A 144,179-nucleotide genomic window follows, 5' to 3' on the forward strand; every position below is an offset into this window, starting at 1 on the left:
CTCCTGTCAGGTGTATATTAGTGATGATATCAGAATGTATGGGCTCCTGTCAGGTGTATATTAGTGATGATATCAGAATGTATGGGCCCCTGTCAGGTATATATTACTGTAGATATAGACTGTACGGGCTCCTGTCAGGTATATATTAGTGATGATATCAGAATGTATGGGCCCCTGTCAGGTATATATTAGTGATGGTATCAGAATGTATGGGCCCCTGTCAGGTATATATTAGTGATATCAGAATGTATGGGCTCCTGCCAGGTATATATTAGTGATGATATCAGAATGTATGGGCCCCTGTCAGGTATATATTAGTGATGATATCAGAATGTATGGGCCCCTGTCAGGTATATATTAGTGATGATATCAGAATGTATGGACCCCTGTCAGGTATATATTACTGATGATATCAGAATGTATGGGCCCCTGTCAGGTATATATTAGTGATGATATCAGAATGTATGGGCCCCTGTCAGGTATATATTAGTGATGATATCAGAATGTATGGACCCCTGTCAGGTATATATTACTGATGATATCAGAATGTATGGGCCCCTGTCAGGTATATATTAGTGATGATATCAGAATGTATGGGCTCCTGTCAGGTATATATTAGTGATGATATCAGAATGTATGGGCCCTGTCAGGTATATATTAGTGATGATATCAGAATGTATGGGCTCCTGTCAGGTATATATTAGTGATGATATCAGAATGTATGGGCCCCTGTCAGGTATATATTAGTGATGATATCAGAATGTATGGGCTCCTGTCAGGTATATATTAGTGATGATGTCAGAATGTATGGGCCCCTGTCAGGTGTATATTAGTGATGATATCAGAATGTATGGGCTCCTGTCAGGTGTATATTAGTGATGATATCAGAATGTATGGCCCCCTGTCAGGTATATATTAGTGATGATATCAGAATGTATGGGCCCCTGTCAGGTATATATTAGTGATGATATCAGAATGTATGGGCCCCTGTCAGGTGTATATTAGTGATGATATCAGAATGTATGGGCCCCTGTCAGGTATATATTAATGATGATATCAGAATGTATGGGCCCCTGTCAGGTATATATTACTGATGATATCAGAATGTATGGGCCCCTGTCAGGTATATATTAATGATGATATCAGAATGTATGGGCCCCTGTCAGGTATATATTACTGATGATATCAGAATGTATGGGCCCCTGTCAGGTATATATTAGTGATGATATCAGAATGTATGGGCCCCTGTCAGGTATATATTAGTGATGGTATCAGAATGTATGGGCCCCTGTCAGGTATATATTACTGATGATATCAGAATGTATGGGCCCCTGTCAGGTATATATTAGTGATGATATCAGAATGTATGGGCTCCTGCCAGGTATATATTAGTGATGGTATCAGAATGTATGGGCTCCTGTCAGGTATATATTAGTGATGATATCAGAATGTATGGGCTCCTGTCAGGTATATATTAGTGATGGTATCAGAATGTATGGGCCCCTGTCAGGTATATATTAGTGATGATATCAGAATGTATGGGCCCCTGTCAGGTATATATTAGTGATGGTATCAGAATGTATGGGCCCCTGTCAGGTATATATTAGTGATGATATCAGAATGTATGGGCCCCTGTCAGGTATATATTAATGATTATATCAGAATGTATGGGCTCCTGTCAGGTATATATTAGTGATGATATCAGAATGTATGGGCCCCTGTCAGGTATATATTAGTGATGGTATCAGAATGTATGGGCCCCTGTCAGGTATATATTAGTGATGGTATCAGAATGTATGGGCCCCTGTCAGGTATATATTAGTGATGATATCAGAATGTATGGGCCCCTGTCAGGTATATATTAGTGATGATATCAGAATGTATGGGCTCCTGTCAGGTATATATTACTGATGATATCAGAATGTATGGGCTCCTGTCAGGTATATATTAGTGATGATATCAGAATGTATGGGCCCCTGTCAGGTATATATTAGTGATGATATCAGAATGTATGGGCTCCTGTCAGGTATATATTAGTGATGATATCAGAATGTATGGGCTCCTGTCAGGTATATATTACTGATGATATCAGAATGTATGGGCCCCTGTCAGGTATATATTAGTGATGATATCAGAATGTATGGGCCTCTGTCAGGTATATATCAGTGATGATATCAGAATGTATGGGCTCCTGTCAGGTATATATTAGTGATGATATCAGAATGTATGGGCTCCTGTCAGGTATATATTAGTGATGATATCAGAATGTGTGGGCTCCTGTCAGGTATATATTAGTGATGATATCAGAATGTATGGGCTCCTGTCAGGTATATATTACTGATGATATCAGAATGTATGGGCCCCTGTCAGGTATATATTAGTGATGATATCAGAATGTATGGGCCTCTGTCAGGTATATATCAGTGATGATATCAGAATGTATGGGCTCCTGTCAGGTATATATTAGTGATGATATCAGAATGTATGGGCTCCTGTCAGGTATATATTAGTGATGGTATCAGAATGTATGGGCCCCTGTCAGGTATATATTACTGATGATATCAGAATGTACGGGCCCCTGTCAGGTGTATATTAATGATGATATCAGAATGTATGGGCCCCTGTCAGGTATATATTAGTGATGATATCAGAATGTATGGGCTCCTGTCAGGTATATATTACTGATGATATCAGAATGTATGGGCTCCTGTCAGGTATATATTAGTGATGATATCAGAATGTATGGGCTCCTGTCAGGTATATATTAGTGATGATATCAGAATGTATGGGCTCCTGCCAGGTATATATTACTGATGATATCAGAATGTATGGGCTCCTGTCAGGTATATATTAGTGATGATATCAGAATGTATGGGCCCCTGTCAGGTATATATTAGTGATGATATCAGAATGTATGGGCCCCTGTCAGGTATATATTAGTGATGGTATCAGAATGTATGGGCTCCTGTCAGGTATATATTAGTGATGATATCAGAATGTATGGGCTCCTGCCAGGTATATATTACTGATGATATCAGAATGTATGGGCTCCTGTCAGGTATATATTACTGATGATATCAGAATGTATGGGCTCCTGTCAGGTATATATTAGTGATGATATCAGAATGTATGGGCTCCTGTCAGGTATATATTAGTGATGATATCAGAATGTATGGGCTCCTGTCAGGTATATATTAGTGATGGTATCAGAATGTATGGGCCCCTGTCAGGTATATATTACTGATGATATCAGAATGTACGGGCCCCTGTCAGGTGTATATTAATGATGATATCAGAATGTATGGGCCCCTGTCAGGTATATATTAGTGATGATATCAGAATGTATGGGCCCCTGTCAGGTATATATTACTGATGATATCAGAATGTACGGGCCCCTGTCAGGTGTATATTAATGATGATATCAGAATGTATGGGCCCCTGTCAGGTATATATTACTGATGATATCAGAATGTATGGGCTCCTGTCAGGTATATATTAGTGATGATATCAGAATGTATGGGCCTCTGTCAGGTATATATCAGTGATGATATCAGAATGTATGGGCTCCTGTCAGGTATATATTAGTGATGATATCAGAATGTATGGGCCCCTGTCAGGTATATATTACTGATGATATCAGAATGTATGGGCTCCTGTCAGGTATATATTAGTGATGATATCAGAATGTATGGGCCCCTGTCAGGTATATATTAGTGATGATATCAGAATGTATGGGCTCCTGTCAGGTGTATATTAGTGATGATATCAGAATGTATGGGCCCCTGTCAGGTATATATTAGTGATGGTATCAGAATGTATGGGCCCCTGTCAGGTATATATTAGTGATGATATCAGAATGTATGGGCCCCTGTCAGGTATATATTAGTGATGATATCAGAATGTATGGGCCCCTGTCAGGTGTATATTAGTGATGATATCAGAATGTATGGGCCCCTGTCAGGTATATATTAGTGATGGTATCAGAATGTATGGGCCCCTGTCAGGTATATATTAGTGATGGTATCAGAATGTATGGGCTCCTGTCAGGTATATATTAGTGATGATATCAGAATGTATGGGCCCCTGTCAGGTATATATTAGTGATGATATCAGAATGTATGGGCCCCTGTCAGGTATATATTAGTGATGGTATCAGAATGTATGGGCTCCTGTCAGGTATATATTAGTGATGATATCAGAATGTATGGGCCCCTGTCAGGTATATATTACTGATGATATCAGAATGTATGGGCCCCTGTCAGGTATATATTATTGTAGATATAGACTGTATGGGCCCCTGTCAGGTATATATTAGTGATGGTATCAGAATGTATGGGCTCCTGTCAGGTATATATTGTAGATATAGACTGTATGGGCCCCTGTCAGGTATATATATTAGTGATGATATCAGAATGTATGGGCCCCTGTCAGGTGTATATTACTGATGGTATCAGAATGTATGGGCCCCTGTCAGGTATATATTATTGTAGATATAGACTGTATGGGCCCCTGTCAGGTATATATTAGTGATGATATCAGAATGTATGAGCCCCTGTCAGGTATATATTATTGTAGATATAGACTGTATGGGCCCCTGTCAGGTATATATATTAGTGATGATATCAGAATGTATGGGCTCCTGTCAGGTATATATTACTGATGATATCAGAATGTATGGGCTCCTGTCAGGTATATATTAGTGATGATATCAGAATGTATGGGCTCCTGTCAGGTGTATATTACTGATGGTATCAGAATGTATGGGCCCCTGTCAGGTATATATTATTGTAGATATAGACTGTATGGGCCCCTGTCAGGTATATATTAGTGATGATATCAGAATGTATGAGCCCCTGTCAGGTATATATTAGTGATGATATCAGAATGTATGGGCTCCTGTCAGGTATATATTAGTGATGATATCAGAATGTATGGGCTCCTGTCAGGTATATATTAGTGATGGTATCAGAATGTATGGGCCCCTGTCAGGTATATATTAGTGATGGTATCAGAATGTATGGGCCCCTGTCAGGTATATATTAGTGATGATATCAGAATGTATGGGCCCCTGTCAGGTATATATTAGTGATGATATCAGAATGTATGGGCCCCTGTCAGGTATATATTAGTGATGGTATCAGAATGTATGGGCCCCTGTCAGGTATATATTGTAGATATAGACTGTATGGGCCCCTGTCAGGTATATATTAGTGATGATATCAGAATGTATGGGCCCCTGTCAGGTATATATTAGTGATGATATCAGAATGTATGGGCCCCTGTCAGGTATATATTAGTGATGATATCAGAATGTATGAGCCCCTGTCAGGTATATATTAGTGATGATATCAGAATGTATGGGCCCCTGTCAGGTATATATTAGTGATGGTATCAGAATGTATGAGCCCCTGTCAGGTATATATTAGTGATGATATCAGAATGTATGGGCCCCTGTCAGGTATATATTAGTGATGATATCAGAATGTATGGGCCCCTGTCAGGTATATATTAGTGATGGTATCAGAATGTATGGGCCCCTGTCAGGTATATATTAGTGATGGTATCAGAATGTATGGGCCCCTGTCAGGTATATATTAGTGATGGTATCAGAATGTATGGGCCCCTGTCAGGTATATATTATTGTAGATATAGACTGTACGGGCTCCTGTCAGGTATATATTAGTGATGGTATCAGAATGTATGAGCCCCTGTCAGGTATATATTAGTGATGATATCAGAATGTATGGGCCCCTGTCAGGTATATATTAGTGATATCAGAATGTATGTGCTCCTGTCAGGTATATATCAGTGATGATATCAGAATGTACGGGCCCCTGTCAGGTATATATTAGTGATGGTATCAGAATGTACGGGCTCCTGTCAGGTATATATTAGTGATATCAGAATGTATGGGCTCTTGTCAGGTATATATCAGTGATGATATCAGAATGTACGGGCCCCTGTCAGGTATATATTAGTGATGATATCAGAATGTATGGGCTCCTGTCAGGTGTATATTAGTGATGGTATCAGAATGTATGGGCTCCTGTCAGGTATATATTAGTGATATCAGAATGTATGGGCTCCTGTCAGGTATATATCAGTGATGATATCAGAATGTACGGGCCCCTGTCAGGTATATATTAGTGATGATATCAGAATGTATGGGCCCCTGTCAGGTATATATCAGTGATGATATCAGAATGTACGGGCCCCTGTCAGGTGTATATTAGTGATGGTATCAGAATGTATGGGCTCCTGTCAGGTATATATTAGTGATGATATCAGAATGTATGGGCTCCTGTCAGGTATATATTAGTGATGATATCAGAATGTATGGGCTCCTGTCAGGTATATATTAGTGATGATATCAGAATGTATGGGCTCCTGTCAGGTATATATTAGTGATGATATCAGAATCTATGGGCCTCTGTCAGGTATATATTAGTGATGATATCAGAATGTATGGGCCCCTGTCAGGTATATATTAGTGATGATATCAGAATGTATGGGCCCCTGTCAGGTATATATTAGTGATGATATCAGAATGTATGGGCCCCTATCAGGTATATATTAGTGATGATATCAGAATGTATGGGCTCCTGTCAGGTATATATTAGTGATGATATCAGAATGTATGGGCTCCTGTCAGGTATATATTAGTGATGATATCAGAATGTATGGGCTCCTGTCAGGTATATATTAGTGATGATATCAGAATGTATGGGCTCCTGTCAGGTATATATTAGTGATGATATCAGAATCTATGGGCCTCTGTCAGGTATATATTAGTGATGATATCAGAATGTATGGGCCCCTGTCAGGTATATATTAGTGATATCAGAATGTATGGGCCCCTGTCAGGTGTATATTAGTGATGGTATCAGAATGTATGGGCTCCTGTCAGGTATATATTAGTGATGATATCAGAATGTATGGGCCCCTGTCAGGTATATATTAGTGATATCAGAATGTATGGGCCCCTGTCAGGTGTATATTAGTGATGGTATCAGAATGTATGGGCTCCTGTCAGGTATATATTAGTGATGATATCAGAATGTATGGGCCCCTATCAGGTATATATTAGTGATGATATCAGAATGTATGGGCCCCTGTCAGGTATATATTAGTGATGATATCAGAATGTATGGGCTCCTGTCAGGTATATATTAGTGATGATATCAGAATGTATGGGCCCCTGTCAGGTATATATTACTGATGATATCAGAATGTATGGGCTCCTGTCAGGTATATATTAGTGATGATATCAGAATGTATGGGCTCCTGTCAGGTATATATTAGTGATGATATCAGAATGTATGGGCCCCTGTCAGGTGTATATTAGTGATGATATCAGAATGTATGGGCTCCTGTCAGGTATATATTAGTGATGATATCAGAATGTATGGGCTCCTGTCAGGTATATATTAGTGATGATATCAGAATGTATGGGCCCCTGTCAGGTATATATTAGTGATGATATCAGAATGTATGGGCCCCTGTCAGGTATATATTAGTGATGATATCAGAATGTATGGGCCCCTGTCAGGTATATATTAGTGATGGTATCAGAATGTATGGGCCCCTGTCAGGTATATATTAGTGATGGTATCAGAATGTATGGGCTCCTGTCAGGTATATATTAGTGATGATATCAGAATGTATGGGCCCCTGTCAGGTATATATTAGTGATGGTATCAGAATGTATGGGCCCCTGTCAGGTATATATTAGTGATGGTATCAGAATGTATGGGCCCCTGTCAGGTATATATTATTGTAGATATAGACTGTATGGGCCCCTGTCAGGTATATATTAGTGATGGTATCAGAATGTATGGGCTCCTGTCAGGTATATATTACTGATGATATCAGAATGTATGGGCCCCTGTCAGGTATATATTAGTGATGATATCAGAATGTATGAGCCCCTGTCAGGTATATATTACTGATGATATCAGAATGTACGGGCTCCTGTCAGGTATATATTAGTGATGATATCAGAATGTATGGGCTCCTGTCAGGTATATATTACTGATGATATCAGAATGTATGGGCTCCTGTCAGGTATATATTACTGATGATATCAGAATGTACGGGCTCCTGTCAGGTATATATTACTGATGATATCAGAATGTATGGGCTCCTGTCAGGTATATATTAGTGATGATATCAGAATGTATGGGCCCCTGTCAGGTATATATTAGTGATGGTATCAGAATGTATGGGCCCCTGTCAGGTATATATTAGTGATGATATCAGAATGTATGGGCTCCTGTCAGGTATATATTAGTGATGGTATCAGAATGTATGGGCCCCTGTCAGGTATATATTAGTGATGGTATCAGAATGTATGGGCTCCTGTCAGGTATATATTACTGATGATATCAGAATGTATGGGCTCCTGTCAGGTATATATTAGTGATGGTATCAGAATGTATGGGCTCCTGTCAGGTATATATTAGTGATGATATCAGAATGTATGAGCCCCTGTCAGGTATATATTACTGATGATATCAGAATGTACGGGCTCCTGTCAGGTGTATATTACTGATGATATCAGAATGTATGGGCTCCTGTCAGGTATATATTAGTGATGATATCAGAATGTATGGGCCCCTGTCAGGTATATATTAGTGATGATATCAGAATGTATGGGCTCCTGTCAGGTATATATTAGTGATGATATCAGAATGTATGGGCTCCTGTCAGGTATATATTACTGATGATATCAGAATGTATGGGCTCCTGTCAGGTATATATTAGTGATGATATCAGAATGTATGGGCCCCTGTCAGGTATATATTAGTGATGGTATCAGAATGTATGGGCCCCTGTCAGGTATATATTAGTGATGGTATCAGAATGTATGGGCCCCTGTCAGGTATATATTAGTGATGGTATCAGAATGTATGGGCCCCTGTCAGGTATATATTAGTGATGATATCAGAATGTATGGGCCTCTGTCAGGTATATATTAGTGATGATATCAGAATGTATGGGCTCCTGCCAGGTATATATTAGTGATGATATCAGAATGTACGGGCTCCTGTCAGGTGTATATTAGTGATGATATCAGAATGTATGGGCTCCTGTCAGGTATATATTAGTGATGATATCAGAATGTATGGGCCCCTGTCAGGTATATATTAGTGATGATATCAGAATGTACGGGCTCCTGTCAGGTGTATATTAGTGATGATATCAGAATGTATGGGCTCCTGTCAGGTATATATTACTGATGATATCAGAATGTATGGGCCCCTGTCAGGTATATATTAGTGATGGTATCAGAATGTATGGGCCCCTGTCAGGTATATATTATTGTAGATATAGACTGTATGGGCCCCTGTCAGGTATATATTAGTGATATCAGAATGTATGACGTCCTGTGAGGTATATATTACTGATGATATCAGAATGTATGGGCCCCTGTCAGGTATATATTATTGTAGATATAGACTGTATGGGCCCCTGTCAGGTATATATTAGTGATGGTATCAGAATGTATGGGCTCCTGTCAGGTATATATTACTGATGATATCAGAATGTATGGGCCCCTGTCAGGTATATATTAGTGATGGTATCAGAATGTATGGGCTCCTGTCAGGTATATATTACTGATGATATCAGAATGTATGGGCCCCTGTCAGGTATATATTAGTGATGGTATCAGAATGTATGGGCTCCTGTCAGGTATATATTAGTGATGGTATCAGAATGTATGGGCTCCTGTCAGGTATATATTACTGATGATATCAGAATGTATGGGCTCCTGTCAGGTATATATTAGTGATGGTATCAGAATGTATGGGCTCCTGTCAGGTATATATTAGTGATGGTATCAGAATGTATGGGCCCCTGTCAGGTATATATTAGTGATGGTATCAGAATGTATGGGCCGCTGTCAGGTATATATTGTAGATATAGACTGTATGGGCCCCTGTCAGGTATATATTATTGTAGATATAGACTGTATGGGCTCCTGTCAGGTATATATTATTGTAGATATAGACTGTATGGGCCCCTGTCAGGTATATATGCTGCGATTGTTCTCGTATGCTGATTCGGCATGAAAAAATAATCACAGATGTGATCTGCCCCATAGATTAACACTGGTCCGAGTGCCATGCGATGCTTTCTCACATAGCGCTCATCCATATTCTACGCTAGTGTGACCCCGGCCTTAAACTTATGAAGCGACACAGACCACCTGCAGTTCAGCCACCATCAATATTTAAATTACAAGTTTTTCACCATCCAAAAAAATGCTAATTTTAACCTAGTTCCATAGGTTTCTTAAAGGGAACCTGTCACCAGGTTTTCCCCATATATAGTACCACCAGCACCTATATGCCCTTATACACACCCTTCTAGAGTGCTGTACCGTATATACTCGCATAAAAGCCGAAATTTTTTTGGGCAGAAAGAGACCCTCTCGGCTTATACTCGAGTCATTGTCGGCGGGGAAGCGGCGGCTGTCACATACTCACCTGCTCCTGGCACGGTCCCTGCATGTCCGATGGTCTCCGGGCAGCTCTTCCTGTGTTCAGCGGTCACGTGGTTCCGCTCATTAATGAATATGAATTTAATACACCGCACACTCTAAGTGTATCATTTGTGAAAAACTTGAAATTTATTGAAGTGCTATAGACATATCATTCAACAATGCAGAATGCGACCAGAAGTCAAACTGACAACGTTTCGACTCCTCCCGAGTCTTTATCAAATGGTCGCTTAGCAAGGTGAATAGTAGTATAGCATAAATAGTATCCTCGTAGCATAAAGAGTATCTTATAAAATGGTATTAATAATAGGCAGGTGGCCTTACGTTATGGTACCGCAAGTATAGTCTTTCAGAGTTGGTGGGAGTACTAAAAGTATTTTTGTAGCTCAAAGAATGCGATGTTCCTGTTGTGCCGTAAAGCGAATCCTGGCAGGCTCTGTGGGTAGTAAGAGGATTAGCCTCGTGTGGTATATGGACAGCAGATGGGTCTAACGTGACGTAGGTACTGCCTAGGACTACTGGTAGTGTGGGGCTATTTGTGAAGTTCCTCTGGCAATATTAGTAGATAGGTAGCAGCAGCTACCATGAAGCTGAAGACAGGGTACTTCTTTATAAGCAAGGCTCCACACAGGCTGTATGCGGCGGTAGCAAAGAGTGGGTTGCATAAATGGCAAAAGGGACCATGGGTTGGAGACCTCTTAGGGTGCTGGGGTGTAGGCGGCGCTCCTGCGCCTTGCTGTAACGGCAGGAGCGCCGCCTACACCCCAGCACCCTAAGAGGTCTCCAACCCATGGCCACATACAGCCTGTGTGGAGCCTTGCTTATAAAGAAGTACCCTGTCTTCAGCTTCATGGTAGCTGCTGCTACCTATCTACTAATATTGCCAGAGGAACTTCACAAATAGCCCCACACTACCAGTAGTCCTAGGCAGTACCTACGTCACGTTAGACCCATCTGCTGTCCATATACCAGGCAACGACGCATTGAGACGTACAGCAAGCGACGTTAGTGTGAAAGTAGCCTTAACGGAGGAAGAAGGCTGCCGTCCGCAGCCCTGCCGAACGCTGGTGTGAAACCAGCCTACTGGTGCTATAAGCACCTTCCATGTGTTAAGGTACCTTCACACTAAACGATATCGCTAGCGATCCGTGACGTTGCAGCGTCCTGGCTAGCGATATTTGACACGCAGCAGCGATCAGGATCCTGCTGTGATATCGCTGGTCGTTGAACAAAGTTCAGAACTTTATTTGGTCGTCAGACCGGCGTGTATCGTCATGTTTGACACCAAAAGCAACGATACCAGCGATGTTTTACGCAGGGCCGCGCTTAGTAACCCGATGTTTACCCTGGTTACCAGTGTAAAATGCAGAAAAACAAACAGTACATAGTTACATTCGCATCCCCCGGCGTCCGCTTCCCACACTGACTGAGCGCCGTAAAGTGAAAGTGAAAGTACAGCACAGCTCTGCTGTTAGGGCCGGCGCTCAGTCAGTGCTGGAAGCGGACGCCGGGGGACGCGAATGTAACTATGTACTGTTTGGTTTTTTTACATTTTACGCTGGTAGCCAGGGTAAACATCGGGTTACTAAGCGCGACCCTGCGCTTAGCAACCCGATGTTTACCCTGGTTACCCGGGGACCTCGGCATCGTTGGTCGCTGGAGAGCGGTCTGTGTGACAGCTCTCCAGCGATCAAACAGCGACGCTGCAGCGATCGGCATCGTTGTCGCTATCGCTGCAGCGTCGCTTAATGTGAAGGTACCTTAACACAGATACATCATGGGCTTGTCCTGCCCTGCGCATGAAATGAAAGGCAAAAATACAATGTGGAGACTTCATCAGAGCAATGTTTTATTTACATTCAGAACTGGTTTAAGAGGAACAAATTACCATTTCCCACAGAAATCTCAGACTTTTACTTATAGAAATACTGGATAAATATCATTTTACCATTAGATATAGAAACATTTCCAATTTTATAAAACTACATTTTTTGCATTGAATAACTTTATGCCTTTGCTTGTTTCATTTTATGCATTTCTAAGTATTGTAAAACTGTAGTATGCTGTTGGTGCATGCGGGCTGGACTGTCGGTTTGGTATGTGGCTCTGTTCCCCCCAGGCCTGCCTCCGATGTCTGAGGTTTCAGTGTCCTAGACCAGAGATCATAATACCGGCCTTGAATTGTGAAGGACACGGCAGCCGACCCTGAGAAACATCCAAGGTGGGAACGCCCCATCATGTCGAAGAGAGTCTGCTAGATCCAGGCCTAGCAGACCAGTGCTGGTGGGTTCATGGATGCCAGGAGGGGGTTGGCCTAAAGGCCCCGTCTCACATAGCGATTTACCAAAGATCACGACCGGCGATACGACCTGGCAGTGATCGTTGGTAAGTCGTTGTGTGGTCGCTGGGGAGCTGTCACACAGACCGCTCTCTCCAGCGACCAACGATCAGGGGAACGACTTCGGCATTGTTGAAACTGTCTTCAATGATGCCGAAGTCCCCCTGCAGCACCCGGGTAACCAGGGTAAACATCGGGTTACTTAAGCGCAGGGCCGCGCTTAGTAACCCGATGTTTACCCTGGTTACCAAAAAAAACCAAACACTACATACTCACCATCTGTTGCCCGTCAGGTCCCTTGCCGTCTGCTTCCTGCTCTGACAGTGCCGCCGTACAGTGAGAGCAGAGCGCAGCGGTGACGTCACTGCTGTGCTGTGCTCTCACTGTACGGCCAGCGCTCACAGTCAGAGCAGGAAGCAGACGGCAAGGGACCTGACGGACATCAGATGGTGAGTATGTACTGTTTGTTTTTTTACATTTACGCTGGTAACCAGGGTAAACATCGGGTTACTAAGCGCGGCCCTGCGCTTAGTAACCCGATGTTTACCCTGGTTACCAGTGAAGACATCGCTGGATCGGTGTCACACACACCGATTCAGCGATGTCAGCGGGACCTCAACGACCAAAAAAAGGTCCAGGCCATTCCGACACGACCAGCGATCTCACAGCAGGGGCCGGGTCGCTGGTACGTGTCACACATAGCGAGATCGCTACTGAGGTCGCTGTTGCGTCACAAAACTTGTGACTCAGCAGCGATCTCGCTAGCGATCTCGCTATGTGAGACAGGGGCTTAAAGGAAGGTCTCGCCTTTTCCTGGCGGGTCGGAGAGTTGTCCCGTCGGTTTTTTGGACAGAACATTTCCAAGACAACCAAAATTGAACAGCAGATCTCTTGGGAGGCAGACTTTAGTACTCTGTTGCAGAAGCAAAGTACTCTTAAACTAATAGGTGCAGAGTAGGACGCACTAGAAAGTTGGCGTGCATGATTGTTCAGGGCACTGGCAGTGTGGACCGGCCACCAGAGAAGTCCTAGACCGAAGCCTGGATATTTTAAGAGCAGGGTCACAGGAGCCTCTGGAAAACATGGAGGCTGCATGAATAGGAAGGTTTCCCCAGGAGACGTCCATATTGCTCAGGGGCAAACTAGGACATACTTGTCCTGTCCATTTTTTTTTTTTTTTTTTTTAAAGTAGCCCCCTCACTGCCTGGTAGGATATACAGGTCCTTCTCAAAAAATTAGCATATAGTGTTAAATTTCATTATTTACCATAATGTAATGATTACAATTAAACTTTCATATATTATAGATTCATTATCCACCAACTGAAATTTGTCAGGTCTTTTATTGTTTTAATACTGATGATTTTGGCATACAACTCCTGATAACCCAAAAAACCTGTCTCAATAAATTAGCATATCAAGAAAAGGTTCTCTAAACGACCTATTACCCTAATCTTCTGAATCAACTAATTAACTCTAAACACATGCAAAAGATACCTGAGGCTTTTAAAAACTCCCTGCCTGGTTCATTACTCAAAACCCCCATCATGGGTAAGACTAGCGACCTGACAGATGTCAAGAAGGCCATCATTGACACCCTCAAGCAAGAGGGTAAGACAAGAAATTTCTCAACAAATAGGCTGTTCCCAGAGTGCTGTATCAAGGCACCTCAATGGTAAGTCTGTTGGAAGGAAACAATGTGGCAGAAAACGCTGTACAACGAGAAGAGGTGACCGGACCCTGAGGAAGATTGTGGAGAAGGACCGATTCCAGACCTTGGGGAACCTGAGGAAGCAGTGGACTGAGTCTGTTGTGGAAACATCCAGAGCCACCGTGCACAGGCGTGTGCAGGAAATGGGCTACAGGTGCCGCATTCCCCAGGTAAACAGCGGCAGAAGCGCCTGACCTGGGCTACAGAGAAGCAGCACTGGACTGTTGCTAAGTGGTCCCAAGTACTTTTTTCTGATGAAAGCAAATTTTGCATGTCATTCGGAAATCAAGGTGCCAGAGTCTGGAGGAAGACTGGGGAGAAGGAAATGCCAAAATGCCTGAAGTCCAGTGTCAAGTACCCACAGTCAGTGATGGTGTGGGGTGCCATGTCAGCTGCTGGTGTTGGTCCACTGTGTTTCATCAAGGGCAGGGTCAATGCAGCTAGCTATCAGGAGATTTTGGAGCACTTCATGCTTCCATCGGCTGAAATGCTTTATGGAGATGAAGATTTCATTTTCCAGCACGGCCTGGCACCTGCTCACAGTGCCAAAACCACTGGTAAATGGTTTACTGACCATGGTATTACTGTGCTCAATTGGCCTGCCAACTCTCCTGACCTGAACCCCATAGAGAATCTGTGGGATATTGTGAAGAGAAAGTTGAGAGACGCAAGACCCAACACTCTGGATGAGCTTAAGGCCGCTATTGAAGCATCCTGGGCCTCCATAACATCTCAGCAGTGTCACAGGCTGATTGCCTCCATGCCACGCCGCATTGAAGCAGTCATTTCTGCCAAAGGATTCCCGACCAAGTATTGAGTGCATAACTGAACATTATTATTTGATGGTTTTTTTGTTTGTTATTAAAAAACACTTTTATTTGATTGGACGGGTGAAATATGCTAATTTATTGAGACAGGTTTTTTGGGTTATCAGGAGTTGTATGCCAAAATCATCAGTATTAAAACAATAAAAGACCTGACAAATTTCAGTTGGTGGATAATGAATCTATAATATATGAAAGTTTAATTGTAATCATTACATTATGGTAAACAATGAAATTTAACACTATATGCTAATTTTTTGAGAAGGACCTGTATGTGTCCTGAAGATCACACATCATTCTTCACAGACCGATGATGAAGATGGGCATGGAATAACCTGGATGCAGACCTTTCGGTGGCTGGCACATAACGGATTAGTCTTCCCTCCCTACTCTATCTGGCTCTGGGGGGGCCGGAGGGTAGGGGGATTCGTGGCATGGACCGTCCTCTGGGGAACCACAAACACTCTTGATGTGTTAGGGCCTTGCCTCGTAGACCACAGATGATACGGTAGTGACAATTCTAGGTGGGAGATTAGAGTGACAATTCCACTGTCGCCCTCAAAAGCCGTATCTGAAAAAAAAAGAAAAGAAAAAGGAAAATCGTTAATAAAAAAAACCCCCAAAACCTAAGTCAGAACTGGGCTGGGTGGTCCAGACCCATGTCTGCCTCCTACTGACATTAAGCTAAAAAGGATTAGCTTCGTGCCAGTTGGTGGTGTAGCCTACTCTACAGGGAAATACCTCAAAAATTTTTTTGCATAGCATAAGCAGCATACACTCATATTTTTTGTGTGTACCCCAATGAAGCATTAGCCCCCCCCATATCAACCAGATGGCCACACAGCATAAACTCGCTCCCCCAGTCAGAAACCTCCACCTCACATTAACCAGCGGGCCACACAGCATAACCTCGCTCCCCCAGTCAGAAACATCCACCTCACATTAACCAGGGGACCCCCACAGGATAAATCCAAAGCCCAACAGACATTCCCTCCCCTCAAGCGTAAATCCAAATATGACGCCCCCTGCCCCAACCATAAATCCCATCAGACACCCCCTCCAATCGAACGCCACCCTAGCTTAAACTCTCATCGGACGTCCAACCCCCACAAACCCCCATCGGACGTACAACCCCCACCGGACGCGGAACCCCCCACCCAGCAGAAACCCCCAGATGCAGACCCCCCCACCCCGCACAAACCCCCATCACACGTGGACCCCCCCCACCCAGCACAAACCCCCATCGGACGTGGACCCCCCCACCCAGCACACACCCCCTTCGGACGTCCAACCCCCACAAACCCCCATCGGACGTCCAACACCCATCGGACGTGGATCCCCCCACCCAACACACACCCCCTTCGATGTCCACCCCCCACCCAGCTTAAACCCTCTTCAGCCCCCCCAAACCCAACCCATAAGCAGGTCGCCCCCCAATAAAAGGGATCCCCCAGTAAGCAGCAGGTCACCCCCCAATAAAAGGGTTCCATCTGTAAGCAGCAGGTCATCCCCAAATCCCACCACGGGATCCCCCCAATAGTCAGCAGCAGGTCGCCTCCCCACATTCAACGACAAGCAGGTCGCCTCCCCACATTCAACGACAAGCAGGTCGCCTCCCCACATTCAACGACAAGCAGGTCGCCTCCCCACATTCAACGACAAGCAGGTCGCCTCCCCACATTCAACGACAAGCAGGTCGCCTCCCCACATTCAACGACAAGCAGGTCGCCTCCCCACATTCAACGACAAGCAGGTCGCCTCCCCACATTCAACGACAAGCAGGTCGCCTCCCCACATTCAACGACAAGCAGGTCGCCTCCCCACATTCAACGACAAGCAGGTCGCCTCCCCACATTCAACGACAAGCAGGTCGCCCTCAAATCTGACCACAGGGGTCCCCCAAATAGCCTGCAGCAGGTCACCCCTCACATGCAGGTCGCCTCCCCACATCCCACCACAAGCAGGTCACCCCCACATCCCACCACAGGGGTCCCCCAATAGCTTGCAGCAGGTCTCCCCCCACATCCACCACAAGGAGCCCCCCCAATAGACAGCAGGTCACGCCCTCCCAAAACCCGACCACAAGCATGTCACCCTCAAACCCCACCACCAGGGTCTCCCCAATAGCCAGCAGCAGGTCGCCCCCACTAAAAGGGGTCCACCCCGTAAGCAGCACGTCACCTCCAAACCCCACCACAGGGGTCCCCCTCAATAGCCAGCAGGTCACCCCCAAACCCCACCACAGGGGCCCATCAATAGCCATCAGCAGGTCACCCCTCCACAAGCAGGTCGCCTCCCCTAAAAGGGGTCCCGCAACAAGCAGGTCACCTCCCCAAACCCAACCATAAGCAGGTCACCCGCAATAAAAGGGGTCCCCTGCACGCAGGTCGCCCCCAAATCACACCACAGGGGTCCCACCATAGGGGTCACCCCAATAGCCAGCAGCAGGTCTCCCACCCCAAACAAGTCACCCCATAAGCAGGTCACCCCTAAATCCCACCACAGGGGTCCCCCTAATTGCCAGCAGCAGGTCCCCCCCCCACAAGCAGGTCACCCCCCACTAAAATGGGTCACCCCCAGTAGCATGCAGCAGGTCGCCCCCCCACAAGCAGGTCAGGGGTCCCCCAATAGCCTGCAGCCCCCCCTCACACAAGCAGGTCGCCTACCACAGAAGTCCACCACAACAGCCAGCAGCAGTCCCCCCCCCCACAAAATCCCACAATAGCCAGCAGCAGCGGAGCCCCCCAAAACTACACCGCAGCGGTCCCCCACAGTAGCCAGCAGCAGCGGAGCCCCCCAAAATCCCACCGCAGGGATCCCCCACAATAGCCAGCAGCAGCAGAGACCCCCAAAATCCTACTGCATGGGTCCCCCACAATAGCCAGCAGCAGCGGAGCCCCCCAAAACCACACCGCAGCGGTCCCCCACAATAGCCAGCAGCAGAGCCTCCCAAAATCCCACCGCAGGGGTTCCCCACAATAGCCAGCAGCAGCGGAGCCCACCAAAATCCCACCGCAGGGGTCCCCCCACAATAGCCAGCAGCAGCGGAGCCCCCCAAAACCGCAGCGGTCCCCACAATAGCCAGCAGCGGAGCCCCCCAAAACCACACCGCAGCGGTCCCCCACAATAGCCAGCAGCAGCGGAGCCCCCCAAAATCCCACCGCAGATATCCCCCACAATAGCCAGCAGCAGCAGAGCCCCCCAAAATCCTACCACAGCGGTCCCCCACAATAGCCAGCAGCAGCGGAGCCCACCAAAATCCCACCACAGGGGTCCCCCACAATAGCCAGCAGCAGCGGAGCCCACCAAAACCCCACCACAGGGGTCTCCCACAATAGCCAGCAGCAGCGGAGCCCCCCAAAACCCCACCACAGGGGTCTCCCACAATAGCCAGCAGCAGCGGAGCCCCCCAAAACCACACCGCAGGGGTCCCCCACAGTAGCCAGCAGCAGCGGAGCCCCCCAAAATCCCACCGCAGGGATCCCCCACAATAGCCAGCAGCAGCAGAGACCCCCCAAATCCTACTGCAGGGGTCCCCCACAATAGCCAGCAGCAGCGGACCCCCCAAAATCCCACCACAGGGGTCCCCCACAATAGCCAGCAGCAGCGGAGCCCACCAAAATCCCACCACAGGGATCCCCCACAATAGCCAGCAGCAGCAGAGCCCCCCAAAATCCTACCACAGGGGTCCCCCACAATAGCCGGCAGCAGCGGAGCCCCCCAAAACCCCACCACAGGGGTCCCCCACAATAGCCAGCAGCACCAGAGCCCCCCAAAATCCTACCACAGCGGTCCCCCACAATAGCCAGCAGCAGCGGAGCCCACCAAAATCCCACCACAGGGGTCCCCCACAATAGCCAGCAGCAGCGGAGCCCACCAAAACCCCACCACAGGGGTCTCCCACAATAGCCAGCAGCAGCGGAGCCCCCCAAAACCACACCGCAGCGGTCCCCCACAATAGCCAGCAGCAGAGCCTCCCAAAATCCCACCGCAGGGGTTCCCCACAATAGCCAGCAGCAGCGGAGCCCACCAAAATCCCACCGCAGGGGTCCCCCCACAATAGCCAGCAGCAGCGGAGCCCCCCAAAACCGCAGCGGTCCCCACAATAGCCAGCAGCGGAGCCCCCCAAAACCACACCGCAGCGGTCCCCCACAATAGCCAGCAGCAGCGGAGCCCCCCAAAATCCCACCGCAGATATCCCCCACAATAGCCAGCAGCAGCAGAGCCCCCCAAAATCCTACCACAGCGGTCCCCCACAATAGCCAGCAGCAGCGGAGCCCACCAAAACCCCACCACAGGGGTCTCCCACAATAGCCAGCAGCAGCGGAGCCCCCCAAAACCCCACCACAGGGGTCTCCCACAATAGCCAGCAGCAGCGGAGCCCCCCAAAACCACACCGCAGCGGTCCCCCACAATAGCCAGCAGCAGAGGTCCCCCACAATAGCCAGCAGCAGCGGAGCCCACCAAAATCCCACCACAGGGATCCCCCACAATAGCCAGCAGCAGCGGAGCCCACCAAAATCCCACCACAGGGGTCCCCCACAATAGCCAGCAGCAGCGGAGCCCCCCAAAACCCCACCACAGGGGTCTCCCACAATAGCCAGCAGCAGCGGAGCCCCCCAAAATCCCACCGCAGATATCCCCCACAATAGCCAGCAGCAGCAGAGCCCCCCAAAATCCTACCACAGCGGTCCCCCACAATAGCCAGCAGCAGCGGAGCCCACCAAAACCCCACCACAGGGGTCTCCCACAATAGCCAGCAGCAGCGGAGCCCCCCAAAACCACACCGCAGCGGTCCCCCACAATAGCCAGCAGCAGAGGTCCCCCACAATAGCCAGCAGCAGCGGAGCCCACCAAAATCCCACCACAGGGGTCCCCCACAATAGCCAGCAGCAGCGGAGCCCCCCAAAACCACACCGCAGCGGTCCCCCACAATAGCCAGCAGCAGAGGTCCCCCACAATAGCCAGCAGCAGCGGAGCCCACCAAAATCCCACCACAGGGGTCTCCCACAATAGCCAGCAGCAGCGGAGCCCCCCAAAACCACACCGCAGCGGTCCCCCACAATAGCCAGCAGCAGAGGTCCCCCACAATAGCCAGCAGCAGCGGAGCCCACCAAAATCCCACCACAGGGGTCCCCCACAATAGCCAGCAGCAGCGGAGCCCCCCAAAATCCCACCACAGGGGTCCCCCACAGTAGCCAGCAGCAGCGGAGCCCCCCAAAATCCCACCGCAGGGGTCCCCCACAATAGCCAGCAGCAGCAGAGACCCCCAAAATCCTACTGCAGGGGTCCCCCACAATAGCCAGCAGCAGCGGAGCCCCCAAAATCCCACCACAGGGGTCCCCCACAATAGCCAGCAGCAGCGGAGCCCCCCAAAATCCCACCACAGGGGTCCCCCACAATAGCCAGCAGCAGCGGAGCCCCCCAAAATCCCACCGCAGGGATCCCCCACAATAGCCAGCAGCAGCGGAGGTCCCCCACAATAGCCAGCAACACCCCCCAAAATCCCACCACGGGTCACTCCCCACACAGACAAGTAGGTCGACCACCACAGGGCCTCCCCCCAATAGCGAATAGTGATCGGCAAGTAGCATTTTTCACCCTGAAACCACTGACCTCCATGGCGTCCACAAGCTGTCATGCTGCTTTCCTTTGCCGCCTTGGAGAACACGCCCCCTCCCGATAGGACACGCCCCCCGGAAATGACGTCACACCTGGAAGGAGCCCATACACTCTAGCATCTACCCCGACCCCACAGTCCGTGGATATGGGGGCGTGTCCCTCATGGCTGACAGCGGACACGTGACCATTTCAAGATGGCGGCGCTGGTTGGAAGGTTGTTCGGTGCGCGGGTAACTACATAGTACTTAGTTCCGGACCCTCTTTATACCGCTCCCTCATTGTCCCCCGTGACTTTATGTGACCGATGTCTCCTTCTCCTCAGCTTCTCCGCTCCTCTCTATGCGGCGCTTCCTGTGCTGCCCCAAGACGCAGCGTCAGCACCGGTGAGTAGAACACGACCTGCAGGGGGCGCCGCACTCCATACACCGAGCACTGATCACATAACCTGCAGGGGGCGCTGCACTCCATATACCCAGCACTGATCACATGACCTGCAGGGGGCGCTGCACTCCATACACCGAGCACTGATCACATGACCTGCAGGGGGCGCTGCACTCCATACACCCAGCACTGGATCACATGACCTGCAGGGGGCGCTGCACTCCATACACCGAGCACTGATCACATGACCTGCAGGGGGCGCTGCACTCCATACACCCAGCACTGATCACATAACCTGCAGGGGGCGCTGCACTCCATATACCGAGCACTGATCACATAACCTGCAGGGGGCGCTGCACTCCATACACCGAGCACTGATCACATGACCTGCAGGGGGTGCTGCACTCCATACACCGAGCACTGATCACATGACCTGCAGGGGGCGCTGCACTCCATATACCGAGCACTGATCACATAACCTGCAGGGGGCGCTGCACTCCATACACCGAGCACTGATCACATGACCTGCAGGGGGTGCTGCACTCCATACACCGAGCACTGATCACATAACCTGCAGGGGGCGCCGCACTCCATATACCGAGCACTGATCACATAACCTGCAGGGGGCGCCGCACTCCATATACCGAGCACTGATCACATGACCTGCAGGGGGCGCTGCACTCCATATACCCAGCACTGATCACATGACCTGCAGGGGGCGCTGCACTCCATATACCGAGCACTGATCACATGACCTGCAGGGGGCGCTGCACTCCATATACCGAGCACTGATCACATGACCTGCAGGGGGCGCTGCACTCCATATACCGAGCACTGATCACATGACCTGCAGGGGGCGCTGCACTCCATATACCGAGCACTGATCACATGACCTGCAGGGGGCGCTGCACTCCATATACCGAGCACTGATCACATGACCTGCAGGGGGCGCTGCACTCCATACACCGAGCACTGATCACATGACCTGCAGGGGGCGCTGCACTCCATATACCGAGCACTGATCACATGACCTGCAGGGGGCGCTGCACTCCATATACCCAGCACTGATCACATGACCTACAGGGGGCGATGCACTCCATACACCGAGCACTGATCACATGACCTGCACTGGGCGCTGCACTCCATACACCGAGCACTGATCACATGACCTGCAGGGGGCGCTGCACTCCATACACCGAGCACTGATCACATAACCTGCAGGGGGCGCTGCACTCCATATACCCAGCACTGATCACATGACCTACAGGGGGCGATGCACTCCATACACCGAGCACTGATCACATGACCTGCAGGGGGCGCTGCACTCCATACACCGAGCACTGATCACATGACCTGCAGGGGGCGCCGCACTCCATATACCGAGCACTGATCACATGACCTGCAGGGGGCGCTGCACTCCATATACCCAGCACTGATCACATGACCTGCAGGGGGCGCTGCACTCCATACACCCAGCACTGATCACATGACCTGCAGGGGGCGCTGCACTCCATATACCGAGCACTGATCACATGACCTGCAGGGGGCGCTGCACTCCATACACCGAGCACTGATCACATAACCTGCAGGGGGCGCTGCACTCCATATACCCAGCACTGATCACATGAGCTGCAGGGGGCGCTGCACTCCATACACCGAGCACTGATCACATGACCTACAGGGGGCGCCGCACTCCATATACCGAGCACTGATCACATGACCTGCAGGGGGCGCTGCACTCCATATACCCAGCACTGATCACATGACCTGCAGGGGGCGCTGCACTCCATACACCCAGCACTGATCACATAACCTGCAGGGGGCGCTGCACTCCATACACCGAGCACTGATCACATGACCTACAGGGGGCGCCGCACTCCATATACCGAGCACTGATCACATGACCTGCAGGGGGCGCTGCACTCCATATACCCAGCACTGATCACATAACCTGCAGGGGGCGCTGCACTCCATACACCGAGCACTGATCACATGACCTGCAGGGGGCGCTGCACTCCATACACTGAGCACTGATCACATAACCTGCAGGGGGCGCTGCACTCCATATACCCAGCACTGATCACATGACCTACAGGGGGCGATGCACTCCATACACCGAGCACTGATCACATGACCTGCAGGGGGCGCTGCACTCCATACACCGAGCACTGATCACATGACCTGCAGGGGGCGCCGCACTCCATATACCGAGCACTGATCACATGACCTGCAGGGGGCGCTGCACTCCATATACCCAGCACTGATCACGTGACCTGCAGGGGGCGCTGCACTCCATACACCCAGCACTGATCACATGACCTGCAGGGGGCGCTGCACTCCATATACCGAGCACTGATCACATGACCTGCAGGGGGCGCTGCACTCCATATACCCAGCACTGATCACATGACCTGCAGGGGGCGCTGCACTCCATACACCCAGCACTGATCACATGACCTGCAGGGGGCGCTGCACTCCATATACCGAGCACTGATCACATGACCTGCAGGGGGCGCTGCACTCCATACACCCAGCACTGATCACATGACCTGCAGGGGGCGCTGCACTCCATATACCGAGCACTGATCACATAACCTGCAGGGGGCGCTGCACTCCATACACCGAGCACTGATCACATGACCTACAGGGGGCGATGCACTCCATACACCGAGCACTGATCACATGACCTGCAGGGGGCGCTGCACTCCATACACCGAGCACTGATCACATGACCTGCAGGGGGCGCCGCACTCCATATAACGAGCACTGATCACATGACCTGCAGGGGGCGATGCACTCCATGTACCGAGCACTGATCACATGACCTGCAGGGGGCGATGCACTCCATACACCGAGCACTGATCACATGACCTACAGGGGGCGATGCACTCCATGTACCGAGCACTGATCACATGACCTGCAGGGGGCGATGCACTCCATACACCGAGCACTGATCACATGACCTACAGGGGGCGATGCACTCCATACACCGAGCACTGATCACATGACCTACAGGGGGCGATGCACTCCATATACCGAGCACTGATCACATGACCTGCAGGGGGCGCTGCACTCCATATACCGAGCACTGATCACATGACCTGCAGGGGGCGCTGCACTCCATACACCGAGCACTGATCACATGACCTGCAGGGGGCGCTGCACTCCATGTACCGAGCACTGATCACATGAGCTGCAGGGGGCGCTGCACTCCATATACCGAGCACTGATCACATGACCTGCAGGGGGCGCTGCACTCCATACACCGAGCACTGATCACATGACCTACAGGGGGCGCCGCACTCCATATACCGAGCACTGATCACATGACCTGCAGGGGGCGCTGCACTCCATATACCCAGCACTGATCACATGACCTGCAGGGGGCGCTGCACTCCATATACCCAGCACTGATCACATGACCTGCAGGGGGCGCTGCACTCCATATACCCAGCACTGATCACATGACCTGCAGGGGGCGCCGCACTCCATATACCGAGCACTGATCACATGACCTGCAGGGGGCGCTGCACTCCATACACCGAGCACTGATCACATGAGCTGCAGGGGGCGCTGCACTCCATATACCGAGCACTGATCACATGACCTGCAGGGGGCGCTGCACTCCATACACCGAGCACTGATCACATGACCTACAGGGGGCGATGCACTCCATGTACCGAGCACTGATCACATGAGCTGCAGGGGGCGCTGCACTCCATACACCGAGCACTGATCACATGACCTGCAGGGGGCGCCGCACTCCATATACCGAGCACTGATCACATGACCTGCAGGGGGCGCTGCACTCCATATACCCTGCACTGATCACATGACCTGCAGGGGGCGCCGCACTCCATATACCGAGCACTGATCACATGACCTGCAGGGGGCGCTGCACTCCATATACCCAGCACTGATCACATGACCTGCAGGGGGCGCCGCACTCCATATACCCAGCACTGATCACATGACCTGCAGGGGGCGCCGCACTCCATATACCGAGCACTGATCACATGACCTGCAGGGGGCGCTGCACTCCATATACCCAGCACTGATCACATGACCTGCAGGGGGCGCCGCACTCCATATACCGAGCACTGATCACATGACCTGCAGGGGGCGCTGCACTCCATATACCCAGCACTGATCACATGACCTGCAGGGGGCGCCGCACTCCATATACCGAGCACTGATCACATGACCTGCAGGGGGCGCTGCACTCCATATACCGAGCACTGATCACATGACCTGCAGGGGGCGCCGCACTCCATACACCGAGCACTGATCACATGAGCTGCAGGGGGCGCCGCACTCCATATACCGAGCACTGATCACATGACCTACAGGGGGCGCCGCACTCCATACACCGAGCACTGATCACATGAGCTGCAGGGGGCGCCGCACTCCATATACCGAGCACTGATCACATGACCTGCAGGGGGCGCCGCACTCCATATACCGAGCACTGATCACATGACCTGCAGGGGGCGCCGCACTCCATATACCGAGCACTGATCACATGACCTGCAGGGGGCGCTGCACTCCATATACCCAGCACTGATCACATGACCTGCAGGGGGCGCCGCACTCCATATACCGAGCACTGATCACATGACCTGCAGGGGGCGCTGCACTCCATATACCCAGCACTGATCACATGACCTGCAGGGGGCGCCGCACTCCATATACCGAGCACTGATCACATGACCTGCAGGGGGCGCTGCACTCCATATACCGAGCACTGATCACATGACCTGCAGGGGGCGCCGCACTCCATACACCGAGCACTGATCACATGAGCTGCAGGGGGCGCCGCACTCCATATACCGAGCACTGATCACATGACCTACAGGGGGCGCCGCACTCCATACACCGAGCACTGATCACATGAGCTGCAGGGGGCGCCGCACTCCATATACCGAGCACTGATCACATGACCTGCAGGGGGCGCCGCACTCCATATACCGAGCACTGATCACATGACCTGCAGGGGGCGCCGCACTCCATATACCGAGCACTGATCACATGACCTGCAGGGGGCGCCGCACTCCATATACTGAGCACTGATCACATGACCTGCAGGGGGCGCTGCACTCCATATACCGAGCACTGATCACATGACCTGCAGGGGGCGCCGCACTCCATACACCGAGCACTGATCACATGACCTGCAGGGGGCGCTGCACTCCATATACCGAGCACTGATCACATGACCTGCAGGGGGCGCTGCACTCCATATACCGAGCACTGATCACATGACCTGCAGGGGGCGCTGCACTCCATACACCGAGCACTGATCACATGACCTGCAGGGGGCGCTGCACTCCATATACCGAGCACTGATCACATGACCTGCAGGGGGCGCTGCACTCCATATACCGAGCACTGATCACATGACCTGCAGGGGGCGCTGCACTCCATATACCGAGCACTGATCACATGACCTGCAGGGGGCGCTGCACTCCATATACCGAGCACTGATCACATGACCTGCAGGGGGCGCTGCACTCCATATACCGAGCACTGATCACATGACCTGCAGGGGGCGCTGCACTCCATATACCGAGCACTGATCACATGACCTGCAGGGGGCGCTGCACTCCATATACCCAGCACTGATCACATGACCTGCAGGGGGCGCTGCACTCCATATACCGAGCACTGATCACATGACCTGCAGGGGGCGCTGCACTCCATACACCGAGCACTGATCACATGACCTGCAGGGGGCGCTGCACTCCATATACCCAGCACTGATCACATGACCTGCAGGGGGCGCTGCACTCCATACACCGAGCACTGATCACATGACCTGCAGGGGGCGCTGCACTCCATATACCCAGCACTGATCACATGACCTGCAGGGGGCGCTGCACTCCATACACCGAGCACTGATCACATGAGCTGCAGGGGGCGCTGCACTCCATACACCGAGCACTGATCACATGACCTGCAGGGGGCGCCGCACTCCATATACCGAGCACTGATCACATGACCTGCAGAGGGCGCTGCACTCCATATACCGAGCACTGATCACGTGACCTGCAGGGGGCGCTGCACTCCATACACCGAGCACTGATCACATGACCTGCAGGGGGCGCTGCACTCCATATACCCAGCACTGATCACATGACCTGCAGGGGGCGCTGCACTCCATACACCGAGCACTGATCACATGAGCTGCAGGGGGCGCTGCACTCCATACACCGAGCACTGATCACATGACCTGCAGGGGGCGCCGCACTCCATATACCGAGCACTGATCACATGACCTGCAGGGGGCGCTGCACTCCATATACCCAGCACTGATCACATGACCTGCAGGGGGCGCCGCACTCCATATACCGAGCACTGATCACATGACCTGCAGGGGGCGCTGCACTCCATATACCGAGCACTGATCATATGACCTGCAGGGGGCGCCGCACTCCATACACCGAGCACTGATCACATGACCTGCAGGGGGCGCTGCACTCCATACACCGAGCACTGATCACATGACCTGCAGGGGGCGCTGCACTCCATACACCGAGCACTGATCACATGACCTGCAGGGGGCGCTGCACTCCATATACCCAGCACTGATCACATGACCTGCAGGGGGCGCCGCACTCCATATACCGAGCACTGATCACATGACCTGCAGGGGGCGCTGCACTCCATATACCCAGCACTGATCACATGACCTGCAGGGGGCGCCGCACTCCATATACCGAGCACTGATCACATGACCTGCAGGGGGCGCTGCACTCCATATACCCAGCACTGATCACATGACCTGCAGGGGGCGCCGCACTCCATATACCGAGCACTGATCACATGACCTGCAGGGGGCGCTGCACTCCTTATACCCAGCACTGATCACATGACCTGCAGGGGGCGCCGCACTCCATATACCGAGCACTGATCACATGACCTGCAGGGGGCGCTGCACTCCATATACCGAGCACTGATCACATGACCTGCAGGGGGCGCCGCACTCCATACACCGAGCACTGATCACATGACCTGCAGGGGGCGCTGCACTCCATATACCCAGCACTGATCACACGACCTGCAGGGGGCGCTGCACTCCATACACCGAGCACTGATCACATGAGCTGCAGGGGGCGCTGCACTCCATACACCCAGCACTGATCACATGACCTGCAGGGGGCGCTGCACTCCATATACCGAGCACTGATCACATGACCTGCAGGGGGCGCTACATTCCATATACCGAGCACTGATCACATGACCTGCAGGGGGCGCTGCACTCCATACACCCAGCACTGATCACATGACCTGCAGGGGGCGCTGCACTCCATATACCCAGCACTGATCACACGACCTGCAGGGGGCGCTGCACTCCATACACCGAGCACTGATCACATGACCTGCAGGGGGCGCTGCACTCCATACACCCAGCACTGATCACATGACCTGCAGGGGGCGCTGCACTCCATATACCGAGCACTGATCACATGACCTGCAGGGGGTGCTGCACTCCATATACCGAGCACTGATCACATGACCTGCAGGGGGCGCTGCACTCCATATACCGAGCACTGATCACATAACCTGCAGGGGGCGCTGCACTCCATACACCGAGCACTGATCACATGACCTGCAGAGGGCGCTGCACTCCATATACAAAGCACTGATCACATGACCTGCAGAGGGCGCTGCACTCCATACACCCAGCACTGATCACATGACCTGCAGGGGGCGCTGCACTCCATATACCGAGCACTGATCACATGACCTGCAGGGGGTGCTGCACTCCATATACCGAGCACTGATCACATGACCTGCAGGGGGCGCTGCACTCCATACACCCAGCACTGATCACATGACCTGCAGGGGGCGCTGCACTCCATATACCCAGCACTGATCACACGACCTGCAGGGGGCGCTGCACTCCATACACCGAGCACTGATCACATGACCTGCAGGGGGCGCTGCACTCCATACACCGTACACCGAGCACTGATCACATGACCTGCAGGGGGCGCTGCACTCCATATACCGAGCACTGATCACATGACCTGCAGGGGGTGCTGCACTCCATATACCGAGCACTGATCACATGACCTGCTGGGGGCGCTGCACTCCATACACCCAGCACTGATCACATGACCTGCAGGGGGCGCTGCACTCCATATACCCAGCACTGATCACACGACCTGCAGGGGGCGCTGCACTCCATACACCGAGCACTGATCACATGACCTGCAGGGGGCGCTGCACTCCATACACCGAGCACTGATCACATGACCTGCAGGGGGCGCTGCACTCCATATACCGAGCACTGATCACATGACCTGCAGGGGGCGCTGCACTCCATACACCGAGCACTGATCACATGACCTGCAGGGGGCGCTGCACTCCATATACCCAGCACTGATCACATGACCTGCAGGGGGCGCTGCACTCCATACACCGAGCACTGATCACATGACCTGCAGGGGGCGCTGCACTCCATGTACCGAGCACTGATCACATGACCTGCAGGGGGCGCCGCACTCCATATACCGAGCACTGATCACATGACCTGCAGGGGGCGCCGCACTCCATACACCGAGCACTGATCACATGACCTGCAGGGGGCGCTGCACTCCATACACCGAGCACTGATCACATGACCTGCAGGGGGCGATGCACTCCATGTACCGAGCACTGATCACATGAGCTGCAGGGGGCGCTGCACTCCATACACCGAGCACTGATCACACGACCTGCAGGGGGCGCTGCACTCCATATACCCAGCACTGATCACATGAGCTGCAGGGGGCGCTGCACTCCATACACCGAGCACTGATCACATGACCTGCAGGGGGCGCTGCACTCCATACACCGAGCACTGATCACATGACCTGCAGGGGGCGCTGCACTCCATACACCGAGCACTGATCACATGACCTGCAGGGGGCGCTGCACTCCATATACCCAGCACTGATGACATGACCTGCAGGGGGCGCTGCACTCCATATACCCAGCACTGATCACATGAGCTGCAGGGGGCGCTGCAGGGGGCGCTGCACTCCATACACCGAGCACTGATCACATGACCTGCAGGGGGTGCTGCACTCCATACACCGAGCACTGATCACATGACCTGCAGGGGGCGCTGCACTCCATATACCGAGCACTGATCACATGACCTGCAGGGGGCGCTGCACTCCATACACCCAGCACTGATCACATGACCTGCAGGGGGCGCTGCACTCCATATACCCAGCACTGATCACACGACCTGCAGGGGGCGCTGCACTCCATACACCGAGCACTGATCACATGACCTGCAGGGGGCGCTGCACTCCATACACCGAGCACTGATCACATGACCTGCAGAGGGCGCTGCACTCCATATACCCAGCACTGATCACATGACCTGCAGAGGGTGCTGCACTCCATATACCGAGCACTGATCACATGACCTGCAGGGGGCGCTGCACTCCATACACCGAGCACTGATCACACGACCTGCAGGGGGCGCTGCACTCCATACACCCAGCACTGATCACACGACCTGCAGGGGGCGCTGCACTCCATACACCGAGCACTGATCACATGACCTGCAGGGGGCGCTGCACTCCATATACCGAGCACTGATCACATGACCTGCAGGGGGCGCCGCACTCCATACACCCAGCACTGATCACATGACCTGCAGGGGGCGCCGCACTCCATATACCCAGCACTGATCACATGACCTGCAGGGGGCGCCGCACTCCATATACCCAGCACTGATCACATGACCTGCAGAGGGCGCTGCACTCCATATACCGAGCACTGATCACATGACCTGCAGGGGGCGCTGCACTCCATACACCGAGCACTGATCACACGACCTGCAGGGGGCGCTGCACTCCATACACCCAGCACTGATCACATGACCTGCAGGGGGCGCTGCACTCCATACACCCAGCACTGATCACACGACCTGCAGGGGGCGCTGCACTCCATACACCGAGCACTGATCACATGACCTGCAGGGGGCGCTGCACTCCATACACCGTGCACTGATCACATGACCTGCAGGGGGCGCTGCACTCCATACACCCAGCACTGATCACATGACCTGCAGGAGGCGCTGCACTCCATACACCGAGCATTGATCACATGACCTGCAGGGGGCGCTGCACTCCGTACACCGAGCACTGATCACATGACCTGCAGGAGGCGCTGCACTCCGTACACCGAGCACTGATCACATGACCTGCAGGAGGCGCTGCACTCCATACACCGAGCACTGATCACATGACCTGCAGGGGGCGCTGCACTCCGTACACCGAGCACTGATCACATGACCTGCAGGGGGCGCTGCACTCCATACACCGAGCACTGATCACATGACCTGCAGGGGGCGCTGCACTCCATACACCCAGCACTGATCACATGACCTGCAGGGGGCGCTGCACTCCATAAGCCGAGCACTGATCACATGACCTGCAGGGGGCGCTGCACTCCATACACCGAGCACTGATCACATGACCTGCAGGGGGCCCTGCACTCCATATACCCAGCACTGATCACATGACCTGCAGGGGGTGCTGCACTCCATATACCCAGCACTGATCACATGACCTGCAGGGGGCGCTGCACTCCATACACCCAGCACTAATCACATGACCTGCAGGGGGCGCTGCACTCCATACACCCAGTACTGATCACATGACCTGCAGGGGGCGCTGCACTCCATACACCGAGCACTGATCACATGACCTGCAGGGGGCGCTGCACTCCATACACCGAGCACTGATCACATGACCTGCAGGGGGCGCCGCACTCCATACACCGAGCACTGATCACATGACCTGCAGGGGGCGCTGCACTCCATACACCGAGCACTGATCACATGACCTGCAGGGGGCGCCGCACTCCATATACCCAGCACTGATCACATGACCTGCAGGGGGCGCCGCACTCCATATACCGAGCACTGATCACATGACCTGCAGGGGGCGCCGCACTCCATATACAGAGCACTGGTCACATGAGCTGCAGGGGGCGCTGCACTCCATACACCCAGCACTGATCACATGACCTACAGGGGGCGCCGCACTCCATGTACCGAGCACTGATCACGTGACCTGCAGGGGGCGCTGCACTCCATGTACCGAGCACTGATCACATGACCTCCAGGGGGCGCCACACTCCATATACCGAGCCCTGATCACGTGACCTGCAGGGGGCGCCGCACTCCATATTCCGAGCAGTGATCACGTGACCTGCAGGGGGCGCCGCACTCCATATTCCGAGCACTGATCACATGACCTGCAGGGGGCGCTGCACTCCATATACCGAGCACTGATCACATGAGCTGCAGGGGGCGCTGCACTCCATACACCGAGCACTGATCACATGACCTGCAGGGGGCGCTGCACTCCATACACCCAGCACTGATCACATGACCTGCAGGGGGCGCTGCACTCCATAAGCCGAGCACTGATCACATGACCTGCAGGGGGCGCTGCACTCCATACACCGAGCACTGATCACATGACCTGCAGGGGGCCCTGCACTCCATATACCCAGCACTGATCACATGACCTGCAGGGGGTGCTGCACTCCATATACCCAGCACTGATCACATGACCTGCAGGGGGCGCTGCACTCCATACACCCAGCACTAATCACATGACCTGCAGGGGGCGCTGCACTCCATACACCCAGTACTGATCACATGACCTGCAGGGGGCGCTGCACTCCATACACCGAGCACTGATCACATGACCTGCAGGGGGCGCTGCACTCCATACACCGAGCACTGATCACATGACCTGCAGGGGGCGCCGCACTCCATACACCGAGCACTGATCACATGACCTGCAGGGGGCTCTGCACTCCATATACCGAGCACTGATCACATGACCTGCAGGGGGCGCTGCACTCCATATACCCAGCACTGATCACATGACCTGCAGGGGGCGCTGCACTCCATACACCGAGCACTGATCACATGACCTACAGGGGGCGCCGCACTCCATATACCCAGCACTGATCACATGACCTGCAGGGGGCGCCGCACTCCATATACAGAGCACTGGTCACATGAGCTGCAGGGGGCGCTGCACTCCATACACCCAGCACTGATCACATGACCTGCAGGGGGCGCCGCACTCCATGTACCGAGCACTGATCACATGAGCTGCAGGGGGCGCTGCACTCCATATACCCAGCACTGATCACATGACCTGCAGGGGGCGCTGCACTCCATATACCCAGCACTGATCACATGAGCTGCAGGGGGCGCTGCACTCCATATACCCAGCACTGATCACATGACCTGCAGGGGGCGCCGCACTCCATGTACCGAGCACTGATCACATGACCTGCAGGGGGCCCTGCACTCCATACACCCAGCACTGATCACATGACCTGCAGGGGGCGCTGCACTCCATACACCCAGTACTGATCACATGACCTGCAGGGGGCGCTGCACTCCATATACCTAGCGCTGATAACATGACCTGCTGGGGGCGCTGCACTCCATATACCGAGCACTGATCACACGACCTGCAGGGGGCGCTGCACTCCATACACCCAGCACTGATCACACGACCTGCAGGGGGCGCTGCACTCCATACACCGAGCACTGATCACATGACCTGCAGGGGGCGCTGCACTCCATATACCCAGCACTGATGACATGACCTGCAGGGGGCGCTGCACTCCATATACCCAGCACTGATGACATGACCTGCAGAGGGCGCTGCACTCCATACACCGAGCACTGATCACATGACCTGCAGGGGGCGCTGCACTCCATACACCCAGCACTGATCACATGACCTTCAGGGGGCGCTTCACTCCATATACCGAGCACTGATCACATGACCTGCAGGGGGCACTGCACTCCGTATACCGAGCACTGATCACATGACCTGCAGGGGGCGCCGCACTCCATACACCCAGCACTGATCACATGACCTGCAGGGGGCGCTGCACTCCATATACCGAGCACTGATCACATGACCTGCAGGGGGCGCTGCACTCCATACACCCAGTACTGATCACATGACCTGCAGGGGGCGCTGCACTCCATATACCGAGCACTGATCACATGACCTGCAGGGGGCGCTGCACTCCATACACCCAGCACTGATCACATGACCTGCAGGGGGCGCTGCACTCCATACACCCAGTACTGATCACATGACCTGCAGGGGGCGCTGCACTCCATACACCGAGCACTGATCACATGACCTGCAGGGGGCGCTGCACTCCATATACCGAGCACTGATCACATGACCTGCAGGGGGCGCTGCACTCCATACACCCAGCACTGATCAGATGACCTGCAGGGGGCGATGCACTCCATGTACCGAGCACTGATCACATGACCTGCAGGGGGCGCTGCACTCCATACACCGAGCACTGATCACATGACCTGCAGGGGGCGCTGCACTCCATGTACCGAGCACTGGTCACATGACCTGCAGGGGGCGCTGCACTCCATATACCGAGCACTGATCACATGACCTGCAGGGGGCGCTGCACTCCATATACCCAGCGCTGATCACATGACCTGCAGGGGGCGCTGCACTCCATATACCCAGCACTGATCACATGACCTGCAGGGGGCGCTGCACTCCATACACCGAGCACTGATCACATGACCTGCAGGGGGCGCTGCACTCCATATACCCAGCACTGATCACATGACCTGCAGGGGGCGCCGCACTCCTTGTACCGAGCACTGATCACATAAGCTGCAGGGGGCGCTGCACTCCATATACCGAGCACTGATCACATGACCTGCAGGGGGCGCTGCACTCCATATACCGAGCACTGATCACATTACCTGCAGGGGGCGCTGCACTCCATATACCGAGCACTGATCACATGACCTGCAGAGGGCGCTGCACTCCATACACTGAGCACTGATCACATGACCTGCAGGGGGCGCTGCACTCCATATACCCAGCACTGATCACATGTCCTGCAGGGGGCGCTGCACTCCATACACCCAGCACTGATCACATGACCTGCAGGGGGCGCCGCACTCCATATACCGAGCACTGATCACATTACCTGCAGGGGGCGCTGCACTCCATACACCGAGCACTGATCACATGACCTGCAGAGGGCGCTGCACTCCATACACTGAGCACTGATCACATGACCTGCAGAGGGCGCTGCACTCCATACACTGAGCACTGATCACATGACCTGCAGGGGGCGCCGCACTCCATATACCGAGCACTGATCACATGACCTGCAGGGGGCGCTGCACTCCATATACCCAGCGCTGATCACATGACCTGCAGGGGGCGCTGCACTCCATACACCCAGCACTGATCACATGACCTGCAGGGGGCGCTGCACTCCATACACCGAGCACTGATCACATGACCTGCAGGGGGCGCTGCACTCCATACACCCAGCACTGGATCACATGACCTGCAGGGCGCGCCGCACTCCATATACCGAGCACTGATCACATGACCTGCAGGGGGCGCCGCACTCCATACACCGAGCACTGATCACATGACCTGCAGGGGGCGCTGCACTCCATACACCCATCACTGATCACATGACCTGCAGGGGGCGCTGCACTCCATACACCGAGCACTGATCACATGACCTGCAGGGGGCGCTGCACTCCATACACCCAGCACTGATCACATGACCTGCAGGGGGCGCCGCACTCCATATACCGAGCACTGATCACATGACCTGCAGGGGGCGCTGCACTCCATACACCGAGCACTGATCACATGACCTGCAGGGGGCGCTGCACTCCATATACCGAGCACTGATCACATGAGCTGCAGGGGGCGCTGCACTCCATATACCCAGCACTGATCACATGACCTGCAGGGGGCGCTGCACTCCATATACCGAGCACTGATCACATGACCTGCAGGGGGCGCTGCACTCCATATACCGAGCACTGATCACATGAGCTGCAGGGGGCGCTGCACTCCATATACCCAGCACTGATCACATGACCTGCAGGGGGCGCTGCACTCCATATACCGAGCACTGATCACATGACCTGCAGGGGGCGCTGCACTCCATATACCGAGCACTGATCACATGAGCTGCAGGGGGCGCTGCACTCCATATACCCAGCACTGATCACATGACCTGCAGAGGGCGCCGCACTCCATATACCGAGCACTGATCACATGACCTGCAGGGGGCGCCGCACTCCATATACCGAGCACTGATCACATGACCTGCAGGGGGCGCTGCACTCCATACACCCAGCACTGGATCACATGACCTGCAGGGGGCGCCGCACTCCATATACCGAGCACTGATCACATGACCTGCAGGGGGCGCTGCACTCCATACACCGAGCACTGATCACATGACCTGCAGGGGGCGCTGCACTCCATACACCCAGCACTGATCACATGACCTGCAGGGGGCGCTGCACTCCATACACCGAGCACTGATCACATGACCTGCAGGGGGCGCTGCACTCCATACACCGAGCACTGATCACATGACCTGCAGGGGGCGCTGCACTCCATATACCGAGCACTGATCACATGACCTGCAGGGGGCGCTGCACTCCATACACCGAGCACTGATCACATGACCTGCAGGGGGTGCTGCACTCCATATACCCAGCACTGATCACATGACCTGTAGGGGGCGCTGCATTCCATACACCCAGCACTGATCACATGACCTGCAGGGGGCGCTGCACTCCATATACAAAGCACTGATCACATGAGCTGCAGAGGGCGCTGCACTCCATACACTGAGCACTGATCACATGACCTGCAGAGGGCGCTGCACTCCATATACCGAGCACTGATCACATGACCTGCAGGGGGCGCTGCACTCCATATACCGAGCACTGATCACATGACCTGCAGGGGGCGCTGCACTCCATACACCGAGCACTGATCACATGACCTGCAGGGGGCGCTGCACTCCATATACCGAGCACTGATCACATGACCTGCAGGGGGCGCTGCACTCCATACACCCAGCACTGGATCACATGACCTGCAGGGGGCGCCGCACTCCATATACCGAGCACTGATCACATGACCTGCAGGGGGCGCTGCACTCCATACACCGAGCACTGATCACATGACCTGCAGGGGGCGCTGCACTCCATACACCGAGCACTGATCACATGACCTGCAGGGGGCGCTGCACTCCATACACCGAGCACTGATCACATGACCTGCAGGGGGCGCTGCACTCCATACACCGAGCACTGATCACATGACCTGCAGGGGGCGCTGCACTCCATATACCGAGCACTGATCACATGACCTGCAGGGGGCGCTGCACTCCATACACCGAGCACTGATCACATGAGCTGCAGGGGGCGCTGCACTCCATATACCCAGCACTGATCACATGACCTGTAGGGGGCGCTGCATTCCATACACCCAGCACTGATCACATGACCTGCAGGGGGCGCTGCACTCCATATACAAAGCACTGATCACATGACCTGCAGGGGGCGCTGCACTCCATACACTGGCACCATTTGTTCTGAGTTAGTGGCCCTGTGGCTGATTTTAGGCTCCATCTCTCGGGGTCCTCGGACCCTGTCAGGTCATCTACAGTTAACTTTGCGCTGCTGCTCGTCCTCCATCCTCTTTATAATGTGCCGTTTTTTTTTGTTAGGTTTTGTGCGTTTCCTCCCTGCTGTTACCCAGACTGCACCACCTTTTAAAGGGACGGCCGTAGTCAATGGAGAGTTCAAAGAGCTGAGCCTGGAGAAATACAGGGGCAAATACCTGGTGCTGTTCTTCTACCCCTTAGACTTGTGAGTAGTCCCGCCCCGTCCTCCTCCCCCCCCTCTTGCCCCTCCTCCCCCGCCCTCCTGCCCCTCCTCCCCCGCTGTCCTGCCCCTCCTCCCCCGCTGTCCTGCCCCTCCTCCCCCGCTCTCCTGCCCCTCCTCTCCTGCCCCTCCTGCCCCTCCTCTTGCTCCCTCACCCTGTCCTCCCCCGTCCTCCTCCCCCGCCCTCCTGCCCGTCCCCCGTCCTCTTGCCCCGTCCTCCTCCCCCGCCCTCCTGCCCGTCCCCCGTCCTATTGCCCCCTCGTGCCTCTCGCCCCCGCTCACCCCCTCTCTCGGTTTCAGCACCTTCGTCTGTCCTACGGAGATCGTGGCTTTCAGTGACAAGGCCAATGAGTTCCGCGACGTGAACTGTGAGGTGGTCGCCGTCTCTGTGGACTCGCACTTCTGCCACTTGGCCTGGACCAACACCCCCCGGAAGGTGAGGCTCGCTGCTGTCCCCAGTCAGGGCCCCGCTGCTGTCCCCAGTCAGGGCCCGCTGCTGTCCCCAGTCAGGGCCCGCTGCTGTCACCAGTGTTTGCAGTTTTCTATCCCAGTGGCTTGCGGAAGTCTTCACCCCCTCGTTTTTGTTACATTACAACCTGTGTGACTTTCTCTGTGATCTGATTTGTGTCTGCTGCATCAGCGATAAATCGTCTGTTAGTGAAGGAAGAATCATATAGGCGGCAATTACAGTTATGGGAGAAAGTCATTAAACATTGGCCCCTTTTGCGATTAAGCTCCTTTAAAGGGAACCTGTCCCCCCCCCCAAATCGTATCTGAGCTGCGGGCACCAGGGGCTTATCTCCAGCATTGTGCTGTAGATAAGCCCCCGATGTATCCGGAAAGCTGAGGTCCGGGGCCGCCATCCTCCTAGGCCGACGTCCCCTTCTCGTCTTCACGCTCCTGCGCAGGCGCGCTGAGAGCAGAGCACAGTACTGCAGTGCGCTGGTGCCGGGCCTCTGCCCTTTCCCTGCCCTTTCCCTGCGCACTGCAGCACTGTGCTCTGTCCTCAACACAACAGATCAGTCCGCTGGAGCCTGAAGACGAGGACGTCGGCGTAAGAAGATGGGAGACCCCGGACCGCAGCAGGCCCGCCCTGGGTGACTATACTCTGACCTCTTTTTCTCATCTTTCAGGATACATCGGGGCTTATCTGCAGCATTCCAGAAGCCCTGATGGCGGTGGGCTTAGCTCGCCTTCCATTTTGGGGGTGACCGGTTCCCTTTCGTTTTCTGTTACAAGCTTTTCCCTTCATAGGTCACATGTTTAGTGGCCGGACGTTCCCTGTGTGCAGTCTGTGTCACAAGCCTCTCAGGCTGGGTTCACCACCTACGGTGATGGGCTGCGGTAACGCAGACAGAGCTTCTGCTAGTTCTATCTGCGCCAGCAGTGACGGAAACGCTTCAGCCCACGTCCCAGGGTCCGCCACTCAATGACGGCACATCGCTAGCGCATGCCCATTGTCCCACATAGAACTTAATGGCGGGGTTACAGACTACATGCGTTTATGCCGCGGTGTAACGTAGTCCGTCTAACGCAGTGTGAGCCCAGCCTTAGTATACACACTTTACTGAAAGGCTACAACATCATGAAGACCATGGAGATCTCTCAGCAAGACCATGCATGGGTTATAAAAAAAAAAAATTACATACATACAGCGGGTATGGATATTCAGACCCCTTTAAATTTTTCACTCTTTGTTTCATTGCAGCCATTTGGTAAATTCAGAAAAGTTCATTTTTTCTCATTAATGTACACTCTGCACCCCATCTTGACCGGAAAAAAATAGTAATGTAGAAATTTTTGCAAGAAAAACCCAAAACTGAAATCTCCCATGGCCATAAGTCTTCAGCCCCTTTCCTCGGTATTGAGTAGAAGCACCATTTTGAGCTAGTACAGCCATGAGTCTTCTTGGGAATGATGCCACAAGTTCTTCACCCCTGGATTTGGGGATCTTCAGCCATTCTTCCTTGCAGATCCTCTCCAGTTCCGTCAGGTTGGATGGTGAACGTTGGTAGACGCCATTTTCAGGTCTCTCCAGAGATGCTCAGTTGGGTTTAGGTCAGGGCTCTGGCTGGACCGGTCAAGAATGGTCACAGAGTTGTTCTGAAGCCGCTCCTTTGTTATTTTAGCTGTGTGCTTAGGGTCATTGTCTTGTTGGAAGGTGAACCTTCGGCCAAGTCTGAGGTCCAGAGCACTCTGGAAGAGGTTTTCATCCAGGTTATCTCTGTCTCCGGTGTATAAGACATAGCTGAACTAGAGCGGGTGCAGAGAAGAGCGACCAAGGTTATTAGAGGACTGGGGGGTCTGCAATACCAAGATAGGTTATTACACTTGGGGCTATTTAGTTTGGAAAAACGAAGACTAAGGGGTGATCTTATGTTAATGTATAAATATATGAGGGGACAGTACAAAGACCTTTCTGCTGATCTTTTTAATCATAGACCTGAGACAGGGACAAGGGGGCATCCTCTACGTCTGGAGGAAAGAAGGTTTAAGCATAATAACAGACGCGGGTTCTTTACTGTAAGAGCAGTGAGACTATGGAACTCTCTGCCGTATGATGTTGTAATGAGTGATTCATTAATTAAATTTAAGAGGGGACTGGATGCCTTTCTGGAAAAGTATAATATTACAGGGTATATACACTAGATTCCTTGATAAGGCGTTGATCCAGGGAACTAGTCTGATTGCCGTATGTGGAGTCGGGAAGGAATTTTATCCCCCAATGTGGAGCTTACTCTTTGCCATGTTTTTTTTTTGCCTTCCTCTGGATCAACATGTTAGGGCATGTTAGGTTAGGCTATGGGTTGGGCTAGATGGACTTAAAGTCTTCCTTCAACTTTAATAACTATGTAACTATGTACTTGGCCGCATTCATGTTTCCTTCAATGACAACCAGTCGTCCTGTCCCTGCAGCTGAAAAACACCCCCATAACATGATGCTGCCACCACCAGGATTCACTGTTGGGATTGTATTGGGCAGGTGATGAGCAGTGCCTGGATTTCTCCACAGATACCGCTTAGAATTATCACCGAAAAAAGTCTATCTTCGCCTCATCAGACCAGAGAATCTTATCTCTCATAGTCAGGGAGTCCTTCATATGTTTTTTAGCAAACTCTATGCGGCTTTCATATGTGTTGCACTGAGGAGAGGCTTCCATGTGGCCACTCTGCCATAAAGGCCTGACTGGTGGAGGCTGCAGTGATTGTTGACTTTAAGGAACTTTCTCCCATCTCCCTACTACATCTCTGGAGCTCAGCCACAGTGATCTTGGGGTTCTTCTTTACCTCTCACCAAGGCTCTTCTCCCACGATTGCTCAGTTTGGCTGGACGGCCAGGCCTAGGAAGACGTCTGGTGGTCCCAAACTTCTTCCATGTAAGGATTATGGAGGCCACTGTGCTCTTAGGAACCTTGAGTACTGCAGAAATTCTGCTGTAACCTTGGCCAGATCTGCTCCTTGCCACAATTCTGTCTCTGAGCTCCTTGGCCAGTTCCTTTGGCCTCATGATTCTCATTTGGTCTGACATGCACTGTGAGCTGTGAGGTCTTATATAGACAGGTGTGTGCCTTTCCAAATCATGTCCTATCAGTATAATTACACACAGCTGGACTCCAATGTAGGAGGAGAACCATCTCAAGGAGGATCACAAGGAAATGGACAGCATGGGACTTAAATATGAGTGTCTGAAAAAAGGGTCTGAAGACTTGTGATTGTTTTTGTTTTTTATTAAATTTGCATATATTTCAGTTTTTTTTGTTAAGATGGGGTGCAGAGTGTACATTAATGATAAACAATGAACTTTTTTAAATTGACCGAATGGATGCAATGAAACAAAGAGTGAAAAATTTAAAGGGGTCTGAATACTTTCCGCACCCACTGTATGTGTATGTATATCTCTCTCTCCCCCGGAACATCACATCCATTATCACATGGAGAGAACATGGTAGCACAACAAACCTACTTGTTTTGAGTTTGCCAAAAGACATGTGTGAGACTCCCCAATTGTATTAGGAAGGTGCTGTGGTCAGATGAGACCAAAATGTAACTTTTTGGCAACCAAGGTAAACGCTATGTCTGGCATCAATCCAACCAAACCATCAAACCAATACAGCTCCTCACCAAGAACGCCACCCCCACAGTGAAACGTGGTGGTGGCAGTATCATGCTGTGGGGATGGTTTCTGGCAGCAGGAAAAGGAAAAATGGTCCTAGTCAAGGGGGAGATGGATGGTGCGAAAGGGATATACTTGAGCAAAACCTGTTTGTCTCTCAGTAATTTGAGACCGAGACGGAGGTTCACCTTCCAACAAGACTAACCCTAACCCAAAGCATACTGCTAAAGCAACACTCGAGTGGTGTAAGGGGAAACGTGGAAATGTTCTGGAGTGGCAGAGTCACAGCCCAGACCTTAATCCGATGGAGAATCTTCGGTCAGATGTGAAGATCGCTGTTCACCAGAGGAAACATCTAATGTGAAGGAGCTGGTGCAGTTCTGCCTTGAGGAATGGGTAAAAATCCCAGTGGGCAAATGTGGAAAGCTCAGAGAGACTTGTACAAAGCAACTTGCAGTTGTAATTGTCGCAAAAGGAGGCTCTACAAAGTGCAGACTTTAGGGGGGTGAAAAATAGTGATGGGCGAGCCCCTGGATGTTTGGGTCCGGTGTGTTCACCCGAACAGTTAAAACAAAAAAAAATTTTTTTTGTTTTGGTGCCAGAACGGTAACCGAAATCGGACCCCATTCGGATGAATTGGGGGCCCGAATATTCATTATTTGCCATTCATCCGACAGCACTGCTAACCTTTCCTCTGATCGGCGGTAAGAGCATTGCTGCCAGTCAGAGAATTGCGGTTCCAACGGTGTCAGATGACACCGTGAGCATCAGCTGTGACCGGCGATAAAGTTTACATCTGGTCACAGAGGTGTTGGCTAATGGGAGTATTAATCAGCTGGCCCCTGCAAAATAAATAAAATGGCATCGGGTCCCCACTATTTTTGATCAGCCAGGCAAAACTAACAGCTGTGGGATGCAACCTTCAGTTGTCAGCTTTTAGTATGGCTGGTAACAAAAATACAGGGGAACCCTGTCTAAAATGCCATTTTATTTATTTATAGCACAGGTGCTGGCTGAATACTCCCATCAGCGCTGGCTGAATACTCCCATCAGCGCTGGCTGAATACTCCCATCAGCGCTGGCTGAATACTCCCATCAGCGCTGGCTGAATACTCCCATCAGCGCTGGCTGAATACTCCCATCAGCGCTGGCTGAATACTCCCATCAGCGCTGGCTGAATACTCCCATCAGCGCTGGCTGAATACTCCCATCAGCGCTGGCTGAATACTCCCATCAGCGCTGGCTGAATACTCCCATCAGCGCTGGCTGAATACTCCCATCAGCGCTGGCTGAATACTCCCATCAGCGCTGGCTGAATACTCCCATCAGCGCTGGCTGAATACTCCCATCAGCGCTGGCTGAATACTCTCATCAGCGGCACCTGCTATCGCTTTTATTACCAGCAGCAAGCATGGGCTGATGGGAGTAATAGTCTCTCATCAGCCGACACCTCTGTGACTAAAGGTAATCTGACCGCCCATCAAGTTTGCCGATGATTGTCGCGCTGTCATACAGGTGGCATTGTGGGAAACACCCAGTGTTTTGGTAGCTGAACTTAAGCAGTAACACAGTCTTCCTGGAAAAGTCTGTGTCTCTAGTGAATTGTTTTGCACAGTGAAGTTTTCAGTTATTTTGCCTTATTTGTTGTTTGCTTCACAATAAAAAGAAAACCAGATGTTAGAGTTGTCATATTCTCTACATGAACTGATGCAAACCCTAAAAAAAACTGTGAAATTCCAGGTTGTGAGGAAGCAAAACACGAAAACTGCCAAGAGGGTGAATAATTTCGCAAGCCACTGTAGCAACTGTGGAGTCACAGGTGCTGCCTCTTTCCGTGCCTCATGCCTGGTGTTTGTGTTGTAGAGCGGAGGTTTGGGACACATGAACATTGCGCTTCTATCAGACTTATCCAAACAGATTTCTCGGGACTATGGGGTTCTCCTGGAAACTGCGGGGATCGCTCTGAGGTAATGGTCGTCTCCGTGGCTTCCTTATGTCACATGTGGACTCCTGTGGTGCTGCCATGCACTCTTCCCTCCACCATCTGTCCTGGGTGCAGCCCCAGGTGTTGTCCATTCCCCTGTCTGTCTTGGGTGTGGTCCTGTCGTAGCTGTTTTCATTCTGACCCAAATGTCAGCTGACAGATCACCAGTGAGGCCTAATTGTGGAATTACGCCCGTTATTTTACAAGCGCGCTTGGAGACAAGACACCTCACACGTATCCTGTGATTAAGTCACTTTTATCTGATATATAAAAAGCCAAAGCAATGTTTTATACCATTTACACAAAATGTATTTCAATGTAACTCATGTAGCCCCCACCAGCACCCAGGGTCATATTCTATTTACCATAGCTCAGAACATGTGGTGGCTGACTATTGAAAGCATACATGATAAGAAGTGTAGTCTCCTTGAAGAGGAGACCATCAGACTACTGCGTCAACAGATTCCAGTAATTCTAACACTTAAAGGCAAGAGGCACTTAAAGGCAAGGTAGTTAAAGGCAAACTATTAACCCTTCTATAACAATTTCCCCCTTTTGTAAATGGTATAACCTTTGCTACGGGGTTAGCTGATGTCCACAAAGGAGCTACTGTCTCATGGGTCTAGTACCCACAAGGGGGCTTTCTACCTGCTTCGCCCATCCACCCTCAGTGTGGACACTCACCACCCCCGTCAGCAGTGGCCATACGGGGCCTATGATATACTACAGAAGGTTCAGCCTTAGGTAATACATATATTAGCGCTTTTACGGCTACATAAAACAATAAGCAAAGCAACAAGATTTGCATACAAGTCTGGAAAATACCAAAAATAATCCATCCTGCTAGGCCGCTAAGCCAATCGGCTGGATTTAAAAAGGAGTCTCTATATTGTATTAGTCTCATTAAGAGCCTTAAGGAACCTAGAAAACCTGAGTCCAAGTCTCATTGGGTATGCTGTGTGGTGTTAATACCTTCCTTGGCTCCAGAGGTAAAGGCTAAGTACAACATAGCCCTTACAAATACCGGCCTGTGTATACAGATCCAACAGTCCAGCAGGTTTTGTCTTTCCGCGTCGTTTGTAAGAAAAGCAAGATGCTGAATAAGTTTGTTGTCCTTGTCAACACTTAAAAGTTTATCCAGTGTCTCTGTAAAGGTACCTTCACACGAAGCGACGCTGCAGCGATAGCGACAACGATGCCGATCGCTGCAGCGTCGCTGGTTGATCGCTGGAGAGCTGTCACACAGACCGCTCTCCAGCGACCAACGATGCCGAGGCCCCCGGGTAACCAGGGTAAACATCGGGTTGCTAAGCGCAGGGCCGCGCTTAGTAACCCGATGTTTACCCTGGTTACCAGCGTAAAAGTAAAAAAAACAAACAGTACATGCTCACCTGCGCGTCCCCCGGCCTCCGCTTCCTGACACTGACTGAGCTCCGGCCCTAACAGCAGAGCGGTGACGTCACCGCTGTGCTTTCACTTTCAGTTTAGGGCCGGCGCTCAGTAAGTGTCAGGAAGCAGAGGCTGGGGGACGCGCAGGTGAGCATGTACTGTTTGTTTTTTTTACTTTTACGCTGGTAACCAGGGTAAACATCGGGTTACTAAGCGCGGCCCTGCGCTTGGTTACCCGATGTTTACCCTGGTTACCAGTGTAAAACATCGCTGGTATCGTTGCTTTTGCTTTCAAACACAACGATACACAGCGATCGGACGACCAAATAAAGTTCTGGACTTTATTCAGCGACCAGCGACATCACAGCAGGATCCTGATCGCTGCTGCGTGTCAAACGAAACGATATCGCTAGCGAGGACGCTGCAACGTCACGGATCGCTAGCGATGTCGTTTCGTGTGAAGGTACCTTTAGGTGCAGACATCCTACCACTGCCAGCAAGGTGATTAGGACAACAGTCTTTCTGCTAGTGAAAAGATCTTTTTGCAGTGACTGGCATGGATCCAGGTGGGCGTTCCCTCAAGTGAATGTGGTCAGCTGGACTTTACAACGGGCCGTCAAACCGTGGGTCTAGGCTCCTTCTCACGTGTCTGTGTATGACCACCCAATCACCTGGATTCAGCAGATGTGCGTCTGCACTGGCATTAGGATCTGGAATGGATGAAAACACATGTTTATGCACCACATTAAGTCTGTTCTGCAAGGCCTGGACATGGGCTGTCATAGCACCGTGTTGTATTTGTAGCACCTGTGGGAAGTACAGACCAGTCTCTGGCAAACTACTAAACAGGACTTCAAAAAGAGACAAGCCTGTCTTTCTATTTGGAGTGTGTCTGACTGAGAAGAGTGCAAGATACAAGCACTCTACCCCGCTCTTTCCTGCGTCTGCCATGGCCTCTGAATTTTCAGTTTAAGTGTCCCACTTAGTCTTTCCACTTTCCCACTACTTTGTGGCCTGTATGGTGCATGATATGCTTGCTGTACTCCCAGGGCCTGCATGACTTCCCTCATTATTTCTCCCGTGAAGTGTGTGTCCCTATCGCTCTCTATGGTTTCTGGGACACCATACCTGCAGATCAGTTCTTTCATCACTTTGTCTGCAGTCGCTTTAGCATTTGCACACTTTACCAGATAGGCTTCCAGCCAACCAGAGAAGAGATCTACACATACTAGGACATTTTTCACACACTCCTACCTTGGGTAGCTGTATGTAGCCCGTCTGTAGTCTCTGAAATGGGTAGCGAGGCCTGGGTGTCGCTTTCTTAGGGATTTTTACTGTTTTACCAGGGTTGTGCTGTGCACAGATGAGGCATGACCATACGAGCTTTGCTGCTGCGTAACTGAAACCAGGAGCGATCCGGAAGGCATCTACCATGGACACATGTGACATTTTGAGGTGTGAGTGGGGCCAAGTGTTGCTTGTGCCATAATTAGGAACAGGGACCTTGGTATATACAATTTATCCTTATTCTCCCAAAACTCCTTTTGAGTTTAGCTCAGCTCCCATTCTCCCCCGTGTTCCTTCTCTGTTTGGGCAGCTGGAGGGATTTCAGGACATCTAGGCTCAGTGTGGCTGGAATACACTGAATCCCCGCCACCGTCCACTGCTCCCTAGGCCGCCTTGCTGCTACTTTAGCAGCCTCGTCCGCCCTTCTGTTGCCCTCTACCTCCACAGAGTCACCGTCCGTGTGTGCTGTTACCTTGACGATGCCAACCTGGACTGGTAACATCAATGCCTCCATCAATTGTTTCACCAGTTCTGCATTTTTAATGGGCTTACCGGCTGATGTAAGAAACGTTCTGCTTCTCCAGACAGGGTGATAATCATGGGATATTCCCCATGCATAGTTCGAATCTGTGTAAATATTAGCGACTTTACCTGCAGCAGCTCTACACGCCTCAGTGAGCGCCTTCAACTCTGCCTCCTGCACCGACATGTGTGGAGGGAGTGGTTCAGCTCGGATTACCTCATGTGAGGATACTACTGCATGTCCAGTGTAGAATCGCCCATCCTGGTGGTATCTGGAGCCATCTACCAAGGTAAAAACCTCAAAATATGCATTAGGAACAGGTTTTTCATGAACATATGTAAAACATACTGTCTCCTGACTCATCAGTTCCTATGCAGTCATGTTTGTGCATCAACGTCAACGTACCAGTGTACTTTTGTTTTTGTTTGTTTTTCTTTTTTTTCTAATGCTGTCACCAATTCCCCCTTTTCTGAATCCACAGGCAGATGAGTGGCTGGATTCAGAACATTATGTATTATACAGGAATTAGTATTAGAGCACATTCGAGTCTGATCTGTCTATCCGTAGACAGGTGTTTTGGTTGAACTTGTACGAGTATGGCATTAATGTCATGTGGGGAACAAATTGTCAAAAGAAAGTCAGTGTGAGCTCACATGCCTCAATTAATAATAATAATAATAATAATAATAATAATTTTTATTTATATAGCGCCAACATATTCCGCAGCGCTTTACAACTTATAGAGGGGACTTGTACAGACAATAGACATTACAGCATAACAGAAATCACAGTTCAAAACAGATACCAGGAGGAATGAGGGCCCTGCTCGCAAGCTACAAACTATGAGGAAAAGGGGAGACACGAGAGGTGGATGGTAACAATTGCTTTAGTTATTTGGACCAGCCATAGTGTAAGGCTCGGGTGTTCATGTAAAGCTGCATGGACCAGTTATCAGCCTAAGTATGTAGCAGTACAGACACAGAGGGCTATTTACTGCATAAAGTGTATGAGAACACGATGCGGGGAACCTGATTATGTGTTTTTTTCTATTTTTAATAGGCCACACAGGGATAGTTAGGTTAATGCGTTGAGGCGGTAGGCCAGTCTGAACAAATGCGTTTTTAGGGCACGCTTAAAACTGTGGGGATTGGGGATTAATCGTATTAACCTAGGTAGTGCATTCCAAAGAATCGGCGCAGCACGTGTAAAGTCTTGGAGACGGGAGTGGGAGGTTCTGATTATTGAGGATGCTAACCTGAGGTCATTAGCGGAGCGGAGGGCACGGGTAGGGTGGTAGACTGAGACCAGAGAGGAGATGTAGGGTGGTGCTGAGCCATGGAGTGCTTTGTGGATGAGGGTAGTAGTTTTGTACTGGATTCTGGAGTGGATGGGTAGCCAGTGTAATGACTGGCACAAGGTAGAGGCATCGGTGTAACGGTTGGTGAGGAATATGATCCTGGCAGCAGCATTCAGGACAGATTGGAGCGGGGAGAGTTTGGTAAGAGGGAGGCCGATTAGTAGAGAGTTACAATAGTCCAGATGGGAATGAATAAGAGAAACAGTAAGAGTTTTTGCAGAGTCGAAAGTAAGAAAAGGGCGAATTCTAGAAATGTTTTTGAGATGCAGATAAGAAGAGCGAGCCATTGATCGGATGTGGGGGGTGAATGAAAGCTCGGAATCAAGTATGACCCAAGGCAGCGGGCATGTTGCTTTGAAGTAATGGTGGAACCGCACACGGAGATGGCAATGTCAGGCAAAAGTAGGTTAGTAGAGGGAGAGAACACGAGGAGTTCAGTTTTTGACAGGTTCAGTTTCAGATAGAGGGAGGACATGATGTTAGAGACAGCGGTAAGACAATCACTGGTGTTTTCTAAGAAGGTCGGAGTGAAAGCAGGAGAAGAGGTGTATAATTGGGTGTCGTCAGCATAGAGATGGTACTGGAAACCAAATCTACTGATTGTTTGTCCAATAGGGGCAGTATACAAAGAGAAGAGGAGGGGGCCTAGGACTGATCCTTGAGGAACCCCAACAGTAAGGGGAAGGTGAGAGGAGGAGGAACCAGCAAAAGATACATTGAAGGAGCGGTCAGAGAGATAGGAGGAGAACCAAGAGAGAACGGTGTCCTTGATGCCGATGGAGCGGAGCATAGTGAGGAGGAGCTGATGATCCACAGTGTCGAATGCTGCGGAGAGATCCAAGAGAATTAGCAAGGAGTAGTGACCATTAGCTTTAGCTGTTAGTAGGTCATTAGAGACTTTAGTGAGGGCAGTTTCAGAAGAGTGTAAAGAGCGGAAGCCAGATTGAAGAGGGTCGAGAAGAGAGTTATCTGAGAGATAGCGGGTAAGACGGGAGTGGACCAGGCGTTCCAGGAGTTTAGAGATGAAGGGAAGATTAGAGACAGGTCTATAATTAGCGGCACAGTTTTGGTCGAGGGAGGGTTTTTTAAGTAATGGATGTATGATGGCATGCTTAAATGAGGAGGGAAAAATACCGGAAGTGAGGGAAAGGTTGAATATTTTTGTTAGGCGAGAGGTGACAGCCGGGGAAAGGGACTGGAGGAGATGTGACGGAATGGGGTCACTGGTGCAAGTGGTCGGGCGAGAAGATGCAAGGAGCCTGCTTACTTCTTCTTCAGTAACTGGTTCAAAGTCAGAGAGTGAACTAGATGCAGTGGGGGAGGGAGGACAGTGCCTGGTATGAAGAGATTGGGAGATGATTTCCTGTCGAATGTGCTCAATTTTTTCTTTGAAGTAATTGGCCAGATCGTCAGCGCGGAGATCTCAATTGCTTCTTGAGTGAGATTGTAGGGGTCTGATGACAACCTGTCATAGAGTGGTTGCATCATTTGTGAAGCAGACCTTATCCATGGCCTACAGTAGGTCACCAAACGTAGGAAAATGCGTAGATGCTGGTGTGACCTGGGTAAAGGGAGATTTTGTATTGCCTGGTTTCTGTCTTCAGTCAGGTGTCTTGTACCTTCAGCAATACAATGTCCTAAAAATGTCACCTTTTGTTTGTAATACTGTAATTTGTCACGTGAGACCTTGCAACCCTTCTCTGCCAAAAAACACAGCAAGGAAACTGTAGCTTCCTTGCAGGACGTCTGGTCCGGGCAGCAGAGCAAGAGGTCATCCACGTACTGCAATAGTACAGTCTGTGGATGAGGTGGTTGCCACTGCTCAAGAATCCCTGCCATCGCTGTTGAATAGATGGTTGGGGAGTTCTTTCCCCCTTTTGGGAGGACCGTCCAACAGTATTGTTTACCTTCGCGAGTAAAAGAGAAAAGATGCTGACAGTCAGGGTGCAGGGGTACAGAAAAGAATGCATTTTGCCAAATTAATGACTGTGAAACATTTTGTGACCGTACGGTGTGTGTATTAGGGACAATTGAGATCACACTCACTGTACCATCATTACTAGCCTGTAAGTCCTGAACTATTCTGTGTCAGGGGAACCCTTGGGTCCTTTTTTCCTTAATTGGATATAAAGGGGTGTTGCAGGGGGAAGATCTTTGCACTAGAACCCCTGCCTTAACATACTCTTTAATATCCCTGCTCAGGGCCATTGATTTGACTAGACTTAAGGGGGTGTTGCTTTAACCAAAGAGGAGTGGTTCCTTCTTTTAATTTATCATGACAAGGGGAATGGGCAGCCGACCCACATCAGATTTCCCCTTGCCCAAACGGTGTCTGGTACCTGACTCTTTTCCCTGTCCTCAGACATTCTGGTGTCAGGCATTACTTTCACTACTCTTGCCATATACACCAGTTCTGCAATATTACACAAGTGTCTATATAAGTCACACATTAATGTCCAAATATTATTTATACCCGTATTTGATTGGGTAGAGTACCTTTTAAGAAAACTAAATTTGATTCACAGAATATGTTACCAAAAGAAAATTATATATATGAATATATATATATATTTACGATAGATACTGAGTCGTAAAATGGGAGAGCACAATGCCATAGGGCACAGCAAAGCACAAGCTTATTCTAAGAAGGTAGCAGCCCTATATAAATCCACAACTAACAGTTCCAAATACAAAAAGAAGGGATTTGAAAAATACCAAATATCAATACCAGTTGCTTGCGATATGGTATAAGAAGTGGAAAAGACAAATAAACAGTGACTATGGTCTGAGCCAATATAATGAATGGCTAAAAAAACTATATATCATATGAAGACAACCTAGAAATACATGGTAACTATACCATCTTGTGTAAGGAAACTACTAAACTGGCAAATGAATGGAATTAAGTGTAACTATAATTGGGCATGATTTACCTGTGGTATAATGTGCATGTGGAAGACCCTGACATCCCTCTGCACCAAGTGTTTATATGAAAGGGGACTTGTGACTGTAATACCCTCAGGAGAGTACTGTATGGTGGTCTAGGCAGCACTCCACTCTGCTCCCAGCAAATCCATAGGGGTATTGTCACTAACAATAAGTGTGTAAAGGCCCCGTCTCACATAGCGATTTACCAACGATCACGACCAGCGATACGACCTGGCTGTGATCGTTGGTAAGTCGCTGTGTGGTCGCTGGGGAGCTGTCACACAGACCGCTCTCTCCAGCGACCAACGATCAGGGGAACGACTTCGGCATCGTTGAAACTGTCTTCAACGATGCCGAAGTCCCCCTGCAGCACCCGGGTAACCAGGGTAAACATCGGGTTACTAAGTGCAGGGCCGCGCTTAGTAACCCGATGTTTACCCTGGTTACCAAAAAAAACAAACAGTACATACTCACCATCTGATGTCCGTCAGGTCCCTTGCTGTCTGCTTCCTGCTCTGACTGAGTGCCGCCGTACAGTGAGAGCAGAGCGCAGCGGTGACGTCACTGCTGTGCTCTCACTTTACGGCGGCTCAGTCAGAGCAGGAAGCAGACAGCAAGGGACCTGACGGACATCAGATGGTGAGTATGTACTGTTAGTTTTTTTTTACATTTACACTGGTAACCAGGGTAAACATCGGGTTACTAAGCGCGGCCCTGCGCTTAGTAACCCGATGTTTACCCTGGTTACCAGTGAAGACATCGCTGGATCGGTGTCACACACACCGATTCAGCGATGTCAGCAGGACCTCAACGACCAAAAAAAGGTCCAGGCCATTCCGACACGACCAGCGATCTCGCAGCAGGGGCCTGGTCGCTGGTACGTGTCACACATAGCGAGATCACTACTGAGGTCGCTGTTGCGTCACAAAACTAGTGACTCAGCAGCGATCTCGCTAGCGATCTCGCTATGTGAGACGGGGCCTTAAGCACCTCTTGGCTGTCTCGTGATTCTAGTCTTATTTGTTTAGTCATAGGGGCTTCAGTCGCTTGTCCTTCTACACTCACGCATTCCACAGTCTCGTCAGTAATAATTTCTGGCATTATCAAGTCTTTGTGTACTGCAGTTCCGGCTGTCCCAGTGTCAATCAAGAATTCTGTCTCTTTCCCTCCCGGCATTGTTATGGTGGCCATCAAGGCAGGACCAGGTCCGGAGGGAACAAGAACAGGGCACACGTTTGTCACTGGGTTGTCAGTTTCCTAGTCTGGAGGTGAAGGAAGTGGTAAATTGGTCTGAGTGTCCATTTTCTCCACAATTTCAGCACTTTACTGTTTCTAAGTCCTTACTACGTCTCTACTGTTTTCCTTGTACTCCAGCATACATGACACGTCGTCTTATTGTCCTAGTTTGTTCAACTCCTTTAGCAATTTTCAGGAGATCTTTTGGATCTACATTTCTCCATTCAGGTCTGGCTGTCTGTACTGCGTCTCGTAAGTCTTTGGTCATACCGTCAATGAATGTATTTACCAATACTTTAACATCAAGTGGGTTTACTGGACTGTACCCCATGTCTTCCTATTTCAGCTGTAATCGTCCAAAGTACATCTCTACACTCTCTCCTTTTGTCACATCTGTATGTGTCTTAATTTGCATCCTAGTACGTCACCTGCTTTTGTGCTCACTAACTCCCTAGGCCTGCCCAGGTGCACTTATACGTCCATCATATTGTCTTTATCTGAAAAATGGGAAAGGTTGGTTCTCAGGGTCAGCCAATTGTTTTACATGTTTTAGCGTAGCTAGCTAGTCAGAGGGCCTCCAGGAATAATACTCCTGTATCTGTCTTACCCTACCTGATGTGGTTGGTTCTCTGGTGGTGGTGGCTACTAGATGACCGGTTGGGGGTGACTAGACATGCTGGTCTACAGCTCCTTCCCAAAAGGATTACTGTCAGCCTACTCCCAAAAGTTAATGTCCCCACTATCCACCAACCACAATCCTGTGTCAGCTTCTTATGTCACTACATGTGATCTTGTCTGGACAGGATTCAGTGCAATTCTCTTAGGTCGGGTTGCAGCACAGATCATACAAGTCCATCTGTCTTGTCTGGGTCTCTGGTTATACAAAGGTATAACGGTAGCAGTAATGTGTCAGTCATAGTCGGACTTTTAAGCATCAAAACATTCATAATACACCTTACTTCCGTCCTGCTGCACTCTCTCAGATGCCATTTATTCACTTGCTATTTTTGCCTTTTTCAATCTCGGTCTCACATCTTCCACTGCTTCCTTTTTCAATATGTACAGCGGCTTTGGATCCCATTGGGGGCCCTGACTTATCAACTTATCCGCTCAACAATACCAAGCAGGTTACACCACCTACCACTCGGTGGACTTAAAGGATTTTACCAAGCAGGTTAACCACCTACCACTCGGTAAATCAGCTGGCTAGCACAGCTTCATGGACGGCAAGGTTACACCACCTAATGCCGTAGACTGACTGTAGCAGGTTACACCACCTATACTACATCAGCCGTGCAGTTGGCTACCTCCTCTGTTGATCCTCAATTTGCTATATCAATCACTCAACTTGAAGCAGGTGAATCTTTTTACCAATCTTTCAATCACTTTCAATTTCCAACTTACAATATTGTACTATTGTTTAAACACAAATCCTCTCAGCGTGTACCAAACCAAGGACAATATTTGAGCGCAGCTCTATGCCCCCCTTCCTCTGGCCCACAGCACCGAGGGGAGAAATTACAAGCAATTAGCGCAGGGGTCCGCTTCCCTCCTCCCATCTGGTATTTTGCACAGATAAGAGCTTGGTGTCTTCTACACAGAAACGGATTGCAGCAGTTTTCAGACTTAATCTCTATAAAACATTCAAACATTCATCCTCTCGGAATTAAAAACAGTTTCTCTATACAGGCAAATCACTGCATAACTTGAAAAAGCTGATTCTGACCGCGTCCGGCCAAAACACACATAGACACACATAGAAACCTATCCAGTGTCAAACCATATACAACACAGGTTTCACTGAATCTCAGATGTAAATTAAAAACATCCACAACTCATTCATCCGGACCCTCAACAACAGTTAGATAAGTAATGATACTTTTGTGATCACTCATTCATACATGCTCATTCAGGGAATGTTTCTTTCCCTTTCACTCTTCAGTTGATTTTTACAAGAAGAAAATCCCTTATCTCAATCAGAGCTTCTCATAGACATACATACAAGGTTCACACAGCCTGCCTATTTTGCACTTTGGAATTAACACAACTCTATATAAATAAAACTGCAGCAGTGTCCACTGACACTCTGAAAACACTTTTTAAGGCCAAACAACAAAAACCACAGCCTTATACAAAATACAGCTTCATATAATGTACTGCCAATCCAAAATGACCAAAATAACAACACTGCACAGAGCCTATCCCAGCTCTTGTATTACACACACTAAACAAATACACAACCAATTAGGATATTGACAAATAATACAGATAACAATTATCACAGTTATCATCTTATTACTCTATTATTCAATTCTCATACGGACATAAACAGACAAAACAAACACAAAACTCACTGGTGATGTGTGGATTCTTTGAACCGTGTTTACAGCCTTTTACCCAGAGGTATGGAGAAATCCGGAAGAGAGATTGCAGGTGCAAACAGATTGTAAGAATAACATTTCTCACCTTGCTGCAGCTGTTGTTAGCATGTCCAATCTCTCAGGAAGCTCCCCCATACGGATTCCGAATAAGGCTGGTTACACGGCCCCCGTTCGGGCGCCAAACTGTCGTAGCTGTTTTCATTCTGACCCGTTATGCTCTCCACTCCCTCGTCTGTCCTGGGTGCGGCCCTCGTTATGCTCCCCACTCCCTCGTCTGTCCTGAGCACGACCCTCGCTATGCTCCCCACTCCCTCGTCTGTCCTGAGCGCGACCCTCGCTATGCTCCCCACTCCCTCGTCTGTCCTGAGTGCGACCCTCGCTATGCTCTCCACTCCCTCGTCTGTCCTGAGCACGTCCCTCGCTGTGCTCCCCACTCCCTCGTCTGTCCTGGGCACGTCCCTTGCTGTGCTCCCCACTCCCTCGTCTGTCCTGGGCGTGCCCCCCTTCCCTGTCTGTCCTGGGCACGTCCCTCGCTATGCTCCCCACTCCCTCATCTGTCCTGGGCGCGGCCCTCGCTATGCTCCCCACTCCCTCGTCTGTCCTGGGCGCAGTCTTAGCTATGCTCCCCACTCCCTCGTCTGTCCTGGGCGTGCCCCCCCTCACTGTCTGTCCTGGGTTCGGCCCTAGCTATGCTCCCCACTCCCTCGTCTGTCCTGGGTGCGGCCCTCGTTATGCTTCCCACTCCCTCGTCTGTCCTGGGCGTGCCCCCCCCACTGTCTTGGGTGCGGCCCTCGTTATGCTCCCCACTCCCTCGTCTGTCCTGGGCGCGGCCCTCATTATGCTCCCCACTCCCTCGTCTGTCCTGGGCGCGGCCCTCACTATGCTCCCCACTCCCTCGTCTGTCCTGGGCGCGGCCCCGCCAAAGGTATAAACTGGTGTGTATGCAGTGTGTAAGGGCATGTTCACACTAGCCACTGAAAAGAAAAATACAGACAAACATAATGATTAAATACTCTGCTGTAAATAAATAGCATAGTGTATGAAAATAATATTTGGTACTTACCATTTGTCAAGTGACATGTATGTGGACAAGGGCTGAGGAGGACTGGGCTCAACTAGTGGACACACAGCCATGGGAGACCACGTGTAAGCGCACGTTCACACTGGCCACTGAACAGAAAAAAAACAAAGACATGAACTGTTAGGATGGCTTCTGCATTTTTTTTTTTAGCAAAAAACTTGTTAACGAAGTGCCGTATATTATTTTCGTGCACTATGCTATTTATTTTATTTACAGCAGGGTATTTAATCATCATGTTTCTGTCTTTGGATTTGTTTATATATGTGATATAATAGTGAGAAATGACACAAGGAAAAGTTTTGAACACCTGAAAAAAGAGGAGCAAAAGACCTTGAAAGTCTTGACACCGGCTGAGATCTATCAGTAATGAGAAAGCAATGCTGCCACTTAGTGACCAATCAACTGATTCATCTGATGTGTCCTTACCAAAGGACCACCAAAGAAACCTCTCCTGATGGGTAACACCAGTGAGCTGTCTCAAGACCTTCACAACCTTATCGTTACAAAACATCCTGATGGCATTGGTCACAGAAGAATTTCTAAACTACTGAAATGTTCCAGTGAGCGCATGAGGCAATAATCCGGAAGTAGGAAGATCACTTCACCATAAACCTTCCACAACCAGGTGCTCCCAGCACAATTTCATCATAAACCGGCCATGACCCGGTACTCCCCGCAAGATTTCACCATAAACTGGCCACGATCAGGTACTTTCCGCAAGATTTCACCATAATCTGGCCATGACCAGGTGCTCTCCACAAGATTTCACCATAAACTGGCCGTGACCAGGTGCTCTCCACAAGATTTCACCATAAACTGGCCATGACCAGGTTTTCATGCAGGAGTGAAAAGAATTATCAGAAGAGTTGTATAAGAGGCCAGGACTGATGTGGAGAGCTACAGAAATACCTGGAATCAGCAGGTACAAGAAAAATCTAAGTAGTGCACTCAACCTCCATGGTGTGTATACATGCTCGCCACACAACGCTCCATGACATAGGTCATAGGAAATCTCTCTTTTGGATTCTTTTGCATTCTAAGGCTGGTTTCACACTTGCGTTTTGATCCGCAGCGTTTTAGCGCTAAAAAACGCATGCGTTTTTTTCCCTATACTTAACATCAAAAACACATGCGTTTTTTTTAGCATGCATTTTGACGCGTTTTCGGCAACGCATGCGTTTTTTACGCGTGCGTTCAGTTGCAGAAATGCAACCTGTAGTAATTTCTAGCTGTGTTTTTTTGCCGCAAAAAAACGCATGCGTTTATTCGCGGCAAAAAAATGCATTGCTGTCTATGTAAACGCATGCGTTTTTATAGAAAAACACAAGAAAAAACAAGAAAACCCTAACCCTAAACACAAGAAAACCCTAACCACAAGAAAAAACAAGAAACCCTAGCAAGTAACCCTAGGGATCCTAACCCTAACCCTAGGGATCCTAACCCTTAGGGTTAGGGTTAGGATCCTAACCGTTAGGGTCCCTAGGGTTAGGATCCCTAGGGTTAGGGTTAGGATCCCTAGGGTTAGGGTCCCTAGGGTTAGGGTTAGGATCCCTAGGGTTAGGATCCCTAGGGTTACTAGGGATCCTAACCCTAGCTATTTCTGTTTATAGTGGGTTTTCTAGTTGATTTTGATGATTGGCAGCTGTCACACACTTCTCAGTATGCGTTTAAAAAACGCAAACGCAGGAAAAAAGGCATGTAAACGCAGCAAAACGCCGCGGTTTTTTTCTGAATGCAAAAACGCATGCGTCTAAAAATCGCGGCGTTTTGCCGCGTTTACATGCGTTTTTTCACCACATGCATTTTTTTAAAAACGCTGCAGATCAAAACGCAAGTGTGAAACCAGCCTAAGTCTCTTTTAGTAGTTGAATTACAGTTTAACATATGGGAAATGAGGAAGACTGAGATTTATAGATTGGAGAGGAAGAGATGTTAGAGAACAATTTACAATTCCTTTAGAAGTCCAGATTCCCTGGTGGTGACAGGTAATTCCGACAGGAAAGGACTTTTCTGAGGGTTGGATAGCAAAAGGTACATGTGTTTGCACATAGAGAAGTGTAAGGGTACCGTCACACAGTGCCATTGTGATCGCTACGACGGTACGATTCGTGACGTTCTAGCGATATCGTTACGATATCGCAGTGTCTGACACGCAGCAGCGATCAGGGACCCTGCTGAGAATCGTACGTCGTAGCACATCGTTTGTAACTTTCTTTCGTCTCTTGATCTCCTGCTGTCATCGCTGGATTGTTGTGTGTGACACCGATCCAGCGATGTGTTCGCTGGTAACCAGGGTAAACATCGGGTAACTAAGCGCAGGGCCGCGCTTTGTAACCCGATGTTTACCCTGGTTACCAGCGTAAACGTAAAAAAAACAAACAGTACATACTCACATTCCGGTGTCTGTCCTCCGGCGTCTCAGCTTCTCTGCACTGTGAGCGCCGGCCGGCCGGAAAGCGAGCACAGCGGTGACGCGGTGACGTCTCCGCTCTGCTTTCTGGCTATGGTGCTTACACAGTGCAGAGAAGCACAGCGCCAGGGGACAGACACCGGAATGTAAGTATGTACTGTTTGTTTTTTTTACGTTTACGCTGGTAACCAGGGTAAACATCGGGTTACTAAGCGCGGCCCTGCGCTTAGTAACCTGATGTTTACCCTGGTTACCCGGGGACTTCGGCATCGCTCCAGCGCCGTGATTGCAACGTGTGACCGCAGTCTACGATGCTGGAGCGATAATCATACGACGCTGCGACGTCACGGATCGTGCCGTCGTAGCGATCAAAATGGCACTGTGTGACGGTACCCTAAGAGTCTTTTGTCCCCAGGAAATACATCCAGAATTGAAATTATACTTCTGTTTCCTTCAAGGGTCATTCTATACATTTACACCAGACTTTGATTCCAAAAGAACGTTATGACTATCAAGGTCCGCATTGATCTGATAATGATGGGATATACAATTTCATAATCGGGGAAGAATGTGCTTGTTTTCTCATTACTGTAACACCTGCCTATAAGCCCCAAATCAATAGTGAACAGATAACGGACACCAGCCATGTCATGCTTACTATCTATGGAAAGATAAAAGCCAAATAAAAATATGGCGGTGATCTCAAACTTCTGCGATCGTCAGGAGGGAAAATCGTGTTGGGAATTTAATAAAATCCTGAAAGGCTGAGAACATCCCGCAACCTGGGCCACATGAGGTCATCAAAGGGGGTGAGGGGGTAACTCAGGTGCTGATAACAGGGCAAATTATGATCCGTGTTCCTGTAGAGAGATACAGACCAATGTATGCATGAGTCCTGTTCACTGAACATCTCCAATCGAAGTGCTCTCCTTCACTAAGAGGAATCCTCTCTGTGATCAGTGTAGTAAGTTATTTTGTTAATCCTTTATATATAGTTACATAGGTTAAAAAGGGACCCCGGTCCATCACGTGCAACCTTTCTCCACCAATTGTGCATTTTGTCACTAAATTAACTATAACCCACAATGTTGTGTACTGAGGAATCATCCAACGTTTGTATAAGAGCTGTTCTAGTGTCGGCCATTACTGCCTCTTGTGGTCGGCGTTCCACAGTCTGACCGCTCTAACTGTAAAGGAGCCTTTCCTATTTAGCTGCCAGAAACGCCTTCCTTCCACCGGGAATGCCCCCTGCTTTCTTAGTATGGTCCTTGGAAGGAAGAAGTCCTGTGCAGTCCTATGTACTGGCCACACATATACATGTAAATGAGATCTCCTCGGAGGCGTCTTTTTTCTAAGCTAAACGAGCCCAACTTTTCCAACCTCTCATCACAGGAGAGGTCTACTGTCCCGTGTAATCTAGTTGGCGCCTTTGAACTGATTCTAACTTCTGAATATCCTTTTGGAAGCTAAGCTTGGGATAACACCCTCTCAACTATTCATCAATGTCCATTAATTGTATATCTGTGTCTTTATATGAATCATGGACGGTTGCTTTCTGGTTGAACCAGGCTACTTTGGCTATATTACCCCTCTCATTTGGTGTACTGAATTTGTTGAGTTGTGTATATGGGCCTCATAGAACCTTTTTTATAAAACCAGTACTCTGTGGGTGGGGGTCCAAATTTCACAATTACCTACTTCTTATAATAAGCACTATCCCTTCATCTCTTTATACTGCTTGTTTTCCCACCTTTAGAAAATTAGGATTTACTAGAGTTAGTCGGGGACAGCCACCACAGAGGGGGGCGCCAAATAATCGTATCTAATAGGGTGCCAACCTCAACTGCCAGGAAGGGACAGCAGATAAATATAGGAAATTGCTAGGTTATTGTTAAGACCTTTTATACTTGTTATTTGGTATTGCCTGCACTGGGAAGGGTATTTTTAAACCTATTTTTTCATTAAAGTTTTTGACTTTTAAAGGGATTATATGTTACACACCCAAAACTGCCTCCCATATTCTAGATGTGGCCTCACCAGTGATTTATAGAGGGGTAACAATACATTGGGATAACTAGATTTTATCTCTTTTTATACACCCTAAAATCTTGTTTTCTTTTGCAATTGCTGCCTGACATTGAGTGCAGCTGCTCAGCTTACATGTACCCAGAATCCCCCATTCTTCTCCTGTTCTGTGGTCCCGAGTATTCTCCCATCTAATGTATATGCAGCTATAGGATTCGTCCGTCCTCGGTGATTACTCTACATTTATCTACATTACTCTCGTCTGAAAAGTGTTTCCCCATCAGACGTCTCATCCAGATTGTCATAGATCCCTACTCCGTGATGTCACTAATTCGTCACATGCCCGCTGTCAGCACGTGGCTTGGGTTGCGCCTGCAAGGGTTAATCCATCTCTCTCCACTCTCAGTCCAGCATTCAACCTCTGTCCTATGCTGTAATGGGAGCATAAATCACACCCTGACCCAGGCCACACACCCGCTCATACACGCTGCCACCACTCACCGAAAACACGGGCGATGAGTCCCGGACTATTAATAATAATATTGTCTACCACTCACAAGGCTCACACACCTTAGGCTATGGATTCTTTTAGAACATTCAAGGTTCAACTTGTTAAAGTTTTATACTTTAATACGAAAAAGGTTCAGTGCTTACAATAAGAAAAGGTAAACAAATATAATAAAAAGACATACAACTTATGCAAAACAGTATAAAAATAAAGCGGAGAAACTTACAGAAATCATCTAACTGGTAGTTTGCATCTGCTCCCTGAGGGTAGGACGAATGTAGATTGGATCACACCAGCTTCTCAGGCTGCCCCCAACTTGTGAACACAATTCTCTGTATACAGCCTTAAATTTATAGCTTGGTCAGGTTTCTAGACTGCCCCCTCAGGTTAATATCATAATTGCTGGCTTTTTGATTGGGCCACGGCCGCGCTACTAATGAATATATTATTTTTCTCTTGAGACACCCTGTGTAAAGGTTCTCACGGATAGATACCATCAGGCCGCAATTAACATCTCCCCTCCAAGACCTAGAAGGTGCCAAATGTTACCTTTCCTCTTAGCTTCCTGTAGGACTCCCTGGTCAGACTGGGGACAGAGACTACTTGTCTCAGGGAAGTACATATTAACACCTAGGTGCGACTTGTAGCTTTCAAGACAGATGTTACATTTGCCAGTGACACAATAAATCTATACATATTCCACTGCACACGTGTGTGTGTGTGTGTGTGTGTGTGTGTATACATATATATATATATATATATATATATATATATATATATATATATATATATATATATATATATATATATATATATACATATACACAGTACAGACCAAAAGTTTGGACACATCTTTTCATTTAAAGATTTTTCTGTATTTTCATGACTATGAAAATTGTACATTCACACTGAAGGCATCAAAACTATGAATTAACACATGTGGAATTATATACTTAACAAAAAAGTGTGAAACAACTGAAAATATGTCTTACATTCTAGGTTCTTCAAAGTAGCCACCTTTTGCTTTGATGACTGCTTTGCACACTCTTGGCATTCTCTTGATGAGCTTCTAGAGGTAGTCACCGGAAATGATTTTCACTTCACAGGTGTGCGCTGTCAGGTTTAACATGTGGGATTTCTTGCCTTATAAATGGGGTTGGGACCATCAGTTGTGTTGTGCAAAAGTCTGGTGGATACACAGCTGATAGTCCTACTGAATAGACTGTTAGAATTTGTATTATGGCAAGAAAAAAGCAGCTAAGTAAAGAAAAACGAGTGGCCATCATTATTTTAAAAAATGAAAGTCCGTCAGTCCGAAAAATTGGGAAAACTTTGAAAGTGTCCCCAAGTGCAGTGGCAAAAACCATCAAGCGCTACAAAGCAACTGCCTCACATGAGGACCGCCCCAGGAAAGGAAGACCAAGAGTCACCTCTGCTTCTGAGGATAAGTTTATCCGAGTCACCAGCCACAGAAATCGCAGGTTAACAGCAGCTCAGGTTAGAGTCGAGGTCAATGCCACACAGAGTTCTAGCAGCAGACACATCTCTACAACAACTGTTATGAGGAGACTTTGTGCAGCAGGCCTTCATGGTAAAATAGCTGCTAGGAAACCACTGCTAAGGACAGGCAACAAGCAGAAGAGACTTGTTTGGGCTAAAGAACACAAGGAATGGACATTTGACCAGTGGAAATCTGTGCTTTGGTCTGATGAGTCCAAATTTGAGATTTTTGGTTTCAACCACCGTGTATTTGTGCAACGCAGATAAGGTGAACGGATGGACTCTACATGCCTGGTTCCCACCATGAAGCATGGAGGAGGAGGAGGTGTGATGGTGTGAGGGGGCTTTGCTGGTGACACTGTTGGGGATTTATTCAAAATTGAAGGCATACTGAACACAGCATCTTGCAGTGACATGCTATTCCATCCGGTTTGCGTTTAGTTGGACCATCATTTATTTTTCAACAGGACAATGACTACAAACACACCTCCAGGCTGTGTAAGGGCTATTTGACCGAGGAGAGTGATGGGGTGCTACGCCAGATGACCTGGCTTCCACAGTCACCAGACTTGAACCCAATCGAGATGGTTTGGGGTGAGCTGGACCGCAGAGTGAAGGCAAAAGGGCCAACAAGTGCTAAGCATCTCTTGGAACTCCTTCAAGATTGTTGGAAGACCATTCCCGGTGGCTACCTCTTGAAGCTCATCAAGAGAATGCCAAGAGTGTGCAAAGTCATCAAAGCAAAAGGTGGCTACTTTGAAGAACCTAGAATATGACATATTTTCAGTTGTTTCACACTTTTTTGTTAACTATATAATTCCACATGTGTTAATTCATAGTTTTGATGCCTTCAGTGTGAATGTACAATGTTCATAGTCATGAAAATACAGAAAAATCTTTAAATGAGAAGGTGTCCAAACTTTTGGTCTGTATTGTGTGTGTATGTATATATGTGTATATAAGTATATATTGTTGAGGGAGGATCTAAATTGATCCTTCACGGTTGACTCAGTGATTTCCAAATTAATCTACAGGGCGTTGCCGGCAACTGAAAATGACCAGACGGAGACGTGTGCCTCTGTATGGGGGATCGAGCAGATCTCTGGCCCCCGTTTATTGTGTACCGCTTTTCATAATCATAGAAATTACACTTCAACCAATCAGCATAAGAACACGCTCACAGTTCTTAACCTATAAGAATGCAGGAAAAACTTAACCCCTGAAAATACAGAAAAACCGGAAACTACATATATCGTCATATCTTCTTGGCTTAGAAAAACACATACTAACAGGTGCCTCAGTCTTGTATAGCGATACACCCCCGAATCTATTGTCTGGCTCGAGTCAGAAGACTCAAGGTCTTTATACCAATTATGAACCATAGCCTAGTTGAATAACAGGCTTGTGAACAACAAGATAAAATTATTTCATGGCAGCTATAACTTTTTACCTAATTAAATAACAGAATTTATCTTTAAGCAACAAGAAAATGGAGTCAAAAACACAAAATGGAGAACCTTTCATAATTTGTTAATTCACATTCCCCCCTAGATAAATTTTGTTAATATCCAGCATCAGAGGTACTATCCCAAGCTCTAAGCTCGAGGGGTACTGGTCTTCACATGACTGGTGCCATGTTACCCGCCATGGCTGTTGCGGCGTACCCGTCCCCCCTGTATACTAGAATTTGCGAATAACAATTATTAATAACAGTTGTGGGGATCTTTTGAAGATAGCCATGCGCTTGGCTTCAACATCTTCATCAGGTAACTTTGTGAAATCGGTGCAGAGAAGAGCAGGAGTGGCAACACTTTTGGTTTCATCATTAGTTGTCTTAGTGCAGAATTTCCTAATACACACAGAAATACACCAAAGAACACGTTTTATTATTATATATATAACAAGGATAAAGGCAGCGATGTGTAACAAACTTTGCAAGATTCCAGCTATCCAGCCCCCAAATCCCTCAAACCAATTGGCTGGATTACAAAAAGGAGAAGGTGTCTGCCCACCAACTGTCCTTATTACGGTCATTGTCTTTATCATATTGATCTGAGTCTTTGAATGTCCTCTAACTTCATTGTGCTATTGTGATCTATATAATGACAGCATGTGGGTCCAATAACCTGACACATACCACCCTGTGCTGCAGTTAAGTAATCCAGTACTACAGTATATTGATTAGTGGCTATGATAAATTGGTTTTGGACAACAACAGTAGTATTAAGTATATCCAATATAGCCCAAATTTGATCATCTACTCTGTGGCCCTAACCAATTTATCCCACATTTGTGTAATCATAGGGTAAATGAAAACAGAACTGACAATTTTATTGGCTATACTCATCTGTACTACATGTGGTCTCCCCAAAGGGAAAAACCAAAACATTAGGTCCCCTTATTTGCTACTAGTCTGTTTGACCAGCTTGCAGTGCGATGCGTGGATCCACGTCAGCCTTCCTTCCAGCTTTACTGACATAGGAATAATGAGGAGGATTTGGTAGGGACCGTCATACAAGGGTTCTAGTCCGTGTTTTGCGACATGCCTTTTCACGACCACAAAACCAACAGGCTTCAAAGTTGTGACAAGTGTTGGTTTCTGCTGAATCTGGAAGGGAAGAAGAAACTAAAACATAGATCTTAGCAAGAATTTTACTAAGCTGAATAACATATTGAACAGCACGGTCAGTTTCTTCTGACAACTACTGAGGCTGGAAATTTGCAATTGGGGGCCTGGTACCAAACAATATCTCATATGGGGACAGACCATGTTTTGCCTTAGGGGTAGTACGAATGTGGTACAGTACAATGGGTAGGAGGTCTGGCCATGGAGCCGTAGTCTCCTGCATCATTTTGGTCAATTGTCCATTCAGTGTGCCGTTCAGCCTCTCAACTTTCCCACTAGATTGTGGATAGTACAAATTATGGAGGGCTACAGTAGATCCAAGCATTGTCAGAACCTCCTGATACACATGAGAAGAAAAGGCTGGGCCTTGGTCACTTTCGACGACTTCTGGAACACCATATCTGCATATAACTTCCATCACCAGTTTCTTCGCTGTAGTCTTTGCAGTCATGTTGGTAACAGGGAATGCTTCCGTCCAACTGGAGAACATGTCGACAACCACCAGACAATATTCATACCTTCCAGGCTTAGACAACGTGATATAGTCCACCTGGAGCCTTTGGAAAGGATAGTCGGGCTTAGCAAGATGCTTCGGGGGTACACGTTGAAGTTGACCGGGATTACAGGTCTGACAGATATTACAAGGACGGTTGAGTGCTGTCAGGACAATAGAAATACCTGGAGCCCAGTAGAATTTTTGTACCAGGGCAAGGGCCTGGTTTTTTTTTTTATGCGATGTGTGGGCCCATGTGCCCACGTGGCAATAACAGGGTACATCCGCTTAGGGAGACACACAAGTTGGTCCTTTTTCCAGAGACCATTGTCTATACATGCTCCATCAGCCTTCCACTGCTTCACTTCTACCTTTGGGGACATTCTCTGCATTGTCATTAAGCGGTCTCGTGGGGTCCGACCTGCCACAATGTGATGAAAAGAACACACACAATGCTATTGACCTCTTAGGTTACAGCAGGGGCTTATTTTAGGTATCCCACTGCTCTTCAATATACCATGAACTGCAGGGATTTGTGTATCCCGCTTACAGTTCCACTTGAACCTTGCAGCTCTCTGGCGCCCCCCTTACCGTCAGGTAAGATTAGGTACTGCACCTAGGGTAATTAGTCGCCAGAAAGGCTGCCTGCTATGTACTGGCTATTGGGCGCGCTGCAGCGACGCGATAGCTACTCCCACTCAGGCAGGAACAATAATTATCAAGCCGCAGTCGCTACAGTGAAACCCAAAGGCCTGCACAGTACACGGTATCACTGCCACCAGCCTCGATTAAACGGGTCCGAAGCAAACCCCAAAACAGTAGCGTACTTTCCCTTCAAGAGACAGGGTACGTTTTTAGAGCATGGAGAAATAACTGGCATGAAATAATATACCCATAAAGTTTATGCAGTGTTTATCAAAATATTTTACAAAGATGTTACAAATGAGACAATTGCAAATATGTACCAGGTAATTATAAAAATAAAAGGATTAAATGAAGAAAAGGTAACACTCACATATTCTCAGATCATTGCATTGCAGGCAACAGGCTAGGAGAGCTTTCCATCTATCCCAGTGCATTTGCACTCGCAGTCTGGTCGCTTCAGGTAAAAACTCACAACTCCTCCCTGGAAGCCTGCCAGCAACTTTATAACCTACAGCCTGTGATCTCACAGAAAGGGCTGTGTTGAGATCGCCCGCCTCTTTCTTCAGTGTAACTAAATGTCCCCTAAAGATATCTAATGCTGTTATCTTCGCTACAGGACATGTCAGAATCATATCATACCCAGCATTCATCTCAGATTACCGTGGGCTTTCTAATGAGATAAAATATGTCCTATTATGTACAGAGCAATCACTACTTCTTTTTTTGATGGAGTTAGAAGCCCGTAGTTAGAGTGATGCGTAGATCCTCCGAGTGTGATTATGACGATATATTTTGGTGTTCGTATTTTAAATCGTTCGCCTAATATCTTACAAAAATGGAACAAAGAACTTCCATGTGTTCTAGAAGTTTCCATTCCAGTGATGCTGGACAAGAGCTTACCCGGCAGGAAATGCCGGTCGTAAATTCCTTTCTTCAATAAAACTCCCCTCTCACATACATTGGCACGGCAAGCTCAACTCTGAAGTAAAAGACAAGGGGGTTTCTTAGCCCACATCCTGGGCTGACCAGAGAAACTAAACTTATGATATTTCATACCATATCGTGACACCGACAGAAAACCTCAGTCTGTCGTGGATCATCAGGTTCCTGTAGAGTCATTGTTTCTTGTAACTGTTTACGCTGAGAGCGTGTGGTCACCATAGCTGGTATGGTCAGGTCAACGGGTAGGAGAGCAGCAGCTTTTGCTTGCATATCCGCTAAGGCGTTACCAACAGTGTGTGGACTTTTCCTAGGACCGTGCGCCTTAATTTTGATAATGGCCACCTGGGTAGGTAATTTGATTGAGTCCATGAGGGCTTTAACAGCTTCAGCATTCTTCACTGGAGTCCCGGCGGTGGTAATTGTTGTGAATTCCGCTCCTGGGCTCCCTCCGGTGGTTGTAAGTAGCACTTTTGTGAATTCTGCTCTTGGGCTCCCTCCTGTGGTTTTTGAGTGGTATAGCTGCTTCTTGGATTTAGCATCAGCAGCTGCTTCCACTGATCGTCTTTCTGGCTCGGCTATTTTAGTCTGGTCTTATCTCTCAATCAATGCCAGTTGTCAATTGTTCCAGCTTGGAGTCACTGCTCTTTTGGATTTCCCTGACACTCTGTCCAGTTCAGCAAAGATAAGTCCTTGCTTGTCCTTTTGCAGTCCACTTGTTGTGGACTTTATTGTTCAGCACATTCTATGTTTTGCTCATTTGTCCAGCTTATCAGTATGGATCTATTCAGCTAAGCTGGAAGCTCTGGGCTGCAGATTTTGCCCTCCACACCTTTAGTCAGGTGTGGAGATTTTTGCATATCTCTGCGGTGGACTTTTTCTAGTTTTTATTACTGACCGCACAGTGTTCTTTCCTGTACTATCTATCTAGCTAGAAGTGGCCTCCTTTGCTAAATCTTGTTTCATACTACGTATGTCATTTCCTTCTCTCACAGTCATTATTTGGGGGGGGCTGTCCTATCCTTTGGGGATTTTCTCTGAGGCAAGATAGCTTTCCTGTTTCTACCTTTAGGGGTAGCTAGTTCTCCGGCTGTGACGAGGTGTCCAGGGAGTGACAGGAACATCCCACGGCTACTGCTAGTGTTGTGTTAAGATCAGGAACTGCGGTCTGTATAGTTACCACCTACTCAGAGCTAGTCGCATGTCGCTCCTAAATTACCAGTCCATAACAGGTAATAAACCCTCGATTGGCCCATAGGGCTCCGAAATCATGAGCAATACCAAATGCATACTGTGAGCCCGTGTATATATTAGCCCGCCTGTCTTTGGCCTGAACACATGCAGTAGACAGAGCCTGAAGTTCCACTTCTTGTGCTGACAGTGAGGGAGGGAGTGCAGCTCCATGCACTACAGTATTTTCCGTATTAACAGCGTATCCGATGTGGAATCTGCCAAAATCATCAGCATATCTTGAACCGTCTTTCAGGGCATTGTAGAGAGGTTGCATTATGCGGGATGCGTCCGGTATCCACTAACGACAATAAGTACATAGTCCAAGAAAACGCTGGAGTTCAGTCTCATCTTTTGGTAAAGGAATGGAGCTGACGGCTATTTTTCTTTCTTTTTTGAGGTGTCTGTCACCCTGAAGGAGACAGTGACACAAAAATATCACTTGACCAAGGCAGAACTGAAATTTCGAGGCCAAAACCCGACAGTTCAGATCTGCCAGATACTTGAGGAGGCTAACAGTGGTAGCAATGGCTTCCTGCTCTGTTGTCGTCCCTGATAAATAAATGCAAACAGAAACTTGCAATTTGGGTGTTATGGAATGCTGAAGAAGGCATTGGCAAGGTCGATGACTGTGAACCAAGCAGGATCCTAAGATATCTGGGACAAGAGTATGTGGTATGTGGATTAGGCACCAGCGGAGTTTCTAAAACAGTAGCTGCATTAACTGCCCGTAGATCTTGTACCAGCCGGTACACAGGGGGTTGGCCGGGTGGGGTCTTTTTCTTAACAGGAAACAAGGGCGTGTTACATGGGGAAACACAGGGTACCAGGGCACCATTATCGAGCAATGTTTGTATTTGCAAATACAAAAAATTTTTTTTTAGAGGCACTGCACCTGATCATGTTTCAAAGGGTACTGATGGACTTTGGGAAAAGGGGCACCAGGTTTGAGAAACACTTTTACTGGTTCTACAGGCATTATTGGGGGTGGATCTGGGCCTATCAGGGCCATCATAACCGTGGGAAGGGCGTGTAGGATACAGATCTCATTGTGTTCATCTGCATAGGGGTTATATAACGTAAGGACCATCTGACCATCATCTTGGAATTGTATTCTGGAGTGGAACTGTGATAATACATCTGCCCCCAGTAAATTTACCGGACATGCGGGAGAGATTACGAACTGAGCCATGACTTCAGGGAAGGGTCCCAATGGGATGGGTTTTGTAAGAGTATATTTATTGGGTCTGCCATCTACACCGATTAAAACAAGCTCTTGGTCTGAGAATTGACATGGCGGGGCTGGGGAGGGAGATTCCCAGACATAGGGTTAAAAAGGATAGATTGGAGCAGGAATCACTGCGGCCACTGATGTAACTTTTAATTTCCCTGCTGATGCAGAATGGGCTAAGTTCTTAAAACCTTTTTTACTACTTTCAATGCATCATCTGGAGTGGAAGTCTCGATATCAGGTCTAACTGACATTATTGCATCTTTCAATTTAGATTTAAGGCCGAACATTAAAGCTGCCACAAAAATGTGTGAATGGGCTTTATTTTCCAATGAGAATAACAGATCTTTAAATACTACCATAAGACCCCCATAGAACTTCTCGGCAGTCCAGGATATATTGGTGCCTTGGGGTTAAGGGGCATAGGGCTTACAGTCGGGAGTAGAGGCTTAATTTCCTGGGGAGGAACCATATTATCTAGCAGGGAGACCCCCTGTCCCAAATTTTTGATTGTTTGCTTTCCCGACACATTAATCTCAGTCACTTTCTCAGTTCCTTCTTGCACCACAAAACATCCATTTTTTTTGTCATAGTAATAGACAACTTTCCTTTTTCAACTTAATTCACTTCCTCTGTTAGCAGGTGAATCTTTTACCAATCTTTCAATCACACTGATAACCAAACAATCACTTACAAGTTTCCTTCTAAAACTAGGTACCTTATTTCACTTTCAACTTCCAACTTACAATATTTCTTTCTACTTCAATACAATATTGTACTATTGTTTAAGCGCGACAGAAAATATAGAGAAACTTAGAACACAGCTACGTGCCCCCTCCATACGAGAGACACAGCAGAGATAAGAAAATCACAGCATTCCTCAACACAGAGAAAGCAATAGCGCAGCTATTTGACCCCTCCCATCAGGTATCTTAGAGATAACGCACAGAAACGGAATACAGCAGTTCTCAGACTTAATTTCTACGAAACCTTCATCACACAATTCATGTGCCAGACCACCTTAGAAAAACCCATGATTGAGAACATTTTTCCTGCATTCCTGACAGATTTATTTCCCCGTCTTTGTGCTAACAATATCAGATTCATCACACACTTCTTTTCCTTCCACGGAAACTGATTCTCCTTTAGAGCTAAATATCCTTACTTTGTCGTGCACAATACCGAGCGGCCTTACGGTTTTGTTCCACTGGGTCTCTCTGTCCCCCGCTGGGACAACCCAAAAACGCGGTACTCAGTGAAAGGAGGAGGGCGTCTTAGACTTTCCCTCCGGACACCTCTGGACATATATAAATATATATAATTCCTGAGTTACGCATCCTACCCAATCTTCGATCACCTCACCGTGCCTGATTCTAACAGTGATCAGGAATTCAGGATATTTTGACTATAAAGAGAATTACATCACTGGTCAATCTGGGGTGTCCGTCCCTTATGAGGTATGGTTCGAGCACTGGGCTCCCAACGGAACTACACCTCTATATGATTCCACCCAAAAATCACCCCACCATCGGGGACAAACCTCAGATCCTCTTTGCAGCAACAAACACAGGAAAACCACACCAAACGGTCAGTCTGGACAGTATAACTGCCAACTTACCGTGGTTGTTGTGGGGGATGATCAGTCCCAATTTTCCAGTGCCTGTGTCCGGTCCGAGGGTCCTTTGTCTTGTTGTCCTCCGGGGGGCAGAGGCGTTCCTGTTTGAGGCCCCACGTCGGGCGCCAACTGTTGAGGGAGGATCTAAATTGATCCTTCACGGTTGACTCAGTGACTTCCAAATTAATCTACAGGGCGTTGCCGGCAACTGAAAATGACCAGACGGAGACGTGTGCCTCTGTATGGGGGATCGAGCAGATCTCTGGCCCCCGTTTTATTGTGTACCGCTTTTCATAATCATAGAAATTACACTTCAACCAATCAGCATAAGAACACGCTCACAGTTCTTAACCTATAAGAATGCAGGAAAAACTTTAACCCATGAATATACAGAAAAACCGGAAACTACATATATAGTCATATCTTCTTGGCATACAAAAACACATACTAACAGGTGCCTCAGTCTTGTATAGCGATACACCCCCGAATCTATTGTCTGGCTCGAGTCAGAAGACTCAAGGTCTTTATACCAATTATGAACCATAGCCTAGTTGAATAACAGGCTTGTGAACAACAAGATAAAATTATTTCATGGCAGCTATAACTTTTTACCTAATTAAATAACAGAATTTATCTTTAAACTACAAGAAAATGGAGTCAAAAACACATAATGGAGAACCTTTCATAATTTGTTCCTTCACAATATATATATATATGCACACATATTTCACCACATCTCCCTCCTTATGAACTTGCATGGGGGTTGACTTACAGGTCAGCTCCCTAGCACGTATCTGGTTCAGCCCCACCTTGGTGAGATAGGCCATCAGCATTGCCATGACTGACTCCGTTCTTGTGCTGAATTGTGAAATCATATTGCTGAAGTATCAAACTCCATCTAAGTAATTTCCCGTTGTCCCCAACTACTCTGTTGAGCCAATTCAGTGGGTTATGATCTGTGATCACGGTGAAGTTGCGCCCATAGAGGTATGGTTGCAGCTTCTGCAGAGCCCACACATTTCCCAAACATTCCTTCTCAATGGTGGCATAAGCCACTTCTCTGGGCCGGAGTTTCCTGCTTAGGTACAGAATTGGGTGCTCCTCTCCTTGTTGGTTCACCTGGCTGAGAACCGCACCTAGCCCATAGGTGCTGGCATCTGTCTGGACTACAAACCAGTGAGTGAAATCTGGGGCCTGCAGGACGGGTGAACTAACCAATGCCGACTTTAGAGCAGAAAATGATTCCTCACACTGAGGACTTCAGGAGACAATTTTGGGAAGTTTCTTCCTGGTCAGATCAGTTATCGGTTTGGCCCAGAGCACTGTAGTTTGCCACAAACCTCCTATAGTAGCCAGCCGTTCCCAGGAAGGACAGCACCTTCTTCTTGGTTCGTGGGGTGGCCCAGGCTGCAATGGCTTCTACCTTCCCTGGCTCAGGTTTTAGCAGTCCTCCCCCACCCGGTGTCCTAGGTATTGTAGCTCCCGCATGGCTACCTGACATTTCCCTGGCTTAACAGTAAGACCTGCAGTTTTAAGCCTTTGCAACACCTGAGAAAGATGTACGAGGTGTTCCTCCCAAGAATCACTAAAAATGGCTATATCATCAAGATAAGCGACGGCAAAACCATCACATCCTTCCAATAAATGATTGACCAACCTCTGGAAGGTCGCAGGGGCATTCTTCATACCAAAGGACATCACCAGAAACTCAAACAGCCCGAATGGCGTTATAAAGGCAGACCTCTCCTGTGCTTCTCTGGTTAGGGGTATCTGCCAGTATCCCCTACTTAGGTCCATGATGATGAGGTACGATGCCTTAGCTAGCTGCTCTAACAGCTCCTCTATTCACGGCATGGGGGAGACCTCACATGTAGTCAGTACATTTAATTTCCTGTAGTCTACACAGAACCGGGTAGTATGGTCCTTTTTCGGGACAAGAACCACAGGCGAGGCCCAGGCACTCTGGGATTTTTGTATCACCTTGAGGTTCAGCATCTCCTACCTGTTCCGTCTTGTGTGCCTTCACCTCTGCTGACACATGGTATGCAGACTGCCGTACTGGGGGGTTAGTACCAGTGTAAAAATAGTGAACTGCTAAGTGCGTCCTCCCAGGCTCCCCTGTGAAGACTTCGGTGAACTCACTGAGCGCCCCATCAGCTCAGACCTCTGACTGGGATAGCTCAGGGTTAAACTCTGCTGACTCCAGGGACTCCATGTACTGAGTCCCAGCCCCCACATGTAGTAACAGATCAGCCTCCCCCTCTTCAGACAGGCAAGACACAGGTCTCTCTGTCATGATGAGCCTTCAGCATATTCACATGAAATACTTTGACGCTTTGCATGCTCATCTAGTGTCACCACATAATTAACATCATTTAGCCGCTGTGGCCTGCAATTTATTCTGTAACGTAGAGACCAACACCCAAACCTTCTGTCCCTCCTCATAGGCCCTCAGGCTGGCATTACGGTCGTACCAGACCTGGTTGATTTGGGCCTGGGTCACGTTCTCATGGGCCAGGTTGCTCAGTTTTTGCATTCTCTCTCTCTGAGCCGCAGTACATATTCGACCACTGAGACTCCAGTAGTTCTGGGGTCGTCCTCCCAACAGTCCTTAATCAAATCAAGTGGCCCCCTGACCCTCCTCCCATAAACCAGTCCAAAGGGGGAGAATCCTGTAGACGCCTGGGGTACCTCTATGTACGCAAACAACCGATGGGGGAGGTACCGCTCCCAGTCTCTCCCTTCAGTCTCCACCAGCATTTTGAGCATTTGCTTTAAAGTTCCATTAAAACGCTCGCAGAGTCCGTTGGTTTGGGGATGATAGGCGCTGGCCACAACATGCTGTACTTGTATCCTTTCACAGAGGCTTTCCATCAGATCAGACATGAACTGGGTTCCCAGATCGGTCAACATTTCCCTGGGGAATCCCACACGAGAGAACAGTCAGTAAAGCATCCGCCACTTTGTCTGCTCGGATGGAGGACAGTGCCACAGCTTCCGGATATTGTGTAGCATAGTCCACCACTATGAGGATGTACTTTTTGCCCTAGCTGCTAGGAATAGCAAGTGGCCCTATGATATCCACAGCCACTCGCTGAAAAGGCTCATCGATCACAGGCAGTGGTATCAATGGAGCTTTCTGTATATTCCCGGACTTTCCAACTCTCTGACAAACTACACATGATCGACAGTAATTGGCAATATCTGTCCCCATCTTGGGCCAATAGAAGTTATGTGTCAGGCGAGCTTTAGTCTTTTGTATTCCAAGGTGTCCGGCCAAAGGAATTTCATGGGCAATTCTTAATAATTATTCCCTAAATGGATAAGGGACGATCAGCCGCCTTTCAGAGTCCCAAGATTCTGTAGTATCTGTGGGGATAGTCTCTGTATAAAGTCTGCCCTCTCTTTGTCAGAAGCAGCAGGGGGTCGGTCTGCGAGACATCGGAGCTCCTCCAGACTGACATCTGTCCGCAGGGCCTCCTGGAAGCTCTGTCAGCCTGCAGGCCCTGGCCTAGTGTGACTGCCAGGCCCTGGTCTGCAGCTGAGTTTTCAGTGTCTGTTATCAGGGATCTTGGTGGGTCTGCCATGTATGGAGGCTCCGGGACCACAGTATGGGCCTCCTGTCATGGCAGTTCTGTCTGAGACTCATCCTCTAATCTCTGGGCCTGAGTCTGAGCCGCAGCCTGACTCCGGTTCACAGCTGCGACATATTTACAGTCCTGTGCTTTGGGACATTTTCCCTCCTCGCACGGAATCTCAGGCACTCGGGCATCTCGCCGACAGCGATGGACACCGCGTCAGGACCCGGACCGCACCAGCATTCAGACGTGCTGCTTCTTTTGCTCGCCTCAAAGGAAAAATCCTTCAGTGATAAACCACAGATCTATCAGTCTTACTAAGTGAATACTCAGTTATCCTACAGTACGTAACTGACGAAGGCCATACCAGGCCGAACCGTTTTGTTCGTACTACAGAATAAAAAAAATCTCAATTTAAGTTGAGTGCCGGGTTCTTTGTATTTACACGTATATGGTTTGGGAACCTACCCGTGCACCCTAGCAGCTGTGCTCACGTGTTTTGTTTCACATTTGTAAAGCACAGTCCATAGGCTCCTCAGCACTGGCATTTACCATCAGGCATCTCCGGTGCAAGAGCTGGCATTGCTGGGTCTCTCTGAGGTTGGCTCTCTCCTTGCCCAGATGTTCCAGCACTTTGCTCTATGTCCTGCTCGACCAAGGTGCGTATCAGCAGCTCCCTGGATCTGTCGGCCGTCTATTCCTCTCTGCTCACAGAGGTCGGTCAGAGCCTCTTTGCGCTGCTTCTTGTCCTGGCTGCCATATCGATGAACAGCCTTTGCCAAATAAAAGGTAGAAAAGAAAAACAGGGAGGGGAAACTGTTTGCAAGTATGTGTAAGTAAGCATTGAGCTGAACCTTGTAGAACTGGTGCACTCCTCGCAAGGATACCAAGTATTTAGTACAGGGAATAACTGCTTAAACCATGCACTAATGCTCTAATAGAAATAATTCTATCCCACCGCTCTGCCACCAATTTTCACGGATCCCCCTCCGTGGTGTCACTAATTCGTCACGTGCCCGCTCACATGTGACTTGGGGTTGCGCAAGGGTTAATCTATCTCCCCTCTCTGTCCAGCATTCAACCTCTGTCCTATGCTGTATTGGGAGCATAAATCACACCCTGACCCAGGCCACACACCCGCTCATACACGCTGCCACCACTCACCGAACACACGGGCGATGAGTCCCAGAAATAATAATACTAATAAAAATATGTCTATCACTCATAAGGCTCACACACCTTGGGCTATGGATTATTTTAGAACATTCAAGGGTTTAACTTGTTAAAGTTTTATACTTTAATACAAAAAGTTCAATGCTTACAGTAAGAAAAAGGTATAAAAATATAATAAAAAGACATACAACTTATGCAAAACTATAAAAATAAAGAGGAGAAACTTACAGAAATCATGTAACTTGTAGTTTTTCTGCTCCCTGAGGGTAGGACGAATCTAGATTGGATCACACCAGCTTCTCAGGCTGTCCACATTATGTGAACACAATTCTCTGTATACAGCCTTACTTTATAGCTTGGTCAGGTTTCTAGACTGCCCCCTCAGGTTAATATCATAATTGCTGGCTTTTTGATTGGGCCACGGCCGCGCTACTAATGAATATATTATTTTTCTCTTGAGACACCCTGTGTAAAGGTTCTCACGGATAGATACCATCAGGGTGCAATTATCATCTCTCTTCCAAGACCTAGGAGGTGCCAAATGTTACCTTTCCTCTTAGCTTCCTGTAGGACTCCCTGGTCAGACTGGGGACAGAGACTACTTGTCTCAGGGAAGTACATATTAACACCTAGGTGCGACTTGTAGCTTTCAAGACAGATGTTACATTTGCCAGTGACGTGACATAATACATCTATACATGGTCCACTGCACACGTATATATATCTATATAATCAATCAGCGACGGGCACAGCATGGCGATGATGATGTCATAAAGGTTGCCTCGACCAATCAGCGACGGGCACAGTCTGCCGCGAATTCGCCTTGACCAATCAGCGATGGGCACAGTATCGACGTAGATGTCATAATGGTTGCCATGGCTACGATGATGTCATAAAGGTTGCCTCAACCAATCAGCGACGGGCACAGTCTGCCGCAAATTCTGGAATCATCATTGTCCATATACTACGGGGACATGCATATTCTAGAATACCCGATGTGTATATATATATATATATATATATATATATATATATATATATATATATATATATATATATATATATATATATATATATATATATATATATATATATATATATATGTACACACACATATTTCACCACACAGCTCTTTCTGTAATATTGTAATGTCGGCGTCTGATTTTATATCCTACATAGGTTGGTGTCATCTGCAAGGAGTAAGAATGAGACTGACACTCTACTCTCAATCCATCCACAAGGTCATTAATAAAGAGGTTAAAAAGAATTGGTCCTAGCACAGATCCCTGCGCCCCCCCTCCATTGCTCCGGGTACAAATCCATGCGCCCCCCAATTCCAGTGCTCTGGGTACAGATCCCCGTGACCCCAACCCCCCTCCCAGTGCTCCGGGTACAGATCCACGCGGGCCACCTAGTGAGATCCCCGTGGCCCCAACCCCCCGCTCCCCAGTGCTCCAAGTACAGATCCATGCGGGCCACCCAGTGAGATCCCCGTGGCCCCAACCCCCCCCTCCGCAGTACTCCGGGTACAGATCCCCGTGGCCTCAAACCGATCTACGTGGGCCACCCAATGAGATCCCCATGGGAACAGAACCCCGTGACACCCCCCCGTGCTCCGGGTACAGATCCCCGCTTCCTCCACTGCTGTCTATCCCATTTAGAGAATGTACCATTTACAATAACTTTCTTACTTTTAGCCAGTTCCTTACCCGTTTTCATATAGTTTCCCCAGTCCCAGCTTGTGGAGCTTGAGTATAAGGCTGTTATGTGGTACAGGATCAAAGTCCAGACAAATCCCATCAGCCGCGCCACCAACATCCAGATCTGCACTTATTTCCTCACAGAAACCCAATATGTTGTCAGACACTATGTATCCTTAATGAATCTGTGCTGGTTGTCAGTTACTAGATTATGATCTACAATATATCTCTGCTGTCACACCACTGATGTCAGGCACCGGGCGGTAGTTGCCTGGCTCCACCTGCTTACCTTGTTTATATATCGGTACCACGTGAGCCATGTTCCAATCCTGTGGTACTGACCTTTTACAAGAGAGTCTAAGAATGAGATACAGTGGTCTGTCAATTACTGAGCTCAGCTCCCTCAGTGTCCGTGCATGAATGCCATCTGGGCCAGGGGATTTGTCAGTGTTTACTTTGCTCAGATATAGATGTACTTGTGTTAAGGTACCTTCACACTCAGCAACTTTACAACGAGAACAACAACCATCCGTGACGTTGCAGCGTCCTGGTTAGTGATCTCGTTGTGTTTGACACGCAGCAGCGATCTGGATCCTGCTGTGATATCGCTGGTCGGAGCTAGAAGGCCAGAACTTTATTTGGTCGTCAGATCGGCGTGTATCGTCGTGTTTGACAGCAAAAGCAACGATGCCAGCAATGTTTTACATGGAGCTAACGACCTGTGAAAACGATAAATGAGTCACCGTTACGTCACAGGATCGCTCCTGCATCGTTCTGGAGCTGCTGTGTTTGACATCTCTACAGCGACCTAAACAGCGATGCTCCAGCGATCGGCTCGTTGTCTATATCGCTGCAGCGTCGCTGAGTGTGACGGTACCTTTAGATTAGTTATATCAGGTGGTGACCTTTTGATTTTTGCTTTGTTGAATGATCCCTGGAACAGACAGTTCATTGGTGAACACAGATGAGACGTGCCTGTTTAATATCTCAGCCTTTTCTTTGTCCTCTACTTTTATCTTGTTATTGTCTTTTAAGGGGCAGATACCATCTTTTTTCTTTTTTTTTCTTTTTGGCATTGATTTATTTATGCAATTTTTGGGATTTATTTTAATGTCATTGGTGATTTGTTTCTCTGTAGATAACTTTGCAGTTTGATTTCTCTTTTAACATTTCTTATTGAGGTCTTTATACTCCTGAAATGGTATTTCAGTATTCTCTGCCTTCAGAATTCTGACTGCCCTTTGTTTTTGTCTTATTATTCTTTGTACTGTCTTATTCATCCATAATGGTTTCTTTTTATCCATAATGGTTTCTTTTTATTCCATGACATTTTATTACCAGAGGGTATAAGTTTTCTGCAGGAGTCTAGTAGTAGTTCCTTAAACATTCCCCATTTATGTTCATTATCCCCAGTTACCATGACTTGGTCCCAGTCTACACAATTAAGTTCTTTCCTTAATTTGTTGAAATCAGTTTTCCTAAAATTCCAGGTTTTGACATTTCCCTTATTGAATGTTTGATTGAAAATGACAATGAAACTTGCCATGTTATGATCACTGCTTCCCAAATGTTCCCTGACCTGTAGATCTGAGATTGTATCTGGTCTTTGTGACTGGACCAGATCCAGCAGATTACCTCCACTGGCCTATGTGACCGGACCAGATCCAGCAGATTACCTCCCCTGGCCTATGTGACAGGACCAGATCCAGCAGATTACCTCCCCTGGCCTATGTGACAGGACCAGATCCAGCAGATTACCTCCCCTGGCCTATGTGACAGGACCAGATCCAGCAGATTACCGCCCCTGGCCTATGTGACAGGACCAGATCCAGCAGATTACCTCCCCTGGCCTATGTGACAGGACCAGATCCAGCAGATTACCTCCCCTGGCCTATGTGACAGGACCAGATCCAGCAGATTACCTCCCCTGGTCGGTTCATCTCCCAGCTGAGAGAGGTAATTGCCCTAAACTGTGGATAAGAACTTGCAGTTTTTGGCACAAGCAGAAGATCCTATGTCCCTTTGAATGTCTGGATAGTTAGAATCCCCCCATTATAAGAACCTTATTACTGTTTGCTGCCTTTTTAATTTGTTGCAGCATTTCCTCCTGTCCCTCTATATTAGGAGGCTTGTAGCAAACTCCAATTAGCAGCTTTCCATTATTGCCGCCCCCATGTACATTTACCCATACTGACTCTACATTGCTGTCACTCCCCCAATGTCTTCATTGAGCACAGGTTGTAATGTGGATGTTAGGAAGATGCACTCCCCTCCACCTTTTCTGTATTTCCTGTCCTTCCTAAATGTAGCGTAACTCTGATTATTACCCAGTCATGGCTCTCGTCAGCCAGGTTCCCGTAATGCCCACCACATCGTATTCTGTGCCCGTAATAATCGTCTCCAGTTCATTCATTTTGTTTGCAAGATTTCCTGCATTTGCCGGCAGACATTTAATACTATTAGTACATTTGTTACTCGTACTCAACTCCTTACTTTACTTGCATGTCCCAGCCCCACCTAAATTCTCATTGACCCCAACTGCCTCCCCCACTCTGTCTACTCTATCTTTCCCCTTATTAGCACAATTACCCTCCCCCAGATCCTAGATTGAAAGTTCCTCCATGCAGCTGACCATTTCTCCCCCAGCACAGCTGCACCCTCCCCTTTGAGGTGCCGCCCGTCCCTACAGTAGAGCCTGTAGCCGACAGAAGTCAGCTCAGTTCTCCATGAACCCAAACCCTTCCTTCCTGCACCAATTTCTAAGCCACTTATTTATCTCCCCAAGCTCCCGTTGCCCATCTAGTGACTTCACCTTCTCTCCTAGTTCCCTAAAATCATTTTTAAGAACCTTCCACCTCCCACTGACTTTGTCATTGGTACTTATGTGTACCATAACCGCTGGGTCTTCTCCAGCCCCACCCAACAATCTGTCTATCCGATCTGCAATATGTCGAACCCAAGCACCTGGCAGACAACACACTGTTTGTCATTCACGATTTAGGCGGCAGATGGTCCTGTCTTTCTGCCTAATTATAAAGTCATCAGATCACATATTGTAATGATTATAAGGGATAACTCAGGAGACTCTTTGCATGGAACAAGACAACTACAGGACACAATTTTATAAGTGGTAAAGTCTATATTATCACATGGTGATTCAAACAGATGCAGAGACAAACTCAAGTCCACAACACTTGGAGTAAATATTAAACGCAGCTTAGCAGTCTTCAGAGAAAAATGCAAACAAGCAGAAAGTCTATGAAGCACAGTTATTCTTGAGGATACTTGACACGAATAGATCCTTGACTTAGTCCAGGCACAGATAGCTATGCTTATAAGGCAGTTCAAATCATATCTTAGCTCAACCAGGGAGGCCTGGTTAATAGTCTCAGGTTCTTGCAGAGCAGCAAACCGCTTACATGTCCAGCAAATGCAGATGGAAGTAAACACGAGCAGCCGATGAAGGAGGATTACTGGAATCTGGTGTATGCAGCAGGAACTCAGAGCAGAGTAACAGGATCTCCACAGGTATATAGCCAGGGAGTCATCAGGAGCTGGATGCAAGGCAGAATACTCTAGCACAGACTAAAGGCTGGGGTGGAGTTATATAGCAGGAAGACACAGTGCACATGAGACCAAAGACGCCATCTTGGAAAAGGGCAGTAATGCACAAAAGGTCATCAAAATGTTCAGAGTCCTGACACATATATAGCCAAAAGCTTTTGTTTTTGCCAAAAAAAATTTTAATCCACCACCATGAGAAGGACTCTTGGCTGGGCCCTACTCTACTCTAACTTATTAAACATTTGTTAGAATATCTAATACTGTAAGTATATTTTTATTTTTCAATTTTTAAAATGAACAATATCATCACATACCAGGGAGAAATATCGCCACACCATGACAAGACCACATCTTACCACCACATAGTGACCGAATACTACAATACTGATCATTAATTTAAAAAAAACACAATACTATATACCATATATATATATATATACTATGTACCATAAGTGCCATTATACACAGGAGATCTGTATATAGTGTACAGATAATACAGTGATCACCAGTGACATTATACACAGGAGCTCTGTATATAATGTATAGTATACAGGTAATACAAGGATCACCAGTGACATTATACACAGGAGCTCTGTATATATAGTGTAGGTAATACAGTGATCACCAGTGACATACACAGGATCTCTGTGTATATATAGTGTACAGGTAATACAGTGATCACCAGTGACATTATACACAGGAGCTCTGTATATATACTGTACAGGTAATACAGTGATCACCAGTGACATACACAGGAGCTCTGTATATATAGTGTACAGGTAATACAGTGATCACCAGTGACATACAGGAGATCTGTATATAGTGTACAGGTAATACAGTGATCACCAGTGACATTATACACAGGAGCTCTGTATATATAGTGTTCAGGTAATACAGTGATCACCAGTGACATATACAGGAGATCTGTATATAGTGTACAGGTAATACAGTGATCACCAGTGACATTATACACAGGAGCTCTGTATATAGTGTATAGTGTACAGGTAATACAGGGATCACCAGTGACATACACAGGAGCTCTGTATATATAGTGTACAGGTAATACAGTGATCACCAGTGACATGCAGGAGATCTGTGTATAGTATACAGGTAATACAGTGATCACCAGTGACATTATACACAGGAATTCTGTATATATAGTGTTCAGTTAATACAATGATCACCAGTGACATACACAGGAGATCTGTATATAGTGTACAGGTAATACAGTGAACACCAGTGACATTCACAGGAGATCTGTATATAGTGTACAGATAATACAGTGATCACCAGTGACATTATACACAGGAGCTCTGTATATATAGTGTACAGGTAATACAGTGATCACCAGTGACATATACAGGAGATCTGTATATAGTATACAGGTAATACAGTGATCAACTGTGGCATTATAGACAGGAGCTCTGTATATATAGTATAGTGTACAGGTAATACAATGATCACCAGTGACATACACAGGAGATCTGTATATAGTGTACAGGTAATACAGTGATCACCAGTGGCATTATAGACAGGAGCTCTGTATATATAGTATAGTGTACAGGTAATACAATGATCACCAGTGACATACACAGGAGATCTGTATATAGTGTACAGGTAATACAGTGATCACCAGTGACATTATACACAGGAGCTCTGTATATATAGTACAGTGTACAGGTAATACAGTGATCACCAGTGATATACACAGGAGCTCTGTATATAGTGTACCGGTAATACAGTGATCACCAGTGACATTATACACAGGAGCTCTGTATATATAGTGTTCAGAAAATACAGTGATCACCAGTGACATACAGGGGATCTGTATATAGTGTACAGGTAATACAGTGATCACCAGTGACATTATACACAGGAGCTCTGTATATAGTGTATAGTGTACAGGTAATACAGGGATCACCAGTGACATTATACACAGGAGCTCTGTATATATAGTGTACAGGTAATACAGTGATCACCAGTGACATATACAGGAGATCTGTATATAGTATACAGGTAATACAGTGATCACCAGTGGCATTATAGACAGGAGCTCTGTATATATAGTATAGTGTACAGGTAATACAATGATCACCAGTGACATACACAGGAGATCTGTATATAGTGTACAGGTAATACAGTGATCACCAGTGGCATTATAGACAGGAGCTCTGTATATATAGTACAGTGTACAGGTAATACAGTGATCACCAGTGACATTATACACAGGAGCTCTGTATATAGTGTACCGGTAATACAGTGATCACCAGTGGCATTATAGACAGGAGCTCTGTATATAGTGTCAGTGTACAGGTAATAGTGATCCTGCCCCATGTGTCTCCATCCTGCCCCATGATCCTGCACTATGTATCTCCATTCTGCCACCCAAACATTGCGGCTTAGGGTTCAAATAAAAAAAAAAAACTTTCTTACCTGGCTGTGGTCCATCCCCTCCATCTATTTCAAGTGCGTACTTGCCGGCGAATGACAATGATGTCATACACAGGTGGGGCACTGTGAGCTGAAGATGGGGGCCCGCTGCAGGTCCCCTCTGCTCACCGGGCCCCATATGCTAGTGAGGGCAGTAATGCCCTGATTTAACCCGCCCACAAACACAGATGATTGCCCAAATAAATACATATATCCTGTTTTATCTTACGTAACTATTTACTGTTATTTTCTGCCCTTTGAAAAATCTTCCATATTTTTTTTTTAGAAATACAGCCTATCGTTCTGGATTAAATATAAAATAGTTCTGTTCCTTTTGTTCTGTAACCTGCCCGCTGAAGCCATACACTACCAGAACCAGGCGTCCGGTCAGCCTGTATAAAACATGGCTTGTGGTGGCAGCGAGTAGTCGGTTATCGTGGAGTTCGCAGTAACTGTATTGCGGTATATACATATTCCATGCGTGGGAATCAATTTACTGAGATAATGACTTTTGGGTTTTCATTGGCTGTAAGCCACAATCATCAACATTAACAGAAATAAACACGTGAAATAGATCACTCTGTAATGACTCTATATAACGAGTTTCACTTTTTGTATTGAAGAACTGAAATAAATTCACTTTTTGATGATATTCTAATTTTGTAAGAAGCACCTGTATATACACTATGTAAAATAAGTATTTGATCCACTGCCGATTTTGCAGGTTTTCCCACCTACACAGAATGGAGAGGTCTGAAATTTTTATCGTAGGATACAATGTGATTTTCTGGATTTTATTTTTAGATTCTGTCTCTCACATGTAAAGTGTACTTATTATAAAAATTACAGACCTCTCCATTCTTTGTAGGTGGGAAAACTTGCAAAATCTGCACTGGATCAAATACTACTTTTCCCCACTGTATACAGTGATCTCAAAGTATTGGCACCCTTGAAAATGTTACGCGAAAACAGCAATATATAATAGTTTAAATGTATCACATGATCCTACCAAAATCTTGAGAACATAGCATATGCAGGAATTAAAACATAACTTTTAATGTATAACCAAATAAAGGAATATATTAAATAAACTGTCACCCCCCAAAAAAAGTGTATCAATAAAAAAGTACTACTGGGCATACCCTGTCCGGGGATGTGCCATACAAAAGGTAGTACTTATTAAGGATTTTTGTGCAGACGCTGGCAGTGGTCCAGTGTCCTATCACTCAACCCAAGGTACCTGATGAAATGGAGATAATGCCTGTAGAGGAAGCATTTATCAATACAGATAACCTTGGTTGCATTAGTATTAGCAGTTATCACAAAATAAAGGGAGGGGTAAGATCAATTGGAAAAGGTATGTCCACAAATGTAATATTGGAACAAGCTCACCAGTTGCTGAGGATAGGTAAGGTGGAGCCCCAATTCGCTTAGGTGGAGAAATCCTTCAAGCCACAACATCAGGAGACAATTCCCTGTCCGTCCCTGGGGGGCTATCAATAAATCGCAATCCCCGAGCTTCTGGTTGTAAACTGCAGTTTAGTATAGAGGGTGGTAACTCTATCTGTAGCACTGAAGCACCTTATCTCCCATGCAAGCGAGTCCCCTGATGATCCTGCTTGCAAAGAAACGCGTTGGGACCTGGAAATAGGGAGTGTGCAGGGCATGTTGTACCTTAGGGGTAGATGTGGACTGTCCTTGTAAGGGCAGGAGCTCGGGGATTAAAGTACTACATTTTGTATGGCACATCCCCTGACAGGGTATGCCCAGTAGTACTTTTTTATTGATACACTTTTTTGGGGGGGTGACAGTTTATTTAATATATTCCTTTATTTGGTTATACATTAAAAGTTATGTTTTAATTCCTGCATATGCTATACCCTTGAAAATGTTACAGCAAATAAAAGTATTTCTCACAGGTTATTGCAGTAACACATGTGGATTTCCTTTGTGTGTATTAGAACAAAAAAAGCAAAGGGAAATAAGCAAATTGGACATAATTTCACACAATATCCCCAAAATTGGCAGGACAAGATTGTTGGTACCACAATTTAATATTTGGTTGCACCCTTTGGAATAAATAACTGCAATCAATCTCTTCCTATAAATATGAACAAGCTTCTTACACCTCTCAGCTGGAATTTTGGAGCACTCTTGTTTTGCAAACTACTCTAGGTCTGTCATATTTGAAGGCGTCTTCTCCCAACAGCAATTGTAAGCTCTCTCCACAGATGATCAATGGGATTTAGATCCGGACTCATTGCTTACACATAAGAACTCTCCAGCTCTTTGTTTCCATCCATTTCTGGGGGCTCCTTGAAGTATGTTCGGGGTCATTTTCTTGCTGAACTCATGCAAACCCAGCTTTGTGACACTGGGCGCTACATTGCCACCCAAAATCCTTTGATAATCTTCAGATTTCATGATGCCTTGCACACAATCAAGGCACCCAGTGCCAAAGGCAGCAAAACGACCCCAAAACATCTTTGAGCCTCCTCCTCTGTATTTGCCTGTAGGTACTGTGTTCTTTTCTTTGTAGGCTTTATTCCATTTTTGGTAAACTGTGGAATTACGCTTTACAAAAAAGCTCTATCTTTGGTCTCATCTGTCCAGAAGATGCTTTCTCAGAAGATTTTGGCTTGCATAGATTTTGGCAAGCTACTGTCTAGTTTTATGTCTGTGTCAATAGTGGTTTTCTGGCTGTCCTGCTATAGCGTTACATTTCATTCAAATGTCGACAGATGAGTGCATCAGTGTCTGCATGAACTGAGCCTGTAGGACAGCTTGAATTTCTTTGCAGCTTGATTGGGGCAGCTTATTCACCATCCAGACTATCCTGTGTTGCAACTTTTTATCAGTTTTTTCCTTGACGACATTCAGGGAGATTAGCTACAGTGCTATTATGGGCTTCATGATTATGTTGTGCATTGTGGAGAAAGGAACATCAAGATCTCTGGAGATCGACTTGTAACCTTGAGATTGTTGATATTGTTCAACAATGTTGATTCTCGAGTCCTCAGAGTTCTGCTGGAGGTTATTTTGCAGGGCTCTGGCACTGCTCCTCCTGTTCGTCCTTGCACAAAGGAGAAAGTAGTGATCCTGCTGCTGGGTTGTTGCCCTCCTATGGCCCCCTCCACATCTCCTGGCCTGTCTCCATGCTCTGGACACTGTGCTGACACACAGCTCCCCTTCTTGCCACAGCTAGTCTTAATGTGCCATCCTGTATGAGCTGCAATACCTGAGCAACTTCTGTGGGTTGTAGACACCACCTCATGCTACTGTACCTCTAGGAGTGAGAGCAATCCGGAATGTTGGCCTACTGAAATGTATGTTCAGTAAATGCACTTAATACTTGGTTGAGGCTCTTTTGGCATCAATGCATCGTGGCATGGAGGCGATCAATCTGTGGCACTGCTGAGGTGTTATGGAAGCACAGGTTGCTTTGAAAGCAGCCTTCATCTGGTCTGCATTGTGGGGTCTGGTCTCTCCTCTTCCTCTTTACAATACTCCATAGATTCTCTATGGGGTTAAGGTTAGGCGAGTTTGCTAGCCAATCAAGCACAATGATACTGTTGTTTGTAAACCAGGTATTGGTACTTTTTGGCAATGTGGACAGGGACCAAGTCCTGCTGGAGAATGACATTTCCAAAATCTTCAAAAACTTGTCTGCAGAGGGAAGCATGAAGTGCTCTAAAATTCCTAGTAGACAACAGAGCTGACTTTGGTCTAGATAAAACACAGTACACCTATACCAGCAGACCTCCAGGAGCTTGGATTGTCTGTCTCTCCACTCTTCCTCCAGACTCTGGCACCTTAATTTCCAGGGTCTAGTGTGAAGTTTCCACAATAAGTGATGGTTTGGGGAGCCATGTCATCTGCTGGTGTAGGTCCAATGTGTTTTATCAAGACCAAAGTCAGCCGTCTACCAGTAAATTTTAGAGCACTTCATGCTTCCCTCCGCCGACAAGCTTTTTGGAGATGGAAATGCCAAAAGTGCCAATACCTGATTTTAAAACAACAGTATCAGGCTGCCATCACACTAGCAGTATTTGGTCAGTATGTTACATCAGTATATGTATGCCAAAACCAGGAGTGGAACAAACAGAGGAAAAGTATAATAGAAACATATGCACCACTTCTGTATTTATCTCCCACTCTTGGTTTTGGCTTACAAACACTGATGTAAAATACTGACCAAGTACTGCTAGTGTGACGGCAGCCTCACTGTGCTTGATTGGCCAGCAAACTCGCCTGACCTTCACTCCATAGAGAATCTATGGGGTATTGTCAAGAGGAAGATGAGACGCCAAAACCAACAATGCAGACGAGCTGAAGGCTGCTATCAAAGCAACCTGGGCTTCCATAACCCCTCAGCAGTTCCACAGGCTGATCGCCTCCATGCCACGCCGCATTGATGCAGTAACTGATGCAAAAGGAGCCCGACCAAGTACTGAATTTACTGTACATTTCAGTAGGCCAACATTTTAGATTTTAAAATCATGTTTTCAAGCTGGTGTTATACAGTATTTAAATTTACTGAGATGACACTTGGGTTTTCATTGGCTGTAAGCCATAATCATCAACATTAACCGAAACAAACACGTGAAATAGAATCTATAGAATATACGAGATTCACTTTTTATATTGAAGAGCTGAAATAAATTAACTTTTTGATGATATTCTAATTTTGTGAGATGCACCTGTATATTGTTGTCACGATAATGTGAATGTGCCATGTTGAGCATCTGCCTAGCTCTACAAGATGCTGCGGGCTATTCCGACCCCCCCTCTTTTTTCTCTCTGTTGGCTGCCTGTGTGTGTGAAGAAGAATTTTTATTGCTTTCCCTGCAAATACCAGGTTCTGTGCACACTACCCCTCCCTCCTCCCATCTAGTACTAGTTGGAACTGGTGTAAGCCATGAGTTTTTTTGTTTGATTAAAGTTATATATCGCAGCACCGATTTGGGCTAGAAATATACAAATTACATATTCCGGATGTCCATCAGTAGAACGATCACCCACGGAAAGTGCGAGCAGCTAGGCGCAACGAGTTGCAAAGTGTGGATTTCTCCTTAAGCAGTTCATGTAATGGCTCCGTATTTACACTTAAAAGAACACCCCTGACGTGGGGAACATCGTGTCGTACTTATGTGAGGTTCACACCGCAATTTATGTGTAAAAAATAGTCTTCATATTGTAAGTAAAGAGGAGGTTTCAGCGTCTAAGTGATGTCACCACAGAGGGCGTGCCTGAGCATTAGGAAGTGAATATCTGTGTGTAGCAGGATTCTTGCAGTGTCTTTTGCCGGGGGATTCCGCTACGACAGGCTGAACAATCTGACCTGAGAATAAGTGGGGAAGGTCCCCTCCCCCAGTCAGAACACTGCGTACCATTGAACGATAGGAAAGAATCGTAAGTCAATCTTCACCATTAATCCCTTTTTATTTGTAATTGTATATACACGTTTCGTCTTCTTTATAATATCCTTTTAATATTTTTGTAAATACCGCCTATCTTTTATGTCGCTTCGTCTGAGGTGAATTATGCTACTGATTTGGGTTGGCTCAGGACCCGTTAACCTTTGGTGAAAATCGGAGCTGGTGGCGGCATACCTTGTCTTGTGTGATTGGGAATCATTGTAGCGACTGACGGCGTTGATAATTATTGTTCCCGCCTGTGTGGGACTGGTTATATCGCCCTTGCTGCAGCGTGCCCAATAGCCAGTACATAGCAGGCAGCCTTTCTGGTGACTAATTACCCTAGGTGCAGTGGCATGTCTGACCTGAGGGTAAGGGGGGTGCCAGAGAGCTGCAAGTTCCAAACCGGAACTGAGGTATAGATAAATCCCCTTCAGAAGGAACCAGGGGCAATCAAACAACCCCGGTTTGTGACAAATTGGTGTAAATAGTGGGCACGATAAAGATATCCTCCCCGGGATCCCGGACATATCGTTGGGGTCCGTGACATTATTGTTGGCTGCACAGTGTGAACCGTGACAATTGTGTTGTTTAAGTGTTTTTATGAGGACTGTGTATGTATGTATATATATATATATATATCTACTATATAATTGTCTAAGGGTACTTCCGTCTGTCCTTCTGTCTGTCACCGTTATTCGTTCGCTGATTGGTCTCGGCAGCTGCCTGTCATGGCTGCCGCGACCAATCAGCGACGCGCACAGTCCGGAAAAAAATGGCCGCTTACTCCCCGCACTCACTGCCGGCGCCCGCATACACCGCTCACACAGGGTTAATGCCGGCGGTAACGGACCGCGTTATGCCGCGGGTAACGCACTCCGTTACCGCTGCTATTAACCCTGTGTGTCCCCAACTTTGTACTATTGACGCTGCCTATGCGGCATCAATAGTACAAAATGTAATGTTAAAAATAATAAATAAAAAAAAAAAACCTGCTATACTCACCCTCCGCCGCCTTTCTCGCTCCTCGCCACGCTCCCCGGACCGCTCCATTACAAGCGTCAGCTTGCGGTCCGGTCCCGTCCCAGGGCTGGTGTGCGGCAAGGACCTGACGTGACGTCACGGTCATGTGACCGCGACGTCTTCATAGGTCCTGCTCCCACCAGCCCTGGCACTTGCAATGGAACTCGGCTTCAGGAAAATGGCCGCCGCGATCTCGATCTGCGCACGCGCAGCATCCAGCGGCCATTTTCCTGAAGCCGACCACTACCATCTGCACAGGATCCCAGGAAGAGAAGAGGCAGGACGCAGAGGAGCAGCGACAAGAATGGTGAGTATGATACACTACAAGGGGCCCTCGGATCGTTAGGTGAGTATGTTTATTTTTTATTTTTTGGCCCTATACGTGCCTCGGTAATATACTACGTCACTGGGCAATATCCTACGTGGCTCTGCTGTATACTACAAGGCTGGGCAATATACTACAAGGCTGGGCAATATACTACAAAGCTGTGCAATATACTATGTGGCTCTGTGCAATATACTACGTAGCTGCGCAATATCCTACGTCGCTGTGCTGTATACTATGTAGCTGGGCAATATACTTACGTGACTGCGCAATATACTACGTAAATGGGCAATATACTACGTGGACATGCATACTCTAGAATACCCGATGCGTTAGAATCGGGCCACCATCTAGTATAACATAATGGGTGTATATATTTTGTATGTATATATTGTGTGAATATATAATGTGTACATAATGTGTGTGTATATACATGCCTTTCCCTTTTCCAGGGGACTCTTTATAATTGATCCCAATGGAATTGTGCGGCACATGAGCGTGAACGATCTTCCTGTGGGGCGGAGTGTGGAAGAGACGCTGCGATTGGTCAAAGCCTTCCAGTATGTAGAGACACATGGGGAGGTCTGTCCTGCCAATTGGACTCCCCACTCACCCACAGTACGTATCCTCCATCTGCTTCCAGTACTACCCCGCTATCTTTTTAATGCTCATGTCTCTGCTTGCTGTTGGACTTGATATGTAATGTTGGATCATTATATGAACTCATCTGGCTTTTGTCACACTCTGAATTATCTGCTCGCTGTTATTATATGACTTATTAGTATGGAATCACAGCATCGTGTGCGGCTCAGTCTCCAGAGTTTAGCATATGTTTTCTGCCCCTAAACATATTTAGTTTTCATTTTCACCAGCAGATGTCTTGAAAATGTTTAGGAAGTGAAGCAATGTTAGAAGAAGCCACCCAAGTTTGGGAATGTGGAGGGGTGAACAACAGAGATCCGCCTCAGAGCTTTGGCAATGTAGAGGAGTGAACGGCAGAGATCCGCCTCGGAGCTCTGGGAATGTAGAGGAGTAAACGGCAGAGATCCGAGCTCTGGGAATGTGGAGGGGTGAACGGCAGAGATCCGAGCTCTGGGAATGTAGAGGGGTGAACGGCAGAGATCCACCTCGGAGCTCTGGGAATGTAGTGGAGTGAACGGCAGAGATCCGAGCTCTGGGAATGTAGAGGAGTGAACGGCAGAGATCCGAGCTCTGGGAATGTAGAGGGGTGAACGGCAGAGATCCACCTCGGAGCTCTGGGAATGTGGAGGGGTGAACGGCAGAGATCCGAGCTCTGGGAATGTGGAGGGGTGAACGGCAGAGATCCGCCTCAGAGCTCTGGGAATGTAGAGGAGTGAATGGCAGAGATCCGCCTCAGAGCTCTGGGAATGTAGAGGAGTGAATGGCAGAGATCCGCCTCAGAGCTCTGGGAATGTAGAGGAGTGAATGGCAGAGATCCGCCTCTGAGCTCTGGGAATGTAGAGGGATGAATGGCAGAGATCCGCCTCTGAGCTCTGGGAATGTAGAGGAGTGAATGGCAGAGATCCGAGCTCTGGGAATGTGGAGGGATGAATGGCAGAGATCCGCCTCAGAGCTTTGGGAATGTAGAGGAGTGAACGGCAGAGATCCACCTCGGAGCTCTGGGAATGTAGAGGAGTGAACGGCAGAGATCCGAGCTCTGGGAATGTGGAGGGATGAATGGCAGAGATCCGCCTCAGAGCTCTGGGAATGTAGAGGGGTGAACGGCAGAGATCCGCCTCAGAGCTCTGGGAATGTAGAGGAGTGAATGGCAGAGATCCGCCTCAGAGCTCTGAGAATGTGGAGGGATGAATGGCAGAGATCCGCCTCAGAGCTCTGGGAATGTAGAGGGATGAATGGCAGAGATCCGCCTCTGAGCTCTGGGAATGTAGAGGAGTGAACAGCAGAGATCCGCCTCTGAGCTCTGGGAATGTAGAGGGATGAATGGCAGAGATCCACATCTGAGCTCTGGGAATGTAGAGGAGTGAACAGCAGAGATCCGCCTCAGAGCTCTGGGAATGTAGAGGGATGAATGGCAGAGATCCGCCTCTGAGCTCTGGGAATGTAGAGGAGTGAACAGCAGAGATCCGCCTCTGAGCTCTGGGAATGTAAAGGGATGAATGGCAGAGATCCGCCTCTGAGCTCTGGGAATGTAGAGGGATGAATGGCAGAGATCCGCCTCAGAGCTCTGGGAATGTAGAGGAGTGAACAGCAGAGATCCGCCTCCGAGCTCTGGAAATGTGGAGGGGGAAGCCGCATAGATCTGCCTCCGAGCTCTGGGAATGTAGAGGGGTGAACGGCAGAGATCCGCTTCCGAGCTCTGGGAATGTGGAGGGGGGAGCCGCAGAAATCCGCCTCTGAGCTCTGGGAATGTAGAGGGATGAACAGCAGAGATCCGCCTCCGAGCTCTGGAAATGTGGAGGGGGGAGCCGCAGAGATCCGCCTCCGAGCTCTGGGAATGTGTATGGGGAAGCCGCAGAGATCCGCCTCCGAGCTCTGGGAATGTGGAGGGGGGAGCCGCAGAGATCCGCCTCCGAGCTCTGGGAATGTAGAGGGGGGAGCGGCAGAGATCCGCCTCCGAGCTCTGGGAATGTGGAGGGGGGAGCCGCAGAGATCCGCCTCTGAGCTCTGGGAATGTGCATGGGGAAGCCGCAGAGATCCGCCTCCGAGCTCTGGGAATGTGGAGGAGGGAGCCGCAGAGATCTGCCTCCGAGCTCTGGGAATGTGCATGGGGGAGCCGCAGAGATCTGCCTCCGAGCTCTGGGAATGTGCATGGGGGAGACGCAGAGATCCGCCTCTGAGCATGTGGAGGGGGGAGCCGCAGAGATCTGCCTTCGATCTCTGGGAATGTGGAAGGGAGCCTGCTTATTTTTGTCTCATGTGTCCTCTTCTCACTTTCAGATTAAGCCGAGTCCAGACGGATCTAGAGAATACTTTGAGAAAGTGAACTGATGGCGATGTGTGAAGATGAATTCTGACAGAATTAAAGCTGCCTTTCACATATGACTCCTGTGTTGTAGAGCTTGTGCCCCTTCACCACCGATCATGGTTATCACTCACTAAATTCCCTCAACACTTCCAAAACCAGACTGGACCAAAACACATGAAAAAAAACGTGTCTACATTTGGTTAATGCTATCAACTATACTTTTGTCTGTTTCTGTCTCCCATTCTTTACACTACAGTACCATTCTAACAATGAGCAAGTACTGCCATTAGCTTAGGGGAGTGTCTATAACAGCCTGGAGGTAGTAGAAGACTGCTTCACACAATCAGGGGAGGGGCCTCTAGAATAGGAGAGGCCTGAGAATGTGGTAATTGCTGCACACATAGGAGGAGCCTGAGAAAATGCTGCACACATACTCAGGGGAGGGTTCTCAAGAATGGGAGGGGCCTGAGAATATCTGGTCTACGCTGTACTCGGGAAGCGGCCTGAGAATATCTGGTCTATGCTGCACTCGGAGGTTATGAGATAAACTCTGCATCCAGTGGGTGGAGGGGTCTTATAGGGTCCTGGGCTCAGACTACTCTGGACTTTCTGTTCCTGCAGTGATCACCAGCGGAGGCTCCTCCTGAACTTCGCACCTCCCTTCATCCAGTGACTGCCGTTGTACACACCATCCTGCTCATTGTCGGCACTGTGACCATCCGTGAATGATGGCTCTGTATTACTGCTCTCGGCTGTGAGCACATTTCTGCCTCTCAATCATTTATATTACAGCAGCAAGAAAACTTCTTAGGCTGGAGTCACACTAAACGTGTATATGTGTATATAATATACTAGATGGTGGCCCGATTCTAACGCATCGGGTATTTAAGAATATGTATGACAGAACTTGTTCAGTAAATGTAGCATATAACAGCCCAAGTAGCATATAGCACAGCCACGTAGCATATAGCACAGCCATGTAGTATATAACAGCCACGTAGCATATAACAGCCCACGTAGTATATAGCACAGCCACGTAGCATATAGCACAGCCACGTAGGATATAACAGCCCACGTAGTATATAGCACAGCCACGTAGCATATAACAGCCCATGTAGCATATAGCACAGCCACGTAGCATATAGCACAGCCACGTAGTATATAACAGCCCACGCAGCATATAACAGCCCACGTAGTATATAGTACAGTCCACGTATATAGCACAGTCCACGTAGTATATAGCACAATCCACGTATATAGTACAGTCCACGTAGTATATAACAGCTCATGTAGCATATAGTACAGCCCTCGTAGTATATAGCACAATCCACATAGTATATAGTACAGTCCACGTAGTGTATAACAGCCCACGTAGTATATAGCACAGCCACATAGTATATAGCACAGGCACAGCCCACGTAGTGTATAGCACAGCCACGTAGTATCAGCCACATAGTATATTGCATAGCCACAGAGTATATAACAGCCCACGTAGTATATAGCAGTGTGGGCACCATATCCCTGTTAAAAATAAAAAATAGTTATATACTCACCTTCCGGCGGCCCCCGGATCCAGCTCAGGAGTTGACGATGCTCCCGCCAGGTCCGTTCCCAGTGATGCTTTGCGGCAATAACCCGTGATGATGTAGCGGTCTCATGTGATCCTACGTTATCTGGGGTCATTTCGCAAAGCATTACTGGGAACGGAGCTGCTGAGAGCATCGCGAGGATGGGGAAGGCTTCGGGTGGCCGCCGGAAGGTGAGAATAGCACGATTTTTTTAATTTTAACATTTCCGTTACAGTCTAATGGAAATCCTGCGTCGCTGATTGGTCGCAGCCGACTGGCGCGACCAATCAATCAGCGATATTGGCGCGGGATTTAAATATGGCTTTGCTGATTGGTCGCGCGCGACCAATCAGCGAAGCGTGGTTCAAATCCCACACCAATTCGCGGCCAAACTGCGCCTGTCGCTGATTGGTCGCGGGCGGCTGGTGCGACCAATCGGCGACGCAGGATTTCTGTTGCAGACAGACGGAAATGGACCTTAGACAATTTTATATATATATATAGATGAATACGGTCAGATTATCACCGCCGAGAGTCGCACGAGTGGTCATGCAAATAAAATTAGATTTTTCACACATAGCATCCAATTTACATCCGATTGCAGTGCCATTTTAACTTTTATGTACAGCAATTCTCTCTCATTTACACATAGATTTCAAAGAAAATATTCTTAAGAATACACATATATAGATAGATGAAAAGCCGGCAATTCATCTGCCACGTACAGTAAAATCACAGCGTGACAGGTTAGAATAGATATATATGCATAAATTCAAGGGGGGGAAATAAGTATTTGATCTCTTGCTGATTTTGTAAGTTTGACCACTGACAAAGACATGAACAGTCTATAATTTTAAGAGTAGTTTAATTTTGGTATTGCGAGATAGAATATCAAAAATAAAATCCAGAAAATCACATTGTATAAATTCTATAAATGTATTTGCATTTTGCAGTGAGAAATACAGGAAAGATATATATCTTGGTACCGTGTTAGCCAGTGGATAGAAAAATATTTAGAATTGAGAGTCCTCAGTGGTTGATACCTTTTAATGGATAACTGAAAAGATGGTAACAAATTGCAAGCTTTTGAGACTACATACGTCTCTTCATCAGGCAAAGACTAAAACAAATTCTGAAGAATCACATATTTATGCACAACACATCACAGAAAAACTCCACAGATGAGACAGGTGACATGAAGCAGAATTACCATTATGTGAGTGATAAACAGTTATGTCCATGAATATTGGACCAGTTCTTAGATAAGGATTGTTTTATTGTCCTCTGATTGGGGTCTGGTTCTGTTATGATGACCCCACATGGTCTGAGGGGCCAATTCCTTAGTTTATGTAAAAAGACATAAATCCATGCGACAAATTCATTCCTGCACTAAGACTGTCAAAGGTCATCATCAGCTTATATTCCCATATTCTGTCTCTGAGAGTTGAAGTTACCTTTTAATACAAGTAATTTCATGTCCATAATGTTATGATTGGGGAGACAAAAATGTATTGCCACAGGTAGATCCATTCTTTTTTATCTTATTGTGTGGTGATGAGAGTTCATCCTTGATCTCAGTTTCTGCCCTGTCTCCCCTTCATACAGACCCCCAGCTGCTCATTTAGTACAAATAATTAGGTACACCACATTAGAAGTAACACAGCTGAAAGTTCCTGGTATCTTGTAGTCCTAATGTGAATTGGGTATCATTATCTTGTGCATGTGCATTATAAATGGACCATATGGGGTCATCATAACAGAACCAGACACCAATCGGAGGACAATAAAACATTCCTTATCTATGAACTGGTCCAATATGAAGAGACCTGAGTAGTCTCGAAAGCTTGCAATTTGTTACCATCTTTTCAGTTGGCCATTGAAACATATCAACCACTGAGGACTCTCAATTCTAAATATTTTGCAGTGAGAAATAAGAATTTGATCCCACTGGCAAACAAGACTTAATAGTTAGTGGCAAAACCCTTGTTGGCAAGCACAGCAGTTAGACTGTTTTATAGTTGATGAGGATTGCGCGCATGTCAGGAATTTTGGTCCACTCCTCTTTGCAGATCATCTCTAAATCATTAAGATTTTGAGGCTGTCGCTTGGCAACTCGGAGCTTCAACTCCCAAGATAAGTTTTCTATGGGATTAAGGTCTGGAGACTGGCTAGGCCTCTCCATAACCTCAATGTGCTTCTTTTTGAGGCACTCCTTTGTTGCCTTGGCTGTATGTTTTGGGTCATTGTCTTGCTGGAAGACCCAACCACAACCCATTTTTAATGTCCTGGTGGAGGTAACGACGTCACTCAGGATTTTACAGTATGTGGCTCCATCCATTCTCCCATTGATGCGTTGAAGTAGTACTATGCGCTTAGCCGAGAAACACCCCCAAAACAATGTTTCCACCACCTTGCTTGACAGTGGGGATGATGTTCTTTGGGTCAAAGGCAGCATTTCTCCCAAACACGGCGAGTTTAGTTAATGCCAAAGAGCTCAATTTTTGTCTCATCTGACCACAGCGCCTCCTCCCAATCGCTCGCAAAATCCTCCAGATGTTCATTGGTAAACTTCGGATGGGCTGCACATGTGCCTTCTTGAGCAGGGAGACCTTGAGGGCACTGCAGGATTTAAAACCTTTACAGTGTAATGTGTTACCAATGGTTTTCTTGGTGACTGTGGTCCCAGCTGCTTCGAGATCATTATCAACAAGTGCCCCCCGTGTAGTTGTAGTCTGATTTCTCACCTTTCTCATGATCAAGGATACCCCATGAGGTGAGATTTTTCATGGTGCCCCAGATCGATGTCGATTAACATATTTTTTCCATTTTCTTACTATTGCAACAGTTGTATCTTTTTCATCCAGGATCTTACTTATGGTTTTGTGGCCCATTCCAGCTTTGTGCAGGTCTATGATCTTGTCACTGACATCCTTAGAAAGCGCTTTGGTCTTGCCCATGTTGTATAGGTTAGAGTCTGACCAATTGAGTCTGTGAACAGGAGTCTTTTCTAAAGGTGACTATGTAAGACAGCTGTCTTTAATGCAGGTAACTGGTTGATTAGGAGCCAGAACCCTTATTGGTTGGTAGGGGATCAAATACTTCTTTCTCACTGCAAAATATAAATGCATTTATATAATTTATACAATGTGATTTTCTGGATTTTATTTTTGATATTCTATCTCTCAAACTTAAAATTAACTTACCCTTAAAATTATAGACTGTTCATGTCTTTGTCAGTGGACAAACTTACAAAATCAGCAAGGGATCAAATACTTATTTCACTCACTGTATATAGATAGCAGTGACATACACACACATATATATATACATATAGTACCGAGAATAAAAGCTGGCAATTCAGCAGCTGTGTTCTGTAAAATCACAGCAGGAGCTGACAGTATAAAAGATATGGATCACATACAGTATATAAACATAGAATAGATGGATTACATATATTATGAACACAGAGTAGACGGATTACACAGTGTATACACAGAATAGTTGGATTACACACAGTATACACATAGAATAGATGGATTACATACAGTGTATACACAGAATAGATGGATTACATACAGTGTATACACAGAATAGATGGTTACATACAGTGTATACACAGAATAGATGGATTACACAGTGTATACACAGAATAGATGGATTACACACAGTATATACACAGAATAGATGGATTACATACAGTGTGTACACATAGAAGGATTAGACAGTGTATATACATAGACTAGATGGATTACAGACAGTATATACACATAGAATAAATGGATTACATACAGTGTATACACATAGAATAGAAGGATTACACACAGTGTATACACAGAATAGATAGATTACAGACAGTATATACACAGATGGATTACATAGTGTATAAACAAAATAGAAGGATTACACACAGTATATACACACAGAATAAATGGATTACATGCAGTGTTTACACAGAATAGATGGATTACACACAGTATATACCCATAGAATAGATGGATTACATTCAGTATATACCCATAGAATAGATGGATTACATTCAGTATATACCCATAGAATAGATGGATTACATACAGTATACACAGAATAGATGAATCACACAGTGTAAACACAACAGATGGATTACATACAGTGTATACTCAGAATAGATGGATTAGGTAGTGTATACACATAGAATAGATGGAATACACACAGTATATACCCATAGAATAGATGGATTATATAAAGTATACACATAGAATAGATGGATAACACAGTATATACCCATAGAATAGATAATTACAGTGTATACCCACAGAATAGATGGATGACACAGTGTATACACAGAATAGATGGATTACATACAGTATGCACATAGAAAAGATGGACTACATACAGCGTATACACATAGAATAGATGGATTACATAGTGTGTACACAGAGAATAGATTGAATGCAGCATATACACAGAATAGATGAATTATATGCAGTGTATACTTATAGAATAGATGCATTACACACAGTACACGTAGAATAGATGGATTACATACAGTGTATACACATAGAATAGATGGATTACATACAGTGTATACACATAGAATAGATGGATTACACACAGTGTATACACATAGAATAGATGGATTACATACAGTGTATACACATAGAATAGATGGATTACATACAGTGTATACACATAGAATAGATGGATTGCATACAGTGTATATACAGAATAGATGGATTACATACAGTGTATACACAAAGAATAGATGGATTACACACAGTATAGACAGTAGATGGATTGCACACAGTATATACACAGATTACATACAGTGTATACACAAAATAGATGGATTAAAAACAGTACATACACGGAATAAATGGATTACATACAGTATACACACAGATAAGATAAATTGCATACAGTGTATACACAGAATAGATGGATTAAGCACAGTATATACACATAGAATAGACTATACACAGAATAGATGGATTCCACAGTGTATACACATAGAATAGATGGATTACATACAGTGTATACACATAGAATAGATGGATTTCGCAGTTTATACACATAGAATAGATGGATTGAATATATTATACCTATAGAATAGATGCATTACACACAGTACACGTAGAATAGATGGATTACATACAGTGTATACACAGAATAGATGGATTACATACAGTGTATACACAGAATAGATGGATTACATACAGTGTATACACATAGAATAGATGGATTACATACAGTGTATACCCATAGAATAGATGGATTACATACAGTATACACATAGAATTTGATTGCATACAGTGTATACAAAGAATAGATGGATTAAGCACAGTATATACACATAGAATAGATAGTGTATATACAGAATAGATGGATTACACAGTGTATACACAAAGAATAGATGGATTACACACAGTGTATACACAGATTACATACAGTGTATACACAAAATAGATGGATTAAAATCAGTACATACACGGAATAAATGGATTACATACAGTATACACCCAGATAAGATAAATTGCATACAGTGTATACACAGAATAGATGGATTAAGCACAGTATATACACATAGAATAGACAGTATACACAGAATAGATGGATTACATACAGGATACACAGAATAGATGAATCACACTGTATACACAGAATAGATGGAGTACACACAGTGTATACACAGAATACATAGTTATTGAGGTTGAAGGAAGACTTTAAGTCCATCTAGTTCAACCCATAGCCTAACCTAACATGCCCTAACATGTTGATCCAGAGGAAGGCAAAAAAAACCCATGTGGTAAGAGTAACTCCACCATGGGGAAAAAAATTCCTTCCCGACTCCACATACAGCAATCAGACTAGTTCCCTGGATGAACGCCTTATTAAGGAATCTAGTGTATATACCCTGTAACATTATACTTTTCCAGAAAGGTATCCCGTCCCCTCTTAAATTTAAGTAATGAATCACTCATTACAACATCATACGGCAGAGAGTTCCATAGTCTCACTGCTCTTACAGTAAAGAACCCGCGTCTGTTATTATGCTTAAACCTTCTTTCCTCCAGACGTAGAGGATGCCCCCTTGTCCCTGTCTCAGGTCTATGATTAAAAAGATCATCAGAAAGGTCTTTGTACTGTCCCCTCATATATTTATACATTAACATAAGATCACCCCTTAGTCTTCGTTTTTCCAAGTGTAATAACCTATCTTGGTATTGCAGACCCCCCAGTCCTCTAATAACCTTGGTCGCTCTTCTCTGCACCCGCTCCAGTTCAGCTATGTCTTTCTTATACACCGGAGACCAGAACTGTGCACAGTATTCTAAGTGTGGTCGCACTAGTGACTTGTATAGAGGTAAAATTATGTTCTCCTCATGAGCATCTATGCCTCTTTTAAGGCATCTATATATTGAGCGTGGTGTACTAATCCAATAAATTAAATCTTATTTTTAGCAACTGGATAAAATTTAACCTTTATTAGGTATTCTTTAAAAGGAACCAATCAATGGCCCATTTATATATATCCACAGAAAAAACACAAAAAAACAAAAATGGATAACCTATTGTGATTTGTGCCCTATTACCAACACAGAAGGGGGAAAAAAATATACCAACAGACAAATATAAATGCAAGTAACAGACAGCACTGTAAGTGTTAAAAATCACTCAGCAATCCACAATTGTTTGCATAGATACCCTAAATGGGCCAGCCAATATGTAATGCAGTGTAGACTACCGTTTGTAGATATAAAATGCTCTCCCACAATACGGTTTTCACTCTAACTGTTTGTATCTCACTAGAAGAAATACAGTTTAAGCCTCTAATCAGAACTTACGGTGGTTTATAGACCACCAAAATACATATGCTGTATGTCTAATACATGCACCAATACCTTGCATGCAAATATTCCACTTAGCTTATACATTTAGATGCTATGTAGGATTGGGATACTTTCAGTGCTGATTAGCAAACAATACCAAATATCTTTCCAGATGCATCACCAACATAACTACCCATCCGTATTCATGGGAAACTACCTAACTCATTTTCCGCCAAACCACCATAGGATAGGAAATCACCAGAGATTACCACGGTGTTAGGATTAATAACATGCCTTTATTAAATATATTGGCAAAACATGATAAATTTTTAAAATATCACATACAAAAATTATATAAAAATTGATATTAGAAACCGCAGGATTACTATGATGTAATACGTGGTACCCAATAACCCCAAATATACAGGTGTTAATCCCCTAAAATATAGACTACCTTTCCTCGCTGTGTATCACACAAAAATTTTATTCAAAATTAATCCAGAATTATATATGTGAAGATATATATATATATATATATATATATATATATATATATATATATATATCTATAAAAAACCGTGCCAAGAAAAACACATAAATTGTATCAATCCATAAATAAATATATCAATCCATAAATAAATAAACAACCATAGTGGTATAAGATTATATAAAAAAACGAAGTCATATAAAGTGATAGCAGCACATTAAATACAAAGTGACAAAGTGCAGAAAAAGAAAGGTAGTATAGCAGCGAGGTAGATAAAAGTTATTTATACCTATAAGGTGTCTCGAGTGTGCATCAAGATATTATAATGAGGTAGATATAATTTATATTTAATGTACGTATATACCCGGTTTCAGTGGTAACTCATAGGTTAAATGGCCATATATACTGACATTGCACCATGTATACGTCCACCCATTTACTTGGTTAGTGGCTCGCTAGTATACTCAGTATCATGAAGTGCATTTCCATGAGCCAGCTAATTCGGGATTATACAGACAAGGCACTCCCGTGAAAAGGGGATGAAACTACCTGTAGTGGAGATTGGATCCAGGACCTGCGTGCGCCCGACGCGCGTTTCGGATATCTCTCCTTCGTCAGGGGCTGATAAAGAGTGATCCCATGGGGGCTTTTATAGGACTTTCACCAAACATTGCGGCCCGGTTAAATGCGGCGCATGCGCAGTCAGGAGGCCGATGCCTTCCGGTCTCCGCGTCACATGATTCGTCACCACGGGAACGGAGTACCCGGCGTGACCAGGCAACCAAGGACGCAGAGCACCGGAACACACAGGCACAGACCGTGCACGCGCACAACAGGGACGCAGCGTGGGTGAATGGTCTCCTAAATGCCAAATATTCTTGCTCAAGAACAATAAATTAAAATACTAAAGACGGATTGTGCTGGGGTACCACATTCATAGAAGAGATAGAACATTACCAGCTCCAGGTAAATTGAACAGTAGCCCTAAAACAAGGGAGAATACTAACCAGAGCTAAGTAAATATAGACAGGGGTTGGTAAATATAGAAAAAAGAAAGAAGAAAAAGGAAAAAAAAGAGGACAAGATAAATATGAATAGGGGCCAGATATAGTTAATCTGTGGCCTAAAGGTATATATAAAGATAATTAGCCATACCATACATGTTTAGAGTGACGGAACCACTCTTTTTTCAAAACATTGTAACAACTGCCATATAAATCATACCAACATGCTACCATGTCTTGGGAATTATAGCTGCTAAAGAAACGGAGGATATTCAATCTCTAAAAACGATCCCAAAACATTTTAAATTACATCACGGATGTGATGCATCCCTATTAAAAGTGACTGGCATAGATATGATATAAAAAAATGAGAGAGGTGGTGAGATCAGTAGGACCTTGGCAAAAAAAAGAAACAAAATGGATATGGACCTTGGATACTGTAGCACCAAAAGGGTTGAACGAAAACCTCAGTTTTGCACCTGTTCTGTAACCATTTTTATCTATTTTTAATATCTCCATTTTTAACATCTTAATTATTTTAATAATTTTATCTATATATGTTGTTGTTATGATCCTTTATTGATTATTCTCTTACAATTTTAGTAATGTATACTTACCCTCGATGGATTGGAATTATATGCTGGGACACCATAACAGGAGGTTGAATGACGTGGAGGTTCATCTGTACAGAAGCTGAAGAGAGAAAAAAAGAGAGGGAATTAGAGTGATGAATTCTATATACTGCTAAATATATGCCAATATTTATCCACTATGGTTAATGGTAGCATGTTGGTATGATTTATATGGCAGTTGTTACAATGTTTTGAAAAAAGAGTGGTTCCGTCACTCTAAACATGTATGGTATGGCTAATTATCTTTATATATACCTTTAGGCCACAGATTAACTATATCTGGCCCCTATTCATATTTATCTTGTCCTCTTTTTTTCCTTTTTCTTCTTTCTTTTTTCTTTTTTCTATATTTACCAACCCCTGTCTATATTTACTTAGCTCTGGTTAGTATTCTCCCTTGTTTTAGGGCTACTGTTCAATTTACCTGGAGCTGGTAATGTTCTATCTCTTCTATGAATGTGGTACCCCAGCACAATCCGTCTTTAGTATTTTAATTTATTGTTCTTGAGCAAGAATATTTGGCATTTAGGAGACCATTCACCCACGCTGCGTCCCTGTTGTGCGCGTGCGCGGTCTGTGCCTGTGTGTTCCGGTGCTCTGCGTCCTTGGTTGCCTGGTCACGCCGGGTACTCCGTTCCCGTGGTGACAAATCATGTGACGCGGAGACCGGAAGGCATCGGCCTCCTGACTGCGCATGCGCCGCATTTAACCGGGCCGCAATGTTTGGTGAAAGTCCTATAAAAGCCCCCATGGGATCACTCTTTATCAGCCCCTGACGAAGGAGAGATATCCGAAACGCGCGTCGGGCGCACGCAGGTCCTGGATCCAATCTCCACTACAGGTAGTTTCATCCCCTTTTCACGGGAGTGCCTTGTCTGTATAATCCCGAATTAGCTGGCTCATGGAAATGCACTTCATGATACTGAGTATACTAGCGAGCCACTAACCAAGTAAATGGGTGGACGTATACATGGTGCAATGTCAGTATATATGGCCATTTAACCTATGAGTTACCACTGAAACCGGGTATATACGTACATTAAATATAAATTATATCTACCTCATTATAATATCTTGATGCACACTCGAGACACCTTATAGGTATAAATAACTTTTATCTACCTCGCTGCTATACTACCTTTCTTTTTCTGCACTTTGTCACTTTGTATTTAATGTGCTGCTATCACTTTATATGACTTCGTTTTTTATATAATCTTATACCACTATGGTTGTTTATTTATTTATGGATTGATATATTTATTTATGGATTGATACAATTTATGTGTTTTTCTTGGCACGGTTTTTTATAGATATATATATATATATATATATATATATATATATATATATCTTCACATATATAATTCCGGATTAATTTTGAATAAAATTTTTGTGTGATACACAGCGAGGAAAGGTAGTCTATATTTTAGGGGATTAACACCTGTATATTTGGGGTTATTGGGTACCACGTATTACATCATAGTAATCCTGCGGTTTCTAATATCAATTTTTATATAATTTTTGTATGTGATATTTTAAAAATTTATCATGTTTTGCCAATATATTTAATAAAGGCATGTTATTAATCCTAACACCGTGGTAATCTCTGGTGATTTCCTATCCTATGGTGGTTTGGCGGAAAATGAGTTAGGTAGTTTCCCATGAATACGGATGGGTAGTTATGTTGGTGATGCATCTGGAAAGATATTTGGTATTGTTTGCTAATCAGCACTGAAAGTATCCCAATCCTACATAGCATCTAAATGTATAAGCTAAGTGGAATATTTGCATGCAAGGTATTGGTGCATGTATTAGACATACAGCATATGTATTTTGGTGGTCTATAAACCACCGTAAGTTCTGATTAGAGGCTTAAACTGTATTTCTTCTAGTGAGATACAAACAGTTAGAGTGAAAACTGTATTGTGGGAGAGCATTTTATATCTACAAACGGTAGTCTACACTGCATTACATATTGGCTGGCCCATTTAGGGTATCTATGCAAACAATTGTGGATTGCTGAGTGATTTTTAACACTTACAGTGCTGTCTGTTACTTGCATTTATATTTGTATTTGTCTGTTGGTATATTTTTTTCCCCCTTCTGTGTTGGTAATAGGGCACAAATCACAATAGGTTATCCATTTTTGTTTTTTTGTGTTTTTTTCTGTGGATATATATAAATGGGCCATTGATTGGTTCCTTTTAAAGAATACCTAATAAAGGTTAAATTTTATCCAGTTGCTAAAAATAATCTTTTAAGGCATCCCATTATTTTATTTGCCTTTGTAGCAGCTGCCTGACACTGGCCACTGAATATGAGTCTGTCATCCACCCATACACCCAGGTCTTTTTCATTGATGGTTTTGCCCAGAGTTTTAGAATTAAGCACATAGTTATACATCTTATTACTTCTACCCAAGTGCATGACCTTACATTTATCCCCATTAAAGCTCATTTGCCATTTATCAGCCCAAGCTTCTAGTTTACATAAATCATCCTGTAATATAAAATTGTCCTCCCCTGTATTGATTACCCTACAGAGTTTAGTGTCATCTGCAAATATTGAAATTCTACTCTGAATGCCCCCTACAAGGTCATTAATAAATATGTTAAAAAGAAGAGGGCCCAATACTGACCCCTGTGGTACCCCACTGCTAACCGCGACCCAGTCCGAGTGTGCTCCATTAATAACCACCCTTTGTTTCCTATCCCTGAGCCAGCTCTCAACCCACTTACACATATTTTCCCCTATCCCCATTACTCTCATTTTATGTATCAACCTTTTGTGTGGCACCGTATCAAAAGCTTTGGAAAAGTCCATATACACTACGTCCACTGGGTTCCCTTGGTCCAGTCCGGAACTTACCTCTTCATAGAAGCTGATCAGATTAGTCTGACATGAGCGGTCCCTAGTAAACCCGTGCTGATACTGGGTCATGAGGTTATTCCTCTTCAGATACTCCAGTATAGCATCCCTTAGAATGCCCTCCAGGATTTTACCCACAGTAGAGGTTAAACTTACTGGCCTACAATTTCCGAGTTCAGTTTTTGCCCCTTTTTTGAATATTGGCACCACATTTGCTATACGCCAGTCCTGTGGTACAGACCCTGTTATTATGGACTCTTTAAAGATTAAAAATAATGGTCTATCAATGACTGTACTTAGTTCCTGCAGTACTCGGGGGTGGATCCCATCCGGGCCCGGAGATTTGTCAATTTTAGTGATTTTTAGACACTTACGTACTTCCTGCTGGGTTAAGCAGGTGACATTTAATGGGGAATTATTATCACTAGTCATTTTGTCGCCATGGGATTTTCTTTTGTAAATACTTATGAAAAAAAGTCATGTAGCAGATTGGCTTTTTCCTCATCCTCATCCACCATTTCCCCCAGACTATTTTTAAGGGGGCCAACACTGTCATTTTTTAGTTTCTTACTACTTATGTAGAATATTTTGGGATTATTTTTACTCTCTCTGGCAATGAGTCTCTCTGTCTCAATCTTTGCTGCCTTGATTTGCTTTTTACAGAATTTATTTAATTTTCTGTATTTATTTAATGCCTCCTCACTACCTACTTCCTTTAATTCTCTAAATGCTTTCTTTTTGTCCCTTACTGCGCCCCTTACAGCTCTATTTAGCCATATTGGTTTCCTCCTATTTCTAGTATGTTTATTCCCATACGGTATATACTGTGCACAGGTCCTATCCAGGATGCTAATAAACGTCTCCCATTTTCTTTGTGTATTTTTGTGTCTCAGGATATCGTCCCAGTTAATTGCACCAAGATCCTCTCTCATCCGTTGGAAATTTGCCCTCCTGAAGTTTAGTGTCCTTGTCACCCCTCTACTACACATCTTATTAAAGGATACATGAAAACTTATTATTTTTTGATCAGTATTCCCCAAGTGACCCCAACCCTTATATTTGATATGCGGTCTGGCCTGTTGGTTAATATTAGGTATAGCAGTGCCCCCCTTCTTGTTGGGTCCTGAACCAGTTGTCAGAGGTAATTGTCTCTCATAGTTGTCAGACCCCGATCACCTTTACTGGAACTGCAGGTTTCTGTTCCCCAATCTATTTCAGGATAGTTGAAGTCCCCCATAATAATGACTTCTCCTTGAGTCGCAGCTTCATCTATTTGCTTTACGAGGATATTCTCCATTGCTTCCATTAGTTTTGGAGATTTATAACAAACCCCTATCAGTAATTTATTATTTTTTCCCCCTCCCCTTATCTCCACCCACAGGGACTCTACATTTTCATTAAATTCACCTATATTATCACGCAGGATGGGTTTTAAGGACGATTTTACATATAGACACACCCCACCCCCTCGCTTATCTGTACGGTCATTTCTGAACAGGCTATAGCCCTGCAAGTTAACAGCCCAGTCATGGCTCTCATCCAGCCACGTCTCAGAGATCCCCACCATGTCATAATTATGCTCCAACAACATTAGTTCTAATTCATCCATTTTGTTGGCGAGGCTTCTGGCATTAGTATACATGCACTTGATGTTCCTCTCTGTACCTCTATTCTTTCTTAAATTATTAACTGTTCTAACCCCACCCCCCATGCCACCGCCACCCCCAGCTTCCATATTTGTGCCCAGGTCTCTATCTGCCCTGTCTTCCCCTCCTATAAAATGAATACCCTCCCCCCCAATCCCTAGTTTAAACGCTCCTCCAACCTTCTAACCATTTTCTCCCCCAGCACAGCTGCACCTTCCCCATTGAGGTGCAGCCCGTCCCTAGCGTAGAGCCTGTAGCCCACTGAGAAGTCGGCCCAGTTCTGCAGGAACCCAAACCCCTCCTTCCTACACCAATTCTTGAGCCACTTATTAACCTCCCTAATCTCCCGTTGCCTCTCTGGCGTGGCACGTGGTACAGGCAGTATTTCGGAAAATACCACGTTGGAGGTCCTTGCTTTCAGCTTGCAGCCTAATTCCCTGAAATCATCTTTAAGGACCTTCCACCTACCTCTAACTTTGTCATTTGTGCCAATGTGCACCATGACCGCTGGGTCCTCACCAGCCCCTCCCAGTAATCTGTCCACCCGATCAGCGATGTGTCGGACTCGAGCGCCAGGTAGGCAGCACACCGTCCAACGATCCCTGTCTTTGTGACAGATTGCCCTATCTGTTCCCCTAATAATTGAGTCCCCCACTACCAGCACCTGTCTGGCCTGCCCTGCTCTCCTATTTCCCTCCTTACTGGAGCAGTCACTCCTCCGGCTTTCAGAGGACATGCCTGGCTGCAGCAGTGCTACCCCTGTACTGGCACCCCCCTCATCTGCCAACTTAGCAAACTTATTGGGGTGTGCCAGATCAGGACTAGCCTCCCTGGCACTCTTCCCTCTACCCCGCCTTCTATCTGTCACCCAGCTAACTGCCACACTGTCCTGCAGCTCCATCCTACCATCCCCCTCCTCATCTATCCCATTGAGCGTCTGCTCTGTGAGCAGAAGACTCCTCTCCATATTGTCTATGGATCTCAGTGTTGCCAGCTGCACATTTAGATCCAGTATCTGGGTTTCCAAATGCACAATGTGCTCACATCTCGCACAGCAGTATGCACCCTCGACCGGCTGGTCAAGGACTGCATACATGTGGCAAGATGTACACTGGATGGCATTAACAATTGTGGAGCACATTTCCTAATGGGGATTGCACCACACAGAAACGCTAATTAAAAATAAATACAAAGTATTAATTAATAAAAAAAAAAAAATAGATGGATTACACACAGTGTAAACACAACAGATGGATTACATACAGTGTATACTCAGAATAGATGGATTAGGTAGTGTATACACATAGAATAGATGGAATACACACAGTATATACCCATAGAATAGATGGATTACATACAGTGTATACCCACAGAATAGATGGATTACATACAGTGTATACACAGAATAGATGGATTACATACAGTGTATACACAGAATAGATGGATTACATACAGTATGCACATAGAAAAGATGGACTACATACAGCGTATACACATAGAATAGATGGATTACATAGTGTGTACACAGAGAATAGATTGAATGCAGCATATACACAGAATAGATGAATTATATGCAGTGTATACCCATAGAATAGATGCATTACACACAGTACACGTAGAATAGATGGATTACATACAGTGTATACACGTAGAATAGATGGATTACATACAGTGTATACACATAGAATAGATGGATTACATACAGTGTATACACATAGAATAGATGGATTACATACAGTATACACATAGAATAGATGGATTGCATACAGTGTATATACAGAATAGATGGATTACACAGTGTATACACAAAGAATAGATGGATTACACACAGTATACACAGTAGATGGATTACACACAGTATATACACAGATTACATACAGTGTATACACAAAATAGATGGATTAAAAACAGTACATACACGGAATAAATGGATTACATACAGTATACACACAGATAAGATAAATTGCATACAGTGTATACACAGAATAGATGGATTAAGCACAGTGTATACACATAGAATAGATGGATTACATACAGTGTATACACAGAATAGATGGATTACATACAGGATACACAGAATAAATGGATTAAAAACAGTATGTACACATACTGGAGATTAAATAGATTACACACAGTGTATACACATAGAATAGATGGATTACATACAGTATATACACATCGAATTGATTGATTACATACAGTGTATACCCATAGAATAGATGGAATACACACAATATATACACATAGAATAGATGGATTACATACAGTGTATACATATAGAATAGATGGATTACACACAGTGTATACACATAGAATAGATGGATTACACACAGTATATACCCATAGAATAGATGGAATACACACAATATATACACATAGAATAGATGGATTACATACAGTGTATACACATAGAATAGATGGATTACATACAGTGTATACATATAGAATAGATGGATTACACACAGTGTATACACATAGAATAGATGGATTACACACAGTGTATACCCATAGAATAGATGGAATACACACAATATATACACATAGAATAGATGGATTACATACAGTGTATACACATAGAAAAGATGGATTACACACAGTGTATACACATAGAATAGATGGATTACACACAGTGTATACCCATAGAATAGATGGATTACACACAGTATATACCCATATAATAGATGGATTACACACAGTATACACCCATAGAATAGATGGATTACATACAGTGTATACACATAGAATAGATGGATTACACACAGTATACACCCACAGAATAGATGGATTACATACAGTATATACATATAGAATAGATGGATTACACACAGTGTATACACATAGAATAGATGGATTACACACAGTGTATACCCATAGAATAGATGGATTACACACAGTATATACCCATAGAATAGATGGATTACACACAGTATACACCCATAGAATAGATGGATTACATACAGTGTATACACATAGAATAGATGAATTACACACAGTATACACCCACAGAATAGATGGATTACACACAGTATATACACATAGAATAGATGGATTACATGTGTATATACCCATAGAATAGGTGGATTACATACAGTATATACCCATAGAATAGATGGATTACACACAGTATACACCCATAGAATAGATGGATTACATACAGTGTATACACATAGAATAGATGGATTACATACAGTGTATACACATAGAATAGATGGATTACACACAGTGTATACACATAGAATAGATGGATTACATACAGTGTATACACATAGAATAGATGGATTACATGTGTATATACCCATAGAATAGGTGGATTACATACAGTATATACATATAGAATAGATGGATTACACACAGTATACACCCATAGAATAGATGGATTACATACAGTGTATACACATAGAATAGATGGATTACATACAGTATACACCCATAGAATAGATGGATTGCATACAGTGTGTCACACTGCCGCTACCGCCACCTGTCACGCTGCTGCCACCATTGCTATCCCTGGTGCCTGCTCAAAACACCATAAGGTAAAAGCTCCACTATTCTAGAAAAAAAAACACCAGCACACAGGCAGAGATGCTTACCTGTCCAAGGCCTCCAAACAATTGCACTAACCAAGGAGCAGCGGACCCAAATAAAGTCTGGGCCGCCGCCACCATTGCTATCCCTGATGCCTGCTCTTACTTACAGTTCCATGGCATCCTGGCGCGCTCCTGTACTTCCTCCAGCGCCTGCTCCTCTGCTCGGACCCCCGGCTTCTGCTTCGTCGGGTGCGCGCATGCACTAGGTTCCACTGCGCACGCGCACACAGTACTCTGTGATTCCAGCCGCTCCTTCCGCCTCACTCTATGCCTTTGGAGGACCTTGACCCATAAGGTATACTGCCGCTCTGCATATCAGGCCGCCTCTTCCTTCTGGCTGTGACTGATTAGCATTTGTTCTCTGCAAGTGACTCTGGCCTCCATGTTTCTCTGCGCTCCCTCTGCAGCTTGTCTTCTGTTACTTAGCTAGGTTTCTAGTGCCTGACCATTGTTTGTTTCTTTGTTTCAGCGTCCGCTGCTCACAATATACACTATTTCACAAACGTCCGTCGGTACGTTGCGCTGATGCTTTATGATGGCCGACTACCGACCGAAATGTGAAAGTAGCCTTAAGCAACACAATTTACTTGTAGGACTACAGGTCCCAGAACATCCTTACTTCAGGCTGACAGTGCAGAGTGTCTTCCTCTGAGACACACATACCAGCCATTCACAATAACGTCAGACTTTGTCTTATCACCACAGTTATGCCTGTGACTGCCATGCATTCCTATGGCATTAATATGCCTCCATGCATATTCTGGGGAGACCATACAGCGCCCCCTACCTGTTACAGGGGTCACTGCACCACACTAGGTAGACCTGGAGTAGTGAGGAGCTGGTGTCTGGAGAGCTGGAGGAGATTATTGTGCAACAGTTGTTTGGTTTGAACACTTGGATATTCCTCATCCTTACCTGCCTTATTTTCTTCCCCCGTCCTTCACACACTGGTGAATACCTGTTATTTGTGAGAGTATATTTTGTGTGAGAGGGGTTTTCTTTTACCCTTGTCTTGGTTCCCGTTTGTCGGGTTTGTGTACTACGGTACACGGTAGCGCCTCTCTTCCCCGGGTGGGGAAGGGGACAGACGCAGGGCTGCAGTTAGGAGACAGGGCAAGGGCGGAGGCCCCAGCATCCTCACCATCTGAGGTATCCCGGAGAACAGGGCATGTTAGGGCGCCCCCTAGTGCTAGGGCCAGGAAAGGAGCCCCTGGTCCCAGTTTACTCACCAGTCCAATCGTGACACATAGAATAGATGGATTACATACAGTATAAACACAGAATAGATGGAATACACACAGTGTATACACATAGAATAGATGGATTACACACAGTATATACACATAGAATAGATGGAATACACACAGTGCATACAGAGAATAGATGGATTACATACAGTGTATACACAGAGAATAGATGGATTACATACAGTATATACACATAGAATATATGGATTACATACAGTGTATACACATAGAATAGATGGAATACACACAATATATACACATAGAATAGATGGATTACATACAGTGTATACACATAGAATAGATGGATTACATACAGTGTATACATATAGAATAGATGGATTACACACAGTGTATACACATAGAATAGATGGATTACACACAGTGTATACCCATAGAATAGATGGAATACACACAATATATACACATAGAATAGATGGATTACATACAGTGTATACACATAGAAAAGATGGATTACACACAGTGTATACACATAGAATAGATGGATTACACACAGTGTATACCCATAGAATAGATGGATTACACACAGTATATACCCATATAATAGATGGATTACACACAGTATACACCCATAGAATAGATGGATTACATACAGTGTATACACATAGAATAGATGGATTACACACAGTATACACCCACAGAATAGATGGATTACATACAGTATATACATATAGAATAGATGGATTACACACAGTGTATACACATAGAATAGATGGATTACACACAGTGTATACCCATAGAATAGATGGATTACACACAGTATATACCCATAGAATAGATGGATTACACACAGTATACACCCATAGAATAGATGGATTACATACAGTGTATACACATAGAATAGATGAATTACACACAGTATACACCCACAGAATAGATGGATTACACACAGTATATACACATAGAATAGATGGATTACATGTGTATATACCCATAGAATAGGTGGATTACATACAGTATATACCCATAGAATAGATGGATTACACACAGTATACACCCATAGAATAGATGGATTACATACAGTGTATACACATAGAATAGATGGATTACATACAGTGTATACACATAGAATAGATGGATTACACACAGTGTATACACATAGAATAGATGGATTACATACAGTGTATACACATAGAATAGATGGATTACATGTGTATATACCCATAGAATAGGTGGATTACATACAGTATATACATATAGAATAGATGGATTACACACAGTATACACCCATAGAATAGATGGATTACATACAGTGTATACACATAGAATAGATGGATTACATACAGTATACACCCATAGAATAGATGGATTGCATACAGTGTGTCACACTGCCGCTACCGCCACCTGTCACGCTGCTGCCACCATTGCTATCCCTGGTGCCTGCTCAAAACACCATAAGGTAAAAGCTCCACTATTCTAGAAAAAAAAACACCAGCACACAGGCAGAGATGCTTACCTGTCCAAGGCCTCCAAACAATTGCACTAACCAAGGAGCAGCGGACCCAAATAAAGTCTGGGCCGCCGCCACCATTGCTATCCCTGATGCCTGCTCTTACTTACAGTTCCATGGCATCCTGGTGCGCTCCTGTACTTCCTCCAGCGCCTGCTCCTCTGCTCGGACCCCCGGCTTCTGCTTCGTCGGGTGCGCGCACGCACTAGGTTCCACTGCGCACGCGCACACAGTACTCTGTGATTCCAGCCGCTCCTTCCGCCTCACTCTATGCCTTTGGAGGACCTTGACCCATAAGGTATACTGCCGCTCTGCATATCAGGCCGCCTCTTCCTTCTGGCTGTGACTGATTAGCATTTGTTCTCTGCAAGTGACTCTGGCCTCCATGTTTCTCTGCGCTCCCTCTGCAGCTTGTCTTCTGTTACTTAGCTAGGTTTCTAGTGCCTGACCATTGTTTGTTTCTTTGTTTCAGCGTCCGCTGCTCACAATATACACTATTTCACAAACGTCCGTCGGTACGTTGCGCTGATGCTTTATGATGGCCGACTACCGACCGAAATGTGAAAGTAGCCTTAAGCAACACAATTTACTTGTAGGACTACAGGTCCCAGAACATCCTTACTTCAGGCTGACAGTGCAGAGTGTCTTCCTCTGAGACACACATACCAGCCATTCACAATAACGTCAGACTTTGTCTTATCACCACAGTTATGCCTGTGACTGCCATGCATTCCTATGGCATTAATATGCCTCCATGCATATTCTGGGGAGACCATACAGCGCCCCCTACCTGTTACAGGGGTCACTGCACCACACTAGGTAGACCTGGAGTAGTGAGGAGCTGGTGTCTGGAGAGCTGGAGGAGATTATTGTGCAACAGTTGTTTGGTTTGAACACTTGGATATTCCTCATCCTTACCTGCCTTATTTTCTTCCCCCGTCCTTCACACACTGGTGAATACCTGTTATTTGTGAGAGTATATTTTGTGTGAGAGGGGTTTTCTTTTACCCTTGTCTTGGTTCCCGTTTGTCGGGTTTGTGTACTACGGTACACGGTAGCGCCTCTCTTCCCCGGGTGGGGAAGGGGACAGACGCAGGGCTGCAGTTAGGAGACAGGGCAAGGGCGGAGGCCCCAGCATCCTCACCATCTGAGGTATCCCGGAGAACAGGGCATGTTAGGGCGCCCCCTAGTGCTAGGGCCAGGAAAGGAGCCCCTGGTCCCAGTTTACTCACCAGTCCAATCGTGACACATAGAATAGATGGATTACATACAGTATAAACACAGAATAGATGGAATACACACAGTGCATACAGAGAATAGATGGATTACATACAGTGTATACCCATAGAATAGATGGATTACATACAGTGTATACACACAGAATAGATGGATTACATACAGTATAAACACAGAATAGATGGAATACACACAGTGCATACAGAGAATAGATGGATTACATACAGTGTATACACAGAGAATAGATGGATTACATACAGTATATACACATAGAATAGATGGATTACATACAGTATAAACACAGAATAGATGGAATACACACAGTATATACCCATAGAATAGATGGATTACACACAGTATAAACACAGAATAGATGGAATACACACAGTGCATACAGAGAATAGATGGATTACATACAGTGTATACACAGAGAATAGATGGATTACATACAGTATATACACATAGAATATATGGATTACATACAGTGTATACACATAGAATAGATGGATGACACACAGTGTATTCACATAGAATAGATGGATTACATACAGTATAAACACAGAATAGATGGAATACACACAGTGCATACAGAGAATAGATGGATTACATACAGTATATACACATAGAATAGATGGATTACATACAGTATAAACACAGAATAGATGGAATACACACAATGCATACAGAGAATAGATGGATTACATACAGTGTATACACATAGAATAGATGGATTACATACAGTATATACCCATAGAATAGATGGATTACATACAGTGTATACACATAGAATAGATGGATTACATACAGTGTATACACATAGAATAGATGGATTACATACAGTATATACACATAGAATAGATGGATTACATACAGTATAAACACAGAATAGATGGAATACACACAGTATATACCCATAGAATAGATGGATTACATACAGTGTATACACATAGAATAGATGGATTACACACAGTGTATACACATAGAATAGATGGATTACATACAGTATATACCCATAGAATAGATGGATTACATACAGTGTATACCCATAGAATAGATGGATTACATACAGTGTATACACATAGAATAGATGGATTACATGCAGTGTATACACATAGAATAGATGGATTACATACAGTGTATACACATAGAATAGATGGATTACATACAGTGTATACACATAGAATAGATGGATTACATACAGTATAAACACAGAATAGATGGAATACACACAGTATATACCCATAGAATAGATGGATTACATACAGTGTATACACATAGAATAGATGGATTACACACAGTGTATACACATAGAATAGATGGATTACATACAGTATATACCCATAGAATAGATGGATTACATACAGTGTATACCCATAGAATAGATGGATTACATACAGTGTATACACATAGAATAGATGGATTACATACAGTGTATACACATAGAATAGATGGATTACATATAGTGTATACACATAGAATAGATGGATTACATACAGTGTATACCCATAGAATAGATGGATTACACACAGTGTATACACAGAGAATAGATGGATTACATACAGTATATACACATAGAATAGATGGATTACATACAGTATAAACACAGAATAGATGGAATACACACAGTATATACCCATAGAATAGATGGATTACATACAGTGTATACACATAGAATAGATGGATTACATACAGTGTATACACATAGAATAGATGGATTACACACAGTGTATACACATAGAATAGATGGATTACATACAGTATATACCCATAGAATAGATGGATTACATACAGTGTATACCCATAGAATAGATGGATTACATACAGTGTATACACATAGAATAGATGGATTACATACAGTGTATACACATAGAATAGATGGATTACATACAGTGTATACTCAGAATAGATGGATTACACACAGTGTATACACATAGAATAGATGGATTACATACAGTGTATACCCATAGAATAGATGGATTACATACAGTGTATACTCAGAATAGATGGATTACACACAGTGTATACACATAGAATAGATGGATTACATACAGTGTATACACATAGAATAGATGGATTACATACAGTGTATACACATAGAATAGATGGATTACATACAGTGTATACTCAGAATAGATGGATTACACACAGTGTATACACATAGAATAGATGGATTACATACAGTGTATACACATAGAATAGATGGATTACATACAGTGTATACACATAGAATAGATGGATTACATACAGTGTATACTCAGAATAGATGGATTACACACAGTGTATACACATAGAATAGATGGATTACATACAGTGTATACACATAGAATAGATGGATTACATACAGTGTATACTCAGAATAGATGGATTACACACAGTATATACACATAGAATAGATGGATTACATACAGTGTATACACATAGAATAGATGGATTACACACAGTGTATACACATAGAATAGATGGATTATACAGTGTATACACAGAACAGATGGATTATACAGTGTATACATATAGAATAGATGGATTACATACAGTGTATACACTTAGAATAGATGGATTACACACAGTGTATACACATAGAATAGATGGATTATACAGTGTATACACAGAACAGATGGATTATACAGTGTATACATATAGAATAGATGGATTACATACAGTGTATACACATAGAATAGATGGATTACATACAGTGTATACACATAGAATAGATGGATTACATACAGTGTATACTCAGAATAGATGGATTACACACAGTGTATACACATAGAATAGATGGATTACATACAGTGTATACACATAAAATAGATGGATTACATACAGTGTATACTCAGAATAGATGGATTACACACAGTATATACACATAGAATAGATGGATTACATACAGTGTATACACATAGAATAGATGGATTACACACAGTGTATACACAGAACAGATGGATTATACAGTGTATACATATAGAATAGATGGATTACATACAGTGTATACACTTAGAATAGATGGATTACACACAGTGTATACACATAGAATAGATGGATTATACAGTGTATACATATAGAATAGATGGAATACACACAGTGTATACACATAGAATAGATGGATTACATACAGTATATACACATAGAATAGATGGATTACACACAGTGTATACACATAGAATAGATGGATTACATACAGTGTATACACAGAACAGATGGATTATACAGTGTATACATATAGAATAGATGGATTACATACAGTGTATACACTTAGAATAGATGGATTACACACACTATATACACATAGAATAGATGGATGACATACAGTATATACACAGAATAGATTGATTACATGCAGGGTATATTCAGAATAGATGGATTACACACAGTATATACACATAGAATAGATGGACTACATACAGTGTATACCCATAGAATAGATGGATTACATACAGTGAATACCCATAGAATAGATGGATTACATACGGTGTATACACATAGAATAGATTGATTACATACAGTGTATACTCAGAATAGATGGATTACACACAGTATATACACATAGAATAGATGGATTACATACAGTGTATACACATAGAATAGATGGATTACACACAGTATATACACATAGAATAGATTGATTACATGCAGGGTATACTCAGAATAGATGGATTACATACAGTATATACACAGAATAGATTGATTACATGCAGGGTATACTCAGAATAGATGGATTACACACAGTATATACACATAGAATAGATGATTACATACAGTGTATACACATAGATTGGATGGATTACACACAGTATATACACTCACCGGCCACTTTATTAGGTACACCATGCTAGTAACGGGTTGGACCCCCTTTTGCCTTCAGAACTGCCTCAATTCTTTGTGGCATAGATTCAACAAGGTGCTGGAAGCATTCCTCAGAGATTTTGGTCCATATTGACATGATGGCATCACACAGTTGCCGCAAATTTGTCGGCTGCACATCCCAAAGATGCTCCATACAAGGCAGGATGGATCCATGCTTTCATGTTGTTTACGCCAAATTCTGACCCTACCATCCGAATGTCGCAGCAGAAATCGAGACTCATCAGACCAAGCAACGTTTTTCCAATCTTCTACTGTCCAATTTCGATGAGCTTGTACAAATTGTAGCCTCAGTTTCCTGTTCTTAGCTGAAAGGAGTGGTACCCGGTGTGGTCTTCTGCTGCTGTAGCCCATCTGCCTCAAAGTTCGACGCACTGTGCGTTCAGAGATGCTCTTAGGCCTACCTTGGTTGTAATGGGTGGCGATTTGAGTCACTGTTGCCTTTCTATCAGCTCGAACCAGTCTGCCCATTCTCCTCTGACCTCTGGCATCAACAAGGCATTTCCGCCCACAGAACTGCCGCTCACTGGATTTTTTTTCTTTTTCGGACCATTCTCTGTAAACCCTAGAGATGGTTGTGCGTGAAAATCCCAGTAGATCAGCAGTTTCTGAAATACTCAGACCAGCCCTTCTGGCACCAACAACCATGCCACGTTCAAAGGCACTCAAATCACCTTTCTTCCCCATACTGATGCTCGGTTTGAACTGCAGGAGATTGTCTTGACCATGTCTACATGCCTAAATGCACTGAGTTGCCGCCATGTGATTGGCTGATTAGAAATTAAGTGTTAACAAGAAGTTGGACAGGTGTACCTAATAAAGTGGCCGGTGAGTGTACATATAGAATAGATGGATTACATACCGTGTATACACATAGAATAGATGGATTACACACAGTGTATACATAGAATAGATGGATTACACACAGCATATACACATATAATAGATGGATTACACACAGTGTATACACAGAATAGATGGATTACATACAGTGTATACCCATAGAATAGATGGATTACATACAGTGTATACACATAGAATAGATTGATTACATGCAGGGTATACTCAGAATAGATGGATTACATACAGTATATACACATAGAATAGATTGATTACATGCAGGGTATACTCAGAATAGATGGATTACACACAGTATATACATATAGAATAGATGGATTACATACAGTGTATACACATAGAATAGATGGCTTACATACAGTGTATACACATAGAATAGATGGATTACACACAGTGTATACATAGAATAGATGGATTACACACAGCATATACACATATAATAGATGGATTACATACAGTGCATACCCATAGAATAGATGGATTACATACAGTGTATACACAGAATAGATGGATTACATACAGTGTATACACATAGAATAGATGGATTACATACAGTATATACAATTAGAATAGATGGATAACACACAGTGTATACACATAGAATAGATGGATTACACACAGTGTATACATAGAATAGATGGATTACATACAGTATATACACATAGAATAGATGGATTACATACAGTGTATACCCAGAATAGATGGATTACATACAGTGTATACACAGAATAGATGGATTACACATAGCTTATACACATAATAGATGGATTACATACAGTGTATACACAGAATAGATGGATTACATACAGTGTATACACAGAATAGATGGATTACACATAGCTTATACATATAGAATAGATGGATTACACACAGTATATACCCATAGAATATATGGATTACATACAGTATATATATATATACATAGAATTGATGGATTACACACAGTATATACTGTTATGACCTGGTGGTTAAGATGCCACACTGATATGACCTGGTGGCTAAAACGCAACATGGGACGAGCTCTGAGAAGGTGGTATCTCTACTGACCGCAGTCCCTAATCCTAACAACAACACTAGTAATAGCCGTGGGATGTTCCTAACTCTCTCTAGACACCTCTTCACAGCCTAGGAACTAACTACCCCTAAAGAAGGAAATAGAAAGCTATCTAGCCTCAGAGAAAACCCCAAAAGGAAAGATAGCCCCCCACAAATATTGGCTGTGAGTGAAGAGGGAAGTGACGTACACAGAAATGAAATCAGTTTTCAGCAAAGGAGGCCAATACTAAACTTGATAGAGAGAGAGAAAAGGATACTGTGCAGTCAGTATTAAAAACTACAAAATCCACGCAGAGTTTACAAAAATGAAGTCCACACCGACTCACGGTGTGGAGGGGCAAATCTGCTTTCCCAGAGCTTCCAGCTAGCCTGAATATGACATAGTGACAAGCTGGACAAAAAGAGACATATTTGCAGAGAAAAGTGTCCAAACAAATGGACAAACAAGGACTAGCAAAAACTTATCTTTTGCTTTGCTGATAAGGACAGGCCATATGAGAAATCCAAGGAGAGAACCAAATCCAAGCCAAGGACATTGACAGCTGGCATGAACTAAAGCCCAGAGCAGGTTTAAATAACAACCCAGGCAAGGCGATTAGTGAAGGCAGCTGCCACAGCTACCCAAAGGAGCAGCAGTTCCACTCGAAACCACCAGAGGGAGCCCAAGGGCAGAACCCACAAAAATACCATTAGCAACCACAGGAGGGAGCTCCAGAACGGAATTCACAACAGTACCCCCCCCTTGAGGAGGGGTCACCGAACCCTCACCAGAGCTCCCAGGCCGATCAGGACGAGCCAAATGGAAAGCACGAACCAAATCGGCAGCATGAACATCAGAGGCCACAACCCAAGAATTATCCTCCTGGCCATAACCCTTCCACTTGACCAGATACTGAAGCTTCCGCCTCGAAAAACGAGAATCCAAAATCTTCACCACATATTCCAATTCCCCCTCAACCAACACCGAAGCAGGAGGATCAACGGAGGGAACCATAGGTACCACATATCTCCGCAACAAGGATCTATGGAACACATTATGAATGGAAAAGGAAGCTGGAAGGGCCAAACGAAAAGACACCGGATTAATAATTTCAGAAATCTTATAAGGCCCAATAAAGCGAGGCTTGAACTTAGGGGAAGAAACCTTCATAGGAACATGACGAGAAGACAACCAGACCAAATCCCCAACACGAAGCCGGGAACCAACACACCGACGACGGTTAGCAAAACGTTGAGCCTTTTCCTGAGACAACGTCAAATTGTCCACCACATGAGTCCAAATTTGCTGCAACCTGTCCACCACAGAATCCACACCAGGACAGTCAGAAGGCTCAAGCTGCCCTGAAGAAAAACGAGGATGAAAACCAAAATTACAAAAGAAAGGCGAAACCAAAGTAGCCGAACTAGCCCGATTATTAAGGGCAAACTCGGCCAACGGCAAAAAGGTCACCCAATCATCCTGATCAGCAGACATGAAGCATCTCAAATAGGTTTCCAAGGTCTGATTGGTTCGCTCCGTTTGGCCATTTGTCTGAAGATGGAATGCTGAAGAAAAAGACAAATCAATGCCCATTCTAGCACAAAAGGACCGCCAAAACCTTGAAACGAACTGGGAACCTCTGTCAGACACAATATTCTCCGGAATACCATGCAAACGAACCACATGCTGAAAAAATAATGGAACTAAATCAGAGGAGGAAGGCAACTTAGGCAATGGTACCAAATGAACCACCCAGATGACAGACATCTTCTGAGAAACAGGAAGATCAGAAATAAAATCCATGGAAATATGCGTCCAGGGCCTCTCAGGAATAGGCAAAGGCAAAAGCAACCCACTGGCACGGGAACAGCAAGGCTTAGCCCGAGCACAGGTCCCACAGGACTGCACAAACGAACGCACATCCCGCGACAAGGAAGGCCACCAAAAGGACCTAGCCACCAAATCTCTGGTACCGAAAATCCCAGGGTGACCAGCCAACACCGAACAATGAACCTCAGAAATTACCCTGCTAGTCCATCTATCAGGAACAAACAGTTTCCCCACAGGACAGCGGTCAGGTTTATCAGCCTGAAACTCCTGAAGTACCCGCTGCAAATCAGGGGAGATGGCAGAAAGAATCACCCCCTCCTTGAGGATCCCAGCCGGCTCAAGAACTCCTGGAGAATCAGGCAAAAAACTCCTAGAAAGGGCATCAGCCTTCACATTCTTAGATCCCGGAATATACGAGACCACAAAATCAAAACGTGAGAAAAGCAGAGACCACCGAGCCTGTCTAGGGTTCAACCGCTTAGCAGACTCGAGGTAAATCAGATTCTTATGATCAGTCAAGACCACCATGCGATGCTTGGCTCCCTCAAGCCAATGTCGCCACTCCTCAAATGCCCACTTCATAGCCAACAACTCCCGATTGCCGACATCATAATTACGCTCAGCAGGCGAAAACTTTCTGGAGAAGAAAGCACACGGTTTCATCAAAGAGCCATCAGAATTTCTCTGAGACAAAACGGCCCCTGCCCCAATCTCAGAAGCATCAACCTCAACCTGAAAAGGGAGAGAAACATCTGGCTGACGCATCACATCAGCGCCCTTCCTCGTCAAATCAGTCAGAGGCTTCACCACACTAGAAAAATTAGCAATAAAGCGGCGATAAAAATTGGCAAAGCCCAAAAATTTCTGAAGGCTCTTCACAGATGTAGGTTGAGTCCAATCATGAATGGCCTGGACTTTAACAGGGTCCATTTCAATAGCCGAGGGAGAAAAAATGAAACCCAAAAAAGAAACCTTCTGAACTCCAAAGAGGCACTTAGACCCCTTCACAAACAACGCATTAGCACGAAGGACCTGAAATACCATCCTAACCTGCCTTACATGAGACTCCCAATCATCGGAGAAAACCAAAATATCGTCCAAATACACAATCATGAATTTATCCAGATAATTCCGGAAGATATCATGCATAAAGGATTGAAATACCGATGGAGCATTAGAAAGCCCGAATGGCATCACAAGATATTCAAAATGGCCTTCGGGCGTATTAAATGCTGTTTTCCATTCATCACCTTGTTTAATACGCACGAGATTATACGCCCCTCGAAGGTCGATTTTAGTAAACCAACTGGCACCCTTAATCCGAGCAAACAAATCAGAAAGTAAAGGTAAAGGGTACTGGAACTTGACAGTGATCTTATTGAGAAGGCGATAATCTATACAGGGTCTCAAGGAACCATCCTTCTTGGCAACAAAAAAAAATCCCGCTCCCAATGGTGACAAAGACGGGGGAATATGCCCCTTCTCCAAGGACTCCTTTACATAACTCCGCATAGCGGCATGCTCTGGCACAGACAGATTGAAAAGTCGGCCCTTAGGGAACTTACAGCCAGGAATCAAATTAATGGCACAATCGCAGTCCCTATGAGGAGGCAGGGAACTGGACTTGGGCTCATCAAATATATCCTGGAAATCCGACAAAAACTCAGGAACTTCAGAAGAAGGGGACGAGGAAATGGACATCAAAGGAATATCACTATGTATCCCCTGACAACCCCAACCAGTTACAGACATAGATCTCCAATCCAGCACTGGATTATGTACCTGTAACCATGGAAAACCCAGCACAACAACATCATGCAAATTATGCAACACCAAAAAGCGAATATTTTCCTGATGTGCTGGAGCCATGTACATGGTTAACTGTCTCCAGTACTGAGGTTTATTCTTGGCCAATGGCGTAGCATCAATCCCCCTTAAGGGAATAGGACTCTGCAAAGGCTCCAAGGAAAAATCACAGCGCTTGGCAAATTCTAAGTCCATTAAGTTCAGGGCAGCGCCAGAGTCCACAAATGCCATAACAGAAAAGGACGACAATGAGCAAATCAGGGTAACAGACAAGAGAAATTTAGGCTGTACAGTACTAATAGTAACAGACCTTGGGACCCTCTTAGTACGCTTAGGGCAATCAGAAATAGCATGAGCAGAATCACCACAGTAAAAACACAGGCCATTCTGACGTCTGAATTTCTGCCTTTCTGCTCTAGTCAAAATCCTATCACATTGCATAGGCTCAGGACTCTGCTCAGAGGACACTGCCATATGGTGCACAACCTTGCGCTCGCGCAAGCGCCGATCAATCTGAATGGCCAAAGACATTGACTCATTCAGACCAGCAGGCGTGGGAAACCCCACCATAACATCTTTAAGGGCTTCAGAAAGACCCTTTCTAAAAATCGCTGCCAGGGCATACTCATTCCATTTTGTGAGCACAGACCACTTTCTAAATTTCTGGCAGTATACTTCTGCCGCTTCCTGGCCCTGACACAGAGCCAGCAAAGTTTTTTCTGCCTGATCCACAGAATTAGGCTCATCATACAGCAATCCGAGCGCTTGAAAAAATGCGTCAATATTAAGCAATGCAGGATTTCCTGGCTCAAGGGAGAATGCCCAGTCCTGCGGGTCGCCACGCTGCAAAGAAATAACAATCTTCACCTGCTGAATGGGGTCACCAGAGGAACGGGGTCTCAGAGCAAAAAAACAATCTGCAATTATTTTTAAAATTCAAAAATTTAGATCTATCCCCAGAAAACAAATCAGGAATAGGAATTCTAGGCTCTAATACCGGAGTCTGGACAACATAATATTGGATACTCTGTACCCTTGCAGCGAGTTGATCCACGCGCAAGGACAGACCCTGAACCTCCATATCAGCACCAAAATCCTGAACCACCCAGAGATTAAGGGGAAAAAAAGACAAAACAAGCTGCAAAGGAAAAAAAAATGGCTCAGAACTTTTTTTTCCCTCTTTTGAGATGCATTTAACACATTGTGGGCCAGCTGTACTGTTATGACCTGGTGGTTAAGAGGCCACACTGATATGACCTGGTGGCTAAAACGCAACATGTGACGAGCTCTGAGAAGGTGGTATCTCTACTGACCGCAGTCCCTAATCCTAACAACAACACTAGTAATAGCCGTGGGATGTTCCTAACTCTCCCTAGACACCTCTTCACAGCCTAAGAACTAACTACCCCTAAAGAAGGAAATAGAAAGCTATCTAGCCTCAGAGAAAACCCCAAAAGGAAAGATAGCCCCCAAAAAATATTGGCTGTGAGTGAAGAGGGAAATGACGTACACAGAAATGAAGTCAGTTTTCAGCAAAGGAGGCCAATACTAAACTTGATAGACAGAGAGAAAAGGATACTGTGCGGTCAGTATTAAAAACTACAAAATCCACGCAGAGTTTACAAAAATGAACTCCACACCGACTCACGGTGTGGAGGGGCAAATCTGCTTTCCCAGAGCTTCCAGATAGCCTGAATATTACATAATGACAAGCTGGACAAAAAGAGACATATTTGCAGAGCAATAGAGTCCAAGCAAATGGACAAACAAGAACTAGCAAAAACTTATCTTTTGCTGATAAGGACAGGCCATATGAGAAATCCAAGGAGAGAACCAAATCCAACCTAAGACATTGACAGCTGGCATGAACTAAAGCCCAGAGCAGGTTTAAATAACAACCCAGGCAAGGGGATTAGTGAAAGCAGCTGCCACAACTACCCAAAGGAGCAGCAGTTCCACTCGAAACCACCAGAGGGAGCCCAAGGGCAGAACTCACAAAAATACCATTAGCAACCACAGGAGGGAGCTCCAGAACGGAATTCACAACAATATACACATAGAATAGATGGATTACACACAGTGTATACACATAGAATAGATGGATTACATACAGTGTATACCCATAGAATAGATGGATTACACACAGTGTATACACATAGAATAGATGGATTACATACAGTGTATACCCATAGAATAGATGGCTTACACACAGTGTATACACAGAATAGATGGAGTACATACAGAGTATACCCATAGAATAGATGAATTACACACAGTGTATACACAGAATAGATAGATTATACAGTGTATACACATAGAATACATGGATTACACACAGTGTATACACATAGAATAGATGGATTACATAGTGTATACACATATAATACATGGATTACATACAGTATAAATACAGAAAAGATGGATTACATACAGTGTATACACAAAGAATAGATAGAGTACATATAGTATATACACAGAATAGATTGATAACACACAGTATATACACATAGAATAGATGCATTACATACAGTGTATACACATAGAATAGATGGATTACATACAGTATATACACATAGAATACATGGATTACACACAGTGTATACACATAGAATAGATGGATTACATAGTGTATACACATATAATACATGGATTACATACAGTATAAATATAGAAAAGATGGATTACATACAGTGTATACACAAAGAATAGATAGAGTACATATAGTATATACACAGAATAGATTGATAACACACAGTATATACACATAGAATAGATGCATTACGTACAGTGTATACACATAGAATAGATGGATTACACACAGTGTATATACATAGAATTGATGTATTACACACACTATATACACATAGAATAGATGGATTACACACACTATATACACAGAATAGATGGATTACATACAGTGTATACACATAGAATAGATGGATTACATACAGTGTATACACAGAAAAGATGGCTAACATACAATGTATACCAAAAAATAGATGGAGTACATATAGTATATATACAGAGTAGATTGATTACACACAGTATATACACATAGAATAGATGGATTACATACAGTGTATACACATAGAATAGATGGATTACATACAGTGTATACACATAGAATAGATGGATTACATACAGTGTATACACATAGAATAGACGGAATACACACAGTGTATACACATAGAATAGATGGATTACATACAGTATACACATAGAATAGATGGATTACATACAGTGCATACACATAGAATAGATGGATTACATAGTGTATACCCATAGAATAGATGGAGTACATATAGTATATACACAGAATAGATGGATTACACACAGTATATACCCATAGAATAGATGGATTACACACAGTATATACACATAGAATAGATGGATTACACACAGTGTATACCCATAGACTAGATGGATTACATACAGTTACAGTATCTACACATAGAATAGATGGATTACATAAAGTGTATACCTATAGAATAGATGGATTACATACAGTATATACACATAGAATAGATGGATTACACACAGTGTATACCCATAGACTAGATGGATTACATACAGTGTATACCTATAGAATAGATGGATTACACACAGTATATACCCATAGAATAGATGGATTACACACAGTATATACACATAGAATAGATGGATTACACACAGTGTATACCCATAGACTAGATGGATTACATACAGTTACAGTATCTACACATAGAATAGATGGATTACATAAAGTGTATACCTATAGAATAGATGGATTACACACAGTGTATACCCATAGACTAGATGGATTACATACAGTTACAGCATCTACACATAGAATAGATGGATTACATACAGTGTATACACATAGAATAGATGGATTACACACAGTATATACCCATAGAATAGAAGGATTAGATACAGTGTATACACATAGAATACATGGATTACATACAGTATATACCCATAGAATAGATGGATTACATACAGTATATACCCATAGAATAGATGGATTACATACAGTGTATACACATAGAATAGATGGAATACACACAGTATATACACACATAGAATAGATGGATTACATACAGTGTATACACATAGAATAGATGGATTACATACAGTATATACCTATAGAATAGATGGATTACATACAGTGTATACACATAGAATAGATGGATTATGTCACGAATCCCTACTCCGTGGTGTCACTTTTCATCACGTGCCCACTCTCACACGTGACTTGGGGTTGTGCCTGCAAGCAGGGGCGTAACTATCGCGGTCGCAGCAGTCGCCAGTGCGACCAGGCCCAGCAGGTTAGGGGCCCGGGCCCGGCATGTCAGAGGCACACAAAACCTTTTGCAGTGCAGGAAATTCCTCCTGCACGGCAACAGTCCGAGGCGTATCTAGGGGGAGGGGGCAGCCTGGTGTGTGTGTGTGTGTGTGTGTGTGTGTGTGTGTGATATCTGTAGTATGTGTGTGTGTGTGTGATATCTGTAGTATGTGTGTGTGATATCTGTAGTGTGTGTGATATCTGTATGTGTGTGTGATATCGTAGTGTGTGTGTGATATCGTAGTGTGTGTGTGTGTGATATCTGTATGTGTGTGTGATATCTGTAGTGTGTGTGATATCTGTATGTGTGTGTGATATCTGTAGTATGTGTGTGTGATATCTGTATGTGTGTGTGATATCTGTAGTGTGTGTGTGATATCTGTAGTATGTGTGTGTGATATCTGTAGTGTGTGTGTGTGATATCTGTAGTGTGTGTGTGATATCTGTAGTGTGTGTGTGTGTGATATCTGTATGTGTGTGTGTGTGTGTGTGTGTGTGTGATATCGTAGTGTGTGTGTGTGATATCTGTATGTGTGTGTGATATCTGTAGTATGTGTGTGTGATATCTGTAGTGTGTGTGATATCTGTATGTGTGTGTGATATCGTAGTGTGTGTGTGTGTGATATCTGTAGTATGTGTGTGTGATATCTGTAGTGTGTGTGTGATATCTGTAGTGTGTGTGTGTGTGATATCTGTAGTATGTGTGTGTGTGATATCTGTAGTATGTGTGTGTGATATCTGTAGTGTGTGTGTGATATCTGTAGTGTGTGTGTGTGTGTGATATCTGTATGTGTGTGTGTGTGTGTGATATCGTAGTGTGTGTGTGTGATATCTGTATGTGTGTGTGATATCTGTAGTGTGTGTGTGATATCTGTATGTGTGTGTGATATCGTAGTGTGTGTGTGTGATATGTGTGTGTGTGATATCTGTAGTGTGTGTGTGTGTGTGTGATATCTGTATGTGTGTGTGATATCTGTAGTGTGTGTGTGTGTGTGTGATATATGTATGTGTGTGTGATATCTGTAGTGTGTGTGTGTGTGTGATATCTGTATGTGTGTGTGTGATATCGTAGTGTGTGTGTGATATCTGTATATGTGTGTGATATCTGTAGTGTGTGTGTGTGTGATATCTGTAGTATGTGTGTGATATCTGTATGTGTGTGTGATATCTAGTGTGTGTGTGTGATATCTAGTGTGTGTGTGTGATATCTGTAGTGTGTGTGTGTGTGATATCTGTATGTGTGTGTGATATCTGTATGTGTGTGTGATATCTGTATGTGTGTGTGATATCTGTAGTATGTGTGTGTGTGATATCTGTAGTGTGTGTGTGTGATATCTGTAGTGTGTGTGTGATATCGTAGTGTGTGTGTGTGATATCTGTAGTGTGTGTGTGTGTGATATCTGTAGTGTGTGTGTGTGTGTGATATCTGTAGTATGTGTGTGATATCTGTATGTGTGTGTGATATCTGTAGTGTGTGTGTGTGTGATATCTGTAGTGTGTGTGTGTGTGAGATATCTGTAGTGTGTGTGTGATATCGTAGTGTGTGTGTGTGATATCTGTAGTGTGTGTGTGTGTGTGATATCTGTAGTGTGTGTGTGATATCTGTATGTGTGTGTGTGATAACTGATGTGTGTGTGTGATATCTGTAGTATGTGTGTGTGTGTGATATCTGTAGTGTGTGTGTGTGTGTGTGTAATCTATAGTATGTGTGTGTGATATCTGTAGTGTGTGTGTGTGTGTGTGATATCTGTAGTGTGTGTGTGTGGTGTGATATCTGTAGTGTGTGTGTGTGTGTGATATCTGTAGTATGTGTGTGTGTGATATCTGTGGTATGTGTGTGTGTGTGATATCTGTAGTATGTGTGTGTGTGAAATCTATAGTATGTGTGTGTGATATCTGTAGTGTGTGTGTGTGTGTGTGTGTGTGTGTGATATCTGTAGTGTGTGTGTGTGTGATATCTGTAGTGTGTGTGTGATATCGTAGTGTGTGTGTGTGATATCTGTAGTGTGTGTGTGTGTGATATCTGTATGTGTGTGTGTGATATCGTAGTGTGTGTGTGATATCTGTATATGTGTGTGATATCTGTAGTGTGTGTGTGTGTGATATCTGTAGTATGTGTGTGATATCTGTATGTGTGTGTGATATCTAGTGTGTGTGTGTGATATCTGTAGTGTGTGTGTGTGTGATATCTGTATGTGTGTGTGATATCTGTATGTGTGTGTGATATCTGTAGTATGTGTGTGTGTGATATCTGTAGTGTGTGTGTGTGATATCTGTAGTGTGTGTGTGATATCGTAGTGTGTGTGTGTGATATCTGTAGTGTGTGTGTGTGGTATCTGTAGTGTGTGTGTGTGTGTGATATCTGTAGTATGTGTGTGATATCTGTATGTGTGTGTGATATCTGTAGTGTGTGTGTGTGTGATATCTGTAGTGTGTGTGTGTGTGAGATATCTGTAGTGTGTGTGTGATATCGTAGTGTGTGTGTGTGATATCTGTAGTGTGTGTGTGTGTGTGATATCTGTAGTGTGTGTGTGATATCTGTATGTGTGTGTGTGATAACTGATGTGTGTGTGTGATATCTGTAGTATGTGTGTGTGTGTGATATCTGTAGTGTGTGTGTGTGTGTGTGTGTGTAATCTGTAGTGTGTGTGTGTGTGTGTGTGTGTAATCTATAGTATGTGTGTGTGATATCTGTAGTGTGTGTGTGTGTGATATCTGTAGTGTGTGTGTGTGGTGTGATATCTGTAGTGTGTGTGTGTGTGTGATATCTGTAGTATGTGTGTGTGATATCTGTGGTATGTGTGTGTGTGTGATATCTGTAGTATGTGTGTGTGTGAAATCTATAGTATGTGTGTGTGATATCTGTAGTGTGTGTGTGTGTGTGTGTGATATCTGTAGTGTGTGTGTGTGATATCTGTAGTGTGTGTGTGATATCGTAGTGTGTGTGTGTGATATCTGTAGTGTGTGTGTGTGTGTGTGATATCTGTAGTGTGTGTGTGAGGCAGGGGCGTAATTACCACAGTCGCAGCGGTCGCCGCTGCAAGCGGCTCTGGCAGGTCAGGGGCCCCCTTGAGCCTGTCTTCCTTGTCCCCTTATGCTTGTGTCCCTTGTCCTCGTGTGCCAGTCTCCCTTGCCCATTAGTCCCTGTGTGTCCCCATGTGCCTGTCTCCTTTGTCCCCTTGTGCTTGTGTCAGTCTCCCTTTCCCACTTGTCCCTGTGTCCCCTTGTGCTTGTATTCCTTGTCCACTAGTCCCCGTGTGCCCCTTGTGTGTCTCCCTTGCCCACTTGTCCCCGTGTGCCCCTTGTGTCAGGCTCCCTTGCCCACTAGTCCCCTTGTGTCAGTCTCCCTTGTCCCCTTGTGTCAGTCTCCCTTGCCCACTAGTCCCCTTGTAACCTTCTCCCCTGCCTCCTAGCCCCCATGTGTCCCCTTGTGCCTGTCTTCCTTGCTCCCTAGCCCCCCTATGTTACCCTTGTGCCTGTCTCCCCTAGCCCCCTTGTGCCCTCTCCCCTGCCCCCTCGTCACCATTTGCTCGTGTCTTTCTCACTGCCCCTGTATGGAGGGGCTGCATTATACTATGAGGGGGGCTGCATTGTATTCTATGGGGGTTACATTGAGTTGTATGGCAGGGCTGCAGGGGGGGGGGCCATTTGGAAGTTCGCACCGGGGCCCATGACTTTGTAGTTACGCCACTGCCAGCAAGGGTTAATCTATCTCCCCACTCTCAGTCCAGCATTCAACCTCTGTCCTATGCTGTAATGGGAGCATAAATCACACACCGACCCAGGCCACACATCCGCTCATGCGCGCTGCCACCACTCATCGAATACATGGGCGATGAGTCCCAGAAATAATTCTACTAATAAAAATATGTCTATCACTCATAAGGCTCACACACCTTTAGGCTATGGATTCTTTTAGAACATTCAAGGCTCAACTTGTTAAAGTTTATACTTTAATAACAAAAAGGTTCAATGCTTACAATAAGGAAAAGGTATAAAAATATGATAATAAAAAGACATACAACTTATGCAAAACAGTATAAAAATAAACAGGAGAAAGCTTACAGAAAATCATCTAACTGGTAGTTGCTTTCTGCTCCCTGGGGTAGGACGAATGTAGATTGGAACACACCAGCTTCTCAGGCTGCCCCCATCATGTGAACACAATTCTCTGTCTGCAGCCTAAATTTATAACGTTGGTCTGAGGTCAGGTTTCTAGACCGGCCCCTCAGGCCAATATCATAACTGATGCCTGTTTGATTGGGCACGGCCGCTCTACTAATGAATATATATTATTTTCCTCTGGAGACACTTGTGAGATGGTTCCCAGGAATAGCTAAAGGTACCGTCACACTCAGCGACGCTGCAGCGATATAGACAACGATCCGAACGCTGCAGCGTCGCTGTTTAGGTCGCTGTAGAGATGTGAAACACAGCAGCTCCAGAACGATGCAGGAGCGATCCTGTGACGTAACGGTGACTCATTTATCGTTTTCACAGGTCGTTAGCTCCATGTTTAACATTGCTGGCATCGTTGCTTTTGGTGTCAAACACGACGATACACGCCGATCTGATGACCAAATAAAGTTCTTGACTTCTAGCTCCGACCAGCGATATCACAGCGGGATCCAGATCGCTGCTGCGTGTCAAACACAACAAGATCGCTATCCAGAACGCTGCAACATCACGGATCGTTGTCGTTCTCGTTGTAAAGTTGCTGAGTGTGAAGGTACCTTAAAGGTACCGTCACACTAGGCGATATCGCCAGCAATCCGTGACGTTGCAGCGACCTGGATGGCGATATCGCTGTATTTGACACGCAGCAGCGATCTGGATCCCGCTGTGAAATTGCTGGTCGCTGCTAGAAGGTCTGCACTATATTTGGTCGCTAGGTCGCCGTGTATCGCCGTGTTTGACAGCAAAAGCAAGGATACCAGCGATATTTTACACTGGTAACCAGGGTAAACATCGGGTTACTAAGCGCAGGGCCGCGCTTAGTAACCCGATGTTTACCCTGGTTACCAGCGTAAAAGTTAAAAAAACAAACAGTACATGCTCACCTGCGCGTCCCCCAGCCTCTGCTTCCTGACACTGACTGAGCGCCGGCCCTAAACTGAAAGTGAAAGCACAGCGGTGACGTCACCGCTGTGCTGTTAGGGCCGGAGCTCAGTCAGTGTCAGGAAGCAGAGGCTGGGGGACGCGCTGGTGAGTATGTGCTGTTTGTTTTTTTAACTTTTACGCTGGTAACCAGGGTAAACATCGGGTTACTAAGCGCGGCCCTGCGCTTAGCAACCCGATGTTTACCCTGGTTACCCGGGGACCTCGGCATCGTTGGTCGCTGGAGAGCGGTCTGTGTGACAGCTCTCCAGCGACCAAACAGCGACGCTGCAGCGATCGGCATAGCTATCGCTATCGCTGCAGCGTCGCTTAATGTGACGGTACCTTAAGCTCCAAGCAATTAACATCTCCTCTCCAAGCACTCAGAGGTGTCAAGTGTCCCTTTGTTCTTGGCTCTAGCTAGACCTCCTGGTGAGATAGAGAGACACAATGTCTACTAATCCCAAGGAAGTACCTATTAAGGGTACTGTCACACAGTGCCATTTTGATCGCTACGACGGTACGATTCGTGACGTTCTAGCGATATCGTTACGATATCGCTGTGTCTGACACGCAGCAGCGATCAGGGACCCTGCTGAGAATCGTACGTCGTAGCAGATCGTTTGGAACTTTCTTTCGTCTCTTGATCACCCGCTGACATCGCTGGATCGTTGTGTGTGACACCGATCCAGCGATGTGTTCGCTTGTAACCAGGGTAAACATCGGGTAACTAAGCGCAGGGCCGCGCTTAGTAACCCGATGTTTACCCTGGTTACCAGCGTAAACGTAAAAAAAACAAACAGTACATACTCACATTCCGGTGTCTGTCCTCCGGCGTCTCAGCTTCTCTGCACTGTGAGCGCCTGCCGGCCGGAAAGCGAGCACAGCGGTGACGCGGTGACGTCACCGCTCTGCTTTCCGGCTATGGTGCTTACACAGTGCAGAGAAGCACAGCGCCGGGGGACAGACACCGGAATGTAAGTATGTACTATTTGTTTTTTTTACGTTTACGCTGGTAACCAGGGTAAACATCGGGTTACTAAGCGCGGCCCTGCGCTTAGTAACCCGATGTTTACCCTGGTTACCCGGGGACTTCGGCATCGCTCCAGCGCCGTGATTGCAACGTGTGACCGCAGTCTACGACGCTGGAGCGATAATCATACGACGCTGCGACGTCACGGATCGTGCCGTTGTAGCGATGAAAATGGCACTGTGTGACGGTACCCTAACACCTAGGTGCGACTTGCCTTCAGGACAGATGTTACATTATCACTAGACACCCATATAACCCTAGACAGATGTCGCTACACACATATATATACACATATTTCACCACACCTCCCTCCTTATGAACGTGCATGGGGGTTGACTTACAGGTCAGCTCGTCAGCACGTATCTGGTTCTGCCCCATCTTGGCGAGAAAGGCCATCAGCATTGCAGTGATCAGCTCCCTTCTTGTGCTGAATTGTGAAATCATATTGCTGTAATATCAGACTCCATCTAAGCAATTTCCCATTGTCCCCAACTACTCGGTTGAGCCAACTCAGTGGGTTATGATCTGTGATCACGGTGAAGTTGTGCCCATAGAGGTATGGTTGCAGCTTCTGCAGAGCCCACACAACTGCCAAACATTCTTTTTCAATGGTGGCATAAGCCACTTCTCTGGGCCGGAGTTTCCTGCTTAGGTACATCGATGTGAATACTTTTCTGCCCAATTATGACAGAAGTACTCTAGGAGTGATACCTTTATTGGCCAACCAGAAAATAATATGTTTGCAAGCTTTCAGAGCACAGAGGCTCCTTCTTCAGGCAAGATTACAAATAGATTAATAAGAAAAAGGCACAGCATTTAAAGAATGTTAAGGTACCGTCACATTAAGCGACGCTGCAGCGATAGCGACAACGATGCCGATCGCTGCAGCGTCGCTGTTTGATCGCTGGAGAGCTGTCACACAGACCGCTCTCCAGCGACCAACGATGCCGAGGTCCCCGGGTAACCAGGGTAAACATCGGGTTGCTAAGCGCAGGGCCGCGCTTAGTAACCCGATGTTTACCCTGGTTACCAGCGTAAAAGTTAAAAAAACAAACAGTACATACTTACATTCCGGTGTCTGTCCCCCGGCGTCTCAGCTTCTCTGCACTGTGTGAGCGCCATAGCCGGAAGGCAGAGCGGTGACGTCAGACGTCACCGCTGTGATCGCTTTCCGGCCGGCCGGCGCTCACACTGCAGAGAAGCTGAGACGCCGGAGGACAGACACCGGAATGTAAGTATGTACTGTTTGTTTTTTTTTACGTTTACGCTGGTAACCAGGGTAAACATCGGGTTACTAAGCGCGGCCCTGCGCTTAGTAACCCGATGTTTACCCTGGTTACCAGTGTAAAATATCGCTGGTATCCTTGCTTTTGCTGTCAAACACGGCGATACACGGCGACCTAGCGACCAAATAAAGTGCAGACCTTCTAGCAGCGACCAGCATTTTCACAGCGGGATCCAGATCGCTGCTGCGTGTCAAATACAGCGATATCGCTATCCAGGTCGCTGCAACGTCACGGATCGCTGGCGATATCGCCTAGTGTGACGGTACCTTTACAGGAGGACATTTGTTAGGGGGTGGCAAGTGTGATGAGTCCACAGATAAGCCATGGTAATCCAATTAGGCATTTTCTTACAAATGGAGAGGCAGTGGGAATAGTGTTCTTAGTTATCTGGAGTCCGTCTGGTGGAGGTGTGAATTGTATCCATGTACTGACTCATAAATCCAGGTGTTAAATTGAGTCCTAGTGTCAACGAATTAAACATATTCATTAGTTTGTATTCCCAAATTTTTCTTTCCCTGTGGTCCTTAAAATTACCTTTTAGTATTAGGCTGTGTGCACACGTAGCAGATTTTTTGCGGTTTTTTTTGCGTTTTTTCGCTATAAAAACGCTATAAAACCGCGAAAAAAACCGCTAACATTAAGCATCCTATGTAACAGAATGCAATCTGCATTTTTTGTGCACATGCTGCATTTTTTTCCTGAGCGGAATCGCAATCCAGAAAAAAACGCAGCATGTTCATTAAAATTGCGGAATCGCGGCGATTCTGCACACATAGGAGTGCATTGATCTGCTTACTTCCCGCACGGGGCTGTGCACACCATGCGGGAAGTAAGCAGATCAAGTGCGGTTGGTACCCAGGGTGGAGGAGAGGAGACTCTCCTCCACGGACTGGGCACTATATAAGTGGTAAAAAAAAAAAGAATTAAAATAAAAAATAGCGATATACTCACCCTCTGGCGGCCCGACCTTCTCAGCGGCTTCCGAGGTGTGTGTGAAGGACCTGTGATGACGTCGCGGTCACGTGACCGCTACGTCAATGGAAGGTCCTGAACACGGACGCCGCTGAGGTGAGTATAACCTTTTTTTTTTATTTTTTTTATTAATTTTTAACATTCTATCTCTTACTATAGATGCTGCATAGGCAGCATCTATAGTAAAAAGTTGGTCACACTTGTCAAACATTATGTTTGACAAGTGTGACCAACCTGTCAGTCAGTTTTCCAAGCGATGCTACAGATCGCTTGGAAACTCTAGCATTCTGCAAGCTAATTATGCTTGCAAAACGCTAGTTTTCTGCGGGTATATGCATGCAAATTCTGCATGCGATATACCCGCGGCAGGAGGCGCAGAATTGCCGCGGATATTTCCACGGCAATTCTGCTACGTGTGAACTCAGCCTTAAGACTTTTAAGTCAGTCGTACTGTGTCCAGGTCCAGAGAAATGTTTTCCCACTGGTGTGTCCACTTCATTCTTGATTGTGTGTCTGTGTAGATTCATCCTAGTTTGTAATTTTTGCATGGTTTCCCCAATATAGATACTTCCAGGGCACCTCGTACATTGTATCATGTACACCACATTGGAGGATGTACATGAAAAGGAACCCGTGACCTTATAGTCCTGATTAGTGTTTGGTACGTGGACTATATCTGTTGGTGATATGTGGGTACACGTTTTGCATTTTTTATTGTTACAGGGGAATGTGCCAGTCACTGATGGTGATGAGAGGACACTTCTGACAAGCAGATTCCTTAAGTTAGGGGGCTGTTTATAGGAGAGAAGTGGTAGTTCTGGGAATATGTCTTTCAATTTGTGATCTCTATGGAATATGGGTTGGAGATCAGCACCAATTTTCCTTAGGATGCTCATGTGGGGGCTGTATGTGACCACAAGAGGTACCCTGTTTAGGTACAGAATTGGGTGTTCCTCTCCTTGTTCGTTCACCTGGCTGAGAACTGCACCTAGCCCATAGGTGCTGGCATCTGTCTGCACTACAAACCGGCGAGTGAAATCTGGGGCCTGCAGGACGGGTGAACTAACCAATGCCGACTTTAGGGCAGAAAATGATTCCTGACACCGAGGACTCCAGGAGACAATTTTAGGAAGTCTCTTCCTGGTCAGATCAGTTAACGGTTTGGCCAGAGCACTGTAGTTTCGTACAAACCTCCTATAGTAGCCAGCCGTTCCCAGGAAGGACAGCACCTGCTTCTTGGTTTGTGGGGTGGCCCAGGCTGTAGTGGCTTCTACCTTCCCTGGCTCAGGTTTTAGCAGTCCTCCCCCCACCTGGTGTCCTAGGTATTGTACTTCCCGGATGGCTACCTGACACTTCCCTGGCTTAACAGTAAGACCTGCAGTTTTAAGCTTTTGCAACACCTGCGAAAGATGTACGAGGTGTTCCTCCCAAGAATCACTAAAAATGGCTATATCATCAAGATAAGCGACGGCAAAACCATCACATCCTTCCAATAAGTGATTGACCAACCTCTGGAAGGTCGCAGGGGCATTCTTCATACCAAAGGACATCACCAGAAACTCAAACAGCCCGAATGGCGTTATAAAGGCAGACCTCTCCTGAGCTTCTCTGGTCAGGGGTATTGTCATGATCTGTACTTTTGCCCTGTCCTGCATTTGAATAATATGCCATTTGATGTATGTAACTGTTCTCTGGTTTCTATTAGCTGTAATTTATGTATTTAAGTGTGCTAGGAGTTTACCTGTAACAATGTCTCCTTCCCCCAATACTTGCAGCCCTAAGCTTTAATGTAATTAAGCTTTGTCAACACTAGTGAAGGAATAGCCATTCTTCCTCTCAGCAGGTGGCTAGTCAAATGTACATACTACATAGACTAAGGGTACCCTCACACATTGAAATTTTCATCGCTGCGACGGCACGATTCGTGACGTCGCAGCGTCGTATAATCATCGCTCCAGCGTCATAGACTGCGGTCACACATTGCAATCACGGCGCTGGAGCGATGCCGAAGTCCCCGGGTAACCAGGGTAAACATCGGGTAACTAAGCGCAGGGCCGCGCTTAGTAACCCGATGTTTACCCTGGTTACCAGCGTAAACGTAAAAAAACAAACCGTACATACTCACCCGTCGGTGTCCTTCAGGTCCCTTGCCGTCTGCTTCCTGCTCTGAGTGCAGCCGTACAGTGAGAGAAGAGCGCAGCACCGCTGCGGTCTGCTCTCACTTTCCGGCCGGCACTCAGAGCAGGAAGCAGACGGCAAGGGACCTGAAGGACACCGACGGGTGAGTATGTACGGTTTGTTTTTTTACGTTTACGCTTGTAACCAGGGTAAACATCGGGTTACTAAGCGCGGCCCTGCGCTTAGTTACCCGATGTTTACCCTGGTTACAAGCGAAGACATCGCTGGATCGCTGTCACACACAACGATCCAGCGATGTCAGCGGGTGATCAAGCGACGAAAGAAAGTTCCATGCGATCTGCTACGACGTACGATTCTCAGCTGGGTCCCTGATCGCAGTAGCGTGTCAGACACTGCGAGATCGTAACGATATCGCTACAACGTCACGAATCGTGCCGTCGTAGCGATAAAAATGCCACTGTGTGACGGTACCCTAAGTGGAGCCGACCAGAATAGAATCGTGGATCTTTATGTTACATTCCACTGCTCCCTCTGGGATTAATGAAGATCTTCTGTTTACCGGTTTCCTGTATTAATCTAACGTGATGTCTTTCTTGTCCCTCCCAGATGTCCATTGGGGCTGCCTTTTGTATCTTTAATATGTTTTTGAGATGCTTCCTGTGTTCCTTCAAGTTTGGACCATTCGGGGTACAGGCTGTACCTAGGACCTGTGGCACAGGTCTCCATTTATTGGATGAAGACTTTTCGTTTGACGGCGAACTACTTGTGGACGGGCTTATGGGGATGCCCTAAGTGGAACTGGATATCCCTACTTCTGCCTCATGTCAACAAGAGGATCGTGGTGGCATTGTATGCCCTGGCACTGATACTTTACTTATGACTGACATAGGAGGACTTGTCATCCACGGGCAGATCTGAAGGGCTCTTGGACTATGATGTACAGAAGAACCCCCGGCACTGTTTTTTTGAACGAGGATGGTCTCTCTTCTAGCAAGTTGGATGTGATTTGTCGGGACATTATGTTTTTTGATCGGTTCAAGAGATATATGTATTTCCATGTCTTATCCTTTGGGTCAGAGTATCTCTATGTCATCTTTTTCCTGTAGTATCAGCATCCAATTTACCACGTTTTTGGCGCATATGTGGGTACGTTTTGCCCTCACCTATAAGTGGATGCGGTGCCTCCTTATTTTCACCTTTTGTCCCATTTTTGCTAGTGTGTGACTGGTCTTGCTAGGCCTTGCCCATCTTCCTTTTGTATCCAGGTCCCTATGGTCAGACCATATTGCCCCGCTTTCTCCAGGTGGCACATGTCCCACGTCCCTCTCACTTTCTGCCTTATCTATTTTTGGCAATTCCTTTGTTTCATGATTCTCTCACAGTTTGGGAGTTATGCTGTGTCCGGCCTAAATTATGGAATAAACTTTTAGAGCCATGTTATTATATCTTGTGTGTTTGTCTGCATATATATTTTTGTATATTCATTTTCTATTTAGAGGTGTTGTTGTTGTTGTTTTTTATTTATTATTTATTTTCCTTTTATTTCTTTTCTTTCTCCTTTATTTATTATTTTGGTTATTTTCTTTTTTCTTCCCTCAGGTTTTCAGCACAGTCTAATGTTTCCTATTGGTACTTGTTCGTTACCACTTGTCCTGTGCTGTATTACACCCTCATACTAGCTGAGGCACTCAACGTTTCGTATGTCTTGTTATGTGTTTTATGTGGTTGCGTCATTGTAGGATGGGATATATATATGGTACCTTCCACCTCTTCCATTTCTTGTGGGATCCCCCATTTTGATTACTGGTCTAGCCGGGTGCCCCCACTAAGTATGTTCATTTGCGCTGCCATTCATTTCATTTTTGCTCTCATTTTGCTACACAATGCGCGGCGCTGACTCCCCAGCGCATGCGCATTGTGCAGTATTGGCAGAGACGTCTGCCACTACATGCTCTTCCGCCCTTCCGGCGTCACTTCCGGTTCCGGCTCTCGGCATTGCTCGTTCTCCAGTTCATTCTCACATAAGGTATTTAAACCATTGTTGACCGTTGTCACTTACTTTCCCCTGACGAAGCCGTTCGTGTAACGGCGACACGCGTTGGGCTTCCTCCCCACGCTCTCGCCCTGCCCTCAGCGCCTCTCACCCTTATCTGGGTTTTTTCACAGCGCCTCTCTGTGCTCTGTTTGGCAGCTCCCGGGACCTGGATTTACTTTCTTCATTGGCGGTAGATATATCTCGTTTTTTGGGCATTGATGCGGATACACAACTACTATTCCTATATTGACCTTTGCTTTCACTACCGCATTATCGGTACCCAGTTGCTCAGGCGCCTCTTGGTTCTTATATGCCATATTGACCCATATGGGCTTTTTCCTTATCCTACAGTTATTAGATTTGTGTCTATTTGGTAGAGGTGCCCATTATACCCCTCAGGTTATCAGGGTTTAGCTATATATGTATTATGCCACATGAGACACTGACGAGGTCACTGTGTTATCTATTGCTATTTTAGCATTGTGAGGAATGGCGCTTTCATTTGTTTGTTTGTATTGTTGTACCTATGCGGGCATACGTGGGGATGTTGGTTCATTCCTGTTTTAATTGTTTTTATCTGATGTGTCAATAAAAGTTTACCTTGTTATTTATCTTTATTGTGTGGTGTGCAATCACATGAAGCGGCTCTGTTTTTCCTTTTTTTCTCTTCATGGTGTTTACCGCTTCTGTTTGCACCCCGTTTATATTTGTTTATATTGGTAGTGCGCTGGTATTCTATTTATATCACTAGAATCTTCTGGTGGACTCAGCCATTGAATAAAAGGTGTGACCCCTACCCCCTTCATGGGCGGATCCCAGGAGCTCAGACAATCCATTCTTATTTTTGAGATCAGATGTGAGTTGTCCCTTGAAGGAGAAGGAGTGGGGATTCTTAGCTGAGGCAAGACCCCACATTCATCTGGGACTGCGGAAGCGAACGGAGCGAGACTTGAGCTGAGGACATATCTTGTCATTCGTGGGATTGTTTTGGGATCCCTTGGACTCGTGTGGACTATTGCTTTGTTAGCTGGCACAAGGATTATCGGGAGGTGCCCCGAACCTGTTCCGTTGGACTAATTGTGGACTCTGTAGATCTACCTGCATGTGTTGTTCCAGCGTTCTTGATAATAAATCTGTGGAATCATCCATTGGCCTGTTGTCCCTTCTTGCTCTGCCATACACCCCGTCACAGGTATCGGCCAGTATCCCCTACCTAAATCCATGATAGTGAGGTACGATGCATTAGCTAGCTGCTCTAACAGCTCATCTATCCTCGGCATGGGGTATACATATAGTCAGTATATTTAGCTTCCTGTAGTCTACACAGAACAGGGTCGTACGGTCCTTTTTGGGGCAAGAACCACAGGCGAGGCCCAGGCACTCTGGGATTTTGTATCACCTTGAGGTTCAGCATCTCCTCTACCTGTTCCCTCATGTGTGCCTTCACCTCTGCTGACACACGGTATGCAGACTGCCGTACTGGGGGATTAGTACCAGTGTCCACATGGTGAGCTGCTAAGTAACATAGTAACATAGTAACATCGTTATTAAGGTTGAAGGAAGACTTT

At 45.9% G+C, this 144,179-nt stretch overlaps 1 protein-coding gene across 1 annotated transcript; it reads left to right on the top strand.

Annotated features, from left to right (window-relative positions):
* The first annotated feature begins 21,135 nt into the window (after positions 1-21,135).
* Positions 21,136-93,865, top strand: PRDX3 (peroxiredoxin 3). Its single transcript, XM_077257877.1, has 7 exons — positions 21,136-21,228; positions 21,321-21,381; positions 37,973-38,114; positions 38,430-38,565; positions 44,107-44,210; positions 91,294-91,459; positions 93,761-93,865. Exons 1-7 carry the CDS (start codon positions 21,193-21,195, stop codon positions 93,809-93,811), a joined length of 696 nt encoding a protein of 231 aa, XP_077113992.1. The 5' UTR covers positions 21,136-21,192; the 3' UTR covers positions 93,812-93,865.
* Positions 93,866-144,179: the final 50,314 nt, after the last annotated feature.

Source organism: Ranitomeya variabilis, chromosome 4 (genome assembly GCF_051348905.1).
Source record: "Ranitomeya variabilis isolate aRanVar5 chromosome 4, aRanVar5.hap1, whole genome shotgun sequence".
Taxonomy (NCBI): domain Eukaryota; kingdom Metazoa; phylum Chordata; class Amphibia; order Anura; family Dendrobatidae; genus Ranitomeya; species Ranitomeya variabilis.

What these genes read in the sequence shown, in the direction of transcription:
- PRDX3 (XM_077257877.1), top strand. Translation starts at nt 21,193, where the DNA reads ATGGCGGCGCTGGTTGGAAGGTTGTTCGGTGCGCGG. An exon ending in GAAGGTTGTTCGGTGCGCGG is followed by an intron (nt 21,229 to 21,320) that starts GTAACTACATAG and finishes CCTTCTCCTCAG; the next exon opens with CTTCTCCGCTCCTCTCTATG. An exon ending in ACTGCGGGGATCGCTCTGAG is followed by an intron (nt 44,211 to 91,293) that starts GTAATGGTCGTC and finishes TCCCTTTTCCAG; the next exon opens with GGGACTCTTTATAATTGATC.